We start from the raw sequence: 109,208 nt of genomic DNA, 5'->3' as shown, positions 1-109,208 counted from the left end.
AAACTTAAAAAGGAGAAATTCACACAAGTCGCACACAGACGAGGTTTGAGATACAGATGCAGGTTTGACCGAAGGTAAACACAGATTTCCAAAAAACAAAGCTGAACTATTATCATAAATGGTGGCGCTCCTTCCACCACATTAGATCAAACTGTTAATGATTATGATGATGTCAGTTCCTCAGTCGAATTTCAGTTTCAGTAGGGGCTAATTCAAAAGGACAGAACTTGAATGAGATTAATAAAAAGACTGAAAAGAAAGTACAAGCAGCTACCCTCACGGCTCTGCTGCTGATTGACAGGTGGAAAATCTCCTCGTGTCTTCAGATGAGAGTAATCCAGCTGTGAAGGTACAACTAATGAATGTAAGGCTTCGATAAACAAGGTTGACCTACAGATGGTGTTTCACCTTCCTGGAATCAAACCTGCAAAAAATAAATGGTGCAAATTTGTTGGAGCAAACCTCAGCTTTCCAAATGGTCAGTAGAAACCAAACAGGGAGATAAGTTGTTGAATGTGCAGTGATAATTTTTTTTTTGTTGTTGTGGTGGAGAGTATACGTGATGAAAATTTCTATATTTTCATAAAGAGAAAACAATTATGACTGAAAATAACTACAATGTCAACATGAAGTCAATTTTAATAAAACCTTCTGGCGCAAAATACAGTGAAATGTCCAAAAGAAGTCCCCCTAGAGGCGTTGCATTATGCATGTTTTTACAAACGGACCCCGACAGAATGCCTTTCAGGTTAGTTTGATAGCTTTCATCGCAGCATCACTGAGATCTCAGCTCGGGTTTTAGTGTTGCACAACATTTCAAATGAAAATGCATCGTTTTTGCATTTTCATTTGAAATCGTTGTTGTGCAAACGGGCCCTAAAATACTTTTTTTTTTTTTATTTAAATTTTTTATGCTCGCTCATGTCACTCACATCAAAATCAACCCAATTGTTCAAAAGTCAAGTTTTATTCAATTATAGTAATGAGCATTTTTTGATCTGCTTCTATGTTCTTTGTGGATGAAATATAGTTTCAACAGATGGTCATGCTTGGGTTTTGATGGAATTTGACTCGGACGGTTTCTAAACTGTTTCTAAACCTTCATAATGAAAGCTGAAGTTGTCCTCTTGGCACTGTTACATGAGAACCTCCATCATGCACTGGAACACTTTGCTCAGTGAGAAGCACTTTTCATGCGCATCATCTCTCATAAGTCTGGTGGTAGTCATATAAGGTATTATTTCCTCACATCACATCTCGTGCTCATCGGCTGTGTGACTCCACACTTTCTTTGAAAGGAGACGTGAGAAAGACCAGAGTGGTCATGAACTTTACAGCTGCTATGTACAGATCCTCTTTGAAAGACACTGCGAATCCCTGCGAGGGCAGAAAGAAGCCAAAGGCTCATTAACATTGGAAAACAAGAGTGTCCTTTCAAGTGTGGAAGCCAAATAGTGTGCGGGCTAACAAGAATCCATTTTTGAATTTGTCCGTGAGAGCACAACAGGCAACTGTCAACTTCTTGTTGTTTTCTTGACATTTTAACTTTTTTGCAGTTTTGAAGATAAGATTTATTCCATTAAACGCGGCAGCATGTCTGTTTCTGTCAAGCCTTCCCTGAAAGCAGAGCGGCTTGCTTTTTATTGTGCAGCTCGTTTCATGTGCTCTTCTTCTGCATTCAGTGATTGTCTCAAACTCGATAATTGCATTGGTAGGATTGTCTCCGTTGTGTTTGGGAAAGGGGAAAACAAACTTCTTGGCTTATCATACCTGAGCCCTGGTGTTCTCCCTCGACAACGGGCAATCTGAAAGAGTATGCCACCAATTTCACCCGTCAAAAACCATCATAAGGAGCATCTCGCAGCGATCTACCGATATCCTTCTCGTCTGAACTGGTAATGGGGAAAACGACGACGCGTAGCAGGATTGAGGTTGTAACCTGTGGTGCCAATGAGGAGCGAGTGGAAAAGGAGCACGTAGACTTGGAGGCCTGCTCTGGAGATAAGAGGAAGGAAGGTCAGTGACAAAAAGACAAAATACAAGTGTGTGACTGAGAGGGACACGGCTGGAAGGGTTGGAGATTCAAAGAGTTGATGTGGTGAAAGTGAATGATGGGTCAATCATCCAGAACAATGGAGAGTGTTAAAGAAGAGGAGCAGGGTGGAGCTGGATGTCAGGGCTGATGTGTGACCGGAGGACAGCAGCCAGAGTGAAAGAGAAGGTTTCCATGATGGCGACGCCTGCTGTGATGTTTAGTTTGGAGACAGTGACAGTGTATCACAGAGAGGAGGCTGAGCTGGAGGTGAGAGAGATGAAGATACAGAGGTTTTTACTGCGGGGAACTGGTATGGACTGAAATATAAATGAACACATCAGGGCCAATTTGAGGAGTTTTAGGAATAAATCTGAGCTATAGAGACAGTTTGTTTTGGTCTAATGACCAAATAATACGAAGTGCTGATTGGTAAGGTGTTTGTTAATAACTAAAAAACTAAAGAAGAAACTAATTCCAGTCTTAGATTCTTCAAAAGTTGATTAAAATGAGCTTTAAATGCTGACCTTTTTTAAAAAATTTAATATTATACCCAGATATTTGGAAGAGCACAGAGCACCAGAGTGACAGTACAAGCACAGCAATACACAACAGTGTCATCGGCATACAGATGAACACATGCGTTTGTATGATAACACTCTTTGCCTTTATGAATGGTAAATAATGTACAGTATCTTATGAAAGTGAGTACACCCCTCACATTTCTACAAATACTTATATATTTCCATGAGAAGACACCCACTGTGGTCGCCAACGGTTTAGACATTAATGGCTGTATGTTGAGTTATTTTGAAGCTGCAGTAAATTTATCACACAAGCTGTACACAGGCTACTTTACGTTGTATAAATGTGTCATATATTCAGTGTCATCCCATGAAAAGACATAATCAAATATTTGCAGAAAAGTGAGGGGTGTACTCGCCTTTTGTGAGATACTTTTTCAAACTGACCTTTTTTTTTTCTGAGTGGCACAGTGCTTTAGTTTTGCTGTGAGCACGTTTACTTCAAGAGAGGAAGACCCCCAGTTTGAGTTTGCATGTTCTCCCTGTGCCTGCATGTTATCAAGCGGGGATTGAAGACGGATAAGTGAATAAAATGCTTGACATATGTCACTTGATCGCAAACAGCTTTAGAATATTTCAAAGCTTTACAGTGCAAAATAAATATTCTAATGTTTTGAGATGCACTTGTCGTCCATCTCATCCCGAATCAGAATCCCGCTTTACAAAACAGACATGGCTTGAGAGATGTTTACTCGGCTTTGTCACAAAAGACACTATGAAGATGCATGATGGGAAGCGAGGGATCAGGCTTTGTTTGGAGCTTGATCCATTGTGTGAATTAAAGCCAGCGCTTCTTAGTCTCGGCTGAATCCGTTGTGCTTTGAATCCATCTTTTTTTTTTTTTTTTTTTCGTTCTTTCTCTCCAGAAAGTCGAACAACTTCAGGGAAACATTAACGGGGGGAGAAATGCAGCCAGGAGTGCGTTCCCCACAGTAATTGTGTTTTTCTTCCGCGGTAATTCTGTTTGTTGCAGAGTTGCGTTTACAGCGAGATCATGATCTGTTAATAGGCTTTAAGGACGGGAACAAACTGTAGCTGCAAATTTTTTAATGCAGCCTCTGAGGCAATCCGTTGGATTCCAGTGTGAACCGTATTATAATCACAAGCGACACAAGCATCAGTCATTTTGATCTATCTCATTTACACAGTGAGTGGGTTTCTCAGCTGAGAGGCATTGAAAGGAACTCTTTAAAGGAGGTAATATTCATTAGTAATATCCAACCAGTCTGCCAGTTTCACAAACATTACTTCTACTATGAAGGCGCCGTTTCAATACCGCGTCATGTGCTCACTTTAGCAAACGTAATTGAACAGGATGGGCGTCACGGCATCTCATCATCACCTTTATTGTACAAGTGACCACCGATATGACAGCTGACAGCCTGGAACCAGCAGGGCGACTACGACAGGAGAGCATGTGACGGGGATGACAAACGCAGCCCGACGAGCTGCCATCCAATGAGAGCAACTAATTAGAGAGTTTTCTCTTCCACTCAAGGGGCTGTCTCCTGATTAAGAGAGCCCAATGAATATGTATACGATTTGAGAACAGGGATGGCTGGATCTAGGTCATGCTGCTGGTGGATGATGATTTGCCTGTGAAGTGAAGCAAGGAGGCGTGTGGCAACATCACGCTTTTTCAGAGACACCCTCAAGAGGCGCTCGGATGTGAGGAACCTTAACTTTTCCAGATTATGGCTCTAACAAGTTTACAGGCGCTTGGCATTCGGAGGGAGGCAGCGCATCCAGCCGAGGAGCCCTAAATGACTTCTCTGGGGATCATTTCTGTCTGTTACAGCTTGGCATTTAAAAATACAGCAACTGGGTGCATCGATTGGACTGATTCTGCAAACGGCATGTGAAAGAGGCAGCGCTGCAAAGACAATGAAGTGATGGAATCTCCTGCCAGTTGCAAAAAGTAGTTGCATATTAGATGTGGTTTGCGAGATAAAAGACAAATTAATCGGACGAACGTATAAAAAAAGGGCAGTATTCTCATGTTCAGGTTCAGGTCATGTGACTTTTAAGGGGTCGCTGCTCATTGATAGCCAGAATTATAATTATGATAATTATAAGAACCAAGAGGAGTCATCTTATTCTACCATATAATTACTGTGGATTACTACAGGGGGGTGTTATATACATTTTTCTTTATGTTAAAGAGGTCATATTATGCAAAATTCACTTTCTAATGGTTTTCCAACAGTGATAATCGTCCCCATACCTGGAATAACGCCCCAGAAGTGAAGAAATTCTGTCCTCTCTCTCACTGGCTTGTTTTGGTTTTTAAAAAGTGTGTTGCTCCAACCAGCCAATCAGAAATCAAACACTATATAGTGTCATCGGGGGTGTAGCCAATCCAAATCAAGGTAGGCCTTCCCTTTGACCCTCCCACAATTAGACAGCTCTGCTGTGGCACATGGCACCACGAGAGGAAGTACTTCCTCCTCTTCCCAAGATGGGCATGTGTGGGCGGGGCCAGTCTAGCTCACACAGACACAGCAGATTCTGAATGCAGCTCCTATGATCCAATATTCAAATGGAGGAAAATCAAGGAAAAGCTGAATTTGAGGCAATAAACTATGAATACAACGTTTTTGGACCAACAACTCCATGTGGAAGTGTTTAAAAACTGTATGATATGACCCCTTTGAACAAATTGTTAAGTCAGCATTTAATTTATTGGGGCGGCTGTGGCTCTGTTGGTAGAGCAAGTTGTCTTTCAATCAGACGGCTTCAGGTTTTATTCCTTACCTGTCCACATGTCAAAGTGTCCTTGAGCAAGACATTGATCTCCAAAATGTTCCCTGTGGATGGATTGAGCACTTTACTTGGCGGCCGCCTTCAACAGTGTAAAGTGCTTCAGGGGGCTGCTCAAATGGTGGAAAAAGTGCTAAATAAGTGAAATGTATTTATTTCATTTATGTCACAAAACTACAAATCTTAAGGATTTTCACAAGTGTATCATTTATTAAAAAAGGAAAAAAATGTTTGCAACATGGACAAAAATAGATGAAACGGAGGCGTCAGGCCAAAGAGAAAGATGAATTCATCAAAAAGTACCAAGAGTTGCAAAGAATATGGCTTCAAATAAGCAAGGGACAAAATTAGAGCCCAGTGCATCTTTTGTGGTAAAAAACTGGCGAATGAAAGTTTGACAGTGTAAAGCTGAAGCGGCACCAATCCACCAAAACACCCTCAGTTCACAACAGTGAACATTTGGTTTCCCCCGACAAGACCAGTGCTGGTAACATGTCTGGCTGAATTTAAAGGTGAAGTTATCTTTGGATATGAAGTGTGGGCGAGCCCTCGCTGCTGTCACAGTTGCCTCATCAACAGATCTGTCAGAGGATATGAGAAATGCCCCCAGTATTATTCCCTTTTATTAAAATGTGCCCCCCCCCCCCCCCCCCCACCACCACCACCACCACCACCACCACCACTTACTAACCACGCTGGGGGAATTATGAAAGGTTTTATGATTCCTGCATGCATGGCAGCTTTCAATAAATCTGCTGATTTTCCTTCTCTGCTGTCTTTTTCTTTTTTTGTGTGTGATTTGAACAAATTACCCCTCTCTATTCGTGTTGCATATCAAAGTGGAACCACTGAGCGACAAACCTATGATCCCAAGCTTTTTAAAGCGCCGCTTACATAACTGTGACTGTACCTGTGACTGTTATTCTCAAGCTATTATCGCTGAAGAATTTCTGAGATTCACACTGAAAAAAAAGAAAAAGAAAAAAAAAAGCTTTTTCATTTGTGAATTCTGCTTCAGGATTGAGGCATTGGACAGGGTTGGAGAGGCGGTGCAGGTGAGGAACATTGACTGCTCTCTATAATAAGGAATGCCTCAACTTTATGGGGCTGTGAATTTCAGTCTGGGCGTGATGAACTCCCCGACAGGGACGTGGCAGCATCACTGCAGTAAAACAAGCCTGTTTCCTGTCGCTGCCACTGGAAAAACCCACGCCCCGGTGCTCCAGCGACGGTGGGGGAGCCGCCGCCGCCGCCGCCGCCGCCGCCGGCATCACACTTCGTGGTGCTCAATCAATGTAATGGATGAGTGTGTGTGTGCTGTAGGGATGCACAGGCATGCACATATTGTCCGTGTGTTATACACACACACACACACACTCACACACACACACACACACACACGCACGCACACACACACACACACACACACACACACACACACACACACACACACACACACACGCACGCACGCACGCACGCGCGCGCGCGCAGGGAGGAAAAACCCTGTACTGCGCTCTATAAGTGGTCACATCTCACCTCGTCTCTATCATGCAGGGGACATATGACACAAAGTGACGCTCTTCCCCCGCGCGTGTCGAGTGAAGCCACATCACTGCAGCTCCACTGAACAGTGCAGTGGAGCAGCGATCAAATAAACATCCCTTCTCAGCTGAATTGGATTGTTACGATCCTGCTCGTATTTATGGCTCCACATTCCACACAGAGCTCTAATTGCAGCAGCGACCCTCGGAGGGAAGTGAAGCTGCTTCTCTTTAGACGAAGTGATCAGATCGTCTGGGACTGAGAAAGTGTTTCCAGCGCAGAAGTGATCCGTGCGGTGGAAGAATGACAAAGAAGCCCTGTCGGTGTTGCAGAGGACGAGCCTCCGATTCAAGGAAACTCAGTGAAATATTCTCACAAAAAAAGATTCATTCTGGGTTTTCACATAGTTTTATTCAGTTTTTTTTTTTTTTTTAAACGTCCATTTTTCTCACGTGTAATTGTGTATTATAGGACGTTGTATCTGCTGGCTTGGAGTTAGAAAAATCACCCAAAGTCGTAAGGATAACAAATATCTCTACATATTTGACATTTCTTGAATTGTTTCCAATCTATTGTTTAAAATACTCAGCTGGTTTCATTTAGCCTATTTATTTTCAAGCACATTTCAATAAGGTGAAACGTGTAAACAGAAGAAACTTTTTATTTATTTATTTTAGAATCTGTTTTTGAAAGAGCACAATGAAGCTACAGCACATCAACACAAAATCAGACTCTTCGTAGATGAACAAACATCCTGCAGCAGATTGAAAAACACAAGCTTGGATGAGGAGGAACTCCAGGAAGGACTTCCTCCTTCTGCCAAATATTCTTTCCATTTTCTCCATCTTGTGACTCAAACATCTTAAGAAGGTTTATCTTTCTATCCCATGAATCTCTCTGACGATTTCAACTATTTATATGCAACCATTTACCAGTAATCTCTTTCTTTGCCGCGACCATTAATATTTTCAGGAGTTTTCTGTAAGTTTCTTCTCTGGTCGCTCACCTAGATGAAGTGTTGTGTTTGTGTTCAACGGTTTACCAGCAGTTTTCCTTAAATATCCGTAACTCCAGATCCTGTGGCGGTGGTTCACATCCACTGTTCATTAAATATGTTTTCACTTCTGAACAAAGAAGCACACAAGATTCTTCTCAAGCAAATTCAACGCCACAGTTTCAGAAATAATCTCCTCACTGTTGGTTGGATAGTTTTTCTCATTTATTTATCACTCCAAAAATACACATTGACTTTTGACTCTGGCGGCTGCCGCTTGGTGGAGACGTCTCAGAAGAATAATGAGGCTGTGGCGGTGGATCATGGAATAACCAACCCTGCTTTCTGTTGAGTTGATCCTGGGGACGAGGCTGCTTCTGGATTTGAACAGTTTGATGTGTTGACTGTTAAAGGACACGGAGCAAATGATGATTGGCTCTGGATTTGAAGGCCGAAACCTCATTAGAGGTTTGTGGTGATACAATTGAACGTCACTTAATTTTGACTGTGTGACGGTGATGGCGACTGGCGGGAGAGCGGGACGGGGACAGATCTTTATATTGGACTCAAACTGGAGCTTCGTGTCATTATATTTTCTATAGGAGGCATTCTGTACTATTTATATGTATAAGAGATGTATGGTAAAAACACAGGCAAACAATAAAGTCTAGGGAATGATCCAAAGCTGAACAAATGTCGGTGTGAAGCAGGAATTTTGTCTTTTTCTCTGTTTTACAGAACAAATATATTGGCCACACACATGCATATCAAACCTTTTTATATTTATTGTGGGCTTACAATACTTCAGTAGCAAAGTAGATTGTATTTTATTTATATTTATATTTAGCTATGATTAAAATGCCCTAAATGAAAAAAAAATGTCATCAAAGTACAAGTGACTAGATAGAGTAATATGAGAATTGCAAATCAAATTCTGTCAAATGTTCAAATGTAAGTCAAATGTTTTTAGTGCTTGTTCCACCAAAATGAACAATTTTAATAATAGAAGAATAAAAATCTAATACAGACAGTAATGTTAACAATAATAATTAAAATTAAAGCACAAGAGATAAATATATATGTATATATGAGCGTGTAGAAAACAAACAAGGTGATATATGAATCAAAGTGTGGAATAGTGCAAAAAGTATAAATACAAGGCAGTTCGTTGAGTCTATTATTTTTGCTCAAATTTGTAATTCCCCCCCCAAAAATTGTTGGAGAAACTTCAGGAAAAAGACACGTGACGACACAAAAACCAGACGTAGGAAATGTTGGGGAATCGTGAGAAGTCGTAGTTAAGACGGTGTATCAGCACCTGACAAGAACACGACAACAAAGTGTGAAAAACACAATATAATACGCAATATAATATGCTTTACTTGTAGCTGGAGAGAAACTAAAGGAAGTGATGTTGAGCGAATTCATTCGGTCCTGAGAGGAGTTTGTGTTTGTGACGTGACACAGAAACTTTCTCCGCAGATGGTCGACTCGTCCTTGACGAGCGTTTTCAGCTGTGGCGTTTTAACACGACCATAAAACAAGCAGAACCTCCCCGTTTAGCTGCAGTCGTCCTGGGAAAAGCTTCCAATATTTCTTCCATGGTACATTTACTGTATGTCGACTTCGCAGATGTTCATTTTCAAAGCATTGCACAACAACAGAATAAAAAAATTTAAAAAAAGCAAGAGGATGTCATTATGCCTTCTGAAGTCCTCATTGGAAACACTTTGGCAGAAGCAGAAAACTACTTTTCTCTGTCTTTCGTCCACACGGCGTTTGTTTCCTGTATGACACAACGTTTAGAAGTGTTCAGATCCTCAGTCAGGTAAACACACGACCGGAGGAGGGCTCGATAGTGAGGAGAAGCCCAGCATTTGTAATTACGCTTAAACCTGCATTCATTATCATTCTAATTAATCAAATGACTTTTGTGCCACGTGGCGATGGTGGCCTAATGATAAATCCATACAGGAGTATCTTCTAACTGCAGCTGCGTGGAGCTTCTGAGCCTCTCCGCTCACTGAGTGTCGCTGCTATCGCCGTCTGAAGTTCAGCTGTGGAGAAACCCACTGGACACATTTTGCTTCACCCACAATCTTCTAGAAACCAGAGTGAATATTGGACTTTCATTTGCCCAGTAGCCAGAAGCAAAAAAAAAAAACCCCAGAATGAATGTTGTATGAATGATGTATCTGTGAAACTGTGAGTCGACAGTGCGGTGGGAATGTTCATCGACAGCTGCTTCACCAGCAGACCGAATATGTTTCTCATGTCTGCAGATATCATGTGCTACTACTTTATTTACTGCTCAGTGGTTCGGTTGCTTAAAATGCCAGTCAAAAGTTTAGTTTCCAAATCAGTATTGGTAGAAGGTATCGATAAGAACCGACACCACGCTCACAAATGGCCGTATTTAGTTTGAATATAACAAATGGTATCACTAAAGTATGGTCACCACTTTTGGGTTTGAATTGGAGCTCAGAGAAGGCTGACATGGGACTCTGATGATGGCGCTCCTATAGTTTGGCACAATCTGAAACAACATATTAAGAATCTCTTTATCGGGGTCTCCTGTTGCTTATTTTGTATCAAACAAACAGGCGGCAAGATGAAATTTACCTGCTGTGAGAAATTACTTAACTGCATTACATGTATTTGACCACCAGGGGTGCACTTTAGTCTGTATCACGTGGCGAGTCAGTTCAGGTGATCAGGAGTAATACACACATGGAGAAATGTGTCTACAGTAGAGATTATTTCTAGGATTTGATGAGTTATTCTGATCATAATATGAACTAGCCGACTATATTTTCGAGTTCCAGCTACATGTGGCTAATTGTTTTATGCCTTTGAAGATGTAAACAGTTGAATAAAAATCCACTGTCATTTGTAAGACGTCAAGCGCATGGTGAACTGAGGCATGATATTGTTAAAGTTGGAGTTCTTTTATTCATATTTCAGTATTTCCACGTGTTGTAAAAAGATAGTTCATTAAATGGGAACTGTTTAAGTGATATATGAACACTTTGTTGACCTAAAACAAAGATGGAGATTTAGTGTTCTGGTTATTTATAGATTATGACGCAATTATTTACTGGTCTGGCTCACTTGAAATTAAATTGCGCTTTATGTGGCCCCTGAAGTAAAAGTGATTAGAAGGGTATCTGACAGAAATGCCTGACATTTAATCCCTATTACTGATATCAGCCAGATTTTAATGACAGGTTGGCAAAACCATTTTACCGATCATCGTAAGCTACCTGTGCCTCACCTTTCTTTTTCTATGTGAATTTTGGTGGAAAAAACAAAACAAGTTATAAAAAAAAAATGGACTGGACTCTATAGAAGTAGAGACCGGCTGAGGGACCATTTCATCCTGACTACTCAATACATGTGTGAAAATATGTGGAAAGGGAAAACACAGTTTACGTATGCAAAAGCTACCGTCCATTTTAGTTCATGAGCCGCGTACAGTCCAATTCCATCTGGGTTGGGTTGGACCAGTTAAATAGTACCATAATAACCTTTAAATTTAAACATTTGCAGTTGTTGTGGCGCAGAGTACTCGTGATGAAAATGTCTTGTGTCTGCTACTCTTGGGAAATTTGTTTAAGAACATTTTTTTTTTTAAATGTTTTTTTTGAAATTTTGTCATTTGCTTAATGGTGTGGCGACCAGGTTGGACCTTTTTTTCCAGGCCTGTTTTTGGTCCACGGGCTTTATGTTTGACACATCATTTGGACAGATCTTATGTAGTACCAGCTTCTGCCTGAAGGGGGCAGCAGCATAGCTGCAAAACTATTTTTTTCTAAAGTTTGTTGGCTTATATCTATCTATCTATCTATCTATCTATCTATCTATCTATCTATCTATCTATCTATCTATCTATCTATCTATCTATCTATCTATCTATCTATCTATCTATCGATCTATCTTATGTCTATACTTGCACTTGTACTCCCGCCTCTTAGGTCAGTTTCATCTCTTCACTGCAATCCCTCATGCATGAAACACATTGATGGACACGCAAAAGGATCCTCTTCTGTCACAATCCCGTCCATTGTAGATAAAATCAATATTATTGGGGAAAGAACCTTCTCGAATCGTAAATGTGTTTGTGTGCAGATTTGTAAGCAGTGCAACTAGCTGAAAATCTACAGAAATAATTCAACTTGCTGATGTATTGATGTGACATCGATGAATCTACTTTTTCACCCATCGTCAGCTGGGATAGACTTCCGAACGAAAGTACATGAATGATTGCATTCTTTACTGTTTCAGGTCGTAGTGGGATACTACAACCAATGACACATTTTAAATATGCAGAAAGTTCAAGTTTATTGTCATGTGTACATCAGAAACGTATTTCCCTGCATGGAGTTCTTTCTCTGGTGTTCGCAGAGAAAAGCAAAATAACATATAAACGAGAAGTTTGTGTCGTTTTTAGATAAAAGATAGTATTACATGAAAATATTTCTTGAGTAATCGTACTATTAGCTTTTGTTACTGCGTCTTCGGGCTCAAACTGGTCAAACTTTGTCCCCATATATATTTATATGTTGATGTAGAGCCAGTGTGGGTGGTAACACACACACACACACACACACACACACACACACACACACACACACACACACACACACACACACACACACACACACACACACACACACACACACACACACACCCTGCTGAGAGGGTTTGAAGGTTCTTGCTGCCATAATTACCCTCATCCTACAGGAAGCGGTTCAGCAGAGGGTGTGAACAGAAGAAAAACCTCTCAGCAGGAGGAGAAAACAGTGAAAAGGACCCAGAATCAGCCAAGCAGAGGTTCCAGTGCAGGGGCCTAATTACAGAGTAACTACCCATGAATCTGAGCTGTGGCGCTGCGGTGTGTGTCCACAATGTGCTGCACTCATCAACTCAATCAGCCCCAACGTCTCACTCTCAGGTGTGTGAGTGCAGCCATGTGCTTTGCATAAGATCTCCAACAGAAACGACACTCAGAGTGAAGGATCGCCTGGAGCTTGGACCACATACACATCACATGAGCTCTATAGGCGGTGTGTGATTTCCCACATTATAAAATGTGTGTGTGTGTGTGTGTATTGTTTCTGGGGTTAGTGATGAGTGATTGATGCTCACTGCAGTGATTCTCTCCAGCTGGACAGTGATGAGAGTTCTCTTTCTTTCTCTCATATTTCAGGCACACACGCACGCGCACGCGCACGCTCGTCCAAAGCAGTTTACCTTTTCTTTCTTGGCAGGTTTAATTCCTTCACAGTTCCCCAGGTTGTTGAATCGGGGATATGATGAAACGGAAATGGAGCTCCCCCGGGAAGCCTCTCATGCGGGCTCCAATAGATGAATATACAGTAGGTGTGGTGGTGGTGGTGGTGTTGTGTGTGTGTGTGCGGGAGAGGGGTGGGGGGGGGGGGCGGGGCAAAAAAAAAAAAACACCCTTGCTTTTTATTTCATTGGCAAGATAAATGAGAGGAGAGGCTGTGACTGAAGCTGCAGGAGTTTGAGGAGCTGTCCAGATGCTGAAAGAGCAGCCAGCAGCCTCTCAGTGGATAATAAGCGCTGGTGGCTCTGGAGGAGGAACTGATGTAATTTTAGAACGAGGTGGAAAATAAACTATTAATCCGCTTCCTCTTTTTGAACATTAAATTCAGGGATTTTATTTTAAAGGCATCCCCTGCAGTTTTTTTTTTTTAAGCCAAAACAAGAAAATGAATTTATTCATATTTCTTTAAAAAAAATAAAGAAAGGGGTTGGGGGGGGGGGGGGGGGGGGGGGGGTACAAGACAAACCTATTTATCTACCTTACAAGCAGTTTGGAGCAGAATAACGATCCGTCTGCTGGAGATCAATACCGTGGATCTGCAACGGGTGTCAGTCGCAGCCCTGCGTGTAGGAGAATGCAGACAGGAGGGTGGAGTTCACAGCTTTGACTTTTCAAAGCTCCTCTGGCACAAACAGCTCAGCCTCTGCTCGGAGGAGCAGCGGAGTTTGGCGCTGACGCGTCCTGGCATGTGATCCACCCCCCCACCCACCCTCCTCAGCAAAAATCTCTCCGGGTTGAACTTTCCATGCTGGTGCCCCCCTGTCGGACGCCACTCGAGGGGTTCGTGTGGACGGTGCTCGCCCCTGCTCGCTCGCCCGCTGCGCCCCGGCTCTCCGCGCTCCTCCGCTGCCCGGGTTGAGCGCGGCCACACGGGGAGCTGGCCCCGGTCCCCCGCGCTCATGGAGGGAGACGTTATGGACAAGGTGGAGGCCACGGCCACGGTCCGTGACTTGGACCCCATCAGCGGCAGCATCCCGGCCACCAAAGTGGAGATCACCGTGTCGTGCAGGTGAGTCCTGCCCGGTGCCGGAGCCGTGGACTCTGCGTCAGGCTCCGGAGAGGAGCGCGCGCCACGGGGAGCGCAACACTTTATTCATTAGTTGTAGGAATTTAAATTTTATTGGATTTCTCGACACTAAAACAATCATCTGATCAACTCTTTGCGAAAAGATGAGCGTTGAAAGATTTCAAATAAACTTTAGTCAACGAATGGAGAAACGATCCGCTCGTTGCCTCCGAGACGTCCAAAGACGTCACGAGAAGATCTGGGCGTAGAGTGCTTAAACATAGACTTCCTTTACGTTTTTACATAAAACAATCTCACATACACTCTAATTAGTAATGAAGCCATGTTTAAAACTCCTCATCATCATAAGCGAGACAATCTCATGCAATTTAATTGAATCTGTCCATCACCCAACTTGCTCCTTCTCTCATCTGTCATTTGTATTGGTTGGGTTTTCTGTCCACATTAACCAAAACCTCCATCAGTCTGCGGCTGCAGAGCGGTGTTAATGTTAGATGGAGTTTCTGTGTGCGTGTGTGTGTGTGTGTGTGTGTGTGTGTGTGTGTGTGTGTGTGTGTGTGTGTGTGTGTGTGTGTGTGTGTGTTGTGTGTGTGTGTGTGTGTGTGTGTGTGTGTGTGTGTGTGTGTTTCTCAGTTTGTCAAGGAAAAGGTGAAGAATTGACAGCAAACATTTGTTTCCATTCAGCCTCTGGTGGGAGAAATGAGAGGATGCAGGTTGTGTTGTTCAGGGTGGGGCTGAGCTGCAGGTACACTCACTGTGTACAGTACAGAGCCGGAGCACAGAGCGGCCGTGCGGTTGCATGATAATGCAGTTTTAATGATTGTGTGTCATATTTGTGTGTTTTTTGCATGACTCTTCGGGCCGCGCATCATTCTGCTGCTGCGATCCTCACTGAGCTCGGCTCTTTGTACCTCCAGGTTACACACACGGTGTTTCACGCATGTAAATGAAGTAAGCAAACCCACAAGGGAGAGATTTATCAAACCAACTCTCTGCTGCCGTCGTCTCAGCTGTATTATTCAACCAGTCGCTGAGTGATGCCTTGAAGGAACCAGAGTTTTTAATTTTTCTTTTTTTTCTTCTTTTTTTTTAAAATTTGCATTGAAGTTAATCAAACAAACACCTGCCCTCTGGAGGAGGCGTGCAGGTGAGAGGCTGATGCAGCAGTGAGGTGCGACTCTTGTTCGAGGGAGATGAACAGCGTCACCTTTCGTGAGGTCTTGTGTAGTAAACACATTCAGATGTATGTGAGGCTGGTGGGAGCTTGTCTGTAGTGTTCACATGTGGAACTCACACTGTGTGTGTGTGTGCATTTTGTCGTGAGCAGCAGCTGGATCTGTTTCCCACCCGGTACACACAGTTGTTCTCTTTCTTCTCAGACTTTCATGCTTTAAGCCGAGATCTGTGTTGATGCCCCCCCTCTCGCTGTTGATCCACAGCTCCCCTGTCTGTCGTTAATTTCTCCCCAAACAAAGACTCGCTTCCGGACCTGGTTTGATAGGGAAGAAAAAGAATTAATGCCTGCTTTCTCAGGGCCTTGAAACACCATCTGCTTTCGATGCGGGGGATCTCAAGTTCTGCCTGCTCCTCTGTATGATTTGCAGAGATTGGCACAGTGGTCTGACCCCTGACGACTCAAAGCTCCCGAGCCACTCGTCTGCAAAGTGATATATATTTGAGAGATCCAGCCATGCATGCTGCTATTCCCTCCTCTTATCGGGAGGTGTCTTGTTTGGTCTTCGTGATAGAAGCAAACAGAAACAATGAGTGTTGCACGAGGAGAGGAGAAGGCTCCACGACTCTGTGTAATTGATTTAGTAAGCCTGAGAGCTCTGAGATTGCAGCACACGTGGAATCGAACCACGCCGTGCAGCCCTACAGGCATTCTCATCACCCTCTGCCAATATTGCAGCGAGCCCCCCTGCCAAAACCCGGGCGACTGGAGCAGACAGCCGCTTATCAAAACAAGTGCAGATCACCGCGATGGCACATTGTTCCCACTGTCCATGGCACTGATTGGTTTTTGCTCACAGGTCAGCCAGTCAGCCGCACCCCGAGCATCTGCCTCTCAGCCGCGAGGTTACACTCCAGCTCGGCGAAAAGACGCCTTTCCAGACTCAAGTGGTCCCTTTTTTCCCCTGCCTCGGCCTCGCCGTGTACAGTGACTACAGTTCAGCGGGTAGGGATGCAGCGTCCCCCTGGTACTCTCACCGGTTTAACCCCCATCACCTCTGCCGTGGCTGTAATGAACGTGATCACGTTATTAATACTTCAGCAGCGCCGTTGAATGTTTCATCGGTTGTCTGTGAGGTTTGCTGCGTCATGCTTTAATTATGAGCAAAGTTGTCAATGTGAATCGTGGCGGATTGTAGAATCGTGCCCTTTTCTATATCTCTGCTTTCCAGACTGTCTCAGAGTTTATGTACAATGACTTTAGGGAGACTGGGGTTTCAGCTCTGCTGTTCCACTGTGAAGAACACTTTTAGTAATGAATGTTGGAGAAAATGTGCACACAGGCAAAACCCACAGAGCCCCTTAAGGCTTGACACACAGAGCTTCATTTATGGAAGATGGTTATTATTATTTATTTTTCTGTTGCTGTTCCACATACACAGTGTTAGTAATGATTTGTAAATGTGCTTTGCGCTGTTATGTGCCTCTGATAAGCTTGGCCGCCCTGACAAAGGTTTACAACCCTTATCAGGGCAAAGCAATGAGGACAAAAAAAGAAGAAAAAAAAATCATGTCCCAGAAAGAAAAATAACAGAATTATTTGATAAAAAGGCGAGGGACGTATCATCATCATCAGTACATGATATGTGCTTCAGTGCGACAAGCACACCGAGCACTTCCAGTCAACAACAGAGTGCATCTAATAAACATTTGTTGGCCTTTATTGTCATGTCCAAACACACCACAGGTATGCTGTTAAAAGTCAAATTGGCTGACAAAGCCAACCCTCCCTCCCACTGTACTCCGCCTCCCACCCGACGGGTTGAACATTGAACTTTACGAGCCCCCGGAGGTGCTACGTCTTCTCCATCCGCTGCCGCTCTGGAGCTCCTACTAACCGTCCATTGGCTGTGATGGATTGGTTACAGTTGCATTGCATCCAATCAATGCATTCCATAGCCGGGGGGAGATTTAAGTCAACCGGGCCACTCTGCTCCCGAGGGATTCATTACCTGGTGAAACCCGCGAGGTGACGTGACACATGTGTGTGTGTGTGTGTGTGTGTGTGTGGGGGGGGTTCCCCCAGTGCACAAGGCTGCTGATTGCAGGTTCTCGGGGTCACTAAGAAAACTTGAGGTGTGCGTCTCTTCCTGCTCGAGGCAATCATCACAGCAGAGCGGGGGGGCGGCTAATGAAATCATCAGGGCGATTAGGATGTGTGGCGTTGCCACTCAATCCGCCAGAAACGATTGCCTGAGCAGAGCATTTGGGATTCAAGCTGTGAAACCAGCCTATTGTTTATTTGAAGGCCTCGTTGTGTCGTGTTAATGGCTGTTGGAGCTGCTGCTCTCATTCACTCTTGGTTGTCTGTTCAGTCGATTCCTCTGACCTGCTTTTTTTCGCCTCGGTTTGAACAACCTTTTGTTTTACCCAGGCGGGCAGCAAGTTTGAATTGAACTAGTTTGCATTGTTGCAAGGACATAAATTATTAATAAAAGATCTCTGGGAGTGAGAGAGGAATTTCAATTTGCAGCGTTTTACTGTGCTGCTCTTTTCATATTGTGTTCTGGGTTAAGTCTAACCCTGGGCGAGCTCGCAGCTTTTATCTTACAGATTAGCTTGTGCTCACGATGATGTGCTGCATCTGTTTTGGGGATCTTTGCCGAGAGACGCTGAGGTGCTGAAAGGAGCCATACTTGTTTTGTTTTTTGGGGGGGGGGGTTTTCCCCTTAATTTTTGGGGGTTTTCAGCCAGCGAGTCTCGCGGGTCAACGGAGCGGATAATTATGCATGAAGCCCTGACACGGTGAAAATGAGTTTGGATCCCAGGCACTTTGGGCGTTGGTGGTGTCAGTGTTATTAATATATTCTCATCTGGGATGTTTGACAGCAGAGGAGGGGAGATCCCATGGAAGCACAGTTTGTGGCACGGCGCCAGAGGTTTAGAACAGTCTGCATGTTGCCTGCGTCATGTGAAAGTGTTGATTGGAGTGACAGGAGGAGTCACGAGTGTGGCGTCGCGATGGGAGATCAGAGGAGTCCCTCGTGGGTCAGATGGAAGAAGCTGCTTTTGTCGCTATTTTCAGAAGAAAAAAAAAACAAAAAACTTGAGGGTCAGCTCGGTGTGTGAGTGGAGTTGGTGTTGGGGGATGTTTGACCTGACATGGCAGCTGGTGGCAGATTTCTACAGAGAGTGACGGGTTGCTCAGTGAGGATCTCACCACACAAAGCTGCATATGTTGACGATCGTTCACTTGTTGACAGTCTTTAGCTGAAGGGCTAAACAAACTACCCCTTAAGATGTCACTCCTGTAGACGTGTCTGTGTAACGGCTTTTATTCTTAAATCCATAAGAATTGAATCAGTTCCACTCATCTACATGCATACGTTTGCCACAAATCTAATTTCTCTGAAATATATGTAACTTTCAAACTTACACGATATTACAACATTTGTGTCAGCTTCCCCACGAAGCTGTCGACCTGAACTCGACTTGTATTCATCCATCCATCTTATATGGAGCTTCATCCGTCACCTTCTTAAACAGTCACATTTCCATTTTACAGCATTGAATACCTTGAAAAATCAGTTTTATACTGCCACTCACATCTTTGACTTATTAAGCAATACAAATAAATACGGTGTATTGACTTCCTCAGGTAGAAAAGCAACTTATCAGAGTTTGTAGTGCTGCAGGCCAGCCTGAGTTTGAATCCAATAAGATTTTTTCAGTTGAATATTTGGAGCTTAAACACTGTTGGCAGACGTGACAAATTCTAAACACGACATTCGCCACCAGATGTGTTTCTTCTTCAGCTCCCTGCTTCCAGGTTGTCTTGATAATATTCACCACTTTGCATCCATTAATGGGCTTTATTTTTTCAGGTATTGCAGCTTCCTTCCTCAGTGCGAGTGTTAAGTTAACTGGTGAAACCAAAGTAGGCGTGACTGTGTGTGTGTTTTCACAGTGGTGGACGGGGGACGTCATCATGGTGTCTCCTGCCTTCACCCATCGTAGATCAGCTTCAGCCACCATAACCAGAAGACGGGCCAACATGGAAGACGGTTGATTGGCTATAAATTTGGCTGTAAATGTGGTATGACGTGTGTTGGTCTTGGTGACGAGACTCCCACCTGCTCTGAAGCATCATTTAGCCGCTTATAAGAAAACACACATCATTTTTGTTGCAGTGTAAATTATTCAAATGGAAATTTCACCAGCCATTGAAAACCCAGTAAGTTTGGGATGAAGTATCTGGAAGATGCAGATATAACGTTGAATCTGTGTCACGTGTTCAGAATCGTGTAGTTTTTGGAGCCATTGGAAGAAGATACACACATTTCCTTCAAGCTCAGGGTACATATGTGATCAAGTGTTTTTAAATCACCTGCTAACTCTATTTCCAGATTGTTGCTGTTTAACTGAATGACAGCGACATCATAGAGACGAGGCATGAAGGCGTTAATTAACTTCATAGCCAGCTGGCATGGAGCATGATAGTGAAGATATCTTCCTTCTTGGTGTTTTACTAAACCAAGTGTCAGAAAAAAAATAATAAAACAAGCAACAAATGTGGATTAGCTGGAAATAGCCGTACAAATCGTTTCAATTGACTCAAAGTAAATTGCTTCTTGTAATCACTTTTCCAGTGCTTCTTTTGTAAAATCGAATAAAAGGGATTTAGTTCTAAGTCTCAACTATTTGTTGAGGAAGTAAATGGGATGTCTATTCGTGTGTGTGTGTGTGTGTGTGTGTGTGTGTGTGTGTGTGTGTGTGTGTGTGTGTGTGTGTGTGTGTGTGTGTGTGTGTGTGTGTGTGTGTGTGTGTGTGTGTGTGTGTGTGATAACGCAGTCTCACCACTGAGCACGTGCAGAGTTAGTTAGTGTTTGTCAGTTCATGTTCATTACGGTTTAACATCACTTACCTACTGAGTATCGCCGTCACTTACCGAGGCTCCACACGGTTCCAGCGCCAATTAGGAAAAAGCCACGTTTCCTTATTTCTACACCATTTGACGCACTCACAGCTACCTCAACCTTTGCTAACATCAATTAACGTGACAATATCTCTGTATCCTTTATTATTTCGATCAGAGGTGAGCTTGACCCGGCGCTCCACTCCGCACTTCACTCAATCTTTTTAATGATCCATCCTTTTCAGAGCCTAACTTTGCATGGGTGTAGGAATGCTTTACTGGGCCTGATTTGGCCCGGAGTGTACAATTTCAAGCCTTTTAATGTTTCCAGTCTGTGAGCTACATGGGAAGCGGCAGCCTGCGAAGATATTTGGTGCTCAGGTTCTTTCAGATGGAAACGGAGGGATGAAGGGAAATTGATGTGAATTCACAGCAGAATAAGTGCAAAGTGCTCTGCCGGGGGACAGGCCCGCCATATAATATCAGTGTGGGCATTTCCCCAGTTCCTCACAAAGAAAAAGCCTTTTGTCTGCACAAACCTCTGGATGTCACGGTGTGCAATTAGCAGGGGTTTTATTCCCAAGACGGACGTTAGTTACACACCAGAGTCAAACTGAAACGGGGAGTCGGAGCGCACACGCGCTCCTATTTATTCTCCCAGCTGCAGAGCAGGACTGAGATTGTGTCGGCGCCCGTGAGATGGCTGCCCAGGGAGCGCTCCGCTGCAGGTATCACGGACCTGCTCGGGATCCCAGGTTGAAACTGAATAATTAACCAGACGGATGAGAAGAAGACACCTGGTGCCGTCGCTGTGAGAGTCAGCAGATGGCTCCGTCAGTAATAGAGGGACCAGATTGTCCATTGAATATTATGTATGGGTGAGTATCCAGAGATCTGCACAAAAGAAACACTACTACACATTGTTATATGTCACTATCCAGGGATTCAGTTATGCAATACTGGCAGGTTTTCTCCCGCCCAGTTATTATTTCCAGTAAAGAAATGACATTTCCCTGCAGCACACAGGAAATTCGTTTAATTCAGAGTTCAAATATTCCCCCAAGGAAAGCTGATTATTTTCTTCTAAATAGTGGGATGCGTCTTTATTTGTGAAAGGATTGCTGACCTCTGCAGCAACGTCGACCTTCCCTGTTTGCTGCCTTGAATATTTAACCCTTGAGGGCTGCTTTGGGGGGGGGCATTAGACAGAAAGTAGCCCCACTGACCTCGCGGCGCGGGAGAGGAAGTCAACGTCTGGCCTCAGTCGAAGGAGAACGAGGCCATAAGGCATCGGAGAAAGTGAAGTGACAGAGTAGACTTGAAAACGCGAGCCACTTTTCACTTTGCCCTCCGAGCCATCTCCATTGTCGCTGATGTAACATAGAGACGTTTCCCCTCCAACCCAGACGGCGACTTGACTTTCATCTTTGCATTTGTCGTTTCCTTTTAAGAGGCAATGGAGCTGCAACTCATCGGCCGGCCGGATCCGGCGCCATTTAAAAGCACTTTCCACTGAATTAGATGTGATTTCTCCAAGGTGCCAATTATGATTTCAACAATGCTAAGAAAGTGAAGGGGGATTAAGGAACTGCACACAATAAAGCACATGGGTGCAGGAATTAATTCCCACATTTCTTAGTTTAACGATCAGGCACATGGACCATGGAGGTGCTATAATATCTCAGGGGCTCTGACTGGGAGGGAAAGCACCATTCATACATATTCTTTTAAATTCAGCAGTCAGATGTGCCTTAGAGGTCAGTTTTCAATTATGAGGCAAAGGAATTTTGTTTTTTGTAAGATTTATTCAGCTGGTGGGAGTTTTCTGTTGAGCGCTTTCATAATTTCATGGTATTAATTTATTGTCTTTAATAATTCAAGTGTCCAAAATCAACAAGTAGACGCTTAATTCACTACGGAATGAACAGTGCTTGGTTGAGGTTGATTAAACTCTGAGATAAATTTATCAAAATTACTTTCTTTACATGTGGAATGAAATAAAAAATTTCTCTAGTTTTGTTTGTTAAACATGGAATAATTCACTTCGGATTAATGCTTCACTCGCAGTACAATGTTTGAATGTTCATCTCAAAGATGGGTTTTCTTTTTTTTTTACCCTCAGACTTTTAATGAAGGTGGTGAGATCAAGAGGAATAAGAAACGTGACGTTTTCCATTTCCATTAACGTATATCAAATGAGACCATCGTCTCGGCTGATTCATGAAAAAGTGCTGCTGTATCTAATTACTTTTGTCCTACTTTCAATGAACTTCATCAACAAACTTTCCCTACATCAGCTCTCGGTATAATGATCCTCCCTTATCCCACTGAGATTTGTAGTTAGACGGAGTTAACTTGTGGAATTGGCAGCGTTACTCCAGTGAAGGCTCACGGATTATCCGAGACGCTAATACCCGTCCTGCGGTACCCGCGTGTGTACTCTGGCCATGTGCACACTAAGATGTGCTGGATTAATTTGTATTGGTGTATAAGTCTGTACACTAATCATTTCTACTTCTGCTTTAACAAATTGAGGCTCTGCAATTCAAATGAGGACTGGCCCTCGACGCCAAAGTGAAACAGGACGTCGTTGTTCGACTGCTTTCTTGTTATCCGCCGTTCGCCACGCTCTCCTCTGCACCGCGAGATCGGATCAGGTGATGGACAAGCTAATTGTCCCAGGGTAATGGATGCCAGACAGAAACAGGTGGATACAAAGAGGCAGTTAGTCATGGCTGGCTTTGTTATCTCCGGTGATAATTACACTGACAATTTTTGCAACTGTAGTCGGGTCGGCCCGAGGCTAACGCCAAATGAAGCTGCATCTGTCGCCCTGCCCTCTGATCAACCAGTTTGTGTGTAGTACTGCGGAGGTACACGCACCTGAATGATGTCCTGCTCATTGGATTCAGTCCCTGAATTCTCATCTATATTCATAGAAACCCCGCTGTCCCCCACAGGGACGGGGATTACACGGAAATGTTATTTATTGACGATGCTCACAATCAAGATCCGGAAACTGGACGCGGTTATAGGCCTGTGCATCGTACTGATATGTTAATGAGATCACTGCAGCCATCAAGAAAATGTCTCTCATCTAAAATGCTGGATAAAGTGATCTCTGATAGCACGGTCGTGTATTTTAAACGGGAGGTCTGCTTCATTAGATCGGGTGCGGTGACAGGAGGGGATTTAAAGATTGGCTTCAGTTGTTCAGGGAATTTTTCCTCTCTCTAAAAATAAAGGTGGCACGATTATCTTAATGCTGATTGCACCACTTTTCTTGATCAGGCCAAATCAGAGAATCTGGCTGTCGGAGAGGATTTGTACGATGATCAATAAGCTAAAAGTCCCGAATGGTCTTTTCACAGTCAGAGAGGAAAAGTTAATTCCAGATGAGGGCAAATACACGACTCAGAAGCCGTTGTAGTTTATCTAAATGTTATTTGTCAAAAGCAAAAAGTGCTCGCAGAGAGGGGCGAAAATACAGTAATAGTTCTTTTTTTAGAGGATTCTGATTGGCTATCGGGGCTTCGTGCTTCTCATTACACTGCCCCCTACAGGTCTGGCATGCTCATAGTAGCTTTGAACCAGGTGTTTATGCGGCTCTGTGTCAATATGGTTCTCTTTGTAAAAACCCAGGTACGTGTAAATGTGGCCTTAGGCAGGACAAGATGACGTGGCAATAAGACAAAATGAGACGAGGACTATTTCTACATTAGTTTGGGGAGAACAAGTGAAACCATTCAGGGGTAGGGTAGACAATCACAGAGTAGGGAAATTCACGTAGAGGGAGAAAGTCTGGGTCTGAAACAAAGAGGGAAAAGGTAAGAGTGAGGAATTGGATAAGATTAGACATGAGTGGCTTTAACTTAACATAACATGCACATGACACCAAAAGACTTAACACGACCATCTACTCTCATGTCCACCACCGATGGTTTCTATTCTTTTCAACGGATGCCGTAGTAAACAGCTGAAGTTGTCGCACTTCATTCTCAGCTTGTGATCGGTCACAATTGTAAACATTTCTGAGCCATATGTAAGAGCTCCGGCTGAAAAGAAATTAAATTCTTGGTTTATCAGCTAATTATCTGCCAACTCAGTTGTTAAAATAAACTGTCCAAGTCCCAGGCTGCATTTCTATTATCATTTTGGGCAAAGTAAAGCGTAAAAACACAGAATATTTGCTATACTTGATTATCCAAATCCATGATGATAATTTTTTTTCTTTCTCTATAATTAGTTTTTGCAGCTTTAATTTGGTGAGTGATTATTATGACAGACATAATGTTCCTGAGCAGCTCTGCATACTGGGACATTTGGTCTGTGTGTAATGGCTTAAATCAAAGAGAGCATTCTGAAGCTTTATCACTCTCTTCATTTTCTCCTCATGGCTTTTTCAACATGTATTCCTGCCATATGACCTGCAGTTTTACTCCAGCATCTGTTACACAGCCTGGGTCTCTTCTTCTCTGGTTTTATGAGATTATGAGACACAAATGAACTCGCTGCTGCAACCTCAAGCTGACCTTTTTTTATTTTTGAAACTCCATTTACAGCATTTTGTCTTTTCTCTTCTGACCTGCCACATTTATATGAATTAAATCAAGCGGCTTGTTTTTTAAAAAAAAATCTTTTTATGGTGCCGATATGGTCTGTGTTTTATTTAAAACTGTGAATGGTTTGCCCGTGGTAAAGGTACTCTGAATACTTTGTAGGGTCAGATATCTTTTGTAATTTGTGCCCCTGTTTCTACTTGTCCGCACTGCTTCTGTGTCCTCTCCGTCCTTTTACCGAGCTTTAATGTGTTTATTGTTCTCCTGGCTTGGAAATGAAATTATTCCAAGGGCAGCGTGTGAAGCCGAGTGTGTTTGTGAAAAACCGTGAAGTTAAACAGGAGACGAAGGGAAGCACGTGTTTAAACTGTGAAGGCTGCGTTACACTAAACCCGAGGGAATAAAAATGTAATGAGAGTTTTATTTGTTTGCTTTTCTTGCAGAAACCTCTTGGATCGGGACACTTTCTCCAAATCTGACCCATGTAAGTTCTCACTCTCTACCAGTTATTTTTTCCTGCAGCGTGTCCCACCGACTCCTCTGCTTTTCACAAAGATTCCCTCTTTGCTTTTGCTGAGCTTAACTTTGATTCGGTTTACTCTGCCATTTCAAAGTGTCCCCTCAATAAGTGCATATCATTTGCACAGTGATGTGACAACCTTTCCTCTCTGAGAGCTGAAAGCACCTTAATGCGTGCGGCATACGAACGCCAGCCTTTGAATACAAATGGCTATCCGTTGGTGAGGCACATGGGGAAATGCCATGAAGACATTTTCTTTGATTCTCCCAGCGGGCGAAAAAAAAAATAATGGAGGAGACATTTACCGTGATATGGAGAGAGGGTTCAAGCCCTTTGTGTAAATAAGCCACAGGGAAAATATCACACTCGGCCCGTTCTGTATTCACCAGAAGGTAAACCTTGGGATATACTGCATGACAGGTCACGTTGTGTTGGCACGCCGCTTCCTTTGAGGTGGAAGAATTGAATAGGAATCAGGACGAACTCACAGATATTATATTCTGTTCCGGAAGATCTTGATCTTTACTTCCAATCTGAGTTTTGCTTTTTTGCATGTGGACGTCGTACAATCGTCACTCCTGACACTTCATCACGCCGTCAAGCATCCTGGGGATAATTAATGATGAACGGTGGTTAAAAATGGAAAAAACAAACAAGTTCTTGAACGAGATTGTTTGATGACAGTGTTTCTTTTCTTTCTTTCTTCACCCTTTCAGTGGTCGTGCTTTACACGCAGGGCGTGGAGTGCAAACAGTGGCGAGAGGTAAGAGATCGGCAGTCCGTCAACAGACACAACTCAATCGGCTTGTTTCCTCTGCACGGCAGATCACTCTCTGTCGACCCCCCCCCCCCCCCCACACACACACACACACACCACCTCCTATTTCTCAAGGTAAATGCAGTGAGTGCCAATCATTGGCCATTGATTGACCCTGTGGACACTGGTGTGCTGGTCAGCACTGTGTTCGCTGTGACTGATTGACTGATTAAGGGAGCAGTTACAGGTATCGATACAGGTTTGTCCCCTCTGGACGCCGGCCACTGGGCCTTAATTAGACCAGAAAGGCAGATAAAGTGGGGAGAGGTTGTAGTCAGGCAGAAGGCCCCTCTGGGATTACTGTGTGTCTCCGTAATCTCAGTGGATGGAGGCTATATGTTCTTCTAAAGTTTCTCCATTGTGGATCTGACGCTGTCTCATTGAGCAATTGTTTCAAGTCTTTTGGATTTTGCATGTTCTCCCTGTGCATGTGTGGGTTTGCTTCACGGCTCCCTACTAGAATCAAAACATGTGTTTGATGTTTCAGGATCCCCCATTAGTCGTCACAATAGTGACAATCATTCCTCCTATGGTCCAGACAGGTCGGGCGTCTATTACTCAATACTCTAAAATCACACATAAGATGTAAAAGCATTTACGACAGACAGTCATAATAGATGCAACGTAATTGCAATTTCCTTTTGATAACTGCACTCCTTTCCCCCCATATTATTTTAGTGTTCAATCGCTCTATAGAGGACCGTTGAAGCTGAGGTCAGGTAAAACTCCAGCTTGAAGCATGTCTGGGATTATAATAACGTGTAGCTCTACTCAGTTGGGAAAACAGGCTGATGGGTATGCTGACGGCACTTAGTGGAACGATAAGGTTATATGAGAACTGTAAGCCGTGTATGATTTAACCTATGATGATAGTCCAGGGTGTATCCTGCCTTTGCTCAGAGAGCAGTATAGAAGATGGATGTGATCCAACATCCCGGCAAACATCACCATGTCTTCTGTATGGATGCTGGATGATTAATCAAATATATAGTCAAATCGTGACGTGAGAGTTTGCAATTTGCTTATCAGAAAGGCTTCGATTTAAAAGCTGCCGTCAAGCCACGATGCAAGAAACGACTCTCATTGACTGATGTGGCATTTTGATCAATGGAGTGAGCCCTTCTCTGTGTGTGAGCAGTATGAGAAATAACTACCAAAGAGTAATTTTCATCAGGTTTTCTGTATAATGTTTTCAGACCGCCGTGTTTCTTTCATGTATGGAATACTTTTTACCGTCTCTGTTTCCTTTTACCGTCTCTGTTTCTGTTCACAGCTTGGCACTGATATTTTCACTGAATGAATTGAATGGAATTGACTTTTCAGGTCAAATTATTGCTTTCGTAAAGAGCATGTCAGCATTACTGTGTGAAGATCTGAGCAACAATAACATTACAATTTACTGGAAAAAGGAAACACTGTAATGTTTGATAGCTATACATATATTTAACAAAATATGTTTTTTCCTAATCACCCATCCCTGTCCTGTTCTGTATGTTCTTTAGTTTACCTTCAAATGATTTTTTGTGAATAATGCTTCTCTACTTCTGTGATACCTTCGATGCAAAGTGAACATTTTATCATCTGTGATTGTGTGAAAGTACATTTTCAAAAGATTGGATGGTTAAATCAGAAGTATTGACGCCAGTTGATATTATGGATTTTAACATTAAGCGGCTCCAAGAGTATGGTTTATTACAATTAATTAGGATCATTTATAGTAATATTTCCTTCAACCAATATCACAACCATGTAACCTCTGGTAAATAGCAATAAAAACAGATTCTTGTTTTCATATAATTAAAAAGATACATCACGGAGGATCATCCGGGACACGTCTGCCAGGCAGCACAGGAGTGACAGTATAACCTGCCTACAATTTTAATGCAGTTATCTAATATGTAGCTGACGACAGTTTGATTCGCAAAGTTGAACTTTTTCCCCATTTTCCTTCCACAAACAAGCACTGCTTTGACATATTGGAAGATATTTGTTACTTGGCATTTAGGCTTTCATTAGATATCAGATATTCTAATTATAGAATAAACATGTTGGCTCTGGATGTTATTCAAATTGATAACGTTAGCAATATTACATTTGACATAATGAAATAAGCAACCATTAAACTCTCCTGCGTGAACTCAAGGGTTTTATCCAGACATCACAAACGACCTTGGAACTGTTAAGCTGAAAGAAACGACGGCAACTTGATGTGAAAACGAGCTCAGGGGGAAGGTCCAACATGGTGCTTTTGCTTCTGTATCCAGCGGGTCGGCAACAGGCAGCCGTTCAAACTCCACAGTTCTGTAACGCGACGCAAAGTTTAAAAAAGTTGCGACTGAAGACGGAGGAAACACAGAGGAGTGGACGGCATGATGCCGACACAATCACGAAAACTGGGGAGGAAATGGCAGCAGAAGCTGAGCGCAACAGGAATACCAGACACAGCGGAGTTCAGAAACCACTGGGAGGCATCGCAGAAGCTATTCAGACGCCGCGGTAATGAGCCGAGGCATACCAGCCGCCTGTTAGGTGAAAGACCGAAATTCCACAGAGCACCTATAGAGAAAATCATCACTGTTAATGACGCTGTCCTTTGGATAAAGTGAAAACTTGGGTGGCGCATATGTGGAGAAAAACTTTCATCACATCTGTTGAGAAGACATTTTCAAACAGCTCGGCGAAGCTAATGGACGCCAGACGCCAAACATTCCCTTGACAAGTGTGCTTTCACTGACATTTTTAAATGCCGGGTAATGGTTTCTCAGAACTCGCGCGATCATCGGGAATGAAGTGAGTGGCTTTGTCGCCGCGAAACGCCGGTGAAGGAAGATGTTATTGTTTGAATGGAGCAGGAAGACACTGACGAGAGAGTCGAGGCGCGAGGTAGACGCAGACGCAGCTTTCAAGTGAATGTTGATGCGTCAAGTTGCTTTTGGAGACAAGTTTTAAAAGGTTTTGGAGGAGGTTTCTCACTAGTCATCCATCAAGAGAAACGGATTGAGAAAATACAGATTGCAAACAACTCAAAGCAGCCACGTTGTGCCACCTTTCTAATCCTCGCGTTAAATTTGGCGATGCGTCGTTTGCATGCAGAACTTCAGCCAATCTTCTAAACAAATCGATCAAGGACCAGTTTTATATATGTATATGCGTGGTCGCAGGTTTCCTTCGAGCAATAGTAATAAAATGGGAAAGGCATCCTGCTCGGACGTGACACAGCCTCTTCATTCAACATGCAACAGCGACCGCAAAAGCCGTCGAATGTAATAAATCTGAGGTGATAAAGTGAAACAAGACGGATAAGAGTGCAGGCAGAGGCGTGTCCATACATAACATCACTATAATCCAAAGCAGACAAGAAGAAAGCCTCAATTATCCGTTTCCCGCTGAGCGTAGAAAATGAGCTTTGTCTCTGTATAAATATTACTTTTTTTTTTTTTTTTCGGTTTTAGCTTTGTGATAAGTCTGTCAGTGTGAAATTTAGAAGTAATACTTTGATTCAGCAAAATACAAATATATTTGTACTCCCAACGTCGGCTCCCATCAAAGTGTTGATATGCAAACAATTATTAACAATATTCTGGCCTTTAGAAGAAAATTACGTGTTTAGTCCCACTTTAAATCCTGCCTGAGTGTTAAAATACATAATGTAACCACAATATGAAGGATCACGCACACACGCACAAACGCACAAACGCACAAACGCACACACGCACACACGCACAAACGCACACGCGCACAAACGCACACGCGCACAAACGCACACGCGCACATGCGCACACGCGCACATCCTGTTGTGGTGCTATTTTTGGGTGAATGTGAGTAATGATGTATTGATCGTTCATCTCCACAGCTACGTACCCCAAGTTTCCCCATTCGTTGGGTTTTTGAGTGTCGGTCTAGATGACGGCAAAAACGCAACTTTTTGAAAACGGCTCCCAAGGTAGAACTTTTCAAAAACATTCGGACTCCGTGGAAACAGGGGAAAACGCATCTTTTCCAAAAGGCCCTCAACTTTGTCTCCATGGAGACGGGGTGAAAAAAACAACACCTTTTTGAAAATGCTCTGACTCTGTCTCCATGGAAACGGGGAGAAAACGCAACTTTTGGAAAATGTTCTGACTTAATAAGATATTTTGACATTGTGATGAATCATCTCCTGAATTAGTATTTGTGCGTTGTTTTTTTTTTTTTTTGCCAAAGTCAGATTGATTTGCTGTAATGCTCCACTATGTTTGATAAATCAGACATTCCATGGCAAATACAAACAAATGAACATGGAATTGATCCTATTTAACAGTTTATAATGCGTCATAAAGCCCTCATTTGAATTCTCCTGCTGTTATACTTAGCAGATGTTTGCATGAGCGTGTAATCCAGTACTCTTTATGTAGAATCTTCATACATCGGGCTCATAGTCATGCCCTTTAGCCTTAACCCCGTTTGAAATCTAAATCAAACGTATTGGATCAGTTCTTCTTTCGTTGGCCAAAAATCAAATATAAATATCATTTCAACCAGTCAAACTTTCCTCCAGCCCTGACATTTGAAAGAAATAAAATATACTTGAGTATCTAGGTAGCTGATGAGGTAGTCCTCTCATGTCTTTCAAGGGTCTTCAGCTGGCCTCCGCTCACAGAAAAGTGAGCCTTGATCCAGATACCAGCCTGGACGGACTTATTAACATGCAAATGTAGATGTGCATCAAGTGCGGTGTTGAGGCGAGAAGAGCCTCCCACACCTGTCACCTCTGGTTACCGTGTCTCACCCCCAGCTTACAAACTGTGGCCGCCTCCTGGAAGAGATACGTCCCGGCGTTTCGGCGCCGACAGTCGCTGGCTTTGTCAGCGGCCCAGTCAAGCTGAGCAGTATCGATAAAGCCAAAGCACTCTGTTGCCCTTCTGTCAAGTAATGTGTTTTTCTTTGTTCTTCGGGGAGAAGATATGGTCGGGAGGAGCAAGTTTCCCTCTGCCGCCGATCGGCTGTAATCCAATTACTCTTCTGTGGCACAAAGTCCCCCGTCGACTGATTCCCCCCATCAGACTTTGGAAACAAATGTTAGAGGTTCATTGTGTTTTGATTGCAGCTGAGTGAATTCATCAGATCTCTGAATTTAGTTGTCGTATAAAACGGTAGCTTCGGCCCATCACTCTGTTAGCGCAGGTCTTCATGTCTTAATGTTCGACTCCCTGGTCTGTGATTACTCCCGCTGCATGGCAGGTTTCCCCTCTGCCTCCTCTCACTCAGCTGCGCAGGTGGCACAATATAACCTTCCTAAATTCAAGCGGAAGCCTGGCCTTTCCGCTGCAAATCAAACTCCCCAACGTTAATCTCTCTACCAGGAGGAATGTTGTCACGTTCTGGCACGACGGTATTTTCTCTTTATGGTTAACAAAAAAAAAAAAAGAAAAAAAAAAGAGGACAAGCACTGCCAGCGCCCAGAAATCTCTGCAGTCGGGTCTTTTTTCCTCTTTCGCTGACAGTTAATTGTCATGCTTTGAAACCTCGGCCACACAGACTGACCGTGTACCTGCCAGGGTGGAGATAATGTGTGGAGTGGTTGGACACTGATCCAGCGCTGATTCCTCCTTCGTTGTTAACTTTGGCCCCGGACCAGATGACCGAACCCCCCCCCACTGCTACTTTCAGCTTCAGAAACTTTCATGGAGTTAGACACACTTTTATTGTGGAAGGCAGGTGACACGCTCTGTCATTCCGTCAGGCGCTACACACAATCCAGCCCAACTGTCTTTCAATTATCATCGGGCATCGATCCCTCCTAAGTATTCTGTCACTGTCGCCATGTACGTCTGCTCCCACGTCAGGTCTCGCTTTAAGTCGTACCCCCGCTGGATGTAATCACAAAAGTGTGAGTCTGTAATCCTGCTGTTTCATCTCCTAATTAAGCCCCGACGCCGCTATTATTAATTCACTGTGTCAGTTTATGGCAACACTTTTTACAGAGGATGTTTTATTTATGCAGCTCAACATCAGCTCTCTGACTTTGAATTATTCATTCTGGATACAATTAATGTGTGTGTGTGTGTGTGTGTGTGTGTGTGTGTGTGTGTGTGTGTGTGTGTGTGTGTGTGTGTGTGTGTGTGTGTGTGTGTGTGTGTGTGTGTGTGTGTGTGTGTGTGTGTGTGTGTGTGTGTGTGTGTGTGTGTGTGTGTGTGTGTGTGAGATGCAACGTTTTGTGTTTCTGTTGATTTGTTTGTGGCACATCAAGTTTTTCTCTGGAACACTGACAGTTTTTCTTTCTTTCTTGTTTTTTTATCTTTTTTATTTTTTAAACATCTGCACTTTACTTTTTGTATTAATGGCTGACGGACGGGATTTGCCAGGTTTTATTGTTCCAGGTGTGTTTTTCTCTTCCTGTTCGGACTCATAAAAAGTTCGCTCCTCCTCGGCGTGATGAAAAACAAAAAGGTGGAGAAGTAGGGGTGTATGCTGTGCTATCATTGACTTCTAATCAGATACGATCACATCTGGACTCATGAATTCCCGCAGCTGTCGGTGAGGGGTGAGGTGATGGAGCAGCAGATATCCTTTCTGCGCCGCCTCAATGCTGTGCGCTCACTTCGTTTGACTTTTCCCCTCTTTCTCTGTTTGTTTGATCCAGTTTGGGAGAACGGAGGTGATAGACAACACGTTAAACCCAGACTTTGTCAGGAAGTACATCCTGGACTACTTCTTTGAGGAGAAACAGAACCTGCGCTTTGACGTGTGAGTTATTCCGTTGGATTGTATTTCTCTGTGGACACAAACCTCGCTGTTTGTCTTTTCACCCAGTCCTGCGGTTCCCCCCCATCCTTTCCACCACAGGCTTAACATTTTCCCTGTCATCAATCTCCATCATCTCCCATCCATCCTCTTTCTCCCGTCCCTCCTCTTCTCTCTCTCTTCCTTGCTTGCCTTCCTCGTCACAGCTCGGCTCTCTCCTGAGGAATTATTCATTGGTGCGGTCTCTCAGTAGTCATCCGTTGAGGCGGGATTGGTATAAGGGTGATAAATATTTCATATAAAGTTTTATCCTTAATCTTCCTGCTGCTCAGCAAAGCAAATGTCTGAAACCAAGTTCCCATAAAACTCACCGAGGCCTCTGTGCTCCCTCTTCTATCGCTCCCTTGTTGAAAAGGCCAGATGAGTGAGAGGGTCAGGAAGGTGCAGCTTCATTTTCAGGCCACCCACAACAGAGTCTGATCATTTCCTTCATTCACCCTTTTTCCTTGCCCATTTCCATTTCTCAAGAATAGGAGAAATGCTTCCCCCCTAAAAAAAATCCATACCCTTCATGTGTGAAGTCCCCTGTGGCGCTCCAGGATGTACCCGGGACTGAGCCGGCGGTCTCCCAGGAGCTTCAGACACTTAATGAATTCATTTACTGTGTTATCGTGATACAACACTGGTACAGGAAAGAAGGGAGTACGTCCCCTCACAATTAGTGTTGCTCATTTACATCTCTCTTTTATCACAGAGGTGGGAGCGGCGGCGCTCTCAGGTTTAATTACTTCCACATTAAGTTTGACTGGCAGATGCTCCAAAACTTTCCCTGCATTGGTAGATTGTTTCAGTATCTCCCCCTTGGTACAATGCAGAAATTACATTCATAAACTGTGAAATGACTCCCTTAATTAACTGTCACTTTATTGCTTATGTGTTTTTTTTTTTTTCCTGGCCAGTGCTGTGATACACACACACACACACACACACACACACACACACACACACACACACACACACACACACACACACACACACACACACACACACACACACACACACACACACACACACACACACACACACACTGACCCAAGTGTGTGATTGACAGGCAGGAAGTATCGACACTGCAGCAGCCAGAATCAGTTAATCGGAGTCACTGGTAATTTGTAAGCTCTCCTCTTGTGCCACCGACACCCAAACCTCTGTGAATTGTGGTTCCCTTGTGATTTCAGGTATGATATTGACTCTAAAAGTCCAGATCTCGCAAAGCATGTAAGTGAAGAACTTTTTTTTTTCCTATTTTGTTTGAGTGACCCGACGTTGTATGTCAGTGCATGCGTGATATTTTCGTATTATGCAAACCAAAGTTGGAAGCATCTAAACGCTCAAATATATTTGAAAATAATGAGTTGCTTCATCTGCCAGATTGCTGTTTTTTTTTAATTGTCTTTACCTTCCATCTGCTTCCAAAATGATTTAGATTATTTCTCTAGGGCAATGATAATCAAAGTTTCATTTGCAACTGGCATAACCTCATTACCCTTCTTTTTAAAACGAGAAGTGAAGCAATGCACATCATTATCAAAGCTATTCAAAGCATTTCCCCGTGTGCTCTGTGGTGCTTTTTTGGAGTATTTTTCAGGACAGATTCCATCCATTTGAAAACAAGCAGCGATGCTTGATTGTAGAACATACATTCACCGGAGCAGCTCATTAACTTGAATGTATGTTAGTGTCATTTTTAATGCTGAAAGCTTTGATGAATCCGCTCCGACGACGCATACGGCAAACAATATATTTGCAGCACTCTGGTTTGCATTCTGCTGAAATAGTCATCCGCTTCTGTCATGTGGTGTTTTTGTGTTGCGTGCCATTCTCTGAAAACAAATCGTTCCCCGTGCGAGGCTCCTTCTGCTCCCATCGCCGTACGTCTCCCTCTCTCGCTCTCTTTTTTCCTCCTCTTTGACTCCTCACCCTCTGTCGTTCGCTCTCTGCCTGTCTGCTCTTTTACATACTCAGTGTTGCTCTTCTTTCTTGCACTCGGTTGATGACAGTCTGGTATTTGAGTCGTGCGCCTTCTGTTCCATGATATGCTCTGTTGTGTCACTGCTGCTGCCTGGTGTCTCTCTCTCCCTCCTCCTCTTCCTCCTCCTCCTCCTTCTTCTCCTTCTTCTTCACCCCGGAAGCCAACCGACTTTAACGTACGTGTCTGCCTCAGATGTCCTAATTACTACCTGTACATTCCTTATAAACATGCTTAACCGCTCACCGACTCTCCCTGTTACCCCCGTGACCCACTTGAATGCCCCCGTCCTGTGTCTGTCTCCATCCCACTTTATGCCTCCTCCCTATGGCAGGACTTCCTCGGACAGGTGCACTGCACGTTGGGGGAGATTGTGGGTTCACCTGCCAGCCGATTGGAGAAACCTCTGGGGTGAGTTTTGCTTCCTGTGTCCGCTCCCTCGTTTAGTTGTGTGGAAAAGATTAGAAGTCCAGAGCTGCAGTGGAGGGAGCGTCTGTCTGATTCATCCCATAAAGCAAAAGCACTAGTTAACGAAAACTCTCAAGTAGAAACGCTAAACTTTTGTTGTGTTTTCGGATGTTCCGACTCATTGGTTGTGTAAACAGAGGGATAACGCAACTTTCTGAAAATGCGCGGGCTCTGTCTCCGTGTAGACGGCAAAAACGCTGCTACTGTTGCATGCGCTTCACGGCCATAGTAAAAAGCTCTTCTGCACATGCTCAGTAGATGGACAATAAGAACAATGTTTGCCTCCAGAGTGTCATGATAGTCCATATTCTCCTGGGACTTGGTAGTTTTTGTCACCCGGAATAACAATCCAACTTCGTTGTCTGTCCATTTGAATGTCTGTGTTCTCCCATTGTTAATGTTTATATCGTATTGTTCTCTGTGCGCATGTGTGTGTAGTTTCATTTACAAAAACAAGCAACATGGAAACTACATAGTTTTCTGCATTTCTGCTGTTTCCATGAAAATGGACATTGTTTTCAAAACGTTGCTGTTTCTGAAACAAATGCCCCAAAACAGTACATTTTCAATTGAAAGCGATGTCTTGTAAATGGCGTCTCAGTGCCAAGCTGAACTCAGCCCTCCTCTTAGGCATGACTGGAGTTCACACGTTCTCACTAAGATGAGGCGCCGATAAATATGTCATCCTTCCAGAGCCGTCTGCACAGTACATTATACTGCAAGATTAGACCTGCGTGGTTGGATGGAGATGGGTAATTGAACAAGACCGGAGGCTTACTTGATACAATTATTGTCATTAGGGAGGTGATCTTGCAAAAAAAAAGTGTATTGAAGTCAGTGTGAGATGCTTGGTACTGTCAAGTAGGAGTTATGAAGCCCTGAAGGTGTGTGTGTGTGTGTGTGTGTGTGTGTGTGTGTGTGTGTGTGTGTGTGTGTGTGTGTGTGTGTGTGTGTGTGTGTGTGTGTGTGTGTGTGTGTGTGTGTGTGTGTGTGTGTGTGTGTGTGTGTGTGTGTGTGAAATTCCCAAGTCTCAGGAGAATATGTACTGGGAGTCATGACACTCATAACAACTATTTACTATGGATCCGTTGGACATGTGCAGCAGCAAACATCTCCGCCGTCGACACGGAGACGGAGCCCCAACGTTTCCAGAAATGTGCATTTTCCTCCGTTTCCATGACGACTGTGTCGGAACGTTTTCCGAAAGTTTCACTTCGGCAGCCATTTTCAAAAAGTTGCGTTTCCTGTGGCTCTGAGCACCGTTGTTGTTTCAACCAACACCAAAGATGCAACAAAATTTCTGCATTTTTATTTGAAACCCTTGTCTTGTAAACAAACCCTTGATGCAGTTTGTGTATCTTTATGTGATAAATGAGGTGGTGCTGAGCCCAGACTTTCAGGGGTGGGGTTGTTATGAGAACAGCAGGGCTTCGCTGTCTACCGTGAACTCTGCCAGAGGCCGGCGGCTGTAGATTACAGAACTCGGTGCCCTTCGGTGCTGAGTAAGAGGATGAGCAGGATGAAGAGACTGTGTTGACCAGAATGCTGTCAACTAGACTTCACGGCCCGGATCAGAGCCAGGCAGGAGGATCAGCAGCTCCAGGCCCACGAGAAGGAGAACGATATCGATTCCTCAGTTTCAGCGGGCACCTTGATTTCCGCTGAGAGAAAGATGATGATTATATGTTGCTGTTACACAGTTATACAGAAACGTTTCCTTTGATTTCCCTTGTTGATGACATTTGTTAAAGTGTAGAGTTTTATTGGTCCCTGTCCTTTAACCCTCGGGCAGCGGCGTTCTCCTTCCTGTCTGCAGCCGGCGTCAGTCCAGAGTAGCTTAATGGCTCTGTGCTCCATTTCCCTGTCATGCATCCCGAAGTGACAGAGCCTCTCCGGACTGTAGCGTTGAGGCTTTGAGGAGCGACTCCTGCAGGGACTGAGGAAATCTGTTAGTCACGCTTAAACGAGCCCCCCCGAGACTCTCTGCATCCAATGACCTGCTTAAGAAGCACATCAGCACCTCTTTCCCCTATTTTCCACACTTCATCTTTCATTTATTCCTTTTCCTTTCATTTACCAAATTGCACTTCTTCTAGCTTGACCTCCTTTTCAATCATGTTTTTTTCCTTTTCATCCTTTTCTCTTATTCTTGCTTTAGTGACCTCCATCCAGCACGCAGCCTTTACACTGAATTATCCCAGCCTTCCCATATCATTAGCTTTAGCTTCGACTCACCTTAACCTAACCCCCACTGATCAAAATGATCTTCAGTTCTTAACAGACAATTGTTTTTCCACCTCAGCAGGACCGAACTTTTGTCTCAGAAACACTGGTGAGTCCACACACGTTAGAGTCTTAACTGATTCAGCATCAGCTGGTGTGAGAATTATCTGTCTCCAGTGCAGTACGGTTAGACAATAAACCAGGAAGCATTACGTTTCTGTGAGGGAGTCGTTTTGGCTTCCATTGACAGATGGGAGAAATAGAGAGGAGACTGCAGGGAACCCTGGACTGAGTAAGACTTTAACTTTAATTTTAGTGAAAGTTAGTCAAGCATTGGGCAAGTGTGGAAAAATACCCCTTGAATAAATAATACCTTCAATTTCAGACTGCTTTAAGCGCTCGATGCAGTTTAAACTAAGCTAAAATCAGTCATAGATTTCATTCATATGTTTATCTCAATGAGATCAGTTGCTGAGGCTGGTGTCAAATTACAAGCACGTTACAAGCAGCCACTGAAAACACTCCAGCAACGTCTCCATGTAAACGAGAGAAAATAACCTACTTTCTTCTTGTAGACGGAGGAAACACCGCTACAGTGCATGAACACCACGGCCGTAGTACACAGATCTTCTAGATGGACAATATCAGCAGTGACACTGAACTCCCATTGTTAATGTTTATAGCGTATTGTTCTCTGTGTGCTTGTGTGTGCATCAGTGCCCACTAGTGGACCAACATGAAAACTCCACCATTTCAGCGTTTCTGTAGTTTCTGTGTAAACGGACATCGTTTTTCAAAACATTGCCTCGTAAAGGTGAACGTCTTCTAAAATGAAAGCGCAAAAACGATGCGTTTTCACTTGAGACATTGTCGTGTAAACGGGGTCTCCGTGATGTTGAAAGAAGGGATACTTCCAGGAAGAGGAAAAGATTCACGTAGAAAAACCGCGAAGAGAATTATAAGTCCTGTTTGTTTTCTGATGCTGCACATGCAAGGCTCGTTACTACACAGAGATAAGCTGATTTCACCTTCAAGTCTATTCACCAAATTATTTTTTTCAAGTGGATGCTCATTCTTGCACGTAGTTTTCATCATTTCTGGGTTTTCCTATTATCCACATTGTGTCGCGAAGATGTAGAAATGTAATGTGAAACATAACCTGCAACTCGCACTTTGGACTGGAATTTACCTTCATTTGAATTCATGAGACAATTGCGACAGTGTGATATTCACTTCAAAGGAAATAACAAGGTCGCATACCGAATGAATTTGAGCGATGAGGCACTGAACTGACAGTGGTACAAATCCTGTTTATAATCCATTTTTAATGAAAGGCATGCATCAGAGTCGCTGGTAAAGGAGGAAAATGCAAAGCTTACAGATCGACACAGGTGAACGGCATCTCTACCAGGAAAACATGTCAGCAGTGACGTCGCTCTCACAGCTGCGATTGTGTGTTCAGGGGATCCTAACAGTGGAGGGAACATGATGATGGTGCTCATTAAACAAATGGCAGGAACCTTTTCTGTTCATATCGTGACTCACGCCACACACTCTAGTATATGAATGGTGCTGCACACCATTAGCATGTTAAACCCATTAGCCTGCTGTGACGGTTTCCTCCCGCCGCACGCTTGAAGCTGGAAATGAACCATATGCATGAGGCGACTGGTGTGGGAGCGCTGGCTGCACCCACGGGAGCCAGGGGAGGGAAGGGATTTGTGGAAATAAATAAGATAGTGTATGAAAAAGATTGAAGTGAGAGCTGCAGCTCACATCAAAGACTCACCTCGAAAGTTTCTCACCTGCGGTGAAATAAAACCGACCATCAAAAGGAATCGTCTTGTCTTTCGCTTGTTCCTACAACAGTGACCGTGGAGCGCCGACCGAGGAGGAGGCGCGGAAACATGTTTACACAGGTCGGGGTCAATCGGTATTTCTCATTAAGTTTTGTAAAAACTAGGGATGCAACGATAAACACTTTTTTTTTAAAAAGACGAGTACAAGTACGAGTACTAACCTTTAGCTACTTGCCGACGCGGAGTATCGATATGAGCACTCACTAAATGCCATGAAACCTAATTTGTACCCCATATGCAAATGATATGTGAAGGCTATACATCGCTGCACACCATACTGCTGCGACTACAGTACGCACAGGGCAGTTCTTGGTGTTTATCTACGCACTGCACTATGGGTACTGTCGACCGAGGGTTAATGGGTGTACCTGGCCTGAACATGCGTTTTGGGTGATCCGATCACATGTGGTGAGCTGTGACGCAGACTGTTTACACTTCGGTCTGACCACTTGAGGTCTGACAGTGTTACTACTTCTACGTCACGGTTGCAGTATGAGTCGGTATCCTCTGTCCAGGCTGCTATAAGGTACTGTGTCTCTGCAGACGTCCCGGCACAGGCGTCCATGTTCATTTCCATAGTTTCTTTGAAAATTTTTCAAAACTGTCTTACTCAGACCAGTGAATTCTGTTAAATAAAAACATGGCGCACACCGATGACGTTGGACTATGGTTTGTGTATTTTCCTGTAAAGCCACTGCCCCGGGACGCATTCACGATATATAGCTGTTCACACGAGAAAGCCTATGTGGTGCCTGTTGACACTTGTCTTTAGGGCTCAACACATGTGATCGGATCACCCGAAACACATAATTTAATCATGTTTAGCATGTAGCATGTAGCACAGCTCAGAGTTACGTGCTGGGCAGGAAAACTAATAAGCAACATTGGGCTAACACTGCTGGTCCAAATGCGGGTGTTGTTGTAGTTTCACCTCCTCTTGTTATTTTGGCAGAACATAGTTCACACTCTGCCTGACGTTTGTCATTCTCATTAATATTAAAGAATCTTTAACCCGCTGACATCGCTCGTGCTCTCTTGCTTACCTCCGGACGACGTTTCTGACACATGACATCACGTGGTACTCGCCTGGTTGTATCAGGGAGCTTTTACCTTCGTACGGTATCGAACCCGATACCCGATAACTGATACTGGCCTCGGTATCGGTATCAGTATTGGTACATCCCTAGCAAAAATGTATCAACTCTCCACCGATGCAATAAAAATGTAACCCCAACATTACAGTACATAGTGGCTTCATGCACAGTACAACAAGATAGCTATGTGGTTAATGTCGCACACTGCTTCTGTGTTACTTGGATGCAGAGACAATATTAAAGTTTAATGAAACATTGATTTTATGGCCTTGGTTGCATTACCACTGTGGGATTGCATGTGGAAAGCCTATTCTCTAAATGCAGTTGAAAGTAGTATGAAAGAAATCAGTCTTTTTAGCCCGACGGAGCCGGCGCCGCAGCGGTAATTTGAATGCAAAACTTCAAAGTCAAAGGCCAGGCAGAGACTACATTAAATAAACCCAGGGGTGGAGCCCCAGAAATAAATAATAAAATCCTCAGAGATGAAAGACGAGTTAAACTGACTGATTTTCGCCTGGATTTTTGATAAAGGAATAAGTCGATTAAAATGTGCCAGATTTCTAAATGCGATCAAAATCACACGCCGGTTTATTTGATAACTATCAGTATCAGCAGGGATTTATGTGGAGCTTCCTGTGTTGCGACACACTACATCAGTGTCCAGGCTGCTATCAAATGAAAATAACCAGCTCTGTTTTAAATAATCTCCACTGAGACAAACGTTTGCTTATCATGCATTGTTGGGTATTTTTGTTGTTTACTTTCCCATTAACAAGAAAAGCACAGAGACTCCCAAGAGAAAGTTAAAATAACAAATTGAACCTGCAGCCGCAGAGTCTAATGTGGGAAACTAAGAAGTTCAAATGACTTTAGCAAATTTTCACACCTTCAGTTTCACGTCACAGAGATGTGAAGGAATTCAGAGAAAAACAAAAAAAAAAAAAAAAAAATATTTTGAAAATAAATTATTGGACCCGAGCTAAAAGATTTATTTGAGGAAACCTCACTTTGGACAGATTACACATGTATAATACCGTATTTGGCTTTCCTCCTGGCTTTCTTGGAACCAACAATTCACAGGTGTGTCTTTCGACTGTGAGAGAAAATATGAATTCTGGATTAAAAAATAAATTCATGACGGGAACGTCCGAGCAACTGACGGCAACAGGCCGTCGTAATGTGCTCACTGTCGAGCACATAGTGTTCACCTCAGTCGCAACTGCTCTCCTCACAAGAGACCAGAGGCTGGAACTGTGAGCATTTTGCAGTTGTGTTTTTCTTTTACTCATTATTGAAATTACGCCACACTGCTCTTGGAAAACTATCGTGACAGCAAAGCAAACGTACGATATCTGTAGCAGTGACGCTCATGATGAAGCTACTAAGGCCCCAGTTTTCAAGTGAGAAACTTCTTTTACAGTTTGCGGAACCAGTTTTCAGAACCACTGAAGACACGAGTCGACCTAAAGAGGGCCTGTAATATCGGGGTGGAAATGATGCTGTTGAGATTTATTCTTTAGTGTTAGTAACACTTCATGGCGACAATAACGTGTTTAATATTTGACCTTTATGCACATCGTAAATGACGTTTGCTCACAGCAGTGTAAATACTGAACGATGATCACAACAGTCATAACAATGCCAATGAATATAAATGAATGTCTCAAGTAATAATTATCAAATTAGCATCCCTCAAATTTAGCGATTCATCTCTCTTAGAACTGTCCCTTCTATAATTGAGTTTCACATTAAGCATTTGACACAGCAACCCGAGTACAATCTGATGCAACGTGTATTTGATAAATATCTTGAGATCTGAATTGTTTCATCTGTGTCGATGCCGATTTGAAGGTTTTAGTTCTGTGTGCGTCTGATGCTGTTAATTCAAATTCACATTCTGTTTTTGAACTTGTACGAAGCTCTGTTCTGTTTTCAGAGTTCTTCATACAGTTTGACCACTCTATGCTCTCACGGCCGTGACAGTGTGTGTGAAGCTCACAGCAGTCAGCTCAGTGGACTCACCTGCAGCAGCTCACGTTTACACACAGTCAGGTATTCACGAAAACTGATATTTCCCCCTCTACGGTTTCAAATCATTTTCCAACAAAAAACCTATTTACACAAACCTTGTTAGGCGCCACTATGAGCATGCCAAACCTACAGGGGGCAGTGTAACGAGAAGCATAAAGCCTCTGCTCCTCGTCATAATAGAAAAGATTTGTGATCGGAATGCAAACAAACCCAAACCGTTTGCACAAACGTTAAAAACAAGCATTGCTTTAACTTTAACAGCATCAGTTGTCACCACTGTAAACACAGGTCGCACACAAGATACTGACGACGCTTCTGTCGGATACTGTGACGTTTAACTCCGCCTACATGCAAAATAAAAGACTGAGTTTTTCCAAATTTCTACTTTGGCCAGAGTTTTCAGATATAATCCATTTCGGTGACTTTTCAGTCATTTACGTGTAAACAAAAGGCCCAAACACATTGAAATATCAGTTTTTACTTCTGGCCTGGATGCACTCACCATATCATCCAGTTTAGAGCCGCAGCCAGACACCGGATCGTAGTCTTATGTAACCTCGGTGCTTCCTGGCTGAATTCTTCCTTCCCCAGTTTTATTCCTGCAGTTAAGTTCCATCATCTCCTCCTGAGTGAAGATTAGTTTTGTTTTTATAGATCAGTATCTGTCGTGTTTCCGCCATTTTGGTGTGTTTGTATGTGTGTGTGTGTTTACAGGTTCGATTTTTGTTTTATATTCTTCCTACTTTTATTCCATTTATACATTTTCTAAATTAGTTTAGTTCGACTTCCTGTGTTGTTTTTTTATTAGTTCTGGTCGGAACCTCCATTCATGAGTAATCTTGGTTTTGGTTAGTTTTCGGTTTGTATTTAACCTCCTGCCCACTAGTTGGTAGTATTGAGTCTTTGTTTTGCGTGTTGCACTGCTCTGCATCTGGGTCTCAGTACTGCCCCAATAACATCTGCACTCCGATTTTCATCCCTTCACCCTCTCAATCCACTTTATCCAGCCTTGGCCTTATCTCAGTAAATGTAGGCTTTTGTGGGAGGAGGCTTACGAGGAGGAACATGCAAACTCAACTAAGAAAAACTGTTCAATAAATTGATATCAAGCCTGGTTATTTATTTCTCTGTACCTCGTGTAGCGTGCTTCATCATGGAGATGAATCCAGCACTGGACAAGCCTGAGGGAGGAGATTTCTCTAACAAAGGGTCGATTTTAGCCCAACAGCAGCAACATGAAATACAGTTTCCACCATGAATCCTTTCATTCAGTCATGCAGCGTCACTCATTAAAAAGAACTGTTGTTAAAATCTAATATCAAATACATGTCATGCTTACAATATTTCAAACTACTGTGTCGAAGTGCAGAGCGTCGTAACACAAGCAAAGATCTGCACTCGTCTTATCTCGCCTTCAGAGACTCGTCGTTCTCTTAAAGGAGATGGTGAATGTGGCTGTCTGACTGACTCGGGGCTACACGGCGGATCTTCCTCTGAGATGAAATAAACTGCAGATTTAAATAGCGAGTGGGAGTGAAAGGAGGTCGTTTGGTGGTGAAACTGAAAATCCCTAATCCGAGAGGCTCTCGGTGCTATAAATGGAAAGACGGATGCAGGTACAGTGTTTCTCGAACTTTGAGTCCTGGGTTTTGCTTGTTTCACTTAACTGGGAGGTGAAGTGTTTTCGACGGCTTACAGTAATCAGCATCTTCTGCCTCGGGACATCACACACAATTAGAGCATTCTGCTGCCTCGCTAAATGCCAATTTGGGCTCCAAGGCTGAACACTAACAAGGGTCCCACTCTAATAATGTGTATTCCTGCTTAGATGTAGAAAACCCCAGTCGTGCTGAGTGCACAAGAACCCTTGTTGTCCAGTGAAATCGGGGTTTATTAGCTGCAAATTTTGACTCGGTAAGATGCAAAAAGCCTCCTCTCTCAGCAGCACAGTGCAGATTGCTTACCTGGCCTTCCCACACATTCAGCTAAATTGCTCCAATTACGACTCTTCAAGGACTTTGACGTGAAGCGAAATATGAAGATTTGTGTGATGTTCCGCCATGAAGACAAGCCATTGATTTAATTTATGCTGCTGTTGTGGAAGATATTTGCTTTTAGAGTTTGGTAGATGATGAAACAGAAGAGTTTTCTCTTTACACTGATGGAGGCCTCTGGTGTGAGATCATTTAAGGGCAGCGTAGAGTTTGTTTTTTTCCCCTCTGCCGACGCCGCAGAAATGATGTGTTTCACACTCAAAAGCAGATGCTGTTGGGTTCTGTCATGACCACAGCTGTGCCCGCTGGAGACGAGCGAGAACAACCCGAGAGCTTCTGAATGAGCTCCCTGCCGCCCCGTGATAACACTCCTGTGTTCCTGATCTCTGCAGCAGCTGAAAACAATCTGTCAGCACGCAGATTGCAATCTGTAGTCAGCAGTAACACCCACAGAGGAGGTCAGGTCGACCCAGCACACGATATGAATTCCATTACACCAGGTGAGGGGCGAAAGGTGCCTCAGACTCAACCGAGGGGGAGTCGGGCTCTGATTCGATGTCCTACACCTGCACTGGGAAAAAGGGATGGGATGCAACTTCCATTCCAAGTCGGGATGCACAGACACAAGTATCAGGTATCGGTCCAATACTGCATGACGTACTCTTACAACTCGGCCAGTACTACGTGACGTCGTGCGTCCGCAACGTCGCCCGCACGTATGCAAGAGAGGACGAGGGATGTCTGCGTTGTGGAGATCCTTTCATATTCATCAGAATGACAAAAGTTAGATGGACTGTAAATTCTGATCTACTGCGAAAGAGCGTACAACCAGCAACTTAATCATCAGAGACATTTGAAGCAGCAGAGTTAGTAAAATGTCGCTCATTAGTTAAACTACGAGCCGTGCTGCATGTGGCTCTCACACTAAAGGCTCCTCCATATTTTCTGCATTGCACGTCCTCTTTAGACTTGCACATGGATGTGCACGTGGTTCCATTCATACCTTTCTGGGTTCACGTCCGTTTGCCTTACATAACTTAAAGTAACGATCCTGAAAATATTTCCACTTTAGGCAGCAGGCATTCTCTCCCTTCCCTAAAGTTTTTGATATTCCACACCGAGAGATCTCACCCAACTATCTTTATACTCTTTTTAAATGGGGATTGTACAGATAGGGATACCTGTGAATCGCCTTGAAATAGGCGTCCATTGTTGTTCGTTGATCAAACACATGCGCGGCCGGTGTGTTCAGTCAACATGGTCATAAAAACTGTGCTGCATGAGGCCAACCGCAGAGGGGGCTCACAGGGGCCAACGCACATCCTGCAGACACAGAAAGTTTGAATCGTCGTCAAGGCTGTTGGAAGTGTGTGTAGTGGCGACGCAGAGGCTGTGCGGAGGTGATTCATTCCAGCACATAACCTTCGCACACCGTGTACTTATGGAGTCAGAATGAATGAATGAATCAGTGCTCATATCGGTACAGAAAGTTTAGTACTTGTCCATTAAAGGGGTCATATTATACAAAGTAATATGCAGTAAGATGCACCATAAGAAAAGAAAGTCTGTCCTCTCTCTCCCCTGACTTGTTTGTTTTTAAAAAGTGTGTTGCTCCAACCAGCCAATCAGAAATCAAACCCTATATAGTGTCATCGGGGGTTCAGCCAATCCCAATCAAGGTAGGCCCTCCCTTTGACTCCTCCCACAATCAGACAGCTCTGCTCTGGCACATGGCACCACAAGAGGAAGTACTTCCTCCTATTCCCAAGATGGGCATGTGTGGGCGGAGCCAGTCCAGCTCACACTGACACAGCAGATTCTGAATGTAGCTCCTATGATCCAATATTCAAATGGAGGAAAATAAAGGAAAAGCTGGATTTGAGGCAAAAAAAAATTTGTGAATACAACGTTTCTGGACCAACGAGACCCAATATGAAAGTGTTGAAAAGCTGGATAAAATGACCCCTTTAAAAAAGTGGTATCAGTGCATAACATCTACCGTGTTGTTCTTGCCAGTGGGGGACGAGAAACGGACTAGTTAGTTTCACCAACGTTTCTCTTATCAGCAGGTGCAAACACAAACATGAGCTTGAATTTGAGCAGGGTTTTTTTTGCCTTTCGATCCAGAGAGAAAGTTTCCTTTCGATTGGCAGTTCCTCCTTCAGTGTCAAAACAAGCGTTTTTTAGCTCGCAGGTGGTTGATGAAAACCAAATTTATTGAAATTCCCAGTAAATCAAACATTGTGATATCAATTGAAGCCCGTGCTTTAATTCATGTAATCAAGATGTCAAATCAGCACTCGTTACGCCAGTACGCACTCAGATGTCATATATGGTGTTTGTAATTAGTGAGAGCATAAACGACGGGATTAGTTTCATTCACTGACTTGTGTTAATGGCCATTCCTCATCAGAGTGATCACTGATAATGTGGCGCTTCCTTTTACTTGTAAAAAAAAAGAAGAAAAAAGAGGCAGACGCTGTCTTTCTTCATGGTTGTTTTGTATATCCATCTGACATTTTTTGTGCACCACATTTTGTCTCCCTATTTACTCCTTTGTGCTGGTTGTAACAAGGCTTCAAAAGGCTCAGCTCGGGTTGCCTGTGGCTGCCTTCTCTAAACACAAACAGCAGCCCCCCTCGCTGCTGCAGCACAACGCTGCTCTCTTCCTCTCTCTGAGAACTACAGCAGGTTTTTGAATTAGCTGGTGCAGTTTGCATTCTCTGTCTCTTTTTTTTTTTAAATCCTGATGAGGTGAGGGATTATGGAAACTTATCGGTGTATGAAGATCAAGGGGATTAGTGGTATAATCTCATTTGAGCCCACATAGAGTTTTGGCAACCTTGTCTAATTCTGTTCAACTATGATCTGCCCACTGCCCCAAACGTTTACTGTGGCACAGAGCCAGACGATCGGTCTGCCCTCCCATCTCTGGTGGTTCTCCACTCAACCCAAAACAGCTGGATTTGTTCATTTATCCCAATCCCCTCATCTGGACTAATCCACTGGATTGACTGACCTGGATAGCAATCCGTCCATTTTTGTATTCTTTAAATTTTGTTTTATCCAACGGAAGGTTGCGGGGAGCTGATCCCAGCTGACCAGGGATGAAGGCGGGGTTCACCCAGAACAGGTCACCTGTCAATCATCATGGAACCACAGAGAGACGGACAAACTTACAGTCACATTCAGAAATGTGTTTGGTTTTGGGACGCAGCAATAAAGTGGAGTGTATAGAAGAAAAAAACATGCAAGTCCAAACAGAGAGTCCAACCCAAAGCCCAACTTGGATTTGAACAGGGGACATTGTTGCAGTGAGGCGGGAGAGTGCACAGCATTCGTTTTCATCTGTGTGGCAGTAGCGGTCCCCTGTCTCATCGCAGTTCTCACTGTGCTTGCACATCAGTGTAAAAAAAAACTAAACCAAAAGAAAATCTTTTAATTTGCTCATCCCCAATCATGGGTAAAAATGCAAAACAGCACTCTTTTTTTTTTTTTTTTTAAGCATGATAAGGGTGCAGCTATTTTGCTCTGGGAAGATATGAAGAGCCACCCTGCAAAAACTGCAGTGAGGAAAAAGAAAAAAGGAAAAGGTTTTCTTTGACTTGGCTCTCACTCATGTTGTTGAGGAGATAACCTTCCCCCACTCTCATATGCACGACACGTTGCAGCGTTGTTAAATATCAAGACCATTCCTCATCCTAATGACCCAATGTGAACGGCATCAACAATTGCTTCCTCCTCCTTGTTCGGACTTTAATCTCAGCAGCCTCCATCCACCCTGACTCCACGCTGGTCGGTAATGGAAGGTACAGGCATTGTGAATCACCGTTTCATGACAGCAACTGCTTCTAGATGGGAAATTATAGGGGCCACACATCGAGCCTGAATATGTGTAATGTGATATGTCGTGCACAATAATCTTAGATGCTTGTTTTTTGGATGAATAAATGACTGTCATGCGCTCTCCCCCTTGGCAAATCCAGAGAGCCAGCTCATTGATATTCTGCTGAGCAGCAGTATCAAAAACTTTGGCCAAGTAATTGTAGTGATGCTGAAATATGCTGCTTGATCTCTTTCCATTGAGTTGATCAAACAGGGGATCTGTCAAGGCAGCTGTGGCTAACTCTCCGTTTGTGTGAGCGCATGGAGCACGGCAGCACTTCTTCCTTTGCCCCGCTGTCGGTGGTGGAGGCAGCCACGGTGCTACAAGGCCCCCCTCTCCACGTCTGTCTCGGCTTGTTTGTTTTTCCCCCGTGAAGCTTCGTTTCATCTCTGACGTTGCAGCCGAAACAGAAACGTCAGGCCTGATGCTAATCTGACTGTAAATGTGAGGCCTGCTGAGGTTTGCAGGCAACATCAATACGCATCGGGGCTTGGCACCGGATTGGTCAGGAACATATGGCGCGGCGTTCGCCGAGTGCCAGGGGAAACCTGTGTGTGACTGTATGCATTAAGGAGAAGGTTGTTGAGTAATACAGCTACTTATCATCTGGTTAGTGTATTCACTGCTCACCTGCATTGTTGCGATGAAGGGAGACGTCAGCCGGCCTACATTAATCACTGTGGATGATGACACGCTGTCATCAGTCTTTTCTGAGTCAGTCAAAACTTTGCTCAGCTTTCTGGCTGCTCTTGAATCTTAATTTGGATGCTGCTGCTGCAGCTGCAAAGTCACTCCGTCTGCTGTTGCTCTTTTTAAATGCATAATTAAACTGGGTCATTTCCAAACCCCTTCAGTGTCCCTTTGTTTGTTAAAAACTGATGATGATACATTTCCTGATGTAATACGGACGTCGTAACATCACAGCCACGCGTTATTTGACTTTCCCAGTGGTGGTGATGTAACTCGTCCCATCGACCTCTGGGACGCTCCATAAAACTGTGTGACAAAAACAAATCAATCTCGATGGTGTAATGTCAAGCACTCAAGCTGGCTGGCTTGTTGCATTCGGGACCGTTTTCCAACTGCAGCACATCACAAACCGCCCCGATGTCTTCAACCGGAGTCGTTATAATATTCACGTTACAGATGTAGGACACGTTCACACGAACAGCTGATTAAAGACTGTCAGTTCCTCACAGCGGTTTCACTGTAGAGCTCGCTCGCTGCGGATGGTACAGGAAGGAGGGCCGCGGCGGCACATTTCACATAATTTCATCATCAAAGCGTTTTCTCCAGCGAAGAACCGTCGGTGAAGGAGTGCTGAGAGAAAAAGGCCTCTCCATGCAGGACACTTCATATCGCCAGCAGTCACACTGCAGCAGAGGAAGCTTACCAGAAAATAACAAGGACGTCGTGTGCCACAGATAACTGGCAGGAACTGTATTTAACCCGTCACTGCTCGCTTGCTCTTTGCTGTAACTCGTCGCGGTTGGAGAAAATGTCACACTCAATAATGCATGCCTAATTTAAAAGGACCACTGCCCTTTTTTGGTCCCTGCTCCTTTTCTCAGCTGCAGAGATTAGAGCACCGTGGGGCACGTGAACGTGAACCGGAGCTGATATTTGATGTTTGATAGAGTATCAGCTATTATGGTGACCTCAGCGAGATAATTTGACCCGTGGAGTGTGCAGGGTTTACTGGCCTCGTTGGCGAGGGTTTTACTGGCTCTTTGAGACCATCATCAAACTGCAGGGCGGCGACTCGGAGTAAAGCATCAATAATTCAAGGACGGTTAATTCACCTTGAGACTGGCCTTCGTGGGTGTTGAAGATGGAGCTCGGGAATGAAGTGCGCCCGCCCTTTGAGAGTGCAATGACTTCATTTACCTCATTAAAGACTACAGCAGGAGGATGCTTTGGTCAGTCCAGATGTATTGAGCTATCGATCAAAGCTGGTACATGATGGGCTACAGTAGCTGTGGTGGATCATTGTCTTGTGTGGGTAATAGGTCCGGGAAACCCGAGAGAGGTTAATGGAAACACCTTGTACCATACGTCTTAAAAATACAATACAAACACTTCCTGCGCAGGCAGATAAGAAAGAGGAAACCTTTGACTATCTCCTAATAGCCCCTTCGGCATAATCCCAGTCTGCAACCTCAGTCACTGCGGGTCTGTTGTTTAGATTGTGTTTGTAAATAATGTAAGCCGCTGTGGTGAAAAAGCAGCCTCTCATCTGGCTGTACGCAGTCCAACATAACCGACGGTCACATCAGCCGTCGCAGCATGATGAGCATCTCCAGCAAGTCTGACCTTCTAATGATCGGCCTCCAGCTAAGGCCGCAGCAGGACTCTCGTGTAATAACTTCCTCCGTATATTGGAAAGATTACAGCAGTGTCGGCAGCTGGAGAGCTTCTGAATGATCGGAGAGGAACTTATCTCGACTCTTTTGGGTGGAAATAGAATCTTTGTTCCTACAGCTTCAGTGGATACAGAAAGTCGGTGAAATAGGATTAAATGCAAAAAAAAAATAATAATAATATGTGTATATATATATATATATATAGCCAAATAATATTCAGGATTTACTTTGTGGTGGCCTTGTCTTTACTTTAGGCTGAACTATTGGATTAACATTTTAGGGTTTGTTTACACGACAACGTTTTCAAGTGGAAAAGCAAAAGTTTTGTTCTGTTTTGGGTGTCTGTTTGCAGGGCGATTGTACTTTGAGTCACTGAAAACACTACTTTTTGAAAACGCTTAGGCTCCGTCTCCGTGTAGACGCAGGAAATGCAGCTACTGCTCATGTGCACCACGGCCACAGTAAAAACTTTTTCTACCTCCAGAGTGTCATGACTGCCAGTCCATATTCTCCTGTGAGTTGGTAGTTTTATTTTGACAGTCACCGCAATAAAAATCCAGCTTGGTTGTTTGTCCACAAGAATGTCTGTGTTCTCACATTGTTAATGTTTATAGCGTATTGTTCTCTGCAGCATGTGTGTGTGGTTTCATTATGAAAACAAACAACAGCACCAACTTGTGGCCCAACGTGAAAACGACACCATCTTCAGTATTTTGCTGTGTAATTGTGAAACTTTTCCGAAACGAAAAGGCAAAAAAAACCTTTTTTCACTTGAAACGTTATCGTCATCGAAGCTTAGTCGAGAGGTGAAGTGGAGAAACAGAAACATGTAGGACATCTCTTGTGCTCGTTACGTCTCGATCGCCTGCTGCTGTGGGAATCCGTCGTAAACAACTGCAGACCTGCAGAGCTTTAAAGTCTCAATATGGATCTGGTGAACAAGAGCCCTTCTGGATCGCAGCAGTTTTATTCCCCATTGTACTCGAGCAAGCTGTATTTATAGCTTGTTTTTGATTCACCTGAGGTGTTCTGGAAATATATTGCGCTCATTACAGCTGTCAAACTGTCACGCTCAGGTAACGTTATAATCACGTATGCCTGGATACACTGGATGAAAGGTCTATTTCCGTGTGAAAATACACACGTGTCTTTTGTGCATGTATTGAAATGTGACTTGGAAAGAAAAAAAAAAAAAAGAAGCCCGTCAGAGTTTTGTGAATGATATGATCTTAGCTTTGTGTCTATAAACTGCTGAATGAAAACAAAAAAACAAGATTGCTTCTCAAGTGTAGCTTTAATGCTCTAAACCTCAATGTGCTGTCTGTTGTTCATCCATCCATCCATCCATCCATCCATCCATCCATCCATCCATCCATCCATCCATCGCTTTTCTAATTTTGAGATTGAGTTTATAGTCATATACAACATTGGGATAGTCTTTTTTTCCTTCTTCACCAAATCACAATGGTTTTCAGATGAAAACACAAATCTGGCGTTGCATTGTTTGTGTCCGTTTACATGACAAAGGTGCTTGGAGCCACTGAAAATGCAACTTTTTGAAAACGACTTCCATGGTGGTACTTTTCGAAAACACTTTGTCTGCATGGAAACTGGGAAAGCGTAACTTTCTGAGAACACTAATACCTAACACTTATAGCATATTGTTCTCTGTGTGCATGTGTGTGTGGTTTCCTTACAGAAACAGCCAACAGCGCACACTAGTGGCCCAACATGAAAACGACAGTTTCTCTAAACGTTCTCTAAACATTGCGTGTAAACATAAAACTTTTCTAAAACGAAAACACATTAATTCTCACTTATAACTTTATGTAAACGGGGCCTAAATATGTCGTTGGAAGAAACCAGACTAACTGGACAACAGCCACACATGCTCAGGGAGAACATGCAGACTTCACACAAAGAGGAATCTTCTGACTTTGACGCAATACTAACCACTTTTTTTTCTATATAATAACATGCAATATAATGCACTTCCGTACAAACTTACAAAGAAGTGTTTTGTGTTTTTTCCCCCTGAAAAGTGAATTTTTGTTTTCTTTCACAGCGGCATCCCCGGAAAGAAATGTGGCACCATCATCTTATCCGCTGAGGAGTTGGGGAACTGCAGAGTACGTACAAACAGGTTTAACCAGTTATTTGTCCCTTCCAGTGTCTCAACAAATGTTTTGCTGTTTTCACTTATCTGAAGTTGAACTGGACCCTTTTGGAGGATTTTAATTGAAGATAGATTTTGCTTGTCACTGTGTAACAGTGTGTGTTGGTGGGGAATCGGTGTGTAATGCCTGTTTAACAGCGATCACGAGCCTTCTGGAGTGAAGTGAGATGTTTAATGGCACCGACTTCAGTGAGATATATTGTATCATAAACAAAGTCATTAAAGAAGCAGGATACGCCGGCGCTGCTACGCTGTTGCGTCTCTCGTGGGGAATTTGTGTACATAGTGAGTATGCCATGTGTTTGAATGGCTATTTAATGAGACCGCCTTCCTCCAATCGCTAAAACAGGCGTTTGCTCCTATGTGTGGCGTGTTAATCCATGACTCTGCGTTAATAACCTCTGTCCACTGATGCCCACTGGCTTTTTCCTCGCGCTGCTAAATGAAGATAGTAAATAATCACATTATAGTGGCGCCAGTAGAGCGGGAGAAAGTAGCAGGACTTATTGGGCAGAACAACCGGTCTCCCTCAGAGACTGTACAGTAAACCACTGGGCTTCAGGGCACATGCTTTATGATGTCCTAATGACTGTAAGCATCTAATGATTCAGCCCTTTCTGACTTTCTGCTCCATAGTGGTGTTAGGGATCGGAGTTGAACCAGAATTATACAACCTTCATTATCTGGTATAACGTTTAAAGTCAGAATTTGAGAGTCTTGCTGTAAAAGTCGGAATGAAAGGATACAGACAAAGCAGCACTGCGAACAGAGTTTATTTAAATGTGGCTAATGATGACAGTCCGAACCAGTCAGGGTTCATTAGTGGGTGGTCGAAGTTACATCAACGGGTTATTTTCTGCAAAAATAATCGGCTGTGATTCGGTTTTGCAAACTGTGGCTCTTTTGTTCCACTGTATTGGCTCAGTGAAGCGTTCTGAATATTACATTTAGAACAATTTTCATCCTATTATTATCTTCTTTTGGAATACTAGTAGAGTAACTTAAAATTGTATTTGCATAAGTGGTTTGATTTCCAAAAGACTCTCCACGTTAAATGGTGAAAATGGCTAAAACTGCTTTTAGAAAAAGGCTGCAAACTGCAAAAAAAAAACCAAAAAACTGGGAATAAAGTCTTATAAGAAGGATTAGCTGGAAAGAAAACATAGACAAATCCATTGAAACTTTCAAGAATGGAGCAAATGCAGGTGAAAGTGGCTAAAAGAGCTTGAATGACGAGAAAAAAATGGTCAAAAAACAAACTGCCTAAAACAATCGAACTCGCCGAATCAGTTATAATAGTCTAAAAACATTAAAATGGCTGAAAATACCTACAAAAGTTAAAACAGCTAACTTTATTCTAATTTGTAGGCATGGAACACCACAAATTCAGCAAAACTACATGAATAACTTCCTAAGCTGAGTGATCCTTTATGATTAAACGTGGTTATTTGATGGAAAGTGACAGAAACGTCCCTTTTATTGGGAAAGGCTGCAGACCCCTGCTCTAAGTGAATTAACATGGCTGCACCTGCCTTCTGAGTTAAAGTCATTTTCCTCCAAGTTTCACTTCAGACATCTTCGTGCATCTTGGAGCGAGGTGGACGATAATAAAACGTTGATAACCGTCACCGATCGGGTCCTGCTGAACCTAAGTGTCGGTGCTCACAGCCATTGAAAGGTTGATGTGAGTCATCAGGCGCTTTTTGATTCTGTGATGATGGGAGTTAACGCCGTCGCCGCTAAAGCACCACTTCAAGAAGCGATTGAGTAATATAAATGCAAATGATTGTTACTGGTACAAATGATAATTTCTTCACTTGGAGACTGAAACTAGAGTGTTAGAGAGATGCGGACTTGACATGTCACTCCAGACCTGCCCCGTTTACTCAGATGTTAACCTTGAATGGCGGCGCCTCGGGTTTGGGCCGAGAACGGTAAAATGCGAGAAAAACGACAGCTTGTAAATGATGACTCTGAAGACACTGCTGTCAGCACAAGTCCCACACCTATGAATTATAGCAGTTTGGTATTGCTTCCATCCATCTGGACTGTGTTTATTCTATAATCCACCTGTGGCCAATAAAAGGGAGGCAGCTGAGCTGCTGCTTCGCCCGAGGTAAACACCACAACTCTTGTTTGGAAAGAACTGAGACCTGCAGAGTGGGAATAAACCTGGGGGGGGGGGGGGGGGGGGGGGGGATCTGCAGGGACTGTTTGGTCGGCTCTCACCTTGGTGGAGGATTTGCCGGGTGTCATTAGACGGGAGCAACAGCCTCTGCGTGGATCAAAGGCTTCCCCTTGGCTGTCGTTATCTGTGGCGCCGCCCAGCAGAGGGTGGCTCACGTTCACATCGTCTTCATGGTCCGGCTGCATCTCTGTTTCTGATTTGAATCTCGGTGAAGCACGCGACGGTTTACATGTGACAGCTCTAAACCGCAGGCTCCTGTCCGCTCGGGGATTAAGCAAACATTGTTTCGTGATACAACCTGGACACCATCGAGTCAAATTAAGGCTGTTTTTATTTGTATGGGCCAAAATCACAAATCTGCCACAACAGAGGCTTTTAAACTCGGGCTATAAAGCACGTCTTTATTCCCTCACACTAAGCACTAATTACTTTTGATGTTGTGGATTATAGATGGGATTTTTTCCCTCAAGAAGAAGAGACATTAACGATAACTTTAAAACACAAGCCCCATCATCAATTTTACTTTAGTTCACATAAAAACTACGAATTACAGCTCATTTGTTATAATGAATGCAATGACATATTTGTTGGAATCTATATCAAAAACACAATTCCCTCTCTGTTTCACAGAACAAAAATGATGAACAAAAAGTCCTTTATTCTTTATGATCATATCAGAGTTTTATTTCATTTTTTTTTCTTGTTGAGAAATTTCCCTCACATTGGATCTGCAGTCAGAATGTACCAAGAATGAAGCGATGCATTAAAGGCACTGTGTTCATTCCTGGGTCATGATTCACGCGGCAGATCACCAGAAGTAACGTATGGTCAAGCATTGTCTGCATTCCGTTGACAGACCAGGTTCACTCTGACAGGATGCGTCAGTTTTCCAGCGATATCTGGAGAGAGCAGCGGAGGAGAAAAAGAAGTCTCGCTGCACTTACTATTCCCCCGCCGCTCCTAAACCTGGGTGGTTTAAATGAATGTTCTGCTTTTACCCTGCTTAATGAGAGAACACTGCTCCCCTCCGAAGTGGGGGATATGTCAACTGAGCCTAATGAAGGCTGAAGGCGCTGCGTTGTCGTGTGCTTGGGGGGGCTTTGGGGTTAAAAAGGAGACTTGTGGTGCTTTTAGGGGCGGCGCCAACTCACCTGAACCAACTCTTTTAACATGATTTGTTGTTTTTGTTTCGTTTGGGGGCATTTGTGAAATCAGATTCTCTCATAAAAAATAAGAAAAAACACACCCAGAGAGAGATTGACACACTGCAGGAGTAATTCCCACAGTGGATGGCTCCATAAGCTGGCTGATTCATATCCAACTGTACAAATTAGAAAAAGACAATTTTCCACTAATCTGCTCTTCACCTATATCGCACACTGGAAATGTCAGTCGGAAATGAAAATAGATACACAGGAGGTCGTTTAGCTGCTGAGGCATTTGCTTTTTTTGGTGTGTTTCAACATTTTGACGGGGTCGCTGGGAAACCAGAAGAACAGTGATGATTAAATAAGCTATTTTAGAGGAAACACGGCGCATTGAATCGCCTTGCGACTTCCCTCTCAGCAGCAGTTGGCTCTCGTGCCGGAGCAGGTCTGTGAAGTGTCTGGTATCCAAGGCTTAAAGTGGCGTGATGGGGGTTAGGTCAGCCCGGAGCACGCCACGCTGATGTGGGTCAAAGAAATCGATGGTGGCCCCATCCGACACCTTGCTGATTCAGATCTAATAGTGGCACTTTGAAACCTGGAAGCTCGGGGGCCCAGCCGGGTGGAAAGTGCTCTTCTTCCTCCAAGATCAAGACTCCCAAGTGTCTTCTGGTCGCATTGTCTCGCTTCGTTACACAGTTGACTTACATCTGCAGTGTATTCCAGGGTTTACTCTAAAGGAGTCGTGTTATCCATCTTATTAACACTTCCACATTGGGTTTTGTTGGTTCAAAAACGTTGTATTCAAAATTTATTGCCCCAAATTCAGCTTTTCCTTGATTTTCCTCCATTTGAATATTGGATCATAGGAGCTGCATTCAGAATCTGCTGTGTCTGTGTGAGCTGGACTGGCCCCGCCCACACATGCCCATCTTGGGAAGAGGAGGAAGTACTTCCTCTCGTGGTGCCATGTGCCAGAGCAGAGCTGCCTAATTGTGGGAGGAGTCAAAGGGAGGGCCTACCTTGACTGGGATTGGCTAAACCCCCAATGACACTATATAGGGTTTGATTTCTGATTGGCTCGTTGGAGCGACACACTTTCTGAAACTTTAAACAAGCCCTGGAGAGAGAAGACACTTTCTTCCAGGTATGGGGACACATATTACTGTTGGATAAGATAAGATAAGATAAGATATCCCTTTATTTATCTCGCATGTGGAGAAATTTGTAACCATTAGAAAGTGAATTTTGGATGATATGACCCCTTTAAGGAACTCTCACACAGCGGGTGATCGAGAAGACGTTTACAACGAGCGCCATGCAGCCTCATTACTCCAGCATGCAGAGAAATACCTTGACCACCGGGAGGCTGTTTGGAATCAAGAGCGTTATGGGCATGTTCATTGTCCTCGATATAGCCGTCCACATTGAAATGCAGCTGAAATGAGTATAATTATGATAATGCCAGCTTTTCTAATGTATCATTAGCTGCACTCATACCCTCCACATCCTTTTGGTACACAGCTCTCTTGTTCATGCCGGGTTTTAGAGTCCATTTCTCTGTCTTTGCGCTGTGCCTCGTATTGTTACCATTGCTATATTCAGCACAATATGATATTTTCAATTCCACGTCTCTCATCGTAGCAGCGTTGTGAGTGTTGGAGTTGCATAATAAAGGAACGGTAATGAATGCGTGTTTTGGAAACGCGAGGGCCACCGGTTGGTTTCGCTCTCCCCTTTTCAGGATTCAGTTAGCGTTCTGCTTTTATTTGGTGCTTCGCTGCTTTTATATCTTGGCACGCAGCATGTATAAACAAGCAGCAGGAGGTAAACAGTAGAGCGTGGATTTACTATGTCCTCTACTTTTTTGTCTTCCCATTTGTCTGACCCTGGACTTTGCTGTTTTTTTTTTTTTTCCTTTTTTTTTCTTCCTCCGACTGCAGGATTATGCCACCATGCAATTCTGTGCCAACAAACTGGATAAAAAGGACTTCTTTGGAAAGTCAGACCCCTTCATGGTTTTCTACAGGAGCAATGAGGACGGCACGTAAGTTTGTTTCTCGCCTCTGCTTCTCAGCGGGTTTTCAGCTTCTGTATATCAAAGCCAGGTTGGAGGGTGTGACGATCAGGGAGGAAAGGGAGCCAAGGTCGAGAGAAATTAGACTGAGATCTGACGACCCAGCTGCATGTAGATCAGGTTGTAAAAGTATTCTGTTTGGAGAAGGTACCGTCTTTTTTTTTTTTTTTTTTTTTTAAGGTTTTGTTTCCTTGTTGTTTTTCTGTCTCCAGGTTCACCATCTGTCACAAAACCGAGGTGGTGAAGAATACACTGAACCCCGTCTGGCAGAACTTTTCCATCCCCGTCAGAGCGCTCTGCAACGGAGACTATGAGAGGCAGGTTTCATGATGAAGGGGAATTTATTAGACACACATACAGCAATTTTCACCAGGAAATAGACATATGGGGTTAAAATGCAGCGTATTTAAAAAAAAGAATAATAATTTAGTTTTTCAAAATGATTGTCGATCAGCATTAGAAACCTTCTATTTTATTTTCAGTGTTACTACATCAAATATGGAATCATTACAGGCTCGTCCCTGACGACATACCACATCGACCCGCTGTTCATTGATTCGCCCTCCGCCGGCGAGAGCTTTTCAGAGCATTTCTAGCTTGTGATTGGCTGCTGCAGTGGCGTCTCCTATCTTATCTGAATCTCCTCGGAGCAAAAGGGCTTTGCAGGACACCTGAGGAGCAGGAACAGTTTTGGCAGGAAGAAGAAATAAGCAGGGAGAGAGAGCGGGGTGAGGGGCTGACAGGGGCCTGGAACAACAAAGCAACCTCGCTATGTTGGTGTGTGTGTGTGTGTGTGCGTGTGCACATAAACATGAAAGTGTGTAGCCCTTAGAAATCCCATGGGAGCGTGCAGAAGTCGTCAAGCAGCACGTGAAACTGTGGCCTCTCCACCAAACGCGGATTATTTGCTTCTGTTCGTCTGTGCTCACCTGCCCATAGAAACTAATTGGGTCAGACTGGTGGAGAAGGAGCATGAAAGACGCCTGAATCCCTTTGAGGATTTTATTTGATGGCAGAAGAAATCTACAGCAATTTAGGGTCGCTTGACTTTAAATCAAATACATTTTTTTGTAAGATGTCAAGAGTTTGCTGTACTGTTATTTGTGACATGCCCTAACTTAGAGATCTGTGCAGCGGAGCCACATCAATTTTCACTCCTTAGATCCAAAACTTTTCAAAGAAGCAGATTCTAAAGTTCTGTGTAAAACACAATGGCTTTGTGATAATTACCAGTGGCCTGATTTTGACCCACAGTAAGTAATTCAGAAGCGTTTTCACTGCGTCTGCAGTCTTCCCTCTCCGTGTCAACCTGATAAATCTCTTTTAAATTACCTGGATTTAATACTGATCAGAAAGTAAAGTCTCTCATTTTCAAACACGCAGTGGATGTGGGAGCTGCAATGAAACTGATCTGCAGGGTAGAGACGTGTCACTGCGCCAACCCGACCCCGATCATCATTTTGATGTCGGCCTGTCGCTGGAGATTCATCCGCTGCCAGAGTGTCAAAACACATCAGGGGTTTTTGATCTGTCACTCATGACCGGAGGGGAAGAGTTTGTCTTACTTGGACTGTGAATATCTGCTTGTGTTTCCTCGGAGGGAGACGTCGGCTCATTTTAGCACCGACTCACAAGATAATTATTATGTTTTGTTTTTTGTTACACCTTTGTTGTGGGGCAAACGGTGCAGACAGAATGAGTTCAGGTCAGGAGAACAGGGCAGCCCTCCATCACGGCGCCGTCTAATGGAGGCGCTGACGTGAGATTGACAGCAGCTGATGAGAGAGTTGGGAGAGAGAGAGAGAGAGAGAGAGAGAGAGAGAGAAAATAAAACACTGCTAGTTTTCCATCAGATTCAGAAGAAAAAAGAAAGCACTCGTCTGGTGTTCAGTGAATTCTCTCCGGCTTGCACATTTTTTTTTTCTTTCTACCTTCCAACATATTTTCGGAGCTCGCACCAAAAGGGTTTCCTTTCCCTCTTTGATGGATTTAAAAAAAAAAAAAAAACGCTTTACAGAAACTTTGGGGAAACTCAGTGGAGCTACTCTTTCCCCTGTGAGAGGCACAACCTCAGTGCTAAACAAGTACAGCACAAGTTTATCGTTGTGCTTTCATACAATAAAGTGAATTTGTGCCGCTTTTGACAGTGATTGCATTTATTGACACTGGCATTGATTCATCAACTGTTCCCCCACAAACTGACCAGCGTCAGTGTGCAGCTTCAAAAAGGTAAAACAAATTAAAAGGTCCTTGGATCTTCCAGAACGATGTTTGCGTCTTTAGCATGCAACACACAGACCCAGCTCTCCTCCATTGATTTAATTTAGCCTACACTAACAATTAATGAGCTTTAAAAGCTTGTTTTGTGCTGAGTCATTTTAAAACTGCTCTTTGTGAAGTTTGTGCTCAAGGGCAAAGGAGCAGCAGCTCATATACTGAATTAATTTGATCCCACAGTCAAATATTCTTCTGTGTTTCGCAGGACGATTAAGGTGGAGATATATGATTGGGACAGAGATGGGAGGTAATGTATGCTCACATACAAAATGCTTTTTATATATAAAGAAAAGTTGTCATGCTTTGTCGTCTGATGGTGAATGTTTTTTGCGTTTTTGTTGAAAGACTCTTAATCGTTGTGAACACAGTTTTTGAGTAAACTCTCTGTTTCCATCAGCCACGATTTCATCGGTGAATTAACCACAAGCTACAAAGAACTGTGTCGGGGTCAGAGCCAATTAAACGTGTACGAGGTAAGTGGAGATAAAGACAGTCGATAGTTTTTATTGGCTCGTTTGCCTCCGTCAGAGCGGCGGTCCTGTATGTTAAAGAGAGAATCATGTTGCACGTTTCGATTTGATTGGTTTGCATTTTACTGATTTCTCTTCCTCTGCTAACCAAGGCCTCGTTTACACAACCATGTTTCAAGTGAAAACGCATCTTTTTTCTGCGTTTTCATTTCAGAAAAGTTTCACATTTACATGGCAACATTATGAAAACGCTAAAAATTTGGCAGTTTTCCTGTTTGGCCACTAGTGGGTGCTGTTGTTTGTTTTTGTAAATAAAACCACACACACACATGCACTCAGAGAACAATACGTTCTAAACATTAATATTGGCGAGCACATGGACATTCGAATGGACAGACGACCAAGTTAGATTGTTTTTACAGTGACAGTCAACTATGAATCTACCAAGTCTCAGGAGATTCTGGACTGGGAGTCATGACACTCTGGAGGAAACATTGTTCTAACTGTCCATCTACTGAGCATGTGCAGAAACAACTATTTACCATGACCGCGGTGTTTATGCGCAGTAGCAGCGTTTCAGCTGTCTTTACGGAGGCGGAGCCTAAGCGTTTTCAGAAAGTTGCGTCGTCGCCTGTTTACACAGAAACAGCATTGTTAAAAAGTTACACCATGAGAGTCGTCCTCAACTAGACACAAAAAACATTACAAAACAACAGAAAAATTCAGTTAAACTAGACTATGTATATATATATACACACACACACACACACACACATATACATACATATATATATATCCTAGTTTACCCACTCTGGACGCTAAATGTGTCCCAGATGAAATGAGGCACTTTAAACACACAGACTTTGCGCAGACTCTTAATGAACACCTGTGGAAACACCTTTGTCAGAGTCAGTCTGCTCGACACAAAAGAGACCTGAGCTCTATTCCTGGGTGCCGGTGTGAGAAACCGACTTCAATTTAGGAGCAAATCAGTGTGGCCTTCGGCTCAGCAAGGTCTTCTTTAATGGCTGGAAACTCTTCGGGTGCCGCTCGTTTGAGTCGGGCTGTGGCTGCTTCAAATTAACTGCTCGCCTCGCCAGTCCGTCCGGGCTTTGCCCGCCACTGCGCCTCTCGGAGGTTAAGTGGTGCCGTGGACCCGCTGAGAAATGGCGCTTCTATGGTGGGAATACAAATTAAAGTGAAAAACAGAATAATGGAGTCGGGTTTATATCCTGGATTGGGTATTACTGTTAGGCACCGACTCATTAAAACACTTGCCATATTACATTAGTTTCTAAATTCATCATGGCGGCAAGAAAAGAAGAGGGAGAACGAGTTGAGGAAAAGCAATGGGGCAGGTGGGCAGAGTCAGAGTGGAGGAGCTGAGGAACTGTTTAGACGTTTTCAAGTTGTGTTTTGAGTCTTCATTCACACCACAGAACTTGGAACTGCTCAGAATTTATCTCCATGTAATTGGGGTAAAAAACAACTTTCTGAAAACTCTCGGTGGTAAATAGTTCTTCTGCACATGCTCAGCTGCTGGACAATAAGAACAATGTTTCCTCCTGTCGTGTCATGACTCCCAGTCCTTTTTCTCCTGGATCTGTCCATACGAATGTCAGTGTACTCAGATTGTTAGTGTTTATAGCTGTTAATGTTGTACATTGCTCCTTTATGGTCCAACTACAAGAAGCCGAGGCTCAAAGTAGCCTACAATGATGCTGGGAGGCTGCTGCTCCGAGTTCCAAGTTGGCATAGTGCCAGTCAACTGTTGGTGTCCTCCAGTGTGCCAACGTGTGAAGCACGACTAAGACAGCTCATGTTCAGCTTCATGTGGACGAGTCCGACAACCACATTGTAGAAGCCCCATTGAAAAGCTGCTACAGATTGAATTCTAAACTGAAACGGCATTGGTGCAACAGTCTGTGTACATTTTGACCTGCACAGTTCTGTCTTATGTTTGTTTGTATAATAGTTGCAGTCATTTCAGAAATTTTAAATTAACATTTTATGTTGAATCTTTCATTCATGTTTTTTTTTTATTTTTGAGGTTTTTCTACTCGATGTACTTGCATGCTCTCTGCAATAAAGATTATATATAGCAAATTGTTCTCTGTGCATGTGTGTGTGTTTTCACTACAAAAACAACCAACAGCACCTACTAGTGGCCCAACGTGAAAACTGCACCGTTTTCAGCGTTTTTGCCAGTGCCGTGTGAACGGACATCGTTTTCAAAACATTGTCGTTCAAATGTCACGTGATGATCTTACCGTCAGAGCGAAAGACTGACGGAGTGAAGGAGTGAGTGACGTGCAGAGCTGCCCTTTCAAATCTGCTGACATGGCAGAAGGAAGCGCATCCATTACCCTTCAACAAGCCTTTCTGTGTTTTAATTAGAAAGTGAAGCTCAGCAGTTCCTCCGTGCTCTCGTTGCCAGGTCTTGACCTCGGGTCAGTGTCAGGATGCGGCCAAAAAAATGACAAGACACCAACTTTTCTTCTCACGAGTTTGAAAAGGTCACCGACCGCAGTGTGAACTCGGCTGGGCGGCTGAACGCTTCCCCTCGCTGCTACGAGGCATCGTCTTTGTAGGACGAGTTGAGAAGTAGCTTTGGAAAACCACAGAAGCGGAATGGAGAAGTGTAAGGCAGGGAAGAAAAGCAGCGAATGGGAAAGCTTTTAGTTTATTATACAGCGCGCTCCTCCACACCCCCCCCCCGGGCTGCGGCTTTGTGTTTGCGTGTGGACCGGTGGAATGAGCAGCAGAGAGATAGTTGACCTCGCTTCCTGTTGCACACATGTTCACGGCCGCACACCCTTAAATGCAACTATCTTCTAAAGTGGGGGATGTTGTAGTTGCTGGGTGCAAATTGTTATCTCGACAATTTGTGTACATTTCTATGTCTACATCACACATTATTGTGCACCGGTGAATTTGCTCTGCATGTGGTTATCATTTTGTTTATTGTATAGGTGAGATATGGAACATGTGTTTCTCTCTCCCCGGAGGCTGGGTAGGCGCTTATAAAAGTCCCCCTGAATAATTTGTGATTTTTCTGCGAGGTATGATCAATGGTATCTCATTCTCACCTACTGCAGTTATTGGCTTCGCTCCGCATGCTCCATTACCCTCACAGACATGGAGTAGGAGGACAAAGATGTTTTTATTACTTGCCCAAGGGTGGCTGAAAGGAATTGTGCAGCAAGTTTACAATATCGTTACCCTTCCATTCCACTCTGCCTTCCTTCCAGGTGGTGAATGCCAAGAAGAAAATAAAGAAAAAGAGATACATCAACTCTGGGACGGTGAGTCTGCGATGGGAGATAAGGGCAAGGCTCCGTCTGCACTCACTCTCCTCCCCACCTCACTCGTATTTTCATTGTGAAGTTTCCGCTAAACGGGCGGCTCAGCTCCCATGTTTTTGTTCCGTTCCCGGTGTCTGAGCTGACGGGCCAGACGGTGACGTTAAGTAGACGGGGGGGGGGGGACATTCTGGCGACCTCGGAGGGGAAGAATATCCGTGTGAAGGATGCAGTCACATCTGTCCTTCCAGAGAAGAGTCGTGGCGGTTATGAATGAGCTACAGCTTTGTTACCGCTCCCGCTGCGCGACGTGAATCCGTAATTAAAATCTGTGACTGGGTATCCATCATGCAGATCATCAATCAGTCCGGAGCCTCACCGGTGTTCGGTGATTGTAACACTAATATGCTGCTCCGGCGGGTACATCACTCTGCATGGATAAGTCATGATGTGGGCGGTGAGCTCAGGGGTCAGGCTTCATGTCAGGATGAATTTCTTTTCCCTCCTTGATTATTTCAAGTGAATCTGGTGGAACCTTTGTGTTTTTTTCCTCCTCAGGTGTCCTTGTTGTCGTTCAACGTGGAGTCAGAGCACACCTTCCTGGATTACATCAAAGGAGGGTGAGTCTGAAGTTTCTTTACTGTTATGGCGAACACTGTTTCACCTCTGTCTCACACTCCCCGGGGTAATAACTCAAAATGTTGACCATAATAATAATGAGTGTTTTCCTTTATGACGAGCAGAAGTTTTAACAGACAAGTGAACTTACCAGGTCTCAGCGTAATTTTTAAAATTGACTTGCTGCAGGGAAGGATGATTCCACCAGGTTTAAGCAATTTTCTTCTCAAATTTACTGTTCATATCTTACATTAGGGCTTCCCTTTTATGCAGTGTGTGCGTTTTCACGGAAAAAGGCAGAAACACGGAAATCGATGTAGTTTTCACATTGGGCCACTAGTGGCTGCTGTTGGTTGTTTATATAATGAAACTACACACACACATGCATGCCGACAGCAACACGCTATAAAAATTAACAATGGGAGAACACGGACATTCTAGTGGACAGACGACCAGGTTGGATTGTTATTACGGTAATAAAGCTACCAAGTCCCAGTTTCACTTGAAACGTGACGTAAACAGGCTGTAATGATCTCCAGGGTGGCTATTTTTCATCAGTTTGTCTCGTGGAAAATTGATTGCACATCTGAGCTGTGGATGCTGTTAATGTCAACATACAAGCTGGAACGCAGACGGGGAAACTGAAATATTCCTCTTGGCATTTATTATGCAGGTAACCTGAAAAGGTTACCAAAGAGCGTCATTAACCGCGATGAAGCCTCACTTTTATGGATGTGGCGTTTAGTGCGCTGAAAGGTAATCGATATCCCCTGTGAGCGTTGGTTTATTGTAGAATTCTCGTCTTCTTATCTACAGTACGTGAGTACAGGAATCCTCACTGTCGGCATAAAGTCTGCTCAACAACAGCCATCCAGGGAAAAAAAAAGAGAAAAAGTCACATTTCAATCTGACAAACCCAGCAGGAGCTCTGCCTCCAACCCTTTAGCAGCTATGTAATAACTACAGTAGCCACAAGCCCTCTTTTCCCTGTTGGCACCGGCTGTTTATCTTAAAAAAGGTTTCAAGCTCCCTGTTGTCACGCACACGCAGCAGCGATTCATCAACGCCGCTGTCTGCAGTAAAATTCAAGAAAAACAGGCAACTTAAAAACTCATTGCCGTGTATTTCATCTCCTGCCGACTGGAGAATAACCATCTTTAGGGCGTCTTGCTTGTCTTGGCTTTGTTTGCTGCCAGTGGCTTTATGTTGGCAGGTTGTTGTTTTTTTCAAACAAACACCAACAACAGCAAAGTGTCTGCTTTGCATTTTAGACATGTCACATTACAACAGGGGTGTCAAACATAAGGCCCGTGGACCTAAACCGGCTCGCGAGAGGCTCCAATCCGACCAAACCGCCGAGCAAATGGTATAAAATTTCAAAGCAACATTGATTATTTAAAGAAATTTCTTAAGAGTAGCAGACACAACACTGAGACCTGAGCGGAGATTTTGGTGATTTTTACATTTTACGTGTAAACCAACATCGTTTTTTCAAAACATTGTTATTTTAAAAAAGCCTTAAATTCATGCTGTCACGGTGACTTTGTAAAAAGTGCATAATGAATGAGAAGTTTTTGGGACATTTCACTGTATTTAGCACAAGATCATCATTAAAATTGATTTTATGTTGAAATTGAAGTCATTTTTTGTTAGTATTTGTTTGTTTTTTGCAAAGATATAAACATTTACATCACGTATACTTTGCGTCACAACAAAAAAAACCTTTAAAGTTTAACTTTACAGGTTATTATGGCACTGTTTTACCGGTCCGGCCCACTCAAGATGAAATTGGGTTGTATGTGGCCGCTGCTCTAAAATGAGTTTGACACTCCTGCATTACTTAATCACAGGAAATGCTCATATAAAGGTGTTTCTCAAACAAGGCTGCTCGTATCCTCAGGGGTACTTTGGACCACAGCAGGGGCTAAATAGGTAAAATAACATAATGTTCCTGCAACACACCCTGGGATTACATTTTTAATGTTGCTATGGCAGTTTGACCTGCATACTTATCTTCTATTAATGATTTATTTGTTAGAATATGTTTCTTTCTTTCTGTATTTTTTATTTGTCAGTATTTTTCAAAGATACTTAATATCGCGTTAATAGATAAAAAGGGCTGTATGTATTCTTTGAAGTGTGGCCTGACCCTGGATTCTTCATAGAGACTGGCAGTGCAAGTCGGACGACACAAATCAAAAGCCTTGGTTCTCATAAATGGTCCTTCGCAGTGTGTGCAGAGGAAAATATTGCACTTTTTTTTTTTTTTTTTTATCCTGGGTGTGATGGGTTGGGGTATGATATGATAATTCCTCTCCAAATCATTGAATTCAGGTGTTCTGGTCACTTTCGTGGCCTCAGGTTTGTAAAATCAAGCACCTCGGTATGCTGACTATTTCTACAAACATTGGTGAAAGAAGGCCAGGCCTTCCCCTCCCACATCAGCGTCTGACCTTACAAATGGACCCCCAAAAACTCCCAGAAACACTTGTGGAAAACCTTACTAGAAGAGTTGAAGCTGTCATAGCTGTAACGGGTGGACTCACGCCAAATTAAATCTGGTTTAAGAATGGGATGTCACTTATATTCATATGTACGTAAAGGCAGGTGAGCAAATACCTATGACTATGCTATGAAGAACATTGACAAACTCTATGTTTCAGGGAGACAGTTACGTCACACAAACTCTCCACAAGCGGTGTTTTAAAGAAGTTTGAACGTCAGGCGGTCGTGAGCATTTTCTGAACTCTAAAGTCACGGTTTTAGCATACCAGTCGATAGTGGGAGTTAAAGCCTTTTACAGCAACGCACAGAACATCACTGAGTGTCGTGGGCATTGTCGACATGTGGCGGCTGTGACTAATTCATGGAAATGAGGTAGAAAATCAGCTCTATGAGATTTAATGCAGTAGTTTTAAATGCCTCCCTCCTCGCCCTGAGCTGTTCAAGCTCCCGTCCACACTTTCCTCACTGCTATCGACTGCGGTCAGTGAGTGGCCCTGAGTTTTCCATATATATATATGTGTAAAGTGTGGTCTCAGAGGAGACGGGTCGGAGCTGCGGCCGCAACGACGCCGTGAAGGAATCTGACTGATTATGATAAAATATGGAGAAGATCTGAGGGCTTAATTAAGGACGGACAACCTGCCACACGTGGAAATATTGTCTCTGTGGATCAGTGGCTGCCCTGGTTTCAGCTCCTGATGGCTGAGCGTCCCAGATCTGTCCTGGAAGCAGGCACACACAACTTCATCATTAGGAATACACCATATTTTGGCTGTGATATCAGAACCAGCTAGTTCGAGTCATTTAAAAGAAAAAAAAAAACTATAAAACTGAGCCGATATGAACAATCAGTGTGTGCAAGTGTGTGTGTGTGTGTGTGTGTGTGTGTGTGTGTGTGCCTTCGGCTTAACGCAATATGCTGAAGGTGAGTGACAGATGGAGGAGACATGAATAGAGACGGGGAAATAGCTCAATTTACATTTCATAGATGTAAATTGTTTAATGTTTTGCACTGAAATAAAGAGAGAAAGATTATTTAAATGTACTGCTAATGTCTATAATGATGCACTTTATTTATAGGCGCCTTTCACAACACCCAAGGTCGCCTAGCAGAAGTTTAAAACAACAGAACAACAAATGCAAATTAATCTACATTTACAAAAGCTGATTATGAAACGTGCTTTTTTAAAATATATAATCTAAATAAATATCAGTAAATATCATACACAAGTTACTTTACTAGGACCTTTAACACTTGGCTAAAAAATACTTAAAAATTTTTTTACTAAAATGGTTAAAAAGGGGGGGGGGGGGGGGGGTAGCTAAAAACACAAGAAATGGGGGAACAACTCTTAAAATGGCCAAATGGGGACACACACACACACACACACACACACAAACGCACACACACACACACACACACACACAATTTCACAATTTTATACATTAAAAAAAAATGCTGAAAAGAATTCTCTAATATCAGTTACAGGAACAGCTTAAAATGTAATGAAATGTTTAGCATCCTAAAATGTAATTAAAACTGCAACATAAGACACAGTTCATGCTCACGTATCAAAACTATATATGAAACTTTAAGAGCTTCATCAGCCTCATTTCAAGGGTTAAATGTCTTTTAAATGTCTCTAGTTAGATTCAGTTGTAAACCCCGGATCTAGTTCATTGTTGAGTCATTTGGAAAATATGGTTAAAAAGACAAAGGAGCTGCTGTGGAAGACTGTTGTCCTCCACCCTTTAAGACCGCGGGGCAGGAAGTGGAGCAGGTGGACTTTTCCTCCTACCTGGAAACTTTTTTGTCCTCACCTGATTGAAATCCAGCATCCAGATGGTGCTTATAGAAACTTCTCATGAAGAGAGCTTTCAAGTCAGGCTGCAGATTTTAGCAGCAGCACACACGTTTCCTCACAGAACCAATTCTCACGCTCAGTGCTGTCACCTGGTACGAGCTCCTGACTGCTCAAGAATGTCAAATGAAGTCGTTAAGATAACTGTTACCACCACGCAGCACCGCTGCTTTCAGAAACTCCCTGGGGAGGAATTAACAACATCCTCTGGCAGGAGAATGATTCTACAGCATCACTGTATCCCATGTCTTTTCAGTGCCAATGTGTGCACAGGTGTAAGGATGATTTATTATTTATTTCTATTTCTATTTACTATTTCTGCTTGGAAATATATATATATATATAGTTTATTGGTAAATATGTATATAAATACTTACAGGGGAATGAATGGTTGAGGTGGAGAAAAGGATAGCTTCTTCTTACTCATTTTTGGATATTTATTTGTTACTTATTTTTTGCTTGTTTTCCTCTGTTATGTTTGTTTATTTGTTTATATTTAATTTGTTGTTGTTCCCACATGTCCAAAATAAACTTTTCAAATCAAATATTACAAATAATTTATGCTTTTAACAACGATTTATTCATGTATTTGTCATTTTGTGTATGAGTAACAATAAGTGTGGAAGTATTTGTGTGTGGGTTTTTTTTTAGTATGTCTCCAATCTTGAATTAGTACAAAAGATGAAAATGAAGTTTGGGGCTTTTCAATGTAGTTTTTTCTGTTGTTTTTCTGTTGGTGCAGCAATTTGATATCTCATATTCACAGAAACCCAGATAAACAATTATCCGCTTGCAGTAACCTAAATAATAGTACTGGGATTTGTTGATTCTGGGGCACGTTCACATCAGATCTCACTGCTGCTGCTGCTGCTGCTGCTGCTGCTGCTTTAAATCAGTGCACAGAAGTAGTTAGTAGTTAGTTGTTTAACATTTTAAACATTGTTGTTATTGTCAAAAAACAGAAATCAAATTTTTTATTTGATTCAAGAACAAATTTTACTTCCAAGATAAAAACTCAAATTTCAGTAAAATGTAGTGTCGTATACAACAACTAGACATGGCATCAAAACTACTGCAAAAGCCTACTCATTATGGTTTTCTAGTTTCCAGTAAAAACATGAAATTTCTCGTGAATGAAGTAACATCTTACAGAGATTTTATATGTATCATGCAAAACCTGGGAAACAAAAAGTCAAGAATCTTAATTTATATATTTTTATTTCCTTTAATCCTTTATTTCATTAATGTCTTACTGTATAGCTCACATTGCATTGTTTCTAGAAGCCACACACACGTACGAGTGCTTCGAGTGCAACACACTGAAAAATCCAATGATCAGAAATGATTTCAGCAGAATAAAAAGTAGCACTCAGCTAACGGAGAGTGTTTCTTTCGATATTGACGCATTTCAAGCAGTACAGCTCTTTCTGGCTTGTGTTTCCCCGCTGAGGTTTCATCAGGAGCGGGAGCTGCGCCCCCCTTTTTTCATGGGTAAACTTCATGTTTTTATTGATGGCTTTTTTTCTGTGAAAGACTCAAAATACTTAACCCAAATAAATGAGCCTGGTAACATGAATTATGAACCATTGGGGTTTATTGTGATTCATGTATCAAGATTATTCAGATTGGGGTGTGTAGTGCCGCATTATGTAATAATTCTCACCTCATTAAGTAATTAAGTAGCATTTTCCAATAAACTTTGCAGCATTTTCTAATAACTTGTTACATATTGAAACATTTATTACAAAATCTGGTTGTTTCAAAAGAAAATGTAACAATTTGGTGCATTATGTAATACATTTTATGACATATACATAGTTCTATGTTTAATAATGAGAAAAAAAAATGAAGATTTATCCATTTTCTCCTGCTAATCCATTTCGGGGTCACAGGGGTGGCAGTCTGAGCACTGTCACCCAGATTAAGAACCTTCCTGCCCACAGGAAGGGGGCGCCCAGCGTGGGACACAAACCCTCTACCTTGAGATTGCGAGTCTCATGCTCTACCAACTGAGCTAGCCGGGGGCGAATTAAGATTCAGATGGAATATAATTATATGTCACTCTTGGCTTTTGCTCATGTCCTGCCAACTTAGTAATGGTAGAACGTATTGCTCTGAATCAGGTTGAATTTTTTAAGTCACCTGCCATTTTCTTGAAGAAATGAAACCAGATTGTAAATGAAACCAGATTGTAAGTTCCACTGAGTGCATTTAATCATTTCACCAGCATTTTGTAATAACTGTTCCAATATGCAGCAGGTTGTTACAAAATGCAGCGAAGTTTATTAGAAAATGCGTTCAAGAATTTTATTACAAAATGGAGCATTATTACATAATGAGTTGAAAATTATTGCACTATTATTATGTAATGCGGCTCTACAGGGTGTTTTATTATGTTCTGTTTCATTAGGAGGAGGCTGAAGAAATTTGTAAAATAATATAATTTTTCACATGCAATTGGAAATAAAATGTTAATTTTACTTATGTGTTATCATCTCAAGTCAAATCTGTGGAGCGGGGACCTCAAACATGAGACCTGTGGGACAAAACCGTCCCACAAGAGGCTCCAAGCCGGGCAAACCACCAAGTAAATTGTAAAAACAGCAAAGCAAACAGTACATTTTTTACACAAATTTCCTAAGAGTAGTGGGCACAACTCAACACTGAGACCTGAGCTGAGACATCAATTATGCTGCCTTGAAAATTAACAAACTAGCTTCAAAACTGCACTGTCAGGGTGTAAAAACATGTTTAATTCAACAGTTTGCTCAACATCTTACTGTACTGTGCAGGTTTTAGTTTAGATTGGCTTTCTGTTGAGATTGTAGTCATTTTACGTCGTAATTGTTTGGTCTTGTGAAAATATCGACATTTTCATCACGTGCACTCAAAACAAAGAAACACTTTAAAGTTTCAATTTAAAAGGTGTTATGGCATTATTTTTCCATCCCGGCCTAATCAAGATGAAGGCCTTGTCCATACCAGCCAAAATTATCTTTTTTCTTCCCCGTCATTCTGAAAAAGTTTCTCGCCCACACGGGAAACATCTGCATCCACGCAACACCATGAAAACTACTCAAAATGATGTAGTACATATGCCAGGCCTATAGGTGGTGCTTTAACGCTGCCACAGAAATACATAGAAAATAGAAGAAGACACAGTGCATGCAAAAACTGAGAAATTGACCAATCTAACATCGGGCCTTATGAAACCAAATAGAATAAATACACCAGTAAAGTTACGACTTCCCAACAGATAATAACCATCAATGCAGCACATTACGTTTCGATAAAGCTGCTGTTAAAGGGTTAATCTGAGTTATTATCCATAATCACCTCTTATCTCATGAAGCTCCTATTACAGCTGTCAGCTCCAAACTTAAAAAAAAAAAAGAAGCCTTTTTTTCCCCTCATTTTATCCGTCATGCTAAGTGAAAAGTGATAATCTTCACTTGAAAGGGTGTTCACACCGAAACGAGACAGAGAAGATCCCATTAATGAACGTGACCCGGCGAGGAGAGTGAAGCATTGTGGGAAGTGCCGCTTCATCTTCGTGTTGCAGACATTTCAAGATGTTAAACGCCCGTCACGTCTTTTGTGGGGTTCCTGAGAAAGACTTACTTTAAAGTCTTAAATTCTATGAAATCTTTAGAAGAAAATCTCCCCTGGAACAGTGGACAGCTTCTTTTTTTTCCCCCATCTGGAGGTATTTTACATCTTCATGACAGACTTGCTGCAGCCACTCTGTTGTCATTGTCCCCCTCAGGTTTTCTTTGAGAAACAATGGAAGTCGATGTGTATTAAAATCTCCCCAAACATGAATGTTATTCCAAAAGAGTGAGCTGTCAAGATAATTTGAGGACGGCACATCGAAGCAAATCGTCGACATGTTGGAAGATTAAATGCGTCATTAGCTTCCTCTCTCTCAGCGTGTTAATGAATAATTCTGCACCTGATGCACCTTTACTTTGTAAATATGAAAGACCGAAAGGCAGCAGACACTTTCATTTCTTTAGTTTCTGAACTTCTGGCTGATACATCTTGTTATTATATTACCCCCTCTCTGGTTTAACGGCCTCTCATGGCTCCCAGTCCATATTCTCATGGGACTCGCTACTTTTATTTTGACAGTCACTGTAATGACAATCCAACTTGATCACCTGTCCACCAGAATGTCCCATCCTTAATGTTTATAGTGTATTGTTCTCCGCTGGGGGTGTGTGTGTGTGTGTGTGTGTGTGTGTGTGTGTGTGTGTGTGTGTGTGTGTGTGTGTGTGTGTGTGTGTGTGTGTGTGTGTGTGTGTGTGTGTGTGTGTGTGTGTGTGTGTTTTCATTGCAAAAACAACCAACAGCACCCACTAGTGGCCCAATATGAAAACCACATAATTTTTTGTGTTCCTGCCGGGTAAACAGACATCGTTTTCAAAACGTTGCTATGTAATTGAGAAATCGGAGCACTTTCAAAAAATGTTCCTCTGTTTCCAGGACGACGGCGCCGGAACATTTTCGTGGCTTTTTGCTGTTGTGTTGTAACCTTTTATTGTTGTTTTGTGGTTTTTTTGTTGTTGTGTCGCAGCGTTTTGCTGTTGTGTTGTGCTGTTGGCCCTTCTGGGCCACTGCAGGCAAAGACTGAGGGAAGTGACGTTTACATCATTAATCATGAATCATGAATCATTACAGGAGAACCGATCACAACCACGGACCAGTAAACCTTATAAGAACTGACATGAGACATGGAATAGAAACCGACATGAGAAAGTAGAAATAACAAAACTAGACTGAGGATCAAAACAACAAAGAACTGGAAAAGAGAAAACTAACTTGATAAGATATAAAACTGCAGAACATGAGGCCAAAGCACGAAATCAAAAACTAAGGAAACACTGGAAAACCATAAAGAGACAAATTAATACTAAACAAAACCATTGCACTGTTTTTTTTTTTTTAAAGTAAGGATCTCTGACATTTAAACTTTGCAATTCTCTTCATTGTTAAATCAACATGTTAAGATGTAACAAGCTCATTTAGGTCCTCAGAGGAAAGCTGGCGGGAGCTTTTGAAGCTGTCAGGGGGCTTCAGTGTGAAATTAATTACTCCACTGAAAAGCAATCATCACATTGAAATTATACAGATTTGACCTGTAATTACATATATAAACAAAAACGACTTTGTTGACTAAGAGCATTAGAGCCAAGCTGCAGTTTGTGCCAGTGAACAGAATTCTGGATTATGGCGGTCCGGGCAGACAAATCAAAGATGGAGTTGTTTGGCCACAGTAACAGGAGGAACCGGTTGTTGCAGACCACGAACAGCTTGTGAGAAGAGAAACTCACACTGACTCTGGACCGCGGTGGATGAAACGGTCAATATTTCAAGCGTGAATCCAGCGTCACGTGAAGCCGTGTTGTCAAGATAATAGTGTGGGCATCGGCCTGAAACATGGAAGGGAAGCGACCCGTTCGGAAGGGTTGTGCTCTTCAGCACACGCACAAACGCTCTGGGCTGAACTGGGTTAATGGGGGTATGGAGGAGGCAGCTAGATAGTATTGTATTGTACCAAACCTAAAATGTAAGTACAGTACTCTATAATACTGTTTTTATTACTCCAAGATTAATGACAGCATGTGTGTCAGTATAGTCTCCCAGCAGGATTGTACGCTAGTTCAACATGTGTTTAATTATTAATTTTTGGTTGCACCACCGGGACCCACTCTATAGATTATTATTAAAAAGCCAATCATCACTAAACCCGGGGTTTGAATGGAGCCGGACCTAAAGCTTGATACTCAGATCGGGGCTGTTGGAAAGTCCAGTTTTTTTCCCGCCTGAGGCAGCTCGCCAAAATAAAGCCCCTGCTTATGAGGAAACTCCTTGAAACGGCAGTCCGGGTTTTTTATTACCAGTCGGCTGGATCACTGCAATGCTTTATGTGCGTCTTCCATTGGTCGCCTTCAGATGCTGCAGAATAGCGCCGCTCGTCTTCTAACTGGAACATATAAATGCCGGCGTCATTGCACATTTTAGGATCCATTTTAAAATTGTTTTATTTGCTTTTCAATCTGTCAACAGCCTTGCCCCACCCTACCTCTCTGCTCTTATTCAGGCTCAGACCCCCAGTCGCTCCCTCAGGCTCCTTCCCGTCTTAAAACTTTTTCTCTTTGACCTTTAACACCATGTGAGCTGTTGACTTTTTAGTCTAAATGCTTATACTCACCTTTTTTTAATGCCTTTTATTTCGCCAATATTTCTCTTTTTAATTTGTTTGGTTAAACGTGTGACCAGTGCATTTTTCCATTTTATTTATTCTCTTTCTTTACAGCACTTAGCTCCAATGTGGTTGTTTTAAAGTGCTTTATAAATAGAGTTGGTATGGTACGGTAATTAAAATGATAAAAAGGTATTTAAAACGTTTCTAGCTGTAGGCACTCGTTCAAACACAATCGAATACAACTACAGAATCTTGAAAATAGCCTAAAGTAACTCTTGGATGTTTTACCGATCCACCATGTAAGATCAATGCTGTCATAAATAGCCAAATCTATCAAATAAAGAAAAAATTAATCATATTAAATTGAACAGATTGTCAGTGCAGAGCAGCTCGTGAGTCAGAATGACGGAGAAAATAAACATGATTACCAGCGCTGGCGCAGGGGGGATGAAACAGAGAGTGTGCTGCTTATCGCTGATAGAATAGATTAACTGTATCCGTGAAAAGTGACACACCAGACTCGCAGTGTTTGTGAGCAGACTTGAGGAGAATTGGCCGCCGATTCGGCCAATTAAAGCAGGAAACCTTGAGGCAAGCAGCAAAGTCTTGTCACTTTAAAGTTTCTCCACTTACCATTCATCAAGTTGGCTTGAGGTTTATCAGCTCTCACTTTGTCAGCAGGTTTACGTGACGTTGTGGGTTTTTCCACATGCTTCTCGTTACACTGCCCCCTACAGGTTTGGCATGCTCATCGTAGCTCTGAACCAGGTGTATATGTGGGTCTGTGTCAATGAAGATTTTTTTTGTAAACGTAGGGGGAGAAATATATACGTTTTTTTTGTAAAAACGTGAGTGAGTGAGTGAGTGAGTGAGTGAGCGAGACAGACAGACAGGAACTCCTGTCTAATCCATGTGAGCATCACCACATTTTTAAATGCCGTAATATTTCTCACCGTGATGAATATTATTGTCTGTCCTCGTCTCACTTGACATGCAGTCGGACAGTTTCATCCCACTGACAGATGTTCCTGCTCAAAAAGCTTTCCTTTGTTCTTTTTTGAAGCAGATCCAGATTTAATTCTGCGTACGTGTTCATTTTCCACTAACCCAGGTGTTTTTTTGCTGAAACAAAAGATGCTTTTTATGAGCTGCGGCGCATCATGCAGCCAGAGCTCGTCCTGTGAATTGCAGGTTTTTGATCGGGCAGCTGTACTCTTTGGGTGAAGGAGAAGACTTTTCTTTTAGTCAAGCAGATGTGTGAAATAGCATCTTAAAAACAGAAACTCCGAACGCTCATACGATGTCGTCGTGCAGATAGATGACGAGAAATAAGAGCAGGAGTCTGGAGAGCAGGATTTATAAAAGTGATGTAAAACCCGAATTTGATATTTTAGATCTCTGCTATTGATTTTTTTTTCTGCTTTCATGTGGGGTTTGCTTTACTGCCTCTTTAACAGGTGATAACCACTGCGATGCATTTCAGATGATTTCGGAGGGAGAAAAGCAATTTCTTTTCCAGACCCACCACTGCATCCTGACTGGTTGCTCAGTGAATTGGCTTTTTTTTTTTTTTTTTCTCTCTTATTAATTTCCATTAACCTTCAGTGGGACCAGAGATATAGTCAAATAGAGGTAATTAAAGTCCAAAAAACCACACACTGGTCTCATTCAGTAAGGGTAATGAAATATTTATATTCTTTTCATCAAATGTTAAAATGTTTTTAAATTAAATCTGCTGTGAGATCAGTCGTGTAATAGATTGTGTAGGCCCTCCATTGTGTCAGGATCTTATTAAGCTTTAATATTTTCATCCCCAAAAATCCTGTTGTCCTGAAATGGGAAAACGTGACGTACTCATATATTTCTAGTTTGACTCTCCGGTTGGTTGGCTTTGTGGTCCGACTGCAACATGACAGAGGAACTCACCCTTTTTCTTTCTTTATCTTATTCGACTGCCTTTTGATTATTACTGAATATTAAATATGAGCATCTGCTTCTCAGCTTTGACAGTCACTCTTCTGAACATTTATCTTGAAGGTTGTAATATTTAATCATCAACACCTTTTTTTCCCAGCAGGTTTTTCTTTTTAATTTCATGATAGAAAGAAAAGGGAAAGAAAAAAAAAAAAAAAAAAAGCAGATTTTATTTTGGTACACATTATTATGATTTATAATATTATTATATCTTTATAAGTAGGGATGCACTCATACCATTATCCCGGTCTGCCAGCTGGCCAGTGGGTATGCTGTATAATTTCAAATTAGACCATTCAGATTCACATTTATAGAATTCAAACTCACTTTCTACTGGCACAAGATTTATCCGTGACACTGACATCATCCAGTTCTGGACCATGTGTAACACTTTTCACATCCAGGGGCAATTTTAAGTGTCATTTACCACAAATACAGAGCGAACATTAAAACTCCTCACAGAAAGTCCTCTAACTGGACTCTAACCGGGGATATTCTTGCTGTGAGGCGTGAGCTATAGTCACTGTCCAGCCCAATAGATAAATCATTTTATTTTAGGAACCACTGACAGCCCAATGTGATCCGTTGAAATAGTGCCATAAGAATCTTTCCATTTTACCGTAAAACTTTTTCTTTGTTGTGGCCTAGAGCATTCATGATAAAAAGCCATACTTCAAAAAATATTCAAAGCCCTTATTATCCTTTAACGCATCAAAGTATATTTGAGAAATACTGACAAATGAACAATATAGAAAGAAAGAAACATTCTAACCAATAAATCATCATTAATAGAAGATTAACCCCAGTATGCAGGTCAAACCGCCATAGAAACATTAAAAACGTAATCCCAGTGTGCATTGCAGGACCATTATCTTATTTTACCTATTTACCCCCTGCTGTGGTCCAAAGTACCCCTGGGGATACGAGCAGCCCTGTTTGAGAAACACCTGTTTTATTCATGTACGTTTCCTGTGATGGTGTAAAGCAGGAGTGTCAAACTCATTTTCGATCAGGGCCAACATGCAGCCCAATTTCATCTTGTGTGTGCCAGACCGGTAAACGGTACCATAATAACTTTTAAATTTAAACTAAAGGTTTTCTTTGTTGTGGCGCAAAGTATATGTGATCAAAAATATATCGATTTTTACAAAATCAAACATTTACGCCTGAAAATGACTACAATCTCAACATAAAGCCAATTTTAATGAAACTTTCTGGTGCAAAATACATTGAAATGCCCCCCCCCCCCCCCCCCCCCCCCCCCCAAAAAAAATGTCTTCTATAGTTGTTGCATTATGCATGTTTTTACAAAGTTTGATAGCTTTCATGTCAGCATCACTGATATCTTAGCTCAGGTCTCACTGTTGTGTTTTTTCCGCCACTCAGAAATAAATTTTTTCAATATTGTTTTTTTAATATTTAATATTTTTTTGCTAGTCCCGAGCTGTGCCACCTCTTTGCATTTCGCCACCACACATTGTGCCTTCACAGGTGTCACTTTGGAGGATGATGTCCCGTTGCTACTGCTTACATTTCTGCCGCATCGTCTCTCTGCTTTCGCTCAATTCACTTGAAGAGACCTGTGTGTCATGTTATTCAGCCACCTTCCCACATACAGAGTTTTACCTGGGTGGTCGCGTTTTGCCATCATTCCATCTCACTGTTCAGTGCAAAAGGTCAGCGTCTCTCTGCCCTTAAGGTGGCGTCAAAGCTGGTGACAGAACTGAGTTGAGGTCTGAGGAAACGCTTGTCGTCGGTTCACTTTTCGAAAGCTTTCATATCGTCTAACATCAAACCAGTACTAAGCTCAGTCAGAAACCGAGAAACAACACACCTTCAGGGTAACTCATTTCATCAGTGGAAGCTGTCGAGGCTGTATACAGCTTTAACAGTTCTGTGCAGCCCATAAAATATTTTAATCTGTATTGTTATTGGCAGTGAAGCATGAATCTGACTGCCTCTATATCGCCGTGTCAGTTTTCTGTTTCAGGATGTAGCTTGTGTAAATTTCAGTCACACTAAATTTATTTTACTGAAGCGGACTAATAAACGTTCAGCTGAGACTAGAGCGTCTTCACTCGTCAAGCTAAACCTGCAGCATCGTGTGCGTCCGCTTGCATTTCATCACACAGGAACCACAGCAGCATGTAAAATCAGAGATCTGCGCCAATATGTTCACGATACCGTCGGCATGTTTTGGCCACTTTCCAACACATGCCGACGGTACTGTAAACACATTGTTTGTGTGTATTGTCACTGTTTTACATTACACACACTATCCCGTTCAGCCCAGATTGCCGAGCCTGCAGGCAACTTCACATTTACAAAGACTCCTGCCATATGGCGTCCGTCTGACTCTGGGGGGGGTAAACACGACGCAGCGACTCTCGTCCCTATTTGAAACTAACGCAGGAACTCAAGGTGATGCACAGACTGGGTGGCGAGCTGTCAAATGCAGCGGAGAACAAAACATCAGGAAGAGGAGAAGCAGAGCCATTATATGGAAGGACACAGTGAAGTCCCCTGGCGGGGGGGGGGGGGGCACTGCTGCTGCACCACCACTTCTGAAGGATTCCTGAATCACATTGTATGAGGCTGCAGTCAGAATTAATAACTGCGGGCCAAATGTACGAATTAATGGTCGTATATTAATTTGTCCGCTGAAAGAGAGGAGAAAAATTGTATTAAGGAAAAAAAAAAAAGAAATGGGTAAAAAAACCTACCTGCTGTCAAGGACGATAGTTTGGAGGATCAGAGGGAGAGAGAGATGGAATGTGGAGAAGCTGGTGGTTGTTTGCAGCATTAGTCAGCATTATTCCATATTGATCAGTTCAGCTTTTATTTTTTTCAATCTCATTCATGCCGTGAATCACAACTGACATAATGCAAAACTCCACAAAAAGTTTTACACACTTTTTCCAATATTTGAATTCGAATTTTTTCATAACAGACTCGGATGGATTGTGATTAATTCGGCGCGTTAAAAAAAACCCCGCTCCTGTCACTAATCTGAGTGTAGAAGAATTTACTAACAAATCTTATCTTCTGAATTTTATTATTTAAATGAAGCTCATTAACAAAAATCCTGTTCCTTATTAAGAGAATTGGTTGGTGCCAATATTTTGAAGTCTTCTCACTTTATTTTTAGAGCCCGAAACGTTTTCTTTGCCCAGTTATCTGTGTGTGTGCCGTGATATGTAAAGCAGGAAACCACTGCAGCAAACACAGATCCCCAGAGAGCCGTGTGTGTCCACGCTCAGCTGCTTTTGTTTGTTTCAATACTTTTCCTCTAACAGAAAGTGGCATCAGTGAGGACGCTCTGACTTTTCACTCTGTTCAGCCGCTGAACCCTCGCGGAGAAATGCCGTATGTGGCGAGACGCAGAAGCGAGAGCGTAAATAGCTCTGAACCTTGAGCAAATGTAAATCCCAAACCCAAATCCCTCTGAGTGATGAAAGGCTGAACAGTCGCTGACTCACTGAGGTTTGGTGGGTTTCTTTTTTATCGAGGTCTCACCGCACAGGTCTAAATATAAAAGGTAATTATGTGTAATCATGCAGTGCAAAGTTCTGGCAGAAAGGTGAATGTACCACTGACATATTTCAGAGAATTAATAAGTCCCAGATATTTTTAGAGATAATGTTTTGTATTATTCTGCACATACAGCTCCAGCTTGTTCCTCGGGAGTTAATTTCATTGTGGGGTCAGAACGAGGGTGCAGCATGGTGGCGTAGAGCAGCCTCACATCAAGAATATTCACAATTGGAGTCCTGATGGCGGTCTTTCTGTGCGGAGTTTGCATGTTCTCTCTGCGTGTGGGTTTTCTCTGGCTATTTCCCTCCACCGTCCAAAAACACTCCGTTTACACGTCAACGTTTCGAGTGAAAACGCATCGTTTTAGAAAACTTTTGCGTTTACTATGTTATAGAAACATTTTCTGTTTCCACAGAAATGGCAGACATGCAGAAAACAGTGTAGCTTCCCTGTAAGGCCACTAGTGGGCGCTATTTGTAATGTTGGAACGAAAGCACACAAACATGAGCGCAGAGAACAAAACGCTATAAACATTAACAACGGGAGTTCACGGACATTCAGGAGAATATGGACGAGGAGGAAAACATTGTTCTTATTGCTCGTCTGCTGAGCGTGTGCAGAAGAAGTATTTACTTCGGCCGTTTCCAGAAAGTTGCGTTTTTTGCCTGTTTACACGACGACGGGAGTCTGAGCACTTTGGGAGTTGTTTTCAAAAAGTTGTGTTTTCAGTGGCTTCAAACATTGTTGTCGTGTGAACGGGAGCCGAACTCAGCTCAGGCTTCAGCAAAGATTCAGACTTTATCATGTCGAGAGACTTTCATTTGCACTTATATTTGTCGAAAACGTTGTAATACATTTTCCACAACAACCTTTTGCTTTTCTTTTACATCCTCCACATATTCTTTCAGCAAATTTAGATTTAGTTACTGTCGCCCTCCGATATGTCTAATAAGTTATTCCACCAAAGAACTCCGTGGTATTTTCATCTTGAGCTTCAGTTAATAATCAGTCCAAGGTGAACACGAGCAATAATGCACACAAAATCCTCTTTAATGTCTTCTTGTATTATTCTTAGTTAATCACCCACACTATGCATGCAAACTCAAAGGGTCATCTGTTTGGAGGACCATCAATGAAGCCGGCTTCATACAGTCGAAATGCTCCTTCTGATTATTTAAAATCTGTGACCATGGATGGTTTATCTATGACTATTTAGAAAATATAGATATATTTTCAACTACGTTAAGTTGCACACATATTCTTTTAGGAACGGAATAGTTGTGAGTTGGGAATTGTAGAGCTAAATAAAACATTTTGTTTTGCTTTGTTTTATTTAGATTTCATTATATAATCATAAATATTTGCCATGTCAGCAGTCAGACTCCCACATTTGGGTGACTTATTGCTCGTGTGCAAACACTTGGTAAATCCAAATCACAATGAAATCCCAGCAGGTATCTAATAACCTGCGTGCCCCCGATGTATTCTGTTGTGCACACGATTAGAGACGAGACAGGAAAGCAGTTTTCCAGAAAAGGATTTGCCAAAGAACACAGAATACATTTCCCTGCATTCTGAGAGTCGTTACTCTAGATGTTCCAGGTCGTCAGCTACCTATTAATCTCCGTTATACAGATTGTCATTGGTGCACTTAATGGTGGGTAAAATCAACAAATGCATGAAAACTTAATTTTGACCAATTTCATCTTGTTTCATTTATGATTCTACACGGAGCCGTTTGTGTGCGTCGCCACAGATTGGATGGAAACTAAAGGCTGTGGAGGCTGAACTGGTTCACGCAGCACGTCTGTCTCTGAAATTGGGAAAGCAGATTTGGAGCCATGTCGCAGACTCCAACGCAGGATGCCTTTTATTTCTTTTCAGCAAAATGTTTTCGATCCTATTTGACATCTCGACGACCCTGTGGAGTGTTTCCAAATGCAACAAGGCAGGATGCACCCCCGACATTAGCTGATACGATTGATCTCGGAGGGCATGTATTTGGATTGTGATGGGGAAGCCTGATTACATGGAGAAAAACCTGAGTGAGCACCGGGAGAAAATGCAAACTACAAGCAGAAAGACGTGAAGCAAGCAGTGATGAGGGTAACGCCTGAATTAGTAACGCGTTACTCTCATAAGACCACTTTTTTCAGTAACAAGTACAAATCAGAATAAAGTCACTGTATGTTACTATTGGAGAATGTATTTATTTATAGAGCAGGCAGTGCAAATAAATAAATAGATAGTGCAATAACAGACTACAACTACATCACCGGATAAATAAATACCAGTAATAGTACAAATCTGATAATGAAAGCGTGAGTTAGATATAAATTCAACAAAGAATGAAGGTCAAAGGTTAAAAATAAGTATCAGCAGGAGGCCAGGCAGTGATCAGTACAGAGTTTTTTGGCAAAACATTTTTATGTTGAGACGGTGGTTACTTTTAAAAACTAGTAATCTTTAAAGTAACTAAGTTACTTTTAAAAGAAGTAACCAGTAATCAGTAAATCTTTTGCAAGGTAACTGTGGCAACACCGGAAGCAAGGATGCCGACCGTCATATAAACGGGGCTTCACTCCTCCTTATCAGACGTAAAGACACAACCAGACAGAAATTATTCCGCTTGTCTAAATACAGAATTGAGCATCAAGTGCCCGAGTAGATCGGGTCTCTCATATTAGCAATTCGACATAGGAAACGTCTCAACCGTTCAGGAGCAAATCCAGTTGGATCAGCCTCGTGTGTGGTTGAAGTGGCAGCAGACAGTTTGAAGGTAAACCATCGGCTGATAATCTCATTAGCAGTTTGATTGATAACCCCCGTGTGTGTCTTGCTTTCTGCTGCTCTGCACTCGGGCTTAACTCCAAATCAACGCCTTGCTCCTCCGGCCAAATGATCTAAAACCAACCACAGAAATCAGCAGAGACTTTCAGACTGAGGCGGCACGCCACTGTAACAACTCCCCTTTGTGTGGCGAGGCGTCCGGCTCAATGCTGATTAATGAGCTGAGGTCAGAGTCTCCCCGGGAGGAGGCCGCCATTATCTCCCATACTGCGCTTGTGGGAATTTCTGAATGGAGGTAAAGTCAGGAAGAGGCAATCAGTGTTAATCACAATGAAAGAGCACACACTTTGATCCGGGCGCCGCATCCCTTCACTTTTCATTTGTCCCTCTCGGGGAAGCAGGCGAATTCAGCAGAGACTAGTTAGTCCGTGTTTAGTTTCCCTTTCCGAGGTTTTGGCCATCATTACAGGCTCATGAATAAAATAAATGCGTCCTGCGTTTTGGGGAATTTGGGGAAATTTTCCAGCCGTGATGCGGTGAGTGAAGGACATCAAATTTGGCATTGATCACAGATCAGTTGAATACAGAAACCGATGGATGACGGTGGCCCCATCATGAAAACGAGGTTATAAAGCGACTCGTCGCAATGCTGAAGCCACACTCGTCTCCTTCCTTGGTGTGACGTTAATCATTAAGCCAGCTGCATCGTCTCATTATATGTTTGTGGAAGCCATTTGGGAAATTACTGTGCCTTTATTGGAGCTGCTACATTTTTCTGTTTGTGGTGTTGCTAAATCTTTTGAGCAGGAGACCAAAGCATTGAATGCAGTGTGACCGGCGACGGTCTGCGTGTGTGTGTGTGTGTGTGTGTGTGTGTGTGTGTGTGTGTGTGTGTGTGTGTGTGTGTGTGTGTGTGTGTGTGTGTGTGTGTGTGTCTGCTTTATAAATTGGATAATAAAAGCCTGATTAGAAAGCGAGCTTGATAAGGGATGTGAGGAAGAAGCTGTGAAAGTAGACAGTAGAGGTGTGCCGTCGACTCTGTTTGGGGTTCGGTTTTGTCGCACCTCCTCTCGGATCAGAGCAGCCAGCGGGCGCTGAGGCTGTGTGAGAGCTTCATTAAGCGGCAGCTCCCAGTTTTCCCGCCTCTTGCTTGTTAACAGCATCCCGTCTCCTTTTCTTCTGTTTCAGGACGCAGATTCACTTCACAGTGGCCATTGATTTCACAGCATCAAATGGTGAGTATTCTGAGTATTCTTAACCTGCTCTGTTTTGCTGATGCCACGTACAGTAAAACCAAGACATTTATTTATGAATCAAAGAGGGGCTGCAGTTTTCTCATCTCCTTTTTTCAATTGTTTCTATGTTTGTTTTTTCTTTTAAATCTTTACACGCCGGTTGACATTATGAGATTTAGAACAGACAGACCGAGGACACAGCAAAGATGCTTCAAAATTGCAAAAAGGTTGAATATCTTTGCGAAAATACAACACAAACAAGTAACTTATTATTAAAAAACATGATGAACTATGTGCAGATGACACTGGATTTATTTTGATTAAAGGGAACAAATTGTTAGATGTGGTTCCTTAGGCATCATTTGCGTGTTTTAAACTGTTATTCGAGTGTACGTTTACATGACAACGGTGCTCGGAGCCACTGATAATGCAACTTTTTGAAAACGGCTCCCAAGGTAGAACTTTCTGAAAATGTTCAAATTCTTTGAAAATGGCAGAAATATATATAATAATATGCCTATTGTTGTCTGTGTGTGTGTGTGTGGTTTCATTACAAAAACAACCAACAGCACTCACTTATGGCCCAAAATTAAAACTACATCCTTTTCAGCACTTCTGCCATTTCCATATGAATTGACTTTGTTGCTGTTTAAATTTCTGAAACTAAAGCGGAAAAACGATGCGTTTTCACCTGAAGTGTCGTGTGGACGAGGCCTCTATTGCTGTCTTCAACTCCACATATAAACCCTCAAGTCATTTGGACAAAATCTCTTGTTTTTTCAATCAACATCTACTCTCAGTTGGAGAAGATCTGTTTTATCCAGCCAACATTCACTGATCATTTTGAAGCTTAGAAACAGTTGTTTCTTTTCAACGTTTGCTTTGAGCGAAGTGTTCAGAATGCCAGTAAAGCTTTCAAAGCATAAAGTAATCGCGCTCTCTCATGCGGCAGCGGTTACAGTGTTTGCTGTGTCCAGCGTTGCTAACAAGGCACTTGATTTGTGCGAGCCGATGGCCCTGCTCCGATTCAAAGCATCCAATTTGGTTTTGGTTCCCTTGCTTCCTTTTTGCTTTTTTCTTCCCCCTCCTGTTGCAGCTGTCACGTCGCTTTCAGTCTGCCTGTTTGCTTCACCGACTCTGACTTCTTTTGTCTTGAAAGGGAATCCATCACAGTCCACCTCACTGCACTACATGAACCCATACCAGATGAATGCGTATGCCATGGCCCTGAAGGCCGTTGGAGAGATCATCCAGGACTATGACAGTGATAAGATGTTCCCAGCTCTGGGGTTTGGTGCTAAGCTGCCCCCTGATGGGAGAGTTTCCCATGAGTTCCCACTGGTGAGTAAACCATGTCACTCATTTAGATATGGCGGTTGTAATTCGTCGGGAGAATTAATGTCAATCCACATGAGAAGAGGATTCCGGCCCTCCCAGCGGAGCAAAGACCCGTTTGTGTGTTTATGTCGCCTCCTCATGTATGGGCGAGCGTGTTCTTTCTATGTACAGTATGGATGTGTGCATTCTGCGATAAATGCAGCTACACCTTTGACATGCATAATTCAGAGGGAATTTCATTTACCTTTTATAGTGCAAATTAGGTTCTCTAAGGCTGAGGGATTCTTAAATCAATTTAGCTTCTCTGAGCCAGCTAATGTGCTCCGGCTGCTGCAGAGTACAGCCTAATGAGGAGTGTGTCTACAGGGGGACGTCTGCATCACTCTATGTTTCCATTAAAATTTGCAAATTAAGATTCATCTCTGCATATAATTGAAGCCTCATTCTTTCATGCCTTAGCCATGTAAGTAGGTTTAAAAGTAAAGTTGGTCTTGAGTGGCATATTCGCTACGCTGTGTGTTTGGTTAGAAACTTGTAGCCGGGGAAGATAACCTTTGAAGCAAAGTTTGACAAGCACATCTCCAGGGGGTAAAAAGAGTTTTTTTTTTCAAAATGTCACTCTGCCTTGAAATCCACACTGTATTTGTTTTTTTGTTTGTTTTTTTTATGGAGGGGAGACGTCTGTGAACACAGCAAACTGCTGGATCACAGCTGGTGTGAGAGAAATGACTCCTCTAGTGAAACAATTATTAAACAGACGAGTCATTAATGGATTTGGTTACATGGTGATAGTTCAATGTTCCAGTGGCTTGTTTTACCCTCCATTACCAGCTGGTGTTGGCAGAAGCTATGGTAATTAGCACAATCACTCCGTACATATGTGTTGTTGAGTTATTCATAAAAAATGTATTCTTCTTTACATAATTATAATAATTATTCAAATTTTTCAATGGTGTTTGTTTTATATTTAGTATTTCATTCGATCTGGATTCCTTTTTCAAGCTTGTTATTCTTGGTTATGTTTCATTCCTTCCATAGAAAAGAAGTGTTTTGATGTATGTCTGTTTATTCCAGTGAAAACGCATTGTTTTTGTGTTTTTCTTTTGTTGTTGTTGTTTCAGAAAAGTTTTGTGTTTACACAGCAATGTTTTGAAAATGATGTCCATTTACACGGAAGCAGCAGAAACGCTGAAAAGGCTGTAGTTTTCACGTTGGGCCAGTAGTGGGTGCTGTTGTTTGTATTTGTTATGAAACCACAAACACTTGCAGAAAATAATACGCAGCGAACAATATAGCTGCTCCGGGCACCGTTGTCGTGCAAACAGACCCTCAAAACACAATGAAAAATTCGTGACTTTACGTGAAAACGTTGTCATGTAAACGGGCCGCAGTTTTGATTATAAACCTGGTCCGGGTGCTATATCAAAAGTATAATATATATTTTAAAACACACAGTCCCAGAAAAGACGAGTCCCAACAAAGCGATACCCAAGAACTTTGTCAGCAACATGCATAAAATTACGAGTTCACAAGTACCATGTTTTCTGGACTAGTGGTTGCCCATCTGCAAGGTACTGATACATACCATCTGTGACCACTAGGTGTTACTGTATGACAACAAAATGCTGCTACAATACCGCTGAAAAATCTCTGTTACTTCTGTAATTGCATGCTGCTGGACAGCAATTATCCATTGTGTAATCATGAAAACATACCCGTGAGATTCACACTTTTTTTTTTTTCTTATAGTCTGGAATATATGGTACATTTCACATGTTTACGCCAGGGTCTACCGGGGTTGGGAACTAATACTGCACAAGTGAGCTATAAGTAGAAATACGTCTTGGACAGTCCCAAAAACTCTTATCCTGTCGGCTTGTAAATATTGAAAATGGACATAAACAGCTGCATCTAAATTGATAAACTTCCATTTATTTTAGATTATTGAGTCTTTTCTGTTTTCATTTAAATAATTTTACCTGAAATCGTGAAATACGTAAATTTCAACATATTAGAATTTTACATGAGATCACAATAGAGTTTTCTAAATTTCTTCAATCAAAATCAAAATTAGGAAAAAATGCCAGACACTTCTGTCTCAGTGAACGATAAGATCCCAGAGTGACACATGCTGAAATAGTCTCACAATAACGTCTTTTTATGTCAGGCTTATTGAGTGCTCTGTTCTGATTGTCACCTTTTTGTAGAACTGCCACGACTCATCTGTTCCTTTGTCTTTCTCAGAATGGCAACGTCGAGAACCCGTACTGTAACGGCATGGAGGGCATCCTTGAAGCGTACCACCAAAGCCTTAAGACGGTTCAGCTGTATGGACCCACTAACTTCGCTCCTGTTGTTAATCACGTGGCAAGGTACCAAGACAAACCTCCTGCATTCATCACGTCAACCTTCCTCTGAAAGTCACTTTGTACGTAATCTGCGGCAGGCAGACACACCATCTGAGAAATTAAAACAGTGAATGATGGTTTACCCAAGAATTACCGGAGGAAAAGTGAGTAATCAGCTGCTGAGGGGAAGAGAAATGGTCATCTGGAATATTTGAGGTCGGATGTTTCAGTCTGCGTTTGTTTTTCCAGACATGTAATGAAAGTGAGGAGGTGTGAGTGTCAGGACCAGAGAAAATGGCTTCATGTCGTTTAGCCTTTCATGACATGTGTCGATTAGTCAGTTATTCATTGAGTGAGCTTGAGTATAAAATGGGCCGGCACATGCTCCAGTTCTTGTTAAAAACGTCCTGTCACCGCAAATAGAGTGAGAGTGAAAGTAAAGGTCAGCTTAATAAATTGAACCGTAGCGCATTAAACACACAGCAGACATGATCTGATCATCTCATATTGAACAAGTCATTAAATTATTGTATTAAAGCACAGGGCCACGGTTTTTTTATCTCTGCTATGTCAATAATCTCTCTGTTAAAAAAAAAAAATAGAAAAAAAACTGTAATAGTGTCGTTAAGGCAATAATGGAACAAATATTTCAAACTAGTATCGCAAACTTTAAAATTAAAATTGGATTTATGTGATTTTTTTTGTTGGTGGATTTTTATTATTGAACCATTCTCAGGATAAAATCTTCAGCGGCTTGAACAAAAAGCTTCGAATCGAGTTTCTGGGTTTGGAAAGTTTGACGGAACAAGTGACGGACTAACGACCGACCGGGAATGAGGAGAAATGTGGTGGCCGGGTTTAAAACACAGAGCTGCTGCGAGACGTTTCCGTCTGAGGAGGCTGAAAGCTTTCTGTCAGTTTGTTTCTGTTTGGATTGGACTCTTTATGTGCTCCTTTAACAGGCAACACAAACTGGAGATGAGGTCTTAAAGCACCCTCTGCATTTAAAAAAAAAAAAAAGAAAAAAACAAGAAGAAGAATTTTACAGGACATGATTTCAAGCGATAAAAATAATTCATTAAAGTCTCTGAAGGATTTTAGGTCTAATAAAAGTGCAGCACTGGTTTAAAGCAATTGGAGATGCGTTTATAAAAGGGACTTTTTTACAGCCTCTTCATGCCTGAAGGGTGCAGTGTAACTACGGGTGCAGTAAAGTCATTCATAAAGAAGTTAGAGACCTTGAAAGACGTCACATTGTTGAGAACAAATGAAGTATACCACCGATAGAATACAGCGGTGAGAAGATTAAAATCACAGAAACATTTACAGATTTCTTTTTTGTAAGCGGTTGGGTTCTGGAATTTACATCCTTGGTAATTAATGAAAGTTGGCGACGATGTTACAAAGGATTAAATTTGATGCATAATTCATGATGTTGAGTGGGAAGATTTTCACTGTACTGAGTCCATGAAGGGAGATTATGTTACTTTTTTAAAAGGATGAGTACAAGTAGAATACGAACCTTTAGCTACTTGCCGATACCGAGTACCGATACCGAGTACCGATACCGAGTACCGATACCGAGTACCGATACCAGTAGTTATTAAATGCCATCAAGCGTAAAACGTGGCTGTGTCCCTTAAATTACGATGAGTTTGACTTCCCTGGTTTGTAGTTAGCAGTTTGGCTAACATGCTCAACGGCCTCAGAGGCTGCAGTTCACGCCGTTAAACGGCGGAGGAAGAAGATAAATGTGTGTTTAATCTTCTAAACAGCAGCCGTCACTCTTGCTGTTGTCTCTGACCGGTCACGCTCTTTGATTAAAATGTCAATCGCCTCCATCGTCAAACTGAGCAAACGGAAGGCGGGAGAGAGGCGCTTTGACCTCCGACCCGTCCTTGGATCTCACAATGATCCGACGCATTTTCTCCCCTTGTCGCTCATCAGCTCTGGTCAGACGCCGCGATCAATAATGTCCTGAAAGAATAAAGACTGCTGCACTTGCATAAACAGTTTGATAAATTATTCATTGTGCAGCCAGCGATGGGCGATTGAAACTAGGCCACACTCGCTGTGGCGTCTCTCATGGCTTTCATAATAGTGTCTGGATGGACCTGTGAGACGAGAGGAGCTTTACAACACATTTTACTTCTCTACATGTCTATATTAAGCTTTTGTGTCACACACTGGGAGCAGAGGGAGTTTGTTTGTGCACAAATTTTTATTTTTTTATTTTTTTAAATCTTTGTCGCTGTGGTTTTTCTTTCATCGTTCTCCACGTTGCTGTGTGCCGCTGTGCTCTAACCACTCTATGCTGATGACGCTCTCACCCAGGTACGCTGCGGCGGTGCAGGACGGATCTCAATACTTTGTCCTGCTCATCATCACTGATGGCGTGATATCAGACATGGCTCAGACGAAGGAGGCCATCGTGAATGTAAGTGCTGCTGCTCTCTCTCTCTCTCTCTCTCTCTCTCTCTCTCTCTCTCTCTCTCTCTCTCTCTCTGTCTCTCTCTCTCTCTGTCTCTCTCTCTCTCTCTCTCTCTCTCTGCTCTGTCTCTCTCTCTCTCTCTCTGCTCTGCAGGGGCTTTTAGCTCCCTGCGCTGCGGCTCTCCTGCTTTCTGTTACTTTGAAGGTTCCTGAGCCTGCGGCGGTAGATTTGAGGATTCACGGGATGTTTTCCGCTCCACTTGTCTCGACCCCTCAACTCGGATCCTGTGTTTGTTCAATATTTATCCTTCTGTTTGAGACCCCCAGACAACTCGGGTTCACTCTCGGTACAACACGTTCACTTCGACAGAGGCAAGACCCTCAACTGCTGTTTATCTGTCGGCTCTGCTGAAGCGGATGGTGAAGCCCTCGTCTGCCAGGCGGACCGTCACCGCCACGCCGCAGTGTTCTGACCCCCAGCAGACTGGGTTTAAAGGGAATTTGCGACTGTTAATCAAACCATTCGAACAGCCACACCTTCCTTTTAAGATCTTGTCTGCTGCTCTGCGCTCTGCTCAGCCTGAAGTCCTCCTGCTGCTGTTTCCACTGGACGACCTGCTTCGCTTGGCCTCCGGCCTTTTAGCTGAGGAACTCTCATCGCTGCATTTTTCTGCTTTCCTCATGTGCGGTTAACACCAGCTTTAAAGATTGTAGATGAATATTTGTAGGATTGCCGCTAATGAGCAAACCGGACCACTTTGGTTTGTTTGTCCCACACAAACCAGCACCGCTCAGCCTTCGGGGAATAAATATTATGTCTGCATTAGTAACAGAACAACCTCTGGGGTAAATAAAAGCTGCGGCGCTTCACTTTCATGTTTTCCTTTAAACTCCAGGTTTCATTTAAGGACTATCAGTTACGAAATAAAAGTCTCTTTCTGAAATTCCGGCTCATGAAAAGTGCATTCATACACAGGTATATTAGATCAAAAATGACATTTCAAACAGTAACTTGAATGGGACTCATTGTTTTTAATGGTTCGTAGCCCATTCAATGTAAATCAGAAAAGAAAAAGAAAGTTACAGCAGTTTCATCATTTGAATCCTTACAAAACAAAGTTGGCGTAATCAAGCCAGAAGACTTGGTGGAACTTTTAGAAAGTGCCCCGACGGCAACAGAGCAAAACAACCCTCTGGACATATTTATATGGTACTGTTGCGCACAAGTTTATCACAAAATCAACCAACAGCATCTACTAGTGGCCCTACATGAAAAATACATCGTTTTCAACATCTCTGCACCGTCATAAATTCTACTTTTTACGAATTCATGTAGTTTCCACTGAAATATTACTGAATCTCAAACAACCAACAATTCCCAACGTGATAAACATTCTGGATTCAGGAGAAAAGAGCTTAAAACAACCCACAGCAGAGCTAAACAAAGATGTTTGTGGTCGAATGAAATCGTTAAGAACGCCTCCTTGTTCAACAGAGCAGAATATTCCAGACAAGTTACTGTTGGAATGAAAATATTTTCTAATTAATTACATTTTTGTAAGGGAAATTATAATATTGTCAAGCATATGTATTATTTAACTTTTAAAACCTGTCACTTCTATTACCTACAATGCACGTTTACCACTGATGTATTGATTAGAGCTATATACAAGTTTTTGTTTCATAAGGAATTTCATTCATTGTTGAAAAAGGGACATTTAATTCCACTGAAACAAATACTAACACGTACAATGGAAGCCAGAATTAGTCTCCTTATGTGCCTCGTTGGTCACTGGGTCGACCTCGAGATGCTGTTAGTATTTACATGAAATATTAAATAAAGCGTTTATTATCGGCCTAAGTCACATGTGAGTCTCTGCATACGTTCCGTGAGAGGAGTGAGTTCAGGCAGTGACAGGGTGAGGCCCCCTGAGTGATTCCACATTACAGGAGAAGAAGAAAGCCGCGGTGTAAGTCTGAATTATTCAGCTCTGGATACAGAATCTGATCTGGCATTTATAGATGTACGCTCGTGGGCTCTGGCATCCTGGAAACACTGGCAAACAGAATATGTATTTCTGTGTGAGAGCAGGAGGTCACGGGGAAGGAGGGAAAATGGGAAAAGCAAAGGAGGGAAAGAAAATGATAGAGACCATGAAGGGGGTGGTCCTCCCGAGCCTATTTACTCGTATCTGTGACAGGCTTCGCCCCCCGGGAGTTTTTTATTTTTTTTTTTCGAGGAAAGCTGACCCACTTTTACCCCAGCAAATGCATTTCTACCACAAGCATGTATCATTCATTCATGCCAGAGCTTTCACATTGCTCACATCAGGGCTGTGGTCTGGATCCGTGTAGCACAGTAACGTCTGCACCACAAACTGTTTCAGACCTTCACCACCGAGGCTTAAGATATTGTTTGGGCTGGAGTTTAATGTGCAGGACATGGAGCTTTTCTGTTCCCATGTCGACTGGATTTCAAACATTTCTCTGTGCACACCACCTCAATAATGAATGCTCGACTGAATTATGTAAGTGACATTGCTATACGTTGTCAGAGAAAATAGAGAGCGTTGAAACGGTGTTGAACTCTGGAGCCATACATCGGAAAACTGAAGGAATGCAAAAAACATCAAATCGTAGGATGAAGCTTCCCGACATTAACATTGAAGATGGAAAAAACTGCTAAACGGAGACGTGAGTTTGATCAAATCAGTGAAGACGAGATACTTTTATGAAATTAATGAACTTTATTTCCAAGATCATTTGTTGAGTGTGTAAACTAGCGGTGTCAAACAACAGAGGTGTGGGCTAAAACCGACCAGCAAGAGGTTCCAATCCCACCAAACCATTAAGCAAATTGAAGAAAACATAGATTTTTTTTAAAAATAAATATCTTAAGAGTAGCAGACACAACACGACATTGAGACTCAAGCTGACATTTCACTGTATTTTGCACCAGAAAGTTTCATTAAAATCGGCTTTATGTTGAGATTGGAGTAATTTTCAGGAGTAATTGTTTGGTCTTGTGAAAATATAGACATTTTCATCATGTATTTTAAATACTTGAATCTAAAGGAAAAGTTTATATTTAAAGGCTGATGTTGCACGATTTTAGCAGTCTGGTCCACTGGAGATGAAATTGGCCTGTATGTTGCCCCTGAACTGAAACGTGTTCGTCACCCCTGCTGTAAACTCCTCCTCCCTTTTGAACATGTAAAACCAGCTTGTCACTTATCTTCCATGTTTGTTTACTCAACTGGATGTTCTTTCTTTTTTCTCTCTTTTTTTCTTTGATGGTTTTTGTTTCTTTTTGCATGTTCAAAATAAAGATTTATATGTCATATTTAAATTGTGCTTTTGGGTTTTATACACACACACACACACACACACACACACACACACATATATATATAGTAGATTACATTCTGTCTTTCTTTCTGTGTTCTAACCTAAATCGTTCAAACTGTACCATAAGAACCCGCGATGCGATGAATAATTGATATTTCTCTCAGTGTACAGTAATTCCTTCATTATTGTGTTTATCTGCGTCCTCTCTGGGGAATCGTTACTGACTTTACACTGTGACATCCACATCGTGGGAAGGTGCTCGTAATTGGAAACGTAACCCGTTGTTGTAGGCTGATGAGACGTGTTGCAGTGTTTTACCACATATTGGAGTAAGAACTGACTGTTTGCTCTTCTTGTTCACACAGGCAGCTAAACTCCCCATGTCTATCATCATTGTTGGAGTTGGCCAGGCTGAGTTCGATGGTGAGAATACTAGCTGAAGCTGTCTGGAGACGAAATGTGTGGAAAATATGGAGTTATTTCTCCGTATCAGGAACAATATATTCTTATTAAACCAGCTGAAACAAAAGGAATAACCATTATTGTTGAAACTCATTAACTCACAGTAATACAAACCGTAGTTGTGCCTGTTTTGTTTTTTTTAATCAAACGCTTTTTGTTCTGCAGCCATGGTTGAGCTGGATGGCGACGACATCCGGATCTCTTCGCGGGGGAAGTTAGCAGAGAGAGACATTGTACAGGTGAGACATTTCCAATGATGTGTTTCACACTCAGTTTGTCTTCAGAAGGAAATGACTCATTTCCCAAAAGCAAAACAGGTGTAAAGTATCATTTCTGCCTCCATTAGTGGCTTCTCTTATACAGCAGATGGCAATCTTCATTCTTGTTTTAGTTTAATGCAAAATATTTCCCCCGACACGAGCCGGAGAAAATCATTTTCAATCATTTTGTCGATCCCCTGATCTTTCATCTACCGCCGCCATTTACTGGTACACATGTAATATTGAAATTCGCCGAGCATAATACCGTGACATTTACCAAACACATTTATTAAACATGAATGAATAAATGAATAAACTTTGCACAAGTTATCACAGACCGAGCAGCAACGTTTCGTTAGAATCTACTCCTGTTTGATGAGGACTTGTAAACTCTTTCCAACAAGCACGGAAGACAAAAACAACATTCCTGTTTCGTAACATGTGGAGATGAGCCACTGTGACACTCTGAATAAAGTCAAAGTATTTCCAAACACAGACATTTACAAAGCATTGGTTCGGAGAGAGGTTTGGATTCGATTTGACTCCTGAAATATCGACTTGCGCCACAGGCAGACAGTTTTACTTACAAAAACAGGCAAATTTATTTTATAACACTTTTCAGACACTATTCAGTGCTTTACAAGGAAATAAAGGAAAGACATTCAAGCAAGACAATAAAGCGAATTCTTGTTAAACGGTGTCGCCCTGAATATTTTTTTTTTTTTATCCCTATTGATATATTTAACTTGTTTTTTTTTACTATTTTACCATTTCCATTGTGTACAGTGACCCTGGGAGTCATGAAAGACGCGATAAACAAAGTATAGTATTACTATGATTAAGAGTAGGAAATACGTTAAAACAAAGTGATTAAGAAAGGCATAAAAAAAAAAGGCTAAATAAAGTAAAAACTTTAAGATGGGGTTAATAAAATAGGTCAGATCAACTGTTTGATGGAAAGCCTGACAAAATATTAGTGTTTCAAGTGTCAGTAAACCTTTTCCCAAGGACCTCAGGGGTCCGTATGTTTCTGAGATTTTCTCAAAGCTTTATGTAGAAAGAGTTGGAATGGGATCCATTGACAAACAGGCAGCCAGTGCAGAGATTGAAGTTCAGGTGTAACCTGCTCCACCTTTTTTGGTTGGTGACGAGTCTGGATGAGCTGCAGCTTTCCAACACAGATTTTAATCTGTAATCACACCTGCTGACAGTAAATGCACCAACAAGTCCTTTAATTAAATCTTTCAGATGGTAGAAGCTGATTCTGTTATTGTCTATTAAATCCTTCAAATAAACTCAAATGTTTTCATCATGACTGAAAAGGCATGCTCGTACGTTAAGTACATTTTCTATTGAGTTTTGTCATTGATACCAGGATTTAAAGTCAATATACGTCACACAGGTGATGATTTTTTTCTGATGTGGGCTACAAAACATTCTTATTTGCAGTATTTGGTAAAACTTTATGGTTTTACTGTTCACTCAGAAGCTTTATCTCAGATCACGGTTGTTACAAATATCTCATGTGCTTACAGTCACTATGCTGCATTTCAGCAACAAGAATCCGCTGAGGGGATTCACATACAGGCGATGTGTCCATGTCTTTCCCTGTTCTCTGGCAGAGTACAAAAAAACAGCATGATATGATGATGTACAGATATGAGGCGTTTGCTCAGTCAGCGCTTTCTTTGCCCGAGTTGTGACTGAATGTGACTGTCAGAGGAATTTATTGATAGTCATGTTTACCACCTGCTGTTGATGGCGGTCAGTTATTAAAATTAATGAATTACACTTAAGGACTGGGCTCTCGAGCTTCCCATGAATCACACGGCTGACTTCGAACGCCGCTCAGCCATAACATTATGACCAGATAGTTTTCTGTGAGACGTTCTGACCCAGTCGAACGGCGGAAACCCAAAAAGTTTTTTTTGCTGTGCATAAGCAGGATGAATACACGATGAATCAACCAACTCTTTTGATTTCACTCGTCTCGGCCTCAGTTGGAGTTACTCTCTCAGTTTGGTGACGTGACACCAAAGTCACACAGTGGTCACACAAACAAACTAATTGGGCAAAGCGGCGGCGCACCAGCAGCTCCGGAGCTCCTCCGGGGTCGTTGCAGCTTTGATCAGTGGAGTCCGAGGGTCTCGGAGGGAACAGAGGGCGATGGGGTGGCTTCACTTCCACATTTCAAAGAGCTGAAGCCACAACTGCCGTTACAACCCGAAGCTGGATTCAACGTGAAGAGAACCACATATATTAGACAAGGGCAAACAGTTAGTTACAGGTTGAAAAACAAAGTTTTAATGACGAAACTGTCCAAATAAAACCGGAGTGTCAAACATAATGTTTTTATCTTGACACATAGGACTTGGCAGGAGGACATGAAACACTCAAAACTATTCCCTCATGGTGGCGACATTATAATTATTTAACAAATCTAAACCAAACCAACTAACTAGATTAACTAAACAAACAAAAACAAAACACAATCAACAACAACAACACTACAAGATCAATACAACCTGCAATAATGGCATGTAAAAGCCCACCAACCCAAAACTCCCATGGTGCATTGCAGCGCAATAGTTCAGTTGTTGACTTGGCGATTACTACAACATAGATGTTTTCATAACACATCTGCACCACAACATAGAAAAACTTTTATTTAAAGGTGATTAAGGCACTATTTTGCTCCTCTGAACCAAAATGTGTTTGACACCACCAGTCTGAAGGAGCCTAACTACTCCAGTGTAGATATATCAGTGTAACATAAACTGTAACGAACAAAACGCAGAGGAAAACTAGGTATACACAAATATATTTTAGTTTTAGTTTTCAGATAGGCAACTTAACCCAGCTCAAGTGAACCGTTTAAATGATCCAGCCTTTCATATCTTTAACTTTTTCTAAATTTTGAATTTAAAACACAATGGAGATATAATACCGTTAAACATAATACACTTAAATATTTATCTTCTCATCTGAATTCTATAATTTATCACAGATTGAAATACAAAAACATTTAATTTTTGTGCACATCCTGTATATTTTGTATACGAGCCCTCTACATCACAGAAAAACCTTCCAACCATAATCATGTATTTCATCATTTTGGTCGGAAAAATGATTCTATTGATCCAAATATCTTAATCTTACATTTGTTTAATATTGTTTTCTGATGAATGATTAGTGAGTGCAATGAATTTTGATCATTAATTCTACACATTAATCTAAATATGGTATTATAAGTTAAACGGGTCACATTATGCAAAATTCGCTTTCTAATGGTTTTTCAACCGTAATAATTGTCGTCATACCTGGAATGATGTGTCCAGCTCACACAGACACAGCAGATTCTGAGTGCAGCTCATATGATCCAATATTCAAATGGAGGAAAAGCTGAATTTGGAGCAATAAACTTTGAATAAAAGGCTTTTGGCCCAACGAGACCCATGGGAAAGTGTTTAAAAGTTGGATAATATGACTGGTTAAAGAGAAGGTGTAGTGTTATGCAATCTAGAACATGTTTTACTTTAATCAATGATGAGATAATTTTGTTGAGATTTCGTATGTTTTCCTTGTGATTTCCAGTTTATTATATCATCTATTGCAACAACAAGAAGTTAAACCCTAACTCACGTTTACCAAATTTTTAAGTTAAATTAAAACTTATTAGTATCAAACCATTTATTTATTGCATTTTTGGATTAAATTAACTACTGCAAACTACTTCCAACCCCAGAAAAGTTTTGTTTACTGAATCCTGATGAAGACCGCACGCCTCCCACCCCGGTCATTAACGCCTCTGCCTTGTGACGACAGTTTGTCCCGTTCAGAGACTACATGGACCGTACAGGTAACCACGTGCTGAGCATGGCGCGGCTGGCCAAAGATGTCCTGGCCGAGATCCCCGACCAGCTGATATCCTACATGAAGAGCAGAGCCATCAAACCCAACCCCGTCCCTCCCCCGTACTCGCCCTGTGAGCCCCAGCAAACCAATCCCGTCTGAGGCCCCGCCCACCCAGCAACCCCCTCCACCCCGCCCCGCCCCGCCCACAACACGGGTTCTGGGTCCAGATTGATGGGAACCGACCTCCAGTCCTGAAACGGAAAGTGGAAACGCTTTCAAGGCCCTTTTTGGTAAACATGAATCGAGTCGAACACGACGAGACTCCGCTTGCGTCTGGAGCCGTGACACCGCCGAGGGGCTTCGGCTGACGTCGGGAGCGCCTCTCCTCCGAGGCTGCGGAGACGAGAACCGCCGCAGGAGGAGGTTTTAGTTGTTCGCTGTCAAACCTGTCAAAGTGGTGATGTAATGGATAGCAAGTGAACCCGTAGAGAGGGCCTGTTGGAAGGCATCAATATATTAGGACGTGCCAGTGCGTATCATGTTCGTGATACCGTTCGGAATCGATGTGTGTGATACTAGGAAATCCTGTCTATACTAATTTATCTATTTATTTATTTATTGCAGAACTTATTTATCCCTTTGAAGGCGTGGGGATTAAACTCACATATACACCCCCCCCCGTAGTTTTCCATCCTATATTTTGTGACCTGTGTATTTAAAATGATCCCCATTTCTACTTTGATATGGACTGTAATATAGAAGCATGCGATGAAACCTATTCAGCAGTTTATGAGTCATTTTCACTTTTGATCGCACCCTGTACAAGCCTGTGAGCCGCTGCCATACTGATATTTCTTTTTTCTTCCCAGCACCACGTCTTAAACGTATTTCTTATATTTATAAAAATAGAATGCACTAACTACTGTCCAAATAAGAAGCACAAAGGTAATGATAAGTTCTCTTGGAATGACCAACCACAATGATACTAATGGAAAGGACTCGACGTGACGTTCGATGTTTGTACGTCTTCCAGCATTATTTTAAACCGAGATGACAACGGAGAGGAACATTATAGCAATGTGATGAACATGATTTATATTTTAATCATAAAAACATGATACGTTTACAGAAACAAAATTGAATGAATGGAAGCACACGTGTTTGTATTCGTCGCCGGTAATGCTGCCGCATTTTATTCCTCCTCCTGTTTCTGTTTCTCTCCATTATGTTTGTTGTGGTTTATTATCAGAGCTTCTTTTAAAGAAACCTTGAAATATACTTTCAAAGGCTTGATGTCAACTATCATCCCCGTTTCTTCCTCCTCCAAATGATTTGTTTTTCCCATAATGAACTTTGAACAATCACAAATGTTGCAACACAGTGCAAGGTTTATTTATTCTTTTTTTTTTTTTTTTAAGGGCGATATAATTGAGAAGACGTCTCCATCTTTGTTCCTATTGTTCAGCCTGGATGTTGCCTGTTATGTTTACTCTACTTTACCTTGGTCGCATTTGCATGTACTTGTTCCAATATTACTTTGTTCCGCGCGAATGCGCAGCAGCCAATTTTAAAAGTCGTCGGGAGACTATTTAAGTTACAAGTGGATAATATTTGTTTTGCGACATAATTCAAGCCACTTGTTGACACACACACACGCACGCACGCACGCACGCACGCACGCACACACACACACCCACACACACATTTTTTCTCTTTTCTGTGACGGTGTACACATTTGTCAAACAGTTGCATCCTGAGTTAGCTATATCTGTACAATGGCCAATGTTTTCACTCGTATATCTCAGTCACTCAATATCTCGATCCGAATGTGCCTACTATATGGAAACATATCCAAATTCTGTTACCCAGGTGTTGCTCTGCCAGCAGTCTTTAACACGCAGAAAATGTCGGAGATGATCAAACCGTCACAGGATTCGGACTCTGCGCCGTCTGTCCTTCCTTTTTATACTTACAGCTCCTCTCTGACATCTTTGAAGTGGTGAAAGCGACCAGTGTCGCCGAGCCTTCTTGTACTATATTCAAAGTCAAGACTTGTTTACAATTCAACCGTGGCTATTCACATTGCCTCAAGGGGAAGAGAAAAAAAAAAGAAAGGTAAACATTCGTGGGTGTCATTGGGAACTGACTTTATGAGTTTATTGTTCATCCCTTGTTGTTTGTGCATTATTCAAGGTGTTGTTCTGGACTTCAGGAGTTTCATTTAAAGTCGCTGGAGAACCAACAGAGATTTTGTTGGGTCGCTCTCTGGGAATGTGAAACCTCCTGTTGTATTTCATTTTTGTGTTTGGAGCAAATGCGTTTACATGATTCATTTTGCTTTACGATCTTTGTCAGCCACTCAATTGTTGGTTGACTTCCCGCTGCTGAAAGAACGATGGTGCAGAAAACTCAGTCCAGAGGCACTTCAGTCCCTCCGTCACTGGCCCACATTCATATTTGGCCTTTTTTTTTTTTTTTCCCTTTCTTTTGAAATATTTCATTAATGGTGACATTTCTCCCTCAGAAGACAAAGCAGAGTTTAATCTGCTGCCAAATTCACTTATTCATCACAAGTGAAACGAGGCTGTTTAGTTGCATAACACTCATGAATACTAGGATACCTCTACAGCAAGCCATTCAGTCCAAAAGGAAATAAATAATATACTTTGAATGCATTTACTATAAAATATATATTTTTTAAGTGCCATCAATTATTTAGGTATTCCGCAGAAGTGACTGAAATATAATGAACTTATAAATATCTGATATTTCGCGTTTGGAGTAGCCTTTTTAAATGATAATTTTCAGATGGAGTCAGATATCTTTAATTGGTCATAAAAAATGGATTCGGCTTGTGTGACGCTCGTAAAATCGGCATCAGCACGCAGCTCGTGTACTGGGAGTGTGACTGCACAGATTCATGTGAGCCAGAAGTGTGTGAGCAGTTTCCCAAGCATACGCTATGTAGATATCATCACATGAATTGAGTTTGAGTCGGGTTAAATGGCTTTTTTCCTTTTCGTGGTTGCTTCCCCCTTGAAGCTGGTAACCGGTGTGTGATAGCCCCTCGTAGAAAAAAAACAAAAACAACATCAACTCTGAAACACACACTTACTTATGCAATTAAGATGCATCGAATTACTTTAGATTTGAATTGTTAGGTTTGTTTTTCTCATGTCTGTCCCATCGTTCTGCATCGTCTTTGAGGATGAACCCCGATTATGTACATAGGCCCCCGTATAGAGAACTTTCAGTGCCAACATGCGTTCGCTCGTCGACCTTGGCCTCTTTAGACAATGTGCATGTTTGTGCCAAAGTGGCAGAGAGTTTGATGGTCTGCCTTCATTTCACCCGGTTAGTGCATCCGCCACGTGCTGCATTTGTTTCTTAGGATGTTGTGTGGCGATAACGGCCACCTCCAGCATGCTGCGTCTCTGGTTTCCTCCCATTCCGTTTCTATGAGACACATACTGTATGGGTTCTTCTTGCCACTGCTCCTGTTTTATCCCAGGTTGTTTACATACCTCTCTTGGTCTCTGACTTGCATGCTGAATAATTTCCAAACCAGGTGTTGGACATGATATTGTCGTCATACTGTGGTTTGTGAAATGCTTTGTAATGGATTGCCTTAATTGAAGATTAATAAAAATGTTGACAACTTTGGCAGAATTCTGTCGTTTATTTTGTGTGTCACGTCAAGAGCGTTTTCTGGAAAACTACAGCCACGGGAGTAATAAGTGGAACTCGTGACTTTTGCAAATGATGCAATTAATATGCAAACTTCATAACAATATAATAATATTACAGGGCGACCTGCCCAGGGTGTCATGTGGCAGCAAATCTTGAGTGTCGAGATGTAGATTATAAAAGGAGACCAAGGAGATTTGAAAACGAAGAAAATAGCATCTAAATTGCCCAACTATGTATTCATGTATTCTACATTGTGTGTAACATTGTGGAATCAACCATAAATTGGCATGAAATAATATATACAGCATTGGATCTGACCTGAGACCAAATAACAACTACTAGTACCGCTACTACTAATACTATTACTACTAATACTATTACTTCTATTAATACTACTGTTACTACTACTACTACTACTATTATAAAGTGAGAGGAAAGGGAAACACTATAAAGTTGCCTTCATTTACATACATATTTATTAAAATGAATAGGCTTCTAGGATTTGCCATGTTTTTTCTTCATTTTTTGATGTTGGTTTTTTTTAAGAGGTAATATATCTGTTTTGTTTTTATTATTTTTATTATAAACACACACTTCATGTACAGTGTAAATAACAGTTTCTGGGGAGTCGTGGCATTCAATGGTAGATTTTCATGCTGTTTATGAACAAACCTGGAACGGACACAGCTTGTGTTATTTACTCATTCATTCCTGCTTCAGGTGATGTTGAGGATATTTTCATGCTTCTATGCTGACGACTGGTGAGAAAATAGACACAAACTCAGTACACTCCAAGTGTGTGTGTATCCCAGAGCAGTCTGCTGTGTGGGCGATGTGACATGTAAAAGCATACTGTGAACACATAAAGTGTTTTTTTCCTAATATCAACAGTATTTTGTGCCGGTAGCAGTAAGTTTAGGCTTCACACCCTCTTCAGTGTGGAGCTGTAGTTTTGTAACCTCGTCACACAGTGAAGCAGATCAGAAACAAACCAGCCTTCCAGTTCTTCCTCCTCCTCTGGACTTCAGCCCCCGAGCCTTTGTCTCCCTGATGGCTGCTCACTAATGCGCTCCTGCGGTGACTCACAAACTGGAGATGCTTGAAAAATGAAACCGAGCAAATAGGACTAACACCCCAGTCATCCCAGGTAAGCCTTTTTTCATCCTGCGCTGCTGGTGGGTTTATTTCTGTGCTGCTTTACAAAAAAAAAAAAAAAAAAACAGACCTTCTGCAGCTGCTTTTGTGACCCTAAATGAGTGGATGTGCTTCGGCAGGGGCCTGAGAAGATTTGGACACAGTATTGAAAAGAACTCCATCAGGTGATTTTGTTTTCCTTTATTGTTCAAACAGGTGCCTCTGCTTGTGATTTAACAACTTCCCTCACATGTTTTTTTTTTTCTCTCTTTTTTTTGAAGTACTCTGCCCGGAGCGGTTGGTGGTAGGCCCACCTGATTTTCTCTATGCCCACTCACAAAGTGATTTCTGGCTGTGCTGTTGGATTATAGTGTGTGGGGTTTTATTTAGAGCCTGGCTGAAAGCAACACCCTGCTGTGGGTGAAAACAAAGCAGTAAGAGCGAGGTGAGTAAATCAAAATGTTGTGGCAGGGACAGCTGAGGATTAGATGAGACTCACTGTAAAGCTACAGAAAGACGAGGGGAGCTGCAGATTCTGCTGATTAGTCTCTGTAGGTCCAATGCTGCTCTGAACCTTCGTATATTATTATTAATCGATAGTTATTGCTATTAATACCACCATTCTTTATGATGATTATTGCTGCTTTTACTCAGAATTGTCTCTGTGAATTGTTCCATCAGTTTGTTATTTCAGTCATTGGATTCATAAATTAAATAAAATTGTATCTATATTTGGTCCATCCATCCATCCATCCATCCATCCATCCATCCATCCAAGTCCAAAGAATTCTATTTAATTAAATACCTTTTCACAAATCCTGGAAGAGTTGAATTTTACAATTAAAAAAGTTGGACATTATGCACCTCTTGGTGTTAAACACATCTCTGTGGCTTGGATTTTCTCTTCACACTCAAACATGTAACATTAAAATCAGACCTGCTGCAGTGTTTCTCTTCAGAAGGTTTGCAGAAGCCCTTTGTTTCCCAGGACCTGGGATGCCTCTGGCCACATGAAAGCCCTACCTAGGGCTTTTCCACCAAAAAGAACCAGGAGCTAGTTCGGGGCCAGTGCCAGAGCCAGTTCTTAAATGAGCACAACCAAAGAACCGGTTCTTTTTCCACCGTTAACGGAGCCAAGTGGGAGCCACGTCATTGCGTCCAAAACGTGATACGTCACTGATTTCACCAATTTCGCGCTGACAGCGCTCATCCAGGTACAAGGAGACGGACTATATTCATCGGGTTAGTCCGGGTCGCTCCATCTAGTTTGGCCTGAACCTCAGATGCAGACCAAAGAGAAAGAAAACATTACGTCTCTTCGTATCTCTGTTGGTGTTTTTTCACGTCCGTCTTGTTTTAGTCCGGAGCCCAGGAGTGGACATAGAGGGGAAAAGAAGTAACACGTGTATGAGTTTGGGGCTTATTTTCCAACATTTGGGCATTACACTGTAAACTTCTGCTCTTCTCACTTAATTTCTTGGGTGTGTCTGAATCAAATGCTTCAACATTGAAGGTGTACAGTGATAGAAGGCAGCTTTAAAAGCTGTTTCCAATGGCAACCTCCGTAAACACACTGATTAAAGTTCTTTCACGCGAAGCGCCGTTAAAAGGCTCATTTTATGTCTATAAAATCCAAGCTTTCATTTACAGTGGTATGTAGTTTGTTTTTTAGTTGCTGATGAACCAAAAGTATTCATTATAAAGAAGTTCTGTGGGTTAGAAAATAATATCGGAGCGGAGCGGGGCAGCCTCATACTGCATGGCGCAGCGGCTGCAGCTCCTCAGCCGGCTGTCAGAACGCGAAACAAGACCTGGACGTGACGTTAGTTATAATAATGTTACTATGAAAAGTGTGAAAAATAAACGACAATGGAAAACTGCTTCTAAATTAAATCCGACGAAGCGGACTGACAGCGCGGCAGCGCTCTCGGGAGCCGCAGCTCCGCGAACGCGGATTAAATAATCCCGTTCCCTCGTATTATTAATTTGAGGGAGCGACTTCTTATATCATTCCCACGCGTATTTTTTTCTCTATAACCACACTGGGGCTCCGTGTTCGCTGTAGTTTTCAGAAAGCCTCGCTTCCGCCTTTTAGGTCGCGAGACCTCCGGAGATAACTCCGCCCCCAGCTGATGACGCGTCGGGTCCCAGTCTCGCTCCGCTCTGGCCCAGCAGTGGGGCAAAGCGTAGCAGCAGTTTAGCCCCTGTTTGACCGGGGCTTTGGCAGTGGAAAGACAAAGAACTAGTGCTAAGTCTGGCCCTGGCTCCGAACTAGCACTTGGTTCTTTCCGGTGGAAAAGCCATGGAGGGCCGAAGGAGGTAAGAGTAAATTATGAGTTCCCCTCGAGCAACCACTCAGCTATTATCTCCCCTCACCCCCAGAGATGTCAATAATGAAGTAGAAATAATTAGGTAGAAATTGTTGGTATCTCTACTTTATGGAAATAAATAATTTTTCAGCCAATTCTTTCACTTATACGCCTTACTTTTTAACGCAATTATCTGTACTTTCTGCTCCTAACATTTTCAAGAACAGTCTCGTTACTCTTATTCCATTTAGGCCTGTTTTTTTTTTTTCATTGTTCAAAGAAAAACCCAACATCCTAATAAATCGTACCAGAAGGTTAGAATCTAAATGATAATGAGCATAATACAAAGTAGTTACAAAGGTAAAGTTAACGTAAGGCGCTAACGTTAGCCGCTACTGCTACGAGCATGGCTGCTTGGACAACTAATGTAAACACTAAGTTAAGAAGCTTTTTTTTTTGTTTTCAATCTTTGCTGTGACTGTGGGTGCGTGCGTGCGTGCGTGCGTGTGCGTATGGTGATGCTAGGCTTGTTGTCGTCTGTCTTGTCAGCATCTGCCATGGTGCTTTTTTTTTTGCCAATGTGAGAAATGGCCTGTTTGCACAATTAGGTGAAAGTGCTTTGTGTACGTGTTCATTGATTTATCTGTGTGGTGGCATTTACTGTGGATGGATGGTTAAATAATATCACATGATCGGTCATACTGCAGGCTCTCATTTGAAAATACACTCATTGCGTGCCAGTTATTGTCTAGTCTGCTTTGTAATGCACATATTTGCTTCTCTTTAGCCAAAGCAACCTTCTATGTCAGTGCTTTACAGATACCATATGATATGAAATTGCCAAACATTAAGTGTGTGTTGTAAAGTGGGCTATAGATTGTTTTTTGGTTTGCATCCATGAAAAAAACGTAAACGTTGTGGGCCTACTGCATATTGAGAACATTTTGGTTGGTATTGCACAACAATGGAGGGATGGGGACCCTCGAATACTGATGGTTATTTGTCGCACTGGTTGGATACAAAAACGACTCCTTTTGAATGAGCCTCAAGCTCTGCACCACCAACTAATGCCATTCAAAATGTAATAGTCATTATGGCATTTAGAAAAATGTTGGTTTTGTTGGAGGTGGGGTAGCGCACTATAGGCCCCTCTGGTTTGGTCCTTAATGGCATTTTTTCCCTCCTTTTATTTTACTTTTGTACTTTTAGTCATTTTGAAACCAGTACTTTTATACTTCTACTTGAGTAAACAGCTTGCGTTGATTCTTTGATGTCTACGAAAGTATTTTTAAAACCCAGTATCTATACTTTGACTCGAGTAAAGAATGTGAATACTTGCTCACGGCCAACAGCCCAACTCCACCTCCACCACCGTCACTAAGGCTTTGTTTACATGTGAAAACGCAAAAACTTTGTTGCGTTCTAGGTGTCTGTTTCCATGACAACGGTGCTCAGAGCCACTGAAAATGCAACTTTGTGAAAATGCTCCAACGCGGTCATCGTGTAAACGGGCAAAAACGCAACTTTTGGAAAATGCTTGGGTTCTCTCCGTTCAGTCTCCCGTAAAAGCATTCCAACTTCGTCATCTGTCCATACGAAAATACATGTTCTCCCCATTGTTAAGGTTTCCAGTGTATCGTTTTCTGCTTGAATGTGTGTGCGGTTTTTAATTACAAAAACAAACAGCACCGACTAGTGGCCCAACATGAAAACTACATCATTTTCATAATTTCTGCCCATGCAGTGTAAACGGACATCGTTTTCAAAATGTTGACGTGTAAACGCGAAAATTTTCTAAAACGAAAATTCAAAAGGGATGCGTTCTCACTCAAAATGTTGTCATGTAAATGAGGCCTAATACTTCATCACGCTTTCACAATATTACTAATATTACCAATTCAGATAATTGTGGAGTTAAATAATTTTTTCCTTCAACGTGTCCTTCCTTAATATTGTGCACACAGCTTTATCATTGCAGTGTTGCATTAATTCAGAAATGCATCCTTATTGCTAAAGCTAATCGGTTGTTGTGTTCATTGCTTTTATCAATCTAGTGTGATTCCTAGGGAGTGAATTAAATGTAATTATTTTTATTAAAGAATTATAAATTGTAATTCATTGTGTTAGGAGGTTTGGCTGCTTTGACGTGGCTGGTGTGTACGGTTAGTATTTCATCTTTCCTCACAGAGATTGACCAGGACTCTTCTGGAAAAGATCTCATTAATCACATTGGACTTTCCAAGTGAAATAAAGGTTAAAGTAACAAACAAACATTTACCCATACATTAGTCTGAGCAGCATGATATCACAGACTGTGGCCTCAAACCTTCACACCTCAGGGAGAAATGAGGACTTCAGCACCTCAATCTAAGACTTTTCATTTTAAAACTCCTGTCCCTCCATTTATCAGATTTTATGCACGTCTCTTTGCTGCCACAGAAGGCCTTTTAAAACTTGTTTTTGTCCGTGTTTGTGTCCTATTGTTTTTGTCATGTATAAAGTTACAGCTCACCGCACCTGGAAAATATATGAAGGTCAACTTTTCGAAGTGTTTCTTCTTGGACTAATAAAACTGTCAGTCTGGGATCATATTTTAGAATAACTGCCAACGTGAGATTTGTATCGGAGGGATTTATCTGTTGAAACTACATGTTTGATTTGTATCTCCCCTTCTACCCTCCTGGGAAGCGAGTGTCCAATCAGACGAGCGCTGTCCCCTCACAGAATGCGTCT

The 109,208-nt window shown here is 42.3% G+C and overlaps 1 protein-coding gene across 1 annotated transcript; it reads left to right on the top strand.

Moving 5' to 3' along the window:
* Window positions 1-13,867: 13,867 nt before the first annotated feature.
* On the top strand, window positions 13,868-99,501 carry cpne5a (copine Va; the record flags this gene model as incomplete). The annotated part of the gene is made up of 21 exons (XM_080470202.1): window positions 13,868-14,271; window positions 25,380-25,420; window positions 26,173-26,219; window positions 32,896-32,999; window positions 34,232-34,271; window positions 35,186-35,200; window positions 35,357-35,433; window positions 53,006-53,069; window positions 58,393-58,496; window positions 58,739-58,843; window positions 61,009-61,050; window positions 61,201-61,276; window positions 64,525-64,578; window positions 65,134-65,195; window positions 85,255-85,301; window positions 86,461-86,642; window positions 88,884-89,011; window positions 91,322-91,424; window positions 95,131-95,188; window positions 95,393-95,466; window positions 99,313-99,501. The coding sequence occupies exons 1-21, from the start codon at window positions 14,162-14,164 to the stop codon at window positions 99,499-99,501; spliced, it is 1,722 nt and encodes a 573-aa protein (XP_080326328.1). The 5' UTR covers window positions 13,868-14,161.
* Between the last annotated feature and the right edge of the window lie 9,707 nt (window positions 99,502-109,208).

This window comes from Lipophrys pholis (genome assembly GCF_963383615.2).
Source record: "Lipophrys pholis genome assembly, chromosome: 8".
Taxonomy (NCBI): domain Eukaryota; kingdom Metazoa; phylum Chordata; class Actinopteri; order Blenniiformes; family Blenniidae; genus Lipophrys; species Lipophrys pholis.
This window is presented reverse-complemented; position numbering and strand designations above follow the sequence as displayed.